The sequence below is a fragment of the Brienomyrus brachyistius genome, chromosome 5 (genome assembly GCF_023856365.1).
Source record: "Brienomyrus brachyistius isolate T26 chromosome 5, BBRACH_0.4, whole genome shotgun sequence".
In the NCBI taxonomy this organism is placed as follows: domain Eukaryota; kingdom Metazoa; phylum Chordata; class Actinopteri; order Osteoglossiformes; family Mormyridae; genus Brienomyrus; species Brienomyrus brachyistius.
In genome coordinates, this window is record NC_064537.1 from 478147 (window position 1) to 621652 (window position 143506).

A 143506-nucleotide genomic window follows, 5' to 3' on the forward strand; every position below is an offset into this window, starting at 1 on the left:
GTGAAGGGCGACAGCAGTGTAAGATGCCAGGGTGGTGTGAAGCGCGACAGTAGTGTAAGATGCCAGGGTGCTGTGAAAGGCGACAGCAGTGTAAGATGCCAGGGTGGTGTGAAGCGCGACAGCAGTGTAAGATGCCAGGGTGGTGTGAAGGCGACAGCAGTGTAAGATGCCAGGGTGCTGTGAGGCATGATGGCAGTTTGAGACAGGATGGCACTGTGAGGCATGATGACTGTGTGAAATGTGCCATGGTGGTTTGTGATGCGATGGTAGTGTGAAGTGCAACAGCGGGGCTCATATTTAGACTATCTGGCAGGAGTACTCTGAAGCTGTGTACAGGGTATGGCTACCACTGGTGCCCGTCATTGGGGAACATATCTGGCAGAAATTCCCCAGTCCAGAAAATGCCAGAAGCAGCTTTTCAGGAGTTCACTTCAGATTCTTCAAGCACAATATAACACGGAAACATATAACTGCCCTTTAATTGCCACAGAAGATGAGATCATCCTTTAGATGTGTCTGCACTTCACCACTGACGTGATACTGCCGCTGCTGGATTTTATATACTGTAGAGTTATACACTGTATATACATGGCCACTTATATATCTGTTAGGGTTATACACTGCATCTTGTCGGCTTATATATCTGTTTGGGTTATATACTGTATACTGCCCTCTTTTATATCTGTTAGGCTTATGCACTGTATACTGCCGGCTTATATATCTGGTAGGGTTATATACTGTATACTGCCTGCTTATATATTTTGTAGGGTTATACACTGTATACTGCCTGGTTATATATCTGTTAGGGTTTTACACTGCATCCTGTCGGCTTATATATCTGTTAGGGTTATACACTGTATACTGCTGGCTTATATATCTATTAGGGTTATACACTGTATACTGCCCTCTTTTATATCTGTTAGGGTTATACACTGCATTCTGTCGGCTTATATATCTGTTAGGGTTATACACTGCATCCTGTCGGCTTATATATCTGTTTGGGTTGTACACTATATTCTGCCCTCTTTTATATCTGTTAGGCTTATACACTGTATACTGTCTGCTTATATATCTGGTAGGGTTATATACTGTATACTGTCTGCTTATATATCTGTTTGGGTTATACACTGTATTCTGCCCTCTTTTATATCTGTTAGGGTAATACACTGTATACTGCTGGCTTATATATCTGGTAGGGTTATACACTGTATCCTGCTGGCTTATATATCTGGTAGGGTTATACACTGTATACTGCTGGCTTATATATCTGGTAGGGTTATACACTGTATACTGTCTGCTTGTATATCTGTTAGGGTTATACACTGCATCCTGTTGGCTTATATATCTGGTAGGGTTATACACTGTATGCTGCTGGCTTATATATCTGGTAGGGCTACATACTGTATACTGTCTGCTTATATATCTGTTATGGTTATATACTGTATCCTGCTGGCTTATATATCTGTTAGGGCTGTACACTGTATCCTGTCGGTTTATATATCTGGTAGGGTTATATACTGCATCCTGCTGACTTATATATCTGGTAGGTTTATGCACTGTATCCTGCTGGCTTATATATCTGTTAGGGTTATACTCTGTATCCTGTCGGCTTATATATCTGGTAGGGTTATATACTGTATCCTGCTGGCTTATATATCTGGTAGGGTAATACACTGTATACTGCTGGCTTGTATATCTGTTAGGGTTATATACTGTATCCTGCTGGCTTATATATCTGTTAGGGTTATATACTGTATCCTGCTGGCTTATATATCTGTTAGGGTTATACACTGTATCCTGTCGGCTTTTATATCTGTTAGGGTTATACACTGTATACTGCCCATTTATATATCTGTTAGGGTTATATACTGTATAATCCCTTTTCTTATATCTGTTAGGGTTATACACTGTATACTGCTGGCTTATATATCTGTTTGGGTTACACGCTGTATACTGCCCGCTTATATATTTGTTTCGGTTATACACTGTATCCTGCCCGCTTATATATCTCTTAGGGTTATACACTGTATACTGCTGGCTTATATATCTCTTAGGGTTATACACTGTATACTGCTGGCTTATATATCTCTTAGGGTTATACACTGTATCCTGTCGAATTATATATCTGGTAGGGTTATATACTGTATCCTGCTGGCTTATATATCTGGTAGGGTTATGCACTGTATCCTGCTGGCTTATATATCTGTTAGGGTTATACTCTGTATCCTCTCGGCTTATATATCTGGTAGGGTTATATACTGTATCCTGCTGGCTTATATATCTGGTATAGTTATATACTGTATCCTGCTGGCTTATATATCTGGTAGGGTTATACACTGTATACTGCTGGCTTATATATCTGTTTGGGTTGTACACTGTATACTGCTGGCAAACATATTCTGTAGAGTCGATTCATCTATTTTCAGAAAGCACTTGTCCTATTCAGGGTCACAGGGGATCCATAGAATTTCCTAATGGCTATGGGCGCAAGACAGGTAACATCCCAGGATGGGGTGCCAGCCCATCACAGGGCACACTCGCATACCATTCATAATTTGGTAGCTTCAATTAACCTCAGTCTGTTTTTGGATAGTGGGGACAGTGAGGGGAAACTAGAGTAGCAGGAGGAAACTCTATGATGTCACGGGGAGAACATGCACACTGCACACATATGGAACCATGACGGAGACTGAAACCCCAGTAGACTATATACTGCTGGCTTATATATATGCTGTAGAGCTACACAATGGAATAGGAACCTCTGATCCAGATTACACTCTATAGCCCCCATTCCAACTAGGATGTGCACACTGCCAACATGCTGGGGGGTGGGAGTTGAAATGGCCCCCGCCAAGATTCAAGAGGTTTATTCGTCACATAATCAGTTGTACACATATAACCTGTAGTGAAATGTAACCCTAGTCACTCTGAGCAAGCTGTGCATAATAAGAGAATAAATATATTCAGCTGTAAATAATCTATACATAAGTGAGACGGTCAAAGTGATTGTGTTGTGCAATAAAAGCACAATGTGCAAGAGACCTGGGAAATGTACTGACAATTTAGACAGTATAAACTGAATGGACTGCTGTGTTGGTGAAATTGACTTCTATAGAACATGAGCATCACCACTGGTTTAAAAGGAGTTTTGAGTCCCTGTGAATAATCAGTTATTAATAAGGCAGAACCCGCAGGCTGCTCATTTACCGCAAGGCTGTAAGTGGCTGCAGGTCCCACTGAGCACCTCAGTGTGACTAAAGGTAAGTGTCATTGCAACTTCCTGTCCGCCCGTGGCTGCCGCCGCACGTCGGGCGTCTGGGGCTTGTTCGGGCCTGTCGCAGGACCTGACCGGTTCCCCTGCTGCTCCATTGTCTGTGGCAGCCCGGCCCCCGCCTCCCTGCTGCCAGCACCCCAGTGTGCCGAGAAACTGCCGCTCAGCCTCTCCGTGCTGCCAGGTTTCGGTTCTGCCGCTGCGAGTTTCGATCACCGCTTGGCAGTTAGGAGACTCGGCTCAGACGTGCCGGGTCCTGCCTCCACTCGCCGTGGCGACGTGTGTGCAGTGGCGGTGTGCTTGCCGTGGAGCGGTGACTCTGCAGTGGCCTCGATCTGCCTCCCCCTGCCCCCCCCTCAGACTCTGAGAGCCGACTATAATGACGCTTGTTACTTTGTTAAATACTTTGTTTTGTACTTTGTTCATTACTTAGCTTCTTTCTTTGTTTAATGCTTTGTTCCTTTCTTTGTCTTTTGATGGCTAGTAGGCCTCCTGCTACTGCTTTTCACTCCCGCATCAATCTGCGATGCGGTTGCTGTCACCCTCTGGCATGGGGCAGCATGCCGGCAACCTAGGGTTCACCCAACCCTGCCTGGTCCTCTACACATCTCTAGGGCCATACAGACCATCCCAAGTTACTATGAGGGTGTACTGGGACAGTGTGAGAGGTCACTGAATCCATCAGCCAAGATGCCAGGTGGCATAATCTTCATGAGCTGCAAATTAGCTTGTGTGGATGTTTATAAAAGTGGGACAGAGAGGAGCCTCTGAGCCTGAAATTGACACCCCTCCACATGTCCCTCCATGACCAAGAGACCACTAGGCTCAGGAGGGGAAACAGTGGCAGCAGGACGTGATGCGATCACCGCTGCCCGCTTTTACATTTCGCCTACAACATAAAAAATCTCATTTGAGTGAAAAGTCAAATTTCCAGTTTTTCATCTCCTGGGGCCATTGTGTATTAATCCCATGAAAAAGCCTGCTGAACAGGGCCCCGCCCAGACACTCCCCTCGCCCGCAGGCTCTCTCACCCCCTTAGGGTGCTGAGAACTCACCCATGTCAAGTGTGGAATGAGGGAGCCTAGGGGGCAGAGCATCCCAAACCGGTTCACACGCCTCCGCCCCCTCAGACTCCCACCCTGTCCCAACGTGTCTCTGTGTTACTATGTCACAGTGCAACCTGCTCTTCCCTGGGGGGCACGTGAGCCTTTCTCCGGACAGGGAGGGTCAGTTAGTGACATGAAGCAGTCTTTAACACGATAACAGACAGACGCTGAAGCCAGAGGCCTGTTATCTCTCGCCTAGTCAAACATCCTAAGAAAACCACACGTCAAACGGGAGCCTGAGGAGCAGGGATTATCCGGCACAGCCTCCCGGCTATGCTGGCAGTGCCAGAGCTCTGCAAACAGCTGGAAGCAGCCTGCTGCATGATAAGCCATCACTGTCATGTATATGCATCAGCACACACTGCACAATCATGTATAAACCATGTTCACTTCTCGCACTCTGTTTATCATACTATTTGTGAATGCTAGGGTAACTTTAATTAAACAGAATGGATTTGCAGTGGCTGCTGTGCCTTCAGAAAGCGCTCTGGATGCAGTAAAGACACAGTTGTACATTTATACCTTTAAAAAGTGCTTCGGATACAGTAAAGTCGCGGCTGTGCATTTGTACCTTCAGAAAGTGCTCTGGATGCAGTAAAGACACAGTTATCCATTTATACCTTTAAAAAGTGCTGTGGATACAGTAAAGTCACTGCTGTGCATTTGTACCTTGAAAAAGTGCTCTGGATGCAGTAATGACATGGTTGTGCATTCGTATCTTCGGCAAACACCCTGAATGCAGTAAAGATGGAGTTGTCTATTCACTGTGCATTTGCTCTTAGACTAGCTAAATCAGGCTGAAATGCGATTTTTCAAAGAGATGCAACACAGTCCATGTTCATTGGTGAGGGTCGCCCAACACAGGGGTGCTGCTAAGCATCTCTGGATCTCTGGTCCCCAGGTCTGGGTGTGAATGCACCAGTTTGCTTCGACATGCTGAGCTCCTGTGCACAGTGAGTCATTGAACGATACTTCACCATCAGCCACCCCGCCTGCCCATCCGACACCCTGGTCTCCCTTCTGATGCAATCTCGAGTGACGGTAATCGGTAGGGGGGAGGGAATCGGCTTCATGCCATGAGGCTCACTGACCTCGTACACTCTCCCTTCAGCGTCTCTCTTTATCCGCAGCCTGCCATGCTGCCATCTCAAGCACGCCAGGAATGAGCTCAGCCATGCGGCCACTCCTTCCGAGGCCACGCCCCCTCCTCCCCTCCAGGCTGAAATGCTGCGTTTTCATCGTTCCTGCACCTCGGGTGACAATGACAGCTGAGACAAGCCTCTAAGAAGTGTGGAGGTGTTGTGGAATCTACTGGGGGGGGGGTGCATGTGTGTTCTGTAAGTGTGCTACACACTGCCCCCCGCCCCAGATGGCAAGGACACACACATAGACTCAGGGTCCTCCACATGAAGGCTGTGCCATCGTTCCCTGAAGCACACTGTTTACCTCACTCTGCTGTAGAAGTTCAGTGACTTTGGAAGACAGTATCAGTAACAAAGGTCCCTCAATGAACCAAACTCTGCAGACAGGCATATGTCTGCCAAACGGGAGTGATATGCTTGGTACAGAGGAGCCCTTCTCTGTGGTGAGGCAACTGAACTGCATAGTGTGAAATGCACAGTCTTAACTGCTTAGTGTGAACTGCACAGTGTGAACTGCTTAGTGTGAACTGCACAGTCTGAACTGCTTAGTGTGAACTGCACAGTGTGAACTGCACAGTGTGAACTGCATAGTGTGCTACATGTGCTCCAAAGAGGATGGGCTGTGGGGTTGGGAATGACAGGAAGCCTCCCCAGCCTGGAAGCTGAACAAGGAGGATGTGAATAAGGTGGAAAACGTCAACAAATCAACCATGGAAAGCATCAAGGAATCAATGATCAATATCAGCAGTAGCCAAGGTTCAGTCCTTCACATCGACTGGCTTGTTATGGAACAGACTGAAATTCCCCAACAAGAAGATTCCCCTATATGAACATTTTCAACCAAGCAGCAGCACAGAAATGCTCCCTGGAATAACAGCAAAACAGACATGCAGACAGGCCTGGCTGGGGAGCTCCTGGGGGTGTGTGAACAGCTGGATCCTGGCTGTTAGCAGAGCAGGCAGCTGGCGATAGAAAGAGGCTCTCTGAGGTACCCGATGGCCAGGCTGCTGTATGCAAAACACGGACTACAGGCCCTGCTTCTCCCCTTTGGGCATGTAAACAGAGGCCCAGTGAAGAACCCCGCCCCGTCAGAGGGGCGTTAGAGAGCTAAGGCACTCCGATGGCCCAGCGTGTATTTCAGGTTTGCTGTTGCCTCGGGGTCTTTTGCTGTTATCCTCCAAGGGGGTGGGGGTGGGAGCAGATCCAGGAGGCCGGCGGGCCAGGCGTAGGAGAAGACAAGGAGGAGAAGGCGAGGAGAAGAAAGCGAGGAGGAGGACCGCTACCCTGGGCTGGGGTGGAGAGTGTTTCTCTGCTCATCTGAGACCGAGATGAGAATTAGCTCTTCAGAGCCAATGCACTTGAGAGTGAGCCAGAGCTCGTGTTTTCTCCAAACGCTCTCCAAAAGCTGTACCATTCGTCAGCCCGGGACCTTTCGCACCTGTGCACAGAGGCCGACTGTTCTTGGGAGAGTTTCATGACTTCCCCTTGTTGCCGTGCACTGTAATGACAGGCTGAATTGTTGATTGTATCCGCGTGGGGTTCGCCGAGCTTGTCATCATACAAGCACATCTCCTAGAGCAACAAGGATATAGACATTCAAACAGAAGAGTTTCTCAGTGCTGGGTGCCCTCCATGGGCGTGACACGCACCACCGGCTCCCCGGCTTCTGAGACTGCTATCACTAGCATGTATAAACGCACTGAAGTGGGTCCCAGCTGTAGCTCACTGTGTCCCTGGCACTTTAATTAAGAGAATAAAAGTGGCTGCAATTGTGATTTCACAAGCGCCTCTCTGCTGGGGCGCGGTGTCATGGCCGACTGACTTGTCTGACTTGCCCATGGGACATGTTTGGCTTTGAGCTGAAACTGCATGAGACTGATGGCCAGCAGACAAAGGGATGGGTGTTTGGGTCGAGCACGTTGAGTCTTGCAGGCAGGGATTTGCATAAGCTTGGTTTTGGGGGTGGCGTCTGTGCCACATAGAAACCGCTCAGCTCTATGGTGGCTACAGCTCAGCATGGGAGCCGCAGGCAGAGTCGCTGACCGGCAGAGTCGCTGACCGGCAGAGTCGCTGACCGGCAGAGTCGCTGACCGGCAGATCCTTCAGTCTAAAGATTTCTAAGGCAGTTACGACTCAGCTTTTCTAGTAGCATCTTGGTGCAGCTTTGAGACTCACTGCCCCCCAACCCTGAGTGAGGCTTTCCCATCTGGGGGTGGGGAGCTATTCCTATAACTATATTTATACGTGACATAACAGGGAAATGAGTCTCAGTCTGCTGCTACTAAATGAAATGTGTGTGAAAAATACAAAAGGCCCTGTTGGGTATTGGGTAATATAAAAAATCCTGTAACAAACACCGGCAACAGTAAAAAGCTGTCAGCTATTGGCTGGGATTCACACACTAGGAAAGGCAACACAGAAACTCTCACACCGTTACAGCCGAGTTATCTGGCATAGATTCCTACCAAAGCAAAAAATGAGGAACAGCAGATAAAACTGTGGAAATGCAGTGGAATTCCCCGCTAAGCCGCAGCACTTTTATGATGCCATCTGCAGTTCAGACCTGGTACTCCATCTGAAGCTAATCAGGTTTTGGCCTGGCCAGTATTTGGATGGGAGACCAACTAGGAAAGCTGGGTTGCTGCTGGAAGAGGGGCTGGTGTTAGCCCATCCTGTGGTCTGTGTGGATCCCAATGCTCCAGTGCAGTGACGGGGACACTGAGCTGTAAAAAAAAATGGTTCTGTCCTTTGGATGAGACATGAAACTGAGGCCTTGACTCTCTGTGCTCAAAAAAGATCCCTGGACATCTTTCAGAAGAGTAGGGGTGGTACCCTGATGTCCTAGCTGAAACGTTCTCACTGTAGCCCTTTGAAATCTGGCCTCCTAATCAACCCCTGTATCTGATTATTCAATTATTTCCCATAAATGTTGCCTGCTAATGATAGTGGCTGCTGGGCTGTAGTCAGGTGAGTATGTGTCCAAAGTGTCTTCTCGTGGAGACGTGGTGGGTTACTCTCTGTGACTCTTTACCTGGCTCTAGTAAAAATAGCCCTCATTTAAAACCAAGGGACGTAGAGAGCACCTATTTTCAGAGCTATTTTCTGAAGCAGCGTTTTGCCACAATGACCCTGAAATCATCCTATAAGCAGAAGTGTACAGAATAATGAAGCTATTGAGCAGCTGCACAACATGGTCACTGCTGGCCTGAGCCCCCCCGCCCCCCCCCCCGGCTCACTTCCCAAACGCCTACACTGCTGCCTTATTTCCCTTTCACGCTCTCACTCTGCTCCCCACCTTCCTCTTTTTTCACCTGTCCGCCTGACTTGCCTCGCTCCCACCTCCGTGTACCACGCCCCAGCCGTTTACCTACCCTGCAGATCATAGTCCTAACCTGCTCGACTTGAGCGCCCGCGGCTGTGAGTGACATGCATTCTTGTTGTGCTTTGTGTGCCGGAGTGGTTTAGGGCTGCCCCGAGCAATGGAGATGCGACAGTGGACGGAAACCGTGCTGCAATGAGGAACAGCAGTTCCATGGAATTGCCTTCCTGAGAGGCACAGAACAGGTTTGGTGGGCTCTGCGAATGAGGACAATGCTGTTCTGTGCTGCTCATGTCTCCAGCTGTACAGCTGCAGATCACTCGACTCTGCGTGAAACGCCACTTTGTTGAAGACAAAACTTTGCTGAATGTTTACCAGGAAGGGATTTCAAGAATTTCCCCCTGAGATCAACACATTTTATCTAATCTTACCTAACATAATTTGGTTGCTTTTTTATCCATCCATCCATCCATCCATCCATCCATCCATCACAGGTATTTTTGTGTCTTGTTTTTCTTTAACCACAACATGCAGTAATTTGGTGAAAACAACACACCATGTCTTGCATTTCTTCACACAGAGGAGCTCCTGTTCATACAGCACTTACACTCGCGCCTGAGCATTCACTGTGAACTCAGCTTAGCTGTTTGTAAAGTGCTCTTTGCCTCAGTTGTACCTTTTATTGGACAAAAGCATCTGCTAAATATGTAAATGTAAATATCATGTAAAGGGCGTACAGGGAGCAGTTGAATCATTAAATGATGCAGCACCACACAGAATTCCCCCAGTGGGACCTTACCTCAGATTCTAACAAACACGTGTAACTATATTTATATGTGTACACAAGTGTAACAGGATGAAGGACCTGTCCTTCATAGCTCTTTGCCTTCTCACCCAGCACCTACAGGGGGAGTTAAAGAGCATCCAATGTACTGCATTTTTGTAGTTATTACAGAAGACCGGGGACAACTGCTGAATTATATCTGGTATCTATTTACACATTAATCTGTATATTTTTAGTATGACGTTTCAAAAGTGTTTTTGATGTAAGTCTTAAGCAGAAGACGTCTTAAACAAAAGTGTAGCGGACATATAATCGAGGTTAGATTTGGAAGTGGGATAATGCGCTACAGTGCAAACCTTATAGTCAGAGAAAATGTTTAAACGATCTTCATGTCAGTGTCAAACTATGATATTACTATCAAAGTGTATTAGCTTAGCCTCATCAAAACTTATGAACTCAGAGTATGGTGCAGAGAGAAGTGACGATCGACTAGTGGCTCCAGAACAGAAGAACGGAACTAACCAAGCACACTGGTAACAAATAAAAAAAAAAAATCAAAGATCACAAGGGGTCAGAAATGAGGGGAAAACACTACAGACTGAAACATAAATAAACCTACACAGGGAAACAGGTAATACAGAGACTAGAACTAGGGAAACAAGCAGAGAAACACTGATAGAACAAATCACAGTGAATGACTGGCACTTAAATACACTGATACTGAGGACTAACAAAGGACAGGTGTGAATAATCAAGAACAACCAATCAAACAGCAAAGCAGGGCAACAGGAAACAGGGGGAATGAACTGCAATAACAGAGTGTTGGAGAAGGGAACCCTAACAAACACTAAGACTAGGAAAAGGACTAAACAGGTACAAGCAGAAGATAATAAAGCAGAGCACAAGCACGCTAACTGAGAACAGGGAAGCGATGATAACTAACGAGAAACACTAGGGAAAAGAAACAAAGCAGATGAGGCCTAAAACCTACAAGCACTCTGAGCCACTCACTCAACCCATTAAGCTACATGGTGGTCTGGGGAGTAGAGAAAACACACTGGGCTGGAATAGCAAGGGACAGAGTGGGGGGGGCAGAACTGGCTAAACAGGGAAAGGTCAGAGGGTGGGGTTGGGTGGGGTCAGGCGGGCGCTGACCCTGACAGTACCCCCCACTGAACACGCAAACACAGGGTGTGTGAGGGTACCACCAAGGCCAGCAAAAGGGACAGAACAAAAACCAACTAAAAAAAACTGGAGGGAAAAAAAAACACTAAGAGTGACCGGGGAACAGAACAGACAGAGCCAAGAGATCATACAGAAGAGGAACAAAAACGGAAAGAGTAAATATGAGGATCTGGGAAAGGACCACAGGATAAGAAAACAAGGGTGGGGACAGATCTAGGGGACCGGGAACAAATGAAGTGGGGACTGAATGTGGGAACCGAGGGACAGCAGTAGGGATGGACGTATTGAGGAAAGGACAAGGAGAAGATAGATCGGGAACAGAGATAGGGGCAAAATGTGGAGAATGAAGGATAGGACCAGGAACATAAGGCAGGGACCAGGACGGAGCAGGGGAACCAGAAGGGATGGGAACAAAAGCAGCATGTGAGGAAAAGGACCAGGTATCTGAGACGGGGACCAGGACGGAGCAGGGGAACCAGAAGGGATGGGAACAAAAGCAGCATGTGAGAAAAAGGACCAGGTATCTGAGACGGGGACCAGGACGGAGCAGGGGAACCAGAAGGGATGGGAACAAATGGAGCAAGGTGAGGAAAAGAAGCAAGAACCTGAGATGCAGACCAGGACGGAGTACGTGAATCAGAAAGGACGGGAAGAGGATGAGGAAACTGAAGGGCAGGACCAGTAACATGAGGCAGGGACCTGGATGAAATAGGGGAACTAAAAGGGAAGGGAACAAAAGGAAAGAGATGGAGTAGCAGGCTTGGGAACAGAGTAAGGGACTAGGAATGAACAGGACAGGGATAGGACACAGAAGGATGGTGCATGTGGACGGCCATGGGCCTGGATCAATTAATGACTGGATTTATTGGTGGCATAACCTGGGCAAGGGTCTGGAGATATAGGAGAATCATGTGATCTTGTTTATCGAATGATTGTCTCTCCCTGCGCTTTAACCTTGCTATCGTGTTCGGGTCGGCACCAACCCGTTTGTAAGTTTAAAATGCATAAAAGCGCCACATAAATTTGTGTACTGCATCAAGACTTTTGACTTTGTCAGGAACCTCTATTTAAACAAAATATTTTAAAAAATTCACTAAATTATAAATGCTCTGGTCAAGATTGTAACAGCTCTGAGTTTCCAAATTGCCCATAGGTCTGCATCTATGTGTGAGTTTGCCCTGCGATGGGATCATGTTCCATCCTGGGTTATCCAGTCCTGCAGATATTTTTAAAGTGCATATGCATTTTAATTTTAATACTTAAACATCATTTAATTTATTCTTTACTCCCACACTCTGCATTATGACAAAACCGAAATAATATCCAGCAATGATGGATAAACTCTACTTCCTCCAAGGAAGGCATGTGGTTTTCTTTCCCCAGTTGAGTGCAACAGTTATCCACCTTTACTGTAAACAGCATAGGCAAAGCCCTGCATTCTCCTCTTGAGTCACCTGACAGTTTGCCAGAAAGTCTTTAAAGGTAATCAAAAGCCGTTTTCCATGGGTTAGCTTAACGGCTCCCACAACCAGGGTTTTGCTTCCACAACTGCCAAAGCAACATTTCATTTGGCCTGTCGGTACCTGTCATCTGCCTCTGGAGTCGCACAAGCTAACCAAACTTGAAAGGCTTCCTTCTTCAGCCTGACAGCTCCCTTTATTGCTGGTGTCCACCACTGGGTTTGGGAATTGCCACCACAACAGGCACTAACAACTTTACAGCTACAGCTCTGCACAGTTGCCTCAGCAATAGAGACTCAGAACATGGCCTATTTACACTCAATGTCCGCTGACTCCCTCAGGATGCAAGATAAGTTCTGCTGGAGATGAGCCATGTCCTGAAGGTGCTGGGAGGCACAAAGAAACCCTAAAGATAGTCCAAGAGCTGGTTAACTCCAAAGGGAACTTTATTAGAGTGATTAGGACAAGCAACAGAGTAGCAATGACTAGACTGGGAAGCACAGGATAGAGGGGCACATATATACACTGAGAATAAACAGATGTAGGGTATCACAATGGATCAGAGACGATCAAACACAGGTGAGGGTGATAAGTACAATCAATGAGGGCTACATGAGAGGCAGGTGTAAGTGATATGGAAGAGACAGCTGGCTGGACGTGCACAGAAACGGGACAGGACCCGGGGAGACAGTTGGCTGGACGTGCACAGAAACAGGACAGGACCGAGGGAGACAGCTGGCTGGACGTGCACAGAAACGGGACAGGACCGAAGGAGACAGCTGGCTGGACGTGCACAGAAACGGGACAGTACCGAAGGAGACAGCTGGCTGGACGTGCACAGAAACGGGACAGGACCGAGGGAGACAGCTGGCTGGACGTGCACAGAAATGGGATAGGACCCGGGGAGACAGCTGGCTGGACGTGCACAGAAACGGGATAGGACCCGGGGAGACAGCTGGCTGGACGTGCACAGAAATGGGATAGGACCCGGGGAGACAGCTGGCTGGACATGCACAGAAACGGGACAGGACCGAGGGAGACAGCTGGCTGGACGTGCACAGAAATGGGATAGGACCCGGGGAGACAGCTAGCTGGACGTGCACAGAAACGGGACAGGACCCGGGGAGACAGCTGGCTGGACGTGCACAGAAACGGGACAGGACCGAGGGAGACAGCTGGCTGGACGTGCACAGAAATGGGATAGGACCCGGGGAGACAGCTGGCTGGACGTGCACAGAAACGGGACAGGACCCAGGGAGACAGCTGGCTGGACGTGCACAGAAACGGGACAGGACCGAGGGAGACAGCTGGCTGGACGTGCACAGAAACAGGACAGGACCCGGGGAGACAGCTGGCTGGACGTGCAGAGAAACAGGACAGGACCCGGGGAGACAGCTGGCTGGACGTGCACAGAAACAGGACAGGACCGAGGGAGACAGCTGGCTGGACGTGCACAGAAACGGGACAGGACCCAGGGAGACAGCTGGCTGGACGTGAACAGAAACGGGACAGGACCGAGGGAGACAGCTGGCTGGACGTGCACAGAAACAGGACAGGACCCGGGGAGACAGCTGGCTGGACGTGCAGAGAAACAGGACAGGACCCGGGGAGACAGCTGGCTGGACGTGCACAGAAACAGGACAGGACCGAGGGAGACAGCTGGCTGGACGTGCACAGAAACGGGACAGGACCGAGGGAGACAGCTGGCTGGACGTGCACAGAAATGGGATAGGACCCGGGGAGACAGCTAGCTGGACGTGCACAGAAACGGGACAGGACCCGGGGAGACAGCTGGCTGGACGTGCACAGAAACGGGACAGGACCGAGGGAGACAGCTGGCTGGACGTGCACAGAAACAGGACAGGACCCGGGGAGACAGCTGGCTGGACGTGCACAGAAACAGGACAGGACCCGGGGAGACAGCTGGCTGGACGTGCACAGAAATGGGATAGGACCCGGAGAGACAGCTGGCTGGACGTGCAGAGAAACAGGACAGGACCCGGGGAGACAGCTGGCTGGACGTGCACAGAAACGGGACAGGACCGAGGGAGACAGCTGGCTGGACGTGCACAGAAACGGGACAGGACCCGGGGAGACAGCTGGCTGGACGTGCACAGAAACGGGACAGGACCCGGGGAGACAGCTGGCTGGACGTGCACAGAAAAGGGACAGGACCCGGGGAGACAGCTGGCTGGACGTGCACAGAAAAGGGAGAGGACCTGGGGAGACATGATAATCCAAATTAGCAATAACACAAATAATTATAATACAGTTAATGTCAATAAAAATTTGCTTTTCTCCCCCGGTGGCCTTCCAACCATTACAAGCAGTGCTGAGACGGAAAGTATAATGAAGACACTGATCAAGAGAGGTGGGGTTGTACTTTGATATAAAATTGATTAAAAACAGTTTTTTAAAAGAAGTAACCGTACACACCCTGTATGAATGACATAATTGACTAGGTAAGTTTTGAGAATCGTCTTAATTACAGCATATGACATTTATTGTTTTGTTACAAAATACTGTTTTGGTTTGACTCCAAATGTGAATGAGATGTTCATGCCAGTTACCATACATACTGTAACGTTACTGAACTCAAAATCATGACATTTGAAGCAATGCTACTTCAAATGGTGTCTGATCCACCCATCTACATTCTTATGGTATAGAAACCGCCTTGACCATACACATCGGTCCTAACTGAATTTGGGGAACTTCTCACTGACTTAATCATTAATTTAGAGAATATTATAATATCTGTAGGTTTCAAGAGTGACTGATGCCTTCAGCCATGTTACTAGCACGTGATGGGACCAATGCACATCACACACTAGACTTGATTTTCACTCACAGAGTTCATGCTCATGATGCACAATATATGGAGAAAAGCATTGGGACACATTACCATAACCCCCCAGGAACAGGACATCACATTCTAAATCCATGGGCATCAATATGTATTTGGTCCCTCCTTTGTAGCTGTAACAGCTGTTACTGTTCTGAGAAGACTTTCCACAACATTTTGGAGTGTCTCATCCGGAAGAGCACTAAAGGCCTGGTTCGCGATATCCATTCTAGTTCATCTCTAAGGTGTTCGATGGGGTTCAGGTCAGGGCTCTGTGTGGCCATTCAAGTCCTTCAAGACCAAACTCATCCACCTATGTCTTTATGGCCCTTACGGCACAAAACAAAAAAGGATGGAACAGAAAAGGACCTTCCCCAAATTGTCCCCACAAAGTTTGAAGCATAGAATTATCCAAAATGTCTTGATATGCTGAAGCATTAAGAGTTTCTTTTCACTGGAACTAAGGGCCATAGCCCAACCCCTGAAAAGCAATCCCATATCATTATCCCTCCTCCACCAAACTTTCCAGTTGGCACAATGCAGTCAGGCATGTAACATTCTCCTGGCATCTGCCAAACCCAAACTTGCCCATCAGGCTGCCCAAGAGAGAAAAGTGTGATTCGTCACTCTACAGAACACATTTCCACTGCTCCAGAGTCCAGTGGCAGTGTGCTTTACACCACTGCATCAAAGACTTGGCACTGTGAAGCTTGCAGGCAGCTGCTCGGCTATTGAAGCCCATTCCATGAAGCTCCCAGAATCTACACTGGAACTCTGCAGCTGGCAACCTTATACTATTATTTTTTAGTCTTGCATGGAGAGAAATCGAAGAACCTGAAAGAAACCCCATTTCCTCAGGGAAACACATGTACTCCACACACATGTTGCTGGAGGTGGAGACTCAAACCTTGCTCCTAAAGGTGTGAGGCAACAGTGCTAAGAGCTGTGCTACCGTGCTGTCCGCCATCCCTTGTGTGAATCCATCGATGTTTCTTTAGGGTTTCCAACTGACTGAAGCTCTTCCAACACTGGGAACACTGGTAGGGCTTTTCCCCTGTATGAGTCCGCTGGTGTCTTCAGGGGTCCTAAATGCCTGAAGTTCATCCCACACTGGACACACTGGTAGGGCCTCTCACCAGTGTGAATCCGTTGGTGTGCCTTCAGAGGTCCTAAATGACTGAATTTCTTTCCACACTGGTAGAACTCATATGGCCTCTCCCCAGTGTGAATCCTGGTGTGTCTTTAGGTTTCCTAAATGATTGAAACTCTTCCCACACTGGGAGCACTGGTAGGGCTTCTCCCCTGTGTGAGTGTGCTGGTGTGCCTTTAGATGTGCTAAATACCTGAAGCTCTTCTCACACTGGGAGCACTGGTAGGGTTTTTCGCCTGTGTGAATCCACTGGTGTCTCTTCAGGGTTCCTAATTCACCGAAACTCTTCCCACACTGGGAGCACTGGTATGGCCTCTCTCCTGTGTGAGTCTGATGGTGTATTTTGTGACTGCTCTTTACACTGAGAGTATTTTCAGCCCTGGATTCCTGTTGAGCTTTCGGAGTGTCTGTACCCGCTTCATTCAAGGTACTGAATGTGTCTGTTCTGGGCTGAGAGGCACTGGGGCCAGCAGAAGATGGGAAATTCTGGGATGTGTTGACAGATCTAGCCATCAGCTGTCTGACAAACTCCTCAGGGTGAGATCTTTTCATGTGTCCGTGCAGGTAAATCTCCGCTGTGAAGGACAAGGAACACTGAGAACAAGGGAACCCTTGGGTGGATTTATCTGCTCTCCTTGCTGGGGGCAAGAGAGAGACAAGTCAGTGAGTACTGTGGTGAGGCAGGGTTAAGAGAAATAAGACAAAATAAAAAGACAAATGATGACAAACACAGATACCTTGTGAATAGCACTTTTTACTCCACAAACAGTCAAAGGTGATGCCCAGGTCCTTGGCGTGATCTTCTGCGTACCACACCAGGAGCTCCTGCCCGGGAGCAATGGGCTTGCAGCAGCGATATAAGATGTTCCCTTTGTGCTGGAAGGCCACCAGGTTCTGCTCCTCCTCATCACGGGCACAGTTCACATATCTGATACACAGACAGGGTGAGTGTGTGCATCAGTTGGAGAGAGAATAGACGTGGTGTATGTATTATTACTGAAACATGGATGGAAAATCATTAATGATGTTATCTCACCTCATCCAGTTAGAGTGTGTTTCTCTCCTGGCATCAATGTATGTCTCACACCATTTGCCCTTGTAAACCTGAAACCACAGGCCTGTAAGTACTAGACATCACCCCAGTTGAGTTATGCCAGCACAGAACTTCCAACTGATAACTCAAATACCTAGCTATATGCAGGAAAATCTATGTTATTCCGTTATAAACCTAAAATTAGCTACATCAAAAGCGTTGGGGAAACTTGCAAACCCTACGGACTAGGGCTGAATGATTTGGGAAAAATATCTAATCATGATTTTTCTGAGAGATATTGCGATTGTGATTTGATCTGTGATGTAATTTTTTAAGTCAAGGTTTAGTTCAATATTCAGTGTATAATAGATTTAAAACACATTACCACGTGAGATACCATCAAAAAATGAACTGATCTATATGCTAACGCAAGGATGAGAAAAATGAGAAATGCTTCAAACTTTTTCTATGGTAATTTATTTGCCAAACTTGCCGGGTCGCTAGTGACCTGAACATGGTGGGTTAAATGGTACATTTGCAAACAGCGTTACACCGCATTTTTATCTTTGGTAAAGTAATAGTGTTTCCTCAAAAGTACACAAGGGTTAAATTAGCAGAGAACAATCAAACAAAACATTCACCACATAAGCTGTGACTGTGTTATGGTAATAATTATAAAGATAAAAGAGATACGGATCATACAGCTAACACTGCTAATAATCATGGAGTGATTATTATGACGGAATTGCATGGCTGAGTAAAATAGATTTGCATACTTGTAATTCAGTTTGTACACCCGTGCAGAGATTACCGCATGTGTATTTTAGTTTTGCACACCTGTGCAGCAATGTTTGTGTTTACAAACCAGTTTTGCACCCTTGTGCTTTCAAAGTCTTTTGATTTGCACATACACTATTTTGCCAAAAGTATTGGGACACCCCTCCAAATGTTTGAATTCAGGTGTTCCATCACTTCCACAGCCACAGGAGTATAAAATCAAGCACCTAGGCATGCAGACTGCTTCTACAAACATTTGCGAAAGAATGGGTCTCTCTCAGGAGCTCAGTGAATTCAAGTGTGGTGCCACCAGTGTAAGTCCAAATGTGAAATTTCCTCACTACTATATATTATACGGCCAACTGTTAGTGGTATTATAACAAAGTGGAAGTAATTGGTAACAACAGCAACTCCGCAACAAATTGGTAGGCCAGGTAAAATCACAGAGCGGGGATAACGCATGCTGAGGCACCAACTGTCTGCAGAGTCAATAGCTACAGACCTCCAAACTTCATGTGGCCTTCAGATTAGCTCAAGAACATTGCATAGAGAACTTAATGGAATGGGTTTCCATAGCCGAGCAGTTGCATCCAAGCCTTACATCACCAAGACACTACAGCAGTGGAGACGTGTTCTCTGGAGTGACGGATCACGCTTGACAAACCAATGGATGAGTCTGGATCTGGTGGTTGCCAGGAGAACGGTACTTGTCTGACTCCATTGTGCCAAGTGTAAAGTTTGGTGGAGGGGGGATTATGGTGTGGGGCTGTTTTTCAGGGGTTGGGCTTGGCCCCTTAGTTCCAGTGAAAGGAACTCTTAATGCTGCAGCATTGGAAGCCATTTTTGGACAATTTCATGCTCCCAACTTTGTGGAGGAACTTGACTGCCCTGCACAGAGTCCTGACCTTAATCCGACAGAACACCTCTGGGATGAATTAGAGCAAAGACTGTGAGCCGGGCCTTCTCATCAAACATCAGTGCCTGACCTCACAAATGCTCTCCTGGAAAAATGGTCAAAACTTCCCATAAACACACTCCTGAACCTTGTGGACAGCCTTCCAAGAAGAGTTGAAGCTGTTATACTGTAGCTGCAAAAGTGGACCAACTATATATTAAAGCCTATGTATTAAGAATGGGAGGGATGTCATTAAAGTTCATGTGTGTGTAAAAGCAGGTGTCCCGATACTTTTGGCAATATAGTGCATTTTCAGAAGCCATGATACAGCTATGAATTGGGATCACAGGTGCATCAACAGGGAAGGAGATTTCTTCCTGTCCTAAAGGCGTGTGAATGAACCAGTATTTTGACTGTTAATTTTTTTGATTATGTACCAATTATAAGATGTACACAACCACAGAATTCTGTCATAAAAATCACCCCATGAATAATAGGACCTTTCCGTAAACAATCTCCGACCATGAAATATTTAGGGAATTCACTTATAGCTCAGCAGAGGAATCAAAAGTTTTTTGCACCTGAGAATGTAATGTTTCCCTTGGGTTTCGTGTGGTTGTTGTTTGTGGGTGTATATTTAGTTGGTTTGGTCTAATTCTGATTGGTGAGCATGATTGGCACGTGAGGAGCACGGCACTTCTGATTGGTGAGAATGACTGTCACGCAAGTAGGATGGCACTTCTGATTGGTGAGAATGACTGTCACACAAGGAGGATGGCATGAATTTATAAAACAATTCTCACTACAACTTTAAACCCTGGGTCAGACGTACAGTACAATGCATATCCTAAATTGTAGCCTTTGCGACTTGCTAATTGCGTTGTTTTAAATCTCAATTTCGATTTGAAATTGATAAATTGTTCAGCCCTACTACAGACTATTTACAAGGCAATAAAACCATTACATGCAAGTAAATGCGTGTACATGCATCTTGACCTGAAAATCTCACTCCAGTCAGCTGACCAAAGTTGGAAACCAGGCTATATGCAAATATTCCTTAAAATTAGGGCCGAACAATTTGTGGAAAATATATAATCTTGATTTTTCTGACACACATTGCGATTGATTTCTGATTCAGTTTTTTCTAAGTCAAGCTTCAGTTCAAATATTTAGTGTGTTATAGATTTAAAACATATGACTCAGTACTACCACCTGAGATAATGTTTTGATGGTAACTGGTCTACATTCTAATACAAGGATGGGAACTTAAAGATATGAATTGCTTCCTACAACCCTTGTGTACTTACCTTACAACACATAAAGGAGAAATGCAGGGAGGTTTAGCGGCGGATGGTAAGACACATACACGGCTGGTAGTTATATAATTGCTGGAGATACAAGAGGATTGGTCATGATTCATGCATGACAAAGGCAAGGGCACACAACAATCAGTAACACAACAAGTACTTACAATAACACCACAAGAGGCTATATATCTCTGAGCATGCTCTGTGTTGTTAACAGGCTCTGCTATGCTGAACCATCTCGCCAGCGCAACAACATATATATTTAAAAATTACAAGTAACAGTAACTATACAAACTTTTATTGAATACCTCAGTCCTGAACACTAATGACAGTTTCTAAACAAAATGAATATTTTACATCATCATATGGTGACAATGGTCATATGATTTATTGTGGACGCTGTTCCCAAATTATGCTACGTAATCTTCACCAGCAACAATTTACCCTCCATTTAAGAAGACACATCCCTCGCGAACAGCTAATGATAACACAACAAATGCCATGGGCATGACCAGGCCACACCCCAAATAAGTGGTTTCACACTTGATTACCTTCATAATATACGGAGTATATGAGTAATTCATAATATGTATACCATGTGACATATCACAAAAAAGGTGAAGGAAAACTCCACAATACAGTGGTACCAAATGGGATGGAAAAGGACTTTCGCCTTATCTGTGTTTTCTGTAGACATCTGATTGGATGGTCTCACCTCTAGTTGCTTGTACTCACCTCCTCTACAATCTGATCTCTGAACCAATCATTTTTCATTCTGCCTTCAGAGAATTTTTGTGTAAGTAAAACTCCCATAAGCAATTCATTTACAGCTCAGCAGCAAAATATATATTCATGGTGCAGAAAAATACTAAGTTTTCCTTGGGTTTCATGTGTTTGTTGTTCATAGGCGTATATGCAGTTACCTTGCGGCACTTCTGATTGATGACTAACATACAAGGAGCACAGCACTTATGACCGGTGAGAATGACTGTCAAATAAAGAGGACGGCATGAATTTGTAAAACTATTCTCACAACAGTTTTAATCCGTGGATCAGGTGGGATGAATAATGCACATATTAAGTTAGAGCCTTTGTGATTTGCTAATCACATAATTTGAAATTGTGATTTTGACTTCAATAAATCAATAAATTGTTCAGCCCTACATCAAAGATACATAAAGTTATGTGACCCGTGTCCCCAAGGCTCTAAAGTATAAAGTAGCAAGACATGAATTCCTCATGCAGTTATAGATACATCCTCGTCACTGCTGCAGGCTTAGTCTTACCACCCAGGAGTAGCCGCTGTCAATGGCTTCCTCTTTGCCAGTGTCTTCTTCATAGGGCCTGAAATGCACTCCTCTGGGCACAGTCTGCCCCTGGCTGAACACCCCTTGGCCTGCCCCAGGGATACTGGATGGACTAACCTCTAAACCAGGGGGCAGAGTGAGGAGGGCCCTGCCAGGGACCCCTACAAGTGCAGGAGAGTCAGGGATGAAGACAGGAGGACCATGGACCTCACACTGATCAGTGAAGGAAGACTGGAAATCCTCACAATCTGATGAAGAAACAACAGGAATGTGGATTATATACACTAACAGAGGAAATACTACACGATGCTCTACAGTCCCTGTCCCATCACAGGAACATTGTTCAGGAAGCAGGAACATCTGTCATGTTCCCACCACAGGAACTCGGTCTGACGGTAGTTCCTGAACCCTTTACTCTGGGTTGGGTACTTTTTGGTTAAATGAAGAAGTACTGGGGTGAGATTCCCAATGATAAACTTGCTGATTAGTTGAGTGCAAGCACTGGCTCCAACTTGGAAGTTACGCAGTGAGAGAAAGAGAGACAGAAGTAACGGAACAAAAATGAAGCATCATTTATTGTTATAGATCGATCCGCTGGCCAGATTTAATAATGAATTATGAGACTGTCACAGGCTCCATAAAGCCATACCATGAGCTACTACTTCAAGACCTCTTCTGACTCGAGTTGCCAAATCTCCTATATTTCATGGGATCATTGCACATTGTAAAATAAAATGCAGCATCCTGTTTTGAACCAATACGGGATGCGTGTTTTCCCCATTTTTCAGACCATGTGATCGATCCACCCCCCCCCCCCCCCCCAATAACTAATAAATAGCAAAATGACTTGTTCATCCTCCATTGTTTTGGGGTGGCAGTGTAGTTTCATCACCTGTGAAATTACATGTGAAGTTTACTGTGTTAGCTAATAGTTATTTAGCATTTAGGCCACAGTTCATGTTCCGGTTTAGATGGCCCAGCAGCTTGCAATCAAGAATGTGGAACTCGTTTATAAAGGCTTTGGACTTTGGGATGCATAAAGAAATATCATAACAAAAACATTGCTTAAAAAATGCGCACATTCACAAATGGTTCAATGTAGTCATATAAACATTTTAAAGGAAACAGAAAAAAGCGACACCTAGAGTTCAGATAGAAAAGTGCATCCCAGTCACACGCAAACCACTCACGGAGGTAATCATCATCTTTGGATGTGGGTTTATCATCACGGGGAACATCCTTCGACCGTAAACCACTCACGGAGGTAATAATCATCTTTGGATGTGAGTTTATCATCACGGGGAACAAACTTCGACCGTAAACCACTCACGGAGGTAATCATCATCTTTGGATGTGGGTTTATCATCACGGGGAACATCCTTCGACCGTAAACCACTCACGGAGGTAATCATCTTTGAATGTGGGTTTATCATCACGGGGAACAAACTTCGACCGTAAACCACTCACGGAGGTAATCATCATCTTTGGATGTGGGTTTATCATCACGGGGAACAAACTTCGACCGTAAACCACTCACGGAGGTAATCATCATCTTTGGATGTGGGTTTATCATCACGGGGAACATCCTTCGACCGTAAACCACTCACGGAGGTAATCATCATCTTTGGATGTGGGTTTATCATCACGGGGAACAAACTTCGACCGTAAACCACTCACGGAGGTAATCATCATCTTTGGATGTGGGTTTATCATCACGGGGAACAAACTTCGACCGTAAACCACTCACGGAGGTAATCATCATCTTTGGATGTGGGTTTATCATCACGGGGAACATCCTTCGACCGTAAACCACTCACGGATGTAATCATCATCTTTGGATGTGGGTTTATCATCACGGGGAACAAACTTCGACCGTAAACCACTCACGGAGGTAATCATCATCTTTGGATGTGGGTTTATCATCACGGGGAACATCCTTCGACCGTAAACCACTCACGGAGGTAATCATCATCTTTGGATGTGGGTTTATCATCACGGGGAACATCCTTCGACCGTAAACCACTCATGGAGGTAATCATCATCTTTGGACTCCACTCCCTCGGTGTACAGTATCTTTGGTGTGCTGTTCAGACTGCGCCCACAACTGCGGCTGTTTATGTTCATAGTGTGCTCACACTGCAGGCTCTCTGACATACCTGAAGTGCAGAGTGTAACACAATACTGATGGTTTTAAAGGACAACTAGAAACACAAACTTTATTACCACCAAATGTACCAAAACAGCTGCAGTTTTGGTCATATGTGTCGGTAGCTGGACTTGCCTGGGTTTTGAGGTTTCACACTCAGTTTGTTTCTCCTACCTTGATTCCCATCAGTGCTTTTCAACAGAAGAGAACCAGTCAGCTTCTCCTCAGTCACTTTCTGAAACACTGCACTCTTCATCTACCAAAAACCATGCAACAGGGGAAAATGAACCATTCATTTAATAGGATTATACAAGCTATTCTTTTTTCTTATTAGAATAACAGCAGCAGAAACCAAACACAAAGTTCTTTTTGGATACCAAACTCCATTTATTTACACCATATTCTGGTGTGGTCTACAGTTGGTTGCTTTTGAGATTAATGCTTTAAAGTGATATAATGATGAAGCAGCCCACTGGCATTTCATTTTACCTCGGGGGGGCTGTCCTTCGTGGCCCCCACACCCACAGACATCAGGTATTCTGGCTCCTCTTTTTTAACCTCTCTGACACTCTCATCAGGTTTCTGGTTCATGCTGCAGTCGGTTTTACTACTGGAAGATGTCAGCTGACAAAATCAAAATGACATTGTGTACCAGTTAATCAGTGTATTATAATACACAGCTAGCATCAGCCTGGGTGAGCACAGACAGACCATTCTCTCCCGGCCTGCAGCACGTGGCTCTGATCTCACAGGAGGGCTCCTGCTCTGAGCAGACCACCTGAATGGAGGGTGGACACCCCTGGATGCTGAAGTCATAAATGAGCATTTCAGGCAGAATGCACCACATTATTGCAGACATACAACACTCCTACTTAGTGTTTGGGTAACACCTATGCTTTAAAGATGGTATCACATGTCACGCCGGGAGTTCAAAGTTAAAAGTTCAAAGATATTTTATTGTCAATTCACATTTTATGTGCAAGACATACATGAAAACCGATATGCTGTTTCTCAATAAAATGCAAATGGTAACAATAAATAAGGCAGTTGTGCAAATGGTAACAACAGAACGCAAAAGTCAAATTCAAATTAGCAGCGGAAAGGTATGAATGTAAACAGTCCTTGAGGTAGTCAGTGAATATATTACTGTTCAGGGGCAGGGGGCAGAAGCCCTCTGATTGGCCGTTTCGCCTCGTCTCATGTTGCCCAGGCACTGTATAAGGTCTATGCAGGCACATCCTCCTGATTCTCGTATACCGGCAAATCAACTTCCGGTTTCCATGCCGATTCTCGTATACCGGCAAATCAACTTCCGGTTTCCATGCCGATTCTCGTATACCGGCAAATCAACTTCCGGTTTCCATGCCGATTCTCGTATACCGGCAAATCAACTTCCGGTTTCTATGCACCTGTTAAAAAGCCAAACGAATTTTGAAATGTTCTTTCACCTCAGAAATGCCTCAGTCCCGTATGTTTAAATCTGTTTCCTCCTGTTACCATTACTTTTTTTTCATTGCTTCTTAATGTGGTGTTACAGTTTTGCCTTTTGTGATGTTTTTTTCTTTTTAAAGAGAAGCTGGATGAGAAAAACATATTCAGCACATCTCAGTTTAAAACATACTTTGGACTTAAACTGGAACAAGGCCAGTAGCCTCGCAACAATAAGAACAAAGGCCAGTAGCCTATGGCCTAGGATACGCTTCACAGGGAAAACGGGGTTATTACTGTACAGGCCTATAATGAGATATATTTATACACTGTAGGCCGAATAAAATGTATTTTACAGTCCTTTTAAATTCATCCATCCATCCACTCATTATCTTCCGCTGGATCCAAGATCAGGTCATGGGGGCAGCAGTCTCAGCAGGGAAACACAGACTTCCCTCTCCCCGGCCACTTCATCCAGCTCCTCCAGGGGAATCCCGAGGCGTTCCCAGGCCAGCCGAGAGACATAGTCACACCAGCGTGTACTGGGTCTTCCCTGGGGCCTTCTCCCAGTGGGACATGCACGGAACACCTCCCCAGGGAGACGTCCAGGAGGCATCCTAAGCAGATGCCCGAGCCACCTCATCTGGCTCCTCTCAATGCGGAGGAGCAGTGGCTCTACTCTGAGTCCCTCCCGGATGAGTCCTCACCCTATCTCTAAGAGAGAGCCCAGCCACCCTGTAGAGAAAACTCATTTTGGCCGCTTGCACTCGCGATGTCGTTCTTTCAGTCACTACCCATATCTCATGACCATAGGTGAGGGTAGGAACGTAGATCAACTGGTAAATCGAGAGCTTCGCCTTTTGGCTCAGCTCCTTCTTCACCATGACAGACCAATGCAGCGCCCGCATCACTGCTGATGCTGCACTGATTCGCCTGTCGATCTCCCGCTCCATCCTTCCCTCAATCGTGAACAAGACCCCCTATATACTTAAACTCCTCCACTTGGGGAAGGACCCCCTCCCCGGCCCGGAGAGAGCACTCCACCCTTTTCCGGCTGAGGACCATAGTCTCGGATTTGGAGGTGCTGATTTTCATCCCAGCCGCTTCACACTTGGCTGCAAACTGCTCCAGTGAGAGTCGAAGAACACGGTCCGATGAGGCCAACAGAACGACATCATCTGCAAAAAGCAGAGACCCAATCCTGAGGTCACCAAACTGGACACCCTCAATGCCCTGGCTGCGCCTAGAAATTCTGTCCATAAAAGTCATGAACAGAATCGGTGACAAAGGGCATGCCTGGCGGAGTCCAACCCTTACAAGGAACGAGTCCGACTTACTGCCGACAATGTGGACCAAGCTCTGGCACCGGTTGTACAGGGACTGAACAGCCCTTATAAGGTAGCCCGGCACCCCATACTCCTGGAGAACTCCCCACAGGACTCCTCAAGGGACGCGGTTGAATGCCTTCTCCAAGTCCACAAAACACATGTAGACTGGTTGGGCAAACTCCCACGCACCCTTCAGGACCCTGCCGAGAGTATAGAGCTGGTCCACTGTTCCACGGCCAGGGCGAAAACCACACTGCTCCTAGGTTCGACTATTCAACGGACCCTCGACTATCCAGCACCCTGGAATAGACCTTACCAGGGAGGCTGACTAGTGTGAAACTTCTCACTGAAGCAAAAGAAATGTCATCTCAAAAGTAAAATGTATAACTTGCACACGAATTTATTGGTCTTTATTTTCCTTTCTTTATGCTGCCAGCTTCCTCGCTTGCGCTGCCTGACTTTTTGTTTATATGTTCTGATACAAACTTCTCGCGTGCGCGGGTTTTTTTCAGGGGAGCGTCCCCATTGGCTAATACGTTTTTGAGTGACAGGTCAGTGCCACGGATATTTTTAATTAACAGCGGGACTGGACATTCATTACCCACTAATTAATTTTTACTGGATCCGACAAGATCGACAAAGTGTAAGTGCTGATGTTGTTTGTGCTACACTATACATTATATTATGCTAAATTAGAAGTAAAGTTAAGCTTTGCTATGTAATTTAGCTTTTACCTAATTAACGTTGTTAATTAAAAATGTTCGTGGCACTGACCTGTCAGTCAAAAACTTATTAGCGACGAACCAACAGATTAACGTGTCGTGACGAGTCTTTCTCAGTTCTACTCTTTCCCGCTGTCCGCCTCCTAACCCACAGTGTGCTATCTCGACGGCCAATACCCCCACCAAAGGGCATGAAAGAGGGTAAACCCACATCCCGCCCATGTCCCGCATCATGCGGAGCCATTATCTCAGGCAGGGATGCTCATCCTCTTTGCATATTGTGCATGGGCGCTAGTAATGCTCAGGCATCGCTAGTGGACCCGCAGACTTGCGTCCACTGCACCTCGATGCCGGAGAAAATCCGGTAGCGGAGGCTGAGAGTGGCTGTGGCTAACAAAAAGGCCCCGGGCCTGTCCAAAGCTACTCCCAGGGCCACTATTACCCATCTTCCACGAGCTACTACAAGCTGGGTAGATATGATGGAGACTGAATCCCCGGACTTGCCTCCTCTGTTTGAAGTTTTGCCCTCGCCAAAGGCTGGAGAACCAGGTGACGAGGATGCAGAGGACGAGGCCAACTCTGACCTCCTCGATATGGATGATATAGAGGAAGAGGATGACTCCACCTTCCCTGCCCATCAGTTCCGACCCCCTAGCACGACACATGTAGGTTCCCAGGCAGACTGTAACCTGTATGAGGTCTGCAAGCGGGCAGCAGTTAAGCTGGGTATACACTGGCCTGCAACTCAGGATGCCGGGGGTGCAGAGAGGGACCTGTACGATGGGAAAAGGCTCCCGCCTGTGCAGCCCTCAGCACGTCAACTCCTTTGTGCAGTTCCGGGTTGCATGAAGGAGATAAGTCGCTACTGGTCCAGCCCTTTTAAGAGCAAGCTTGCCACCAAGGGCTACTTTAAGCTGGAAATCCAGGGAATGGAGGAGTTGGGGCTGGCCAAACCCCCAGCGGTGGAGCCTTCAGTGGCCTACCACCTCCACCCAAACTCAACACTCTATCTGTGCTTCATCCCACATTTCTCTGCCCAGTAAGACTGTGTCCTCCTTCCAGAGGATGTACGCTTATGCTGCACAGTCAGTGTGTTCTCTGAATGCAGATACATTGCTATCTGCATATCAGGCTGAGATCTTGGAGGAGATTGGCCAGCAACTGGACTCGGGGATGCCAAACCCAGTCCTTTGGGATGAGATTTGTGTGGTGAATGACCTTCTGCTGCGCTCCTCCCGTGGTGCAGTACAAGGCTGTGGCCGGGTGATGGGCTTGGCTGTGTCAGATGAGAGCCCGCTGGTTGAACCTGACTGCCTTGGGGGATCCCCAGAAGGCGGGGATCATGGATGCAGCTTATGACCCCACCAAAGGTCTTTTTGGCCCAGCCCTGGATAAAAGGAGGGAAACCAGCTCCCTTAGAAAGCAGGAGGATGAGGCTTTTAACCTCTATCTACCTCGCAAACAGCCACCTCACCCTCCCCAAACAGCCAGATCCAGCTTTGCAGCAGCAGCAGCTATGGCAAGAGGGAGGCAGGCCAGAGCCAGAGTCCAGTGTCCAGCTCCAGGTGGACAGCGGGCAGCTCAGCAGCCAAGGGCAGCTAACCCAGGGCCAGGGAAGCACTCCTTTGCAGCTGTCGCAGCAACGAACCGTCCGCCCCACCCCGGCCAAGGGAAGAAGAAGCGGACCGCCTGATGCCTGCTTGGCCCCACCCACCCCCTCCTTCAAAGAGGACGAGGTTGGGGGCAGACACCCCTTGTGTTCTGCTTTTAGAGTTCAGGAGAGCGAGAGTTCTGTGGCAAAATGTCACCAAGCACTCTTTTTGTGTCACCAAGCACTTTTCAGTTTGGGGGAAACAAAAATGAAGTGTGCATTGTCGCAGCCAGGCTGAAAGCCAAGGGAGACTTGCTCCCTACTGTTCAGAAAAAAATATAGAAAAAAATCTTTCCCAAACTCCATCACCAGGGGGAGCTCTTGCTCCTCAGTTTGGAGTTTCAAAAAAATTAAGGAACACTTAATCAGAGTATAGCATCAAGTCTATTAAACTTCTGGGATATTGATCTGGTCAGTTAAGTAGCAGAGGGGGTTGTTAATCAGTTTCAGCTGCTTTGGTGTTAATGAAATTATCAACAGGTGAACTAGAGGGGCAACAATGAGACAACCCCCAAAACAGGAATGGTTTAACAGGTGGAGGCCACTGGCATTTTCCCCTCCTCATCTTTTCTGATGGTTTTTTCACTAGTTTTGCATTTGGCGACGGTCAGTGTCACTACTGGTAGCATGAGGCGATACCTGGACCCTACAGAGGTTGCACAGGTAATCCAACTTCTCCAGGATGGCTCATCAGTATGTGCCATTGCCAGAAGGTTTGCTGTGTCTCCCAGCACAGTCTCAAGGTCATGGAGGAGATTCCAGGGGACAGGCAGTTACATTAGGAGAGATTGACAGGGCCGTAGAAGGTCCTTAACCCATCAGCAGGACCGATCTGCTCCTTTGTGCAAAGAGGAACAGGATGAACATTGCTGGACAGAGACAGACTTCATGAGGGTGACTTGAGGGCCCAGCGTCCTCTAGTGGGCTCTGTGCTCACTGCCCAGCACCATGGAGCTCGATTGGCATTCTCACAGAATACCAGAATTTGCAGGTCTGCCACTGGCACCCTGTACTTTTCACAAATGAGAGCAGGTTCACCTGCTCAGCATGTTCAGCATGACCGGTTTGGTGGTGGGTCAGTGATGGTCTGGGGAGGCATATCCATGGAGGGACGCACAGACCTCTACAGGCTAGACAATGGCACCTTGACTGCCGTTAGGTATCGGGATGAAATCCTTGAACCCATTGTCAGACCCTATGCTGGTGCAGTGGGTCCTGGGCTCCTCCTGGTGCACGACAATGCCTGGCCTCATGTGGCAAGAGCATGTAGGCAGTTCCTGGAGGATGAAGGAATTGATACCATTGACTGCCCCCCACGCTCGCCTGACCTAAATCCAATACACCACCTCTGGGATATTATGTTTCGTCCATCCGATGCCACCAGGTTGCACCTCAGACTGTCCAGAAACTCAGTGATACTCTGGTCCAGATCTGAGAGGAGATCCCCCAGGACACCATCCATGGTCTCATTAGGACCATGCACTGACATTGTCAGGCATGCATACAACCACGTGGGGGCTGTACAAACTACTGAGTATGATTCTGAGTTACTGTAATGAAATTTCAGCAAAATGGACCAGCCTGTTGCATCATTTTTCACTTTGATTTTCGGGGTGTATTTGAATTCAGCCCTCTGTAGGGTGATAATTTCATTTCCATCAAACAATGTAGCATCCTTTGTTCCTAACCCATTACCCAGTCTACATCAGTATATATATCCAGCATGATTTTTTCCCCATTGATATCTGATGTGTTCCTTAAATTTTTTTGAGCTATGTGTATATATATACATATTTTGCTGTCTATCCAAATCCTTGTTTGATGCATAAATAACAAAATATGTGGTTGTAAACCACAATAGAAACCCTTGTCCAAAATATGTCTAAGTACATTTATATTACAGCCATAGGTGTTTTATAACCGCTCATGATTACCGTATTCTGTTAAAAAGAACAAATTAAAGCAATATATCTGTATTACGTTCCACTACTATGTGAAATAACACAGATACATTTATACATCTTAGTTCATTTTATGTTTCCTACCAGTGATACACACAAATAAAACTTGTGCATTTATGAATGCATTGGTCTCTGGTATTTCTTCTCTTTGGCATGTGAGTGTGCACACAATTTCATGTACGCTTCTCCTACTGCATTACTGTTATTTGAAGGGAAACTGGAGTACCTGAAGGAAACCCAACGACGACATAGGGGACAACAAGAAAAATTCACACACATGTTGCTTGGGGTGGAGACTCAAACCAAGGTCCTATAGGTGTGAGACAACACTGCGAACACTGGTTCCCAGTGTTTAAGAATAATGTTGTATCATCTGCCAATTGTGAAATTATTATGGGTTTGCCAAATATATTAATCGGTTTTATTTGATTACAATTTTTAACATGTAATGCTATTATGTTGCCAATATGAAATGGATATGCCTGACGTATTCCTCTTTGAATATCACATCTTCTAGTAGTGCCTGATTGAAGTAAAACAGCACTTGTTATTCCCTTATATAGCATGGAGATGTTAATATATATTTTTCCAAAACCAAAGTAACGCAGTGTTTGTAGAGTAAACTGATGCTCAAGTCTGTCAAAGGCTTTAAAGAAATCTAGAAATAACATATCTTCAATGAAGCTTTCATAGTCCAATAAGTCAAATATAAGCCGAATATTTTTATGAATAAATCTATTTGAAAGGAAACCAGACTGAATTTCACTAACAATTTCACTTATTCCACTCTTAAGTCTACTGGCTAATGCGTGGGAAAGTATTTTATAATCAAAATTAAGTAAAGTAATTGTTCTTAGATTGTCAATTAATGTTTTGTCTTTATTTGGTTTTAGAATTAATGGGCTAATGCACTTTCATCTCTTATTTTGGCCCAGAAAAATTCAACTATACAGTGATCAGTGGTAGAAGCAGCAGAAATGGTAACTCGTGAGACATAATCTAAAGTTTCTTGGGTAACCAACCAAAAATCTGTTCTAGATCTACAACTTCCATTGGGCCTAATCCAAGAGAATTGCCTGGCATCAGGGTCTCCACCTGGTCAGTGCCAGGGTGTCTGTGGCACTGACCTGTCAGTCGAAAAAGTACTAGCCAATGGGAACGCATCCCTGAAAAAGCCCACCCACGCGAGAAGCGTGTGTCAGAACTGTAAACAAAGTCAGGCAGCTCACGCGATGAAGCTGGCAGCGTAAGCAAAGGAACACATCATCAAAAGACAATTTATTTACAAGTAATACATTTTATTTTTGAGATGACATTTGCAAGTTATTTGTTTGTAAGTTATAAATCTTTTGAGATGTCATTTTTTTTGCATTTATTGGCACAAATCTGATTCCATAGAATGTGCGCAACTCAAACCATATAAAGTAATTAAAAAGGGAATAAGTACAGCAAATATAAAGACAAAGAATGAAACATTAATAATTAAATTTTTTTTTTTTTTTTTTTAAACTAGAAACAGTTACGTTTAACAAAAGATTTCTCAAATGTAACTTGTCCAATATGAACAGTTGGCAGCAGTGATTTCCATAAAGGGTAGGAAAACCCTTTAAATTTTTCCTCCAAAAATCAAATCACTTGGACATGGTGTTAAATTTCAACCAAGTAAGAGGGAAAATATACTTGAAAAACATCACCAGGAAAACACCGAAAAAGCAAACTGCATACATTGTGAGAACTTAGTGATATTCCTTATATTTACACTATATAGACACTGGGAGCACTGGTAGGGCTTCTCCCCAGAGTGAATTTGCTGGTGGACCTTTAGAATTCGTCGACTGAAATTCTTCCCACACTGCAAACATCGGCACTTTCCCCTCAGTGAGTCCGCTGGTGTGTCTTTAGGTGTCTTAATTCCCTGAAGCTCTTCTCACACTGGCAGGGGCTCTACCCTTTGTGAATCCACTGGTGTGCTGTTACATGCTCTAAAGCACTGAATCTCTTCCCACAATGGGAGCACTGGTAGGGCCTCTCTCCTGTGTGAATCCACATGTGTGCTTGTAGGCTTGATAAAGAACTTAAGTTCTTCCCACACTCAGAACAGTGATAGGGCCTCTCCCCTGTGTGAGATCGCTGGTGTGCCTTTATGCTTCCCAAATGAATGAAGCTCTTCCCACACTGGGAGCACTGGTAGGGTCTCTCCCCTGTGTGAATTCGTTGGTGTCTCTTTAGGTGCTTTAATTCACGGAAGCTCTTCCCACAATGGGAGCACTGGTAGGGCTTCTCCCCTGTGTGAATCCGCTGGTGTGATTTTAGGTATCCTAAACGGCTGAATCTCTTCCCACACAGGGAGCACAGGTAGGGCTTCTCTCCGGTGTGTGTGCGCTGGTGTTCCCTTAGAGTTCCTAAATGACTGAAACTCTTCCCACACTGGGAGCACTGGTAAGGCCCCTCCCCTGCGTGAGTACGCTGGTGTACCTTCATGTATGATAAATCCCTAAAATTCTTTCCACAATGGGAGCACTGGTAGGGTTTTTCCCCTGCATGAATCTGCTTGTGTCTCTTTAGATTTCCTAATTGATTGAAGCCCTTCCCACACTGGGAGCACTGGTAGGGCCTCTCCCCTGTGTGAATCCGCTGGTGTGTTCTTAAGTTTCCTAAATGGCTGAATCTCTTCACACACTGGGAGCACTGGTAGGGCCTCTCCCCTGTGTGAATCCGCTGGTGTGTTTTTAGGTTTCCTGAATTGCTGAATCTCTTCCCACACTGGGAGCACTGGTAAGGCTTCTCTCCTGACTGAGTCTGCTGGTATACTTTGTGACTTCTCTTTACATCGAGATTCTTTTCAGCCCTGGATTCCCGTTGAGCTTTTGGAGTGTCTGTACCCGCTTCATTCAAGGTACTGAATGTGTCTGTACTGGGCTGAAAGGTACTAGGGCCAGGAGGAGATGGGAAATGCTGGGATGTGTTGACAGCTCCAGCCATTAGCATCTACCATCACAAAAACCAAGTAACACGGGAAAATGAGTCATTCATTTCATAGGATTAGTCAAGCTATTCTTTTTGCTTATTAGAATAACAGCAGCAGAAACCAAACACAAAGTTCTTTTTGGATACCAAACTCCATTTATTTACACCATATTCTGGTGTGGTCTACAGTTGGTTGCGTGTGAGATTAATGCTTTAGAGTGATATAATGATGAAGCAGCCCACTGGCATTTCATTTTACCTCGGGGGGGCTGTCCTTCGTGGCCCCCACACCCGCAGACAGCAGGTATTCCGGCTCCTCTTTTTTAACCTCTCTGACACTCTCATCAGGTTTCTGGTTCATGCTGCAGACGGTTTTACTACTGGAAGATGTCAGCTGACAAAATCAAAATGAAATTGTGTACCAGTTAATCAGTGTATTATAATACACAGCTAGCATCAGCCTGGGTGAGCACAGACAGACCATTCTCTCCCGGCCTGCGGCACGTGGCTCTGATCTCACAGGAGGGCTCCTGCTCTGAGCAGACCACCTGAATGGAGGGTGGACACCCCTGGGTGCTGAAGTCATAAATGAGCATTTCAGGCAGACTGCACCACCTTAGGCAGGGCTCTACAATGTGCCCATTTCACTCGAATATATAAGAAAATAAAATGAAATGGCCGACCAGCCAGCAGGGTTTTTCATACACCCCTGCAAAAGCTGAGAAAGCTAATGTCACATACAACTAACGAATCATTTTTGGATACAAAAAAATTGCCCAACGCAGACAAAAAGGATAAGGAAGCAAATACTTTACAAACAAAAGTCGCATATACATAATTTGTTAAAATAAAATATTAAACTGAATAAAATTCGGTAATTCCTTTACTGCCTCTCACAACGTTGACAACTGCTTATAAACTTGTGTGTAAATGAACTTACAGTGTATGAACTTATGTTACTGCAGGAATCCTAGATGGAATCAATGCTACTTCTGATGCACTTGGCATAGTTGACTGGAAAACCAAGTGTGTTGCATCTGAGGCAGATGGTGCGTCTAAACATGGGTGTCCAAAGGGGAGTAATCTCATTAATGAAGAGAGATATGAGAAACCACGTTATCCCCATCCACTGCATGCTACGCATGTTTGTCTGAGCAAGAATTTCATAATGGCTTGCGTTGCTATTCCTGGGGGTTTGGGTTTTAATTCACATGGCTCCAAAATGGAATTCCTACTGCTAAATCAGTGTCTGTGAATGTTCCCGTACCACATAAATGCAAATTCATGTTCATGATGGACTAGACTGGAGTTGGAGATTCTCAACTTGCAGTGGCAAGATGCAATGGTGCAGAGATGAGCTTTTTTGATCATAGAAGTGATAAGGTTGAGGTCGTCTGGGAACACTCTGCTGACGTGCTTAGAAGGCAAGTTGCCATCATCATATATTATGCTTTGGATGGCTTATCAGATGTTAATAGATGAGATCTTCTGTGAACTTCATGCTGTTCTCGCTCTAGCTCTGGATGCCAGACAGAAGCCATACAAGTGGAGCGGAAAAGTGTTAAGGCACTTGTAAGACACAGCTTTCAAGATAAGTCCCACGGGAGTTTATGGTAAACACTGTGAACTAGAGCCATATAAAACTGACTTCAAGGTAACGTACACTTTGTCTAAAGACCAAAGACTGCCTGTTAGGGCAGATGCAGAACACTCCTCCTTAGCGTTCGGGTCACATCTATGCTTTAAAGTGACAGACACTGTGTGCGAAGGTGATCCCTTATGTTACACTTCAGACTCAAAACATCAGAGGAAACTTCACGACACTGATCTCAGAATTGAAGATGGCTGCTCCACGGTTCAATAACAGTGAAAGTTGCAGTAAATACTGGGGTGTATTTCCCGATAATGATGACTCAGTGTCTTACGAAGACTGTATTTTGTGCAAAACACCGCAGAATCTGACTAGACAACTTCAGTCAGCTGGCTGGAGAGAGACTTTCAGTTTCAAAAGAACATTCACACACAGCCTGGCAAACTACCCCAACGTTTCTAATGTAGGTAATATCAGGTTTAGAATGTAATAATATAGATTTGCCATAAGACTTGGGTGTCCCATGCATACTGTTCTCAGATAATGGGCCCCAGTTTTCTAGCTGTGAATTTGCAGCCTTTGCCAAAGAATGGGGGTTTCGACATTCAACATCAAGTCCAACCTATCCAAAGTCCAACGGCATGGCAGAAAGCTCAGTGAAAATAGTAAAAACACTGATGAAGAAAGCACAGGACAGAAATGACTTTCAGAAGAGCTTACTGATTTATAGGAGTACACCCCAACAGAATGGACTGTCAGCATCTGGGCTGGTGATGGGTAGGTGTATTTGTTCCAACTTACCAGTAAACGAGGACTTGCTGACGCCAAGAACTGCACATAAAGACAGAAAAACAAAGGCGGGACAAAAGGCGAAACAAAAACAGCTGTATGATCGCACAGCGAAGCACCTGCCTTCCCTGAAGCCAGGAGACAAGGTCTACAGGCACACGGAGACAACAAGGACAGGTGGAGGAGGAAGTAGCTCCACGTTCGTATAGGATCCAGATGGAGAATGGATTATCCTTGAGGAGAAACCGAGTAGATCTTCAGTTACAGCCAGATGGAAGAGACACAGCAGCTCAGGAGTCAATTCAGAAGGACATGGATAGGTCTACAGAGTCAACTGACAATGGACCAGAAAATGCAGAATGTGGTCTGAAAGTAGAACCTGTGTCACCTGCTGCTGTGAGACTTTCTAAAATGGTGAAATCACCATACGTGGAAAGACAGTCAAGGCCTAGGAGACATGTTCTGCCACCTAAGAGACTGATTGAAAGTTGTTAAGGAGTCTTAAGTGTTGTAAGTTGCTCCGTTAAGGAGTAATATAAAAAGAAAAAAAAAAAAGAAATGGGTGCTTTTATTTTGAAGCTTAGAGAGCTGCTTGTTATTGTTAGTATTAGTATTCAGAAAAAGGAAAGGTTTGTTCAAATTAAAAGTTATTTACAAGTAAAGTTAAAATGCTCAACAGTAAGGCTATTTCCTAATGGGTAAATAGAATTTTTCTTTATAGGGAGAAAGATGTTATGTTATGAGTATAGTTCGGGAAAAACTCAGTTACCCAGGAGGCAACGGGGCAAGGAGGATGGGTAAGGAATGTAGCACTGATGGCGGTACTAAAAATGTACTAGAAATAAAATGCGTTAAAAGGAGTTTACACGCCTCGTCTGCTGATTATAAAAATAAGCAAGACAACACAACGAAGACTGTATTTTGTGCAAAATACCGCACAATCTGACTAGACAACTTTGGGCAGCTGGCTGGAGAGAGACATTCAATTTCAAAGAACATTCACACACCGCGTGGCAAACTACCCCAACGTTTCTGATGTAGGTAATATTAGGTTTAGAATGTAATAATATAGATTTGCCATAAGATTTCTTGCGTGAGAGTGTGAAAGTATGAGAGTCAAGCAAGATGCGTGACAGTTGGCAACCCTACGTTATCAACTGGTACTGCCAACAACCTGATGTGTGTTTCCCAAAGGCACCCGTTAGCAACTTACGTGGTTGGACCTACTGTGTTGTATAATCCCACCTGTACAATCTACTAACGCAGCTGTTGGGAAACGTATCCCTGGCTACAACTAGTATGGCTTTCCGACTTGATGCACTGGAAAGCGGTGAATTCGGCTGTAACGTCACTCCCAGCTTCGACTAGAATGGAATACATGTACAATAATAATGTAATAGGCATTCCTCCTTAACAGTTGCCTGTTTCTCTATCCGAGCTCCCTAACGTCGTCTAAGGAACTTGTGCCCAAAGCCCTTTACTTCCTGTGGTCGCCACCAACTCCACGTTCCTACTTGTAATAGGCAACAACGTACGTAAAATATACTAGAAAGCTTTCCAGAACCGAAGGACTGGCGGCAAACGGAAACTGAGTTAACTTCATCAGGAGCCAGAACTACGACGACCCAAAAACGCCTTACCGTGACGTTAACGTACGAAACTGGAAGGATGTTTCACCAAACGGGATTCTCTATTCTCCCGCGTCGATTTCGTTCGACATTAATCCTGAACTTCACGGTTTGCACGCCTCAGCCAATCGCTACCCGATTTGCAGCACGCATGCAAAACGTCATCACGTAACGTCCCATATCGACGTCTGTGCCGCACGAGCGTCTTTTTTTTCCCAACCCAGTCGGAACAAAACCACGCCCCTGTCAATATGGCGTCATGAAAGTACCGCCCCTCTGTACATGTTGCATACCTTCGGGGTGTAAACGCGCGCAACTCAAACCGTATGAAGCAATTACAAAGAGAAAAAGTAAATATAACAAAGAGAAAGAATGAAACATTATTAAAGTTTTTTATATAATGGGGAAGGAAGGTCTCTCGAGTGATGGGAAACAACAGTTATACCTATTGCAAAGTATGATTAAATTTATGAGGGCAAAGCTAGAGGTGCAGACAAAAGGAAGGACAGACAGAAGGAAATTGCTAGACAGGAGAGGTAAGGAGTGTATGCTGTACAGCATGCTGCTGCCCTCAGCACACAGCCAAACACCTCAGGGATGAGAATCTAAGTGGAGCAGTGTGCCAGGCGATACCTCAGCAATACACTAGTTCAGATGGAATTTAACAGTGTGAGGTTTTCTTCTGGTGGCCAAAATGCAAAATGAAAAGTCTGATGTATCTACACCATATCTTGAAAATTCATCCATGCATCACCATAGCTGCTTAATTCCAACTGGGGTTACAGGGGGTACAAGAGCCTATCCTGGAAACAATGGCCACAAGCAGGAATTGACCCTGGGCAGGCGCCAACAGTCACATGCACAGCTCCAACTGAGATTTGCCAGCTTACCTACCGTGCACGCTTTTGGACAGTGGGAGGAAACCCATGCAAACTCCACACAGAGTCCTACACCCAACCCAGGAACTGAACCCAGGACCTTCTTGTCGTGAGGCAGCAGCACTAAGCACCGCACCACCTACCCATCTTGAAGATTATGGGCAAAAAAATATTATAAATAAAAATTAAACTAGGAAAAAGGTCAGAGAGGCAGGGGCCCTGTGATCTATCCAGACCAAACGTGCAGAATAAGATTTTCATTGCACGGTGAAATGTTTACCATACATATGACTAACTTTTTAAGATAGTAAAGTTCATAATGAAGCAGGCTGTAAATTGCAAAATGTCCTTCACCTTTACACTGTTTCATACACAGACTCATTTTCATGCTGACGTGAAGAAGTCCGGCATGCACTACAAAATGTTTTGTTGGTTGCTGTCGGAGTTCAGTTATTCAATACATAAATATAGAAAATGTACACAAGAGACCCAGGTCTGGAGCATGGGAGCATTTATTGTATAGACCCCTACAAACAGGGACGCTGTAAAGGGGGTAAGATAGGATGATTCCAGGTGCCTCTGTGCGACAAGGACCCTAAAAAATGTTGAACATTATTGCAATGATCATGGGGCCCAAAATCTCTACATCGATTTATCTATGTGACCAGCAGTTGTCATACTATAAGAACACATCATTACTGCTTCACTATCTACGTGCAAAACATCCACTTGTTTTGAAAAGAAATGATAGACCTTCTACTATGGAGTCTGTACCAATTTGAGAAGGTAACTTAAGTGAGTGTAATGCTCGGAATAATATAATAAAGTTATATGTAACCCCTCATAGGTCTGCGTTGTGGTTTTCTCAGTCAAAGAACCAGGGGACGTGGGACCATGCAGCTATTTTATTCTCCTGGCACAAAACAGCAGAAAGTTGGGATTCTGCGGGACAGTACAGCTCGAGATATAAGCCAGCAATGCGCTGGCTTAATCTCCCAAAACTGAGAGACCCTTATGAATAGAACAAAATACAAAATGAACATAAGGAAGTGCATGATATGTACCTGGCACAAAACAGCAGAAAGTTCGGATTCCGCGGGGCAGCACAGCTCGAGATATATCAGCAATGCGCTGGCTTAATCTCCCAAAACTGAGAGAGCCAAGCAGTTCTACCTGGTACCACTAGGGGTCAGTGTATGCGGAAAGCTTAGGCTCACACAGGAGTGCAAGTGGAAATAAAATGTCTACTGTTACATATACACCATCAAAACTAAGAAAACAGAAACTAAGCTGTTTATAATAGGCAAACACGTTATCCCTTTTAAAAGGGACTACATTATTTTTATTATATGCTATACAATTTATTTATGTAAATATTCACTAATTGTCAAACACGTGTCTATATACAGTAGGACGCTGTGGTTGCTCTTATTTCTGACTGGGGACTAAGTGTAAAAATTCTTTGCATGGTCACTGATAATGCAGCAAATATGGTGACAAGTATTCAAAAGCTGGGGTTGCACCATCTGCCTTGTGTCATCCATACACTCAACCTCATAGTGAAAAAGGCTCTGGAAGAACAGCCTGCATTGACAGACATCCGTTTAAAAGCTAGAAAAATGGTTTCTTTTTTAAAAGCAGTTCAATGAGCTACAGATGGTTGCGGTAGCCTAATGGTTAGAGAAGCTGTTTGTAACTCGAAAGTTGCTTGTTTGAATCCTCAACCTGTAAGGTACCACCGAGCTACTGTATTACACACGTCAGTGGCACATTTATTAGCAAGAACGATAGGAGTGCGTGTAGGTTTTTGCTAATGTCCAGTAAGGTGTTGAAAGCTTTGAACAGAACCCGTTACTGGGTGAAAAGCCTCCTTCGGCACATCTATAGCGTTTACACCCCGACGGAATGCATCGTGTGAAAAGGGGTGGTACTCTTATGACATCATACATGGGCGTGATTTTCTTCCAACTGGGTTCCGAAAAGGATCCACGCGGTGCAGTACAGGACCAAAATAAACGTCATGCCTAAATGATGGAGATCTAATTTGGCTAATCAGGACACAACATTCAATCTCAATAACCAATACCCACCCGACAAGCTCCTGGAGGAAGTGACGTAGATCGCTTTCCGTTCTAATGACAAGCGACAGTCGCACATGGCAGTGCTGGGTAATGTATCTCATGGAAGCGGGAGATGTGGAAGTGGCTGTTTTAACGACTGACATTCAGGTAACGTTGCCCGGGGTAACATTACAGTCTACGTGGTAACATGCCTGGCGAATTGTAGCGTTGCAGGGCGTCTTGGGAAGCAGCATGGATTAAAAGCTCATTAAATTAAAATCCCATTTATTATTATTACCGTTGCTATTATTAGCAACATCATCGTAAAGCACTCACATTATACACGCAAGATATGGGTGGGCGGTATTCCACAATAAAATTCATATTACGATCTTTTTAACACACGCGCGTTACTGGATCTGAATTGCAGTCTTTCTTCCCTATTTTGAAATGTGCTGTTAAGAATATCCAGATTCGAAGAAGGCTTAGGACCTAAGTAATAGCACAATTTAAAAAATAACAGTACTCCATTAAAGATACTGTTTTCAAAATGGTCATTAAAACATGAGTTAAGCTTACTTTCAATATTGAACAAAGTTAGACACAGTCATTTAGGTACCAACCATTAAATAAATAATATGAATAATATTAATTATATGAATAACAGAACCATGGTTGAGTGACAATGATGGAGAAGAATATAATATGGAGTTACATGTTCCATAGAGGCCGGATAGGCAAGAAGGGAGGTGTTGCAGCACTACAGATATACTACAGAAATTAAGACTATAGTCAGGAGGAAAGGGGCTCTGTACCACCAATGGAACATAACTAATGATGTCGGAATAAAGCAGGAGTATCTAAGTCTACAGCTTAAGATTTAAGAGTTAAAAAGTAATATTAAACTCATTAAGAGGAATGTAGAAAGGAAGATTGCATTGGAGGCTAAGGATGACATTCAAAGTCTGTCTGGGGTCCCTGAGGCCTGGGTTGGGATACACTGTATTAGAGGCACAGCGTCACACCAGGGTGGCTGCTGTAGCAGATACTGAACTTGTAGCACAGAGGCTACAACAGGATACTGATTTAGTTAGTGACGGGGCTGATATCTGGCAGATGAAATTTAACATAGATAAATGTAAGGTAACCCATGCGGAGAGCAGAAATATAGATATTTTATGGGTTCCCCTGAAATAAAGGTAGTTGATTATGAGAAAGACCTTGGTCTATATGTTGATGCTTTCATGTCCCACTCTCGCCAGTGTGGGGGAGCAATTAAAATAGTCAACAGGATGTTGGGTTACATCTCTAGGTGTGTGGAGTTTAAGTCAAGGGCGGTGATGCTACGATTATATAATTCCTTGGTAAGACCCCACCTCGAATATTGTGTGCAGGGTTGGTCACTATACCTTAAAAAGCACATTACCGTCTTGGAAAGGGTGCAATGTGGGGCTACAAGAATGATTCTTGGTTTTAGAGGAATGTCTTATGAGGAGAGGTTAGCTGAGCTGAATCTGTTTAGCCTTGAACAAAGGAGACTAAGGGGGGACATGATCTTGGCATGTAAGATTCTAACAGATCTGGATGCTGTTCGGGCAGATGGCTTCTTCAGTATTAGTGTAAATACTAGAACTTGTGGCCATTTTACACTGGATTCGAGGAAGCGCTTCCTTACACAGCATGTAGTTAGAGTATGGAATAGTCTTCCTGCTAGTGTAGCACAAGCTAAAACCCTGGGTTCCTTTAAATCAGGGCTAGATAAGATTTTATCAACTCTGGCATATGTTAGGGTTATCTTCTTCTAAAGATATGCTGGAAACCAACCAGACTCTGAACACAGAACAACACAGACAGCTGTGATGACTTTTTACTTGCTGCAAGGGAAGTCCGGTCCTGACTTCGAGGTGTCAGCCTCTCAGTCGAACTCAGCTAACTTCGAAAGAGGAACTCCCCTCGCAGTCTCTTTTATTGAGGTACACAAACAGGATATGCAAATAACATTTAACATTGTTTATCCCCGTGTATTGGGTGGAAATATTCAAGCGACAGTTCTTAAGAAGTGTTATTGCTAAATTATGATCAAGCTGCTGCAGGGTGTTATTTCTAAGAAATGGAATCTAGCAAAATGACAATAAAAAAGTACATATTTCTCTAACAGCGTATTAGTTAAGTTCTCCCCAAACGAGCTTGAGGGACCGAATGGCCTCCTCTCATTTGTAAACTTGTTCTTATGTAATCACAGGGGGTGACTGTGCACACTGTGTCCCAGATCGGCCTCCATCCCTGCCAGGCCTCTCTCACACCTCATGTCCCAATCGGCTTGCAGAGCTGCGGATGCCGGCGGCCCCATTGACGTGGTAGGTGCTTTGTAACCTCTGCTGTTTATTTCAGGGCTCTTTACATGAAAATGATCAAGGCGGCGTCGTCTCTCTTTCCTTTGGCAACATCGTAATTGATGTCTTTCAGTTTGTTGGTTCGTTTGACTGGTGATTTATCTTTAGCACATGATGATGACAAATGGATAGAAATTCATTAGATAAAATACATTATCAAAGGTTTATTATGTGCACAGATACAAACGCATAGTGCAAATGAACAAATGGACAAATAAGAAAATAGAGATATCACTTAAGAGGGGTTGTACATGGTGATAAATAGATAGCTAGGTTGTCATAGTCTGCATTAAATGCAGCAGTGGCCTGGGAGGGTGTTTTGGTCGGGCAACAGGAGCAGGCGTGGCAGCGTCTGGTGTCCTGTAGAGGGCGCCCCGTGGAGGGGATGTGCAGAAATGCCCATGATGATCTCCAGCTAGGCTGGCCTCCACGCTCTTCTGTGCAGCACATACAGTGTGTGGTATAGCCTGCAAGCTGTGTCTGGTGTAGAGTGATATGGGGCTCATGCAGAGCAACGTGTGGGGTGTCTTGGGGCCACTGTCCCATGAATAGAGGCAGTGAGTGTGTGAGGGGTTTCATTGTGTCCCCCTGTTCCGCATTCATGATAGCCCTTTGTGTTCTGTGTCTCCTCTGCTTCAGTCCATCATCCTGCCCATGTACAATGGTGCCCGCTGGCTGCCTGCCTGCCTGCAGGCCGTGCTGGACCAGGACTTCCAGGGAACCATAGAGCTCTGCATCTTTGATGACGCCAGCAAGGTGCTCACCAGTACCAGGCAGCAAGCTGCCAATCGCTGACTATCTGGAGGCACTTTAGTCTCAATAATTGATTGATCATGTGACTTGCTTGTATTTCTGCTGAATGAATAAATATAATGATAGTGGTGTATGGTTCAGCGGGTTTGGGCGCCGCGCCTGTAATCTTAAGGTCGCCAGTTTATGTGTCATGGCTGGAAAAGTGATTTTGCTGTTTGCATTCTCCGTGTGCTTCCTTATGAAAATAAGAAAATAAGAAATTTACAAACGAGAGGAGGCCATACAGTATTGTATGTAGATTTAGGGTTCTACGTGTGCTTGCTGCCCCGCATGGGTGTGTGTTTGGGTGTTATATATAGATTTTGGGTTCTACGTGTGCTTGCTGCCCCGCGTGGGTGTGTGTTTGGGTGTTGTGTGTAAATTCAGGACTTTGACTACACAGTGTGTCTGTGTTGGTTGCCCCCAGGACAACTCACTGGACGTCATCTCCTGCTGGGCTGCACGACTGGAGCAACGAGGGATCCCCACGCTTGTCTCGGGACACGATTCGGCCGAGCCCAGAGGAGGTCCGTGCTTCCCATCGCCTGAGAAGGGGAAACACGTGGATGTGATTGCCCAGGTGTCACATGATGTGCGGTTTAGGTGCTTGGAAATGTTAAGAGATGTATGCCATAACTTAAATGGGATGCAGAGCTTTATCAAATGATGGACGGGACAGTACTCATGCCTGGGGGGACCGGAATGGCTGTGAATCCTCCAAACAGCCAGCGGTTCATGCACTTCATCCTGCAGTGTAGCCACCATACACCTGTCCAGCACTTTAATGTTTATTTAAGTTCACCATTATTGATGGCACTTCCTGAACGTGAGGGTGTTCCTGATCATCAAAGGTTCCTGACCTTTTTTCTTCCTGCTCTTACCTAGTGGGATATGCCAAGAACCAGGCTGTGGCCCAGAGCAGGGGCCGGTACCTGTGCTTCCAGGACGTGGTAAGTGAGGCTCGTACCTTGGGTTCGTTGCTTGGGCCTGTAACGGCCAATAGTGTAATAACTGCCTGTAGTGTAACAACTGCCTGTAGTGTAATAACTGCCTGTTGTGTAATAACTGCCAGTAGTGTAACAACTGCCTGTAGTGTAACAACTGCCTGTTGTGTAATAACTGCCAGTAGTGTAACAACTGCCTATAGTGTAACAACTGCCTGTAGTGTAACAACTGCCTGTAGTGTAATAACTGCCTGTTGTGTAATAACTGCCAGTAGTGTAACAACTGCCTGTTATGAAATAACTCAATCAAAAGCATAACTTTTATTGCATAATGTACTAAGTTATTACATTATTAGCAGTTTTTACATTATTACCTGTTACAGGCCCCATGGAGAGCGGCAGCGCTGGGTTTTATAACAGCATGTACTATAGCCCCCTCTGACTGATGAAGCAGGGATGGCATGGGAGACCCAGGAGATACAGGGGTTATATCCGGATCGGGGGGGTGCTGTCGGGTACAGAGTTGGCGGAGGAAGGTCCTGAATAAGCTGCCTGGCCCTTTCACTTATTGGAGTGGGGGAAGGGGTTTGGGCGTGGCTGTTTCCAGTGGGGGGTGTTGGCTTGGTCCTTCAGCAATCCACATTAAACAGGAGCTGTAGAGCCAATTGGAGCTCCTGGGATCCACCTGCACTCCCCTCCTGAGGATGCCCATCTGCATGGCTCTCTTCTCTTCTCAGGATGACGTCATGATGCCAGAGCGGGTGCGCCTGCAGTACGAAGCGGCCGTTCGAAATCCCAGCAGCGTAAGTGTCGGACCTCTGGGTTTCATTCTGGAGGATTGAGGTCGGGGTAAGTGGGCTGGGGGTGGGGGGGGGGGTGCTGTTTCTACATCACAGTGGCTACCTTGGCCAGGAATGGTGCCACCTTGCATGCCACCAAGCAAGGGTATGGACAAGGAAACAAAGGGGTAGAACCACAACCAGAAGCACAGGAAGGCAAATTAGTGGAGGAGGTGAAGGGGCAGATCTAGCTGCATAGGGAGGTGAAGGGGCAGATCTAGCTGCATAGGGAGGTGAAGGGGCAGATCTAGCTGCAGGGGGGGGGGTGAAGGGGCAGATCTAGCTGCATAGGGAGGTGAAGGGGCAGATCTAGCTGCATAGGGAGGTGAAGGGGCAGATCTAGCTGCGGGGGGGGGGGTGAAGGGGCAGATCTAGCTGCATAGGGAGGGAAAGGGACAGATCTAGCTGCATAGGGAGGGAAAGGGACAGATCTAGCTGCATAGGCTGCTGAAGGGGCAGATCTAGCTGCATAGGGAGGTGAAGGAGCAGATCTAGCTGCATAGGGAGGTGAAGGGCAGATCTAGCTGCGGGGGGGGGGGGTGAAGGGGCAGATCTAGCTGCAGGGGGGGGGTGAAGGGGCAGATCTAGCTGCATAGGGAGGTGAAGGGGCATATCTAGCTGCATAGGGAGGTGAAGGGGCAGATCTAGCTGCGGGGGGGGGGTGAAGGGGCAGATCTAGCTGCATAGGGAGGTGAAGGGGCAGATCTAGCTGCATAGGGAGGGAAAGGGACAGATCTAGCTGCATAGGCTGCTGAAGGGGCAGATCTAGCTGCATAGGCTGCTGAAGGGGCAGATCTAGCTGCATAGGCTGCTGAAGGGGCAGATCTAGCTGCATAGGGAGGGAAAGGGACAGATCTAGCTGCATAGTGAGGGAAAGGGGCATATCTAGCTGCATAGGGAGGTGAAGGAGCAGATCTAGCTGCATAGGGAGGGAAAGGGACAGATCTAGCTGCATAGGGAGGTGAAGGGGCAGATCTAGCTGCATAGTGAGGGAAAGGGGCATATCTAGCTGCATAGTGAGGGAAAGGGGCATATCTAGCTGCATAGGGAGGTGAAGGAGCAGATCTAGCTGCATAGGGAGGTGAAGGGGCAGATCTAGCTGCATAGGGAGGTGAAGGGGCAGATCTAGCTGCATAGGGAGGGAAAGGGGCAGATCTAGCTGCATAGTGAGGGAAAGGGGCATATCTAGCTGCATAGGGAGGTGAAGGAGCAGATCTAGCTGCATAGGGAGGTGAAGGGGCAGATCTAGCTGCATAGGGAGGTGAAGGGGCAGATCTAGCTGCATAGGCTGGTGAAGGGGCAGATCTAGCTGCGGGGGGGGGGGTGAAGGGGCAGATCTAGCTGCATAGGGAGGTGAAGGTGCAGATCTAACTGCATAGGCTGCTGAAGGGGCAGATCTAGCTGCATAGGGAGGTGAAGGGGCAGATCTAGCTGCATAGGGAGGTGAAGGGGCAGATCTAGCTGCATAGGGAGGTGAAGGGGCAGATCTAGCTGCATAGGGAGGTGAAGGGGCAGATCTAGCTGCATAGGGAGGTAATGGTGATATATACACACGGAGCAGCTATGGGGAGTAATGGGGATATATACACACGGAGCAGCTATGGGGAGTAATGGGGATATATACACACGGAGCAGCTCTGGGGAGTAATGGGGATATATACACACGGAGCAGCTATGGGGAGTAATGGGGATATATACACACGGAGCAGCTCTGGGGAGTAATGGGGATATATACACACGGAGCAGCTATGGGGAGTAATGGGGATATATACACACGGAGCAGCTATGGGGAGTAATGGTGATATATACACACGGAGCAGCTCTGGGGAGTAATGGGGATATATACACACGGAGCAGCTATGGGGAGTAATGGGGATATATACACACGGAGCAGCTCTGGGGAGTAATGGGGATATATACACACGGAGCAGCTATGGGGAGTAATAGGGATATATACACACGGAGCAGCTATGGGGAGTAATGGTGATATATACACACGGAGCAGCTCTGGGGAGTAATGGGGATATATACACACGGAGCAGCTATGGGGAGTAATGGGGATATATACACACGGAGCAGCTATGGGGAGTAATGGTGATATATACACACAGAGCAGCTCTGGGGAGTAATGGGGATATATACACACGGAGCAGCTATGGGGAGTGATGGGGATATATACACACGGAGCTGCTCTGGGGAGTAATGGGGATATATACACACGGAGCAGCTATGGGGAGTAATGGGGATATATACACACGGAGCAGCTATGGGGAGTAATGGTGATATATACACATGGAGCAGCTATGGGGAGTAATGGTGATATATACACACGGAGCAGCTATGGGGAGTAATGGTGATATATACACACAGAGCAGCTATGGGGAGTAATGGTGATATATACACACGGAGCAGCTCTGGGGAGTAATGGTGATATATACACACGGAGCAGCTCTGGGGAGTAATGGTGATATATACACACAGAGCAGCTATGGGGAGTAATGGTGATACACACGGAGCAACTCTCCAGTCCTCACCCACTCAGCCACACACCGCCTCCAGTGTCCCCAAGTTGTTTAATGATGATGAAGAAAAAGGAGAAAGCCTCTACTGGTGACATCTCACTCTTGGAATGACTAAGCTGTTTGGTATCAATGATGATGATGATGACTATGAGAATGGTCTTTCTTGCTCTTTGCAGATCATTGGCTGCCAGATTCGCCGGGAGCCAGAAGGATCTACTGAGCGCTATACACGCTGGATAAACTCCCTGAGCCCAGAGCAGCTCCTCACCCAGGTCGGCTCTCCATCTCCCCACTTCTTTCTGCTTGTTCAGCGTCGTACAGTCTCATCCTGCCTCTCACTGCTGTTCTCGGACCCACCTTGCCTCTCCGTGCTCTACATTGCCCCACCTTGACTCTCCCTACTCCACCTTGTCTCTCCGTGCCTTTCCCTGCTCCACCTAGCCCCACCCTGCCTCTCCCAATGCTTCCCTGCTTCACCCTGCCTCACACTGCTCCACCCTGCCTCACCCTGCTAGACTCTGCCCCACCCTGCCTCTCCCAACACTTCCCTGCTGCACTCACCCTCTCCAGCTCCACCCTGCCTCACCCTGCTTGACTCTGCCCCACCCTGCCTCTCCCAATGCTTCCCTGCCCCACCCTGCCTCACACTGCTCCACCCTACCTCACACTGCTCCACCCTGCCTCACCTTGCCAGCATTTGTGACCAGAAAGACACTTAGACGTTGCAGCAGAGAAATTCAACTCAGCAAATTCACAGGCAAATGATAAGAACAGTAATAAATAACACGACGTCACTGTATAATACGAACATCTGTCTAGCAAAGCAGATGACGCAGCAGAAGCTGTCTGACTGCATCTCAGTTACATTTAATACATTCATGGATATTTTTTTGCTTGAGCCTCATTATTGCCACATTAGAAAATGATTGATACCCATAATTTCTTTGTCTAATCTCGTCAGGCCCAGTGGTGAAATTTGCCAGCACTTTTAAGGGCACTTTTTAGGGTTTTTTATCGATTTATTTAATAGTCAATTGTAAACATGTTGCACGTTGTATAAATTAAATTTCAATAAAAGACTCCTCATTGTATCATTTTAATCTGAATCGATCCCCTGAATATCTAACAAATACCACACAAAATGACTTGTTCATCCTCCATTGTTTTGGGGTGGTGGTGTACTTTCATATGAAATTACATGTGAAGTTTAACCTGCAAGCTTTACTGTCAGTCCCCCGAGAGCTGTGGCCTGTCTGCTCTATGGTCTTTCATACGCTGCAGTGTAGTGTAGACGACCCTACTGCTATACTGTTATTCAGCCAAGGGCTGTCGCCTGTCTGCTCTGCTGACTGTATACACTCCAGTGTAGTATAGATGGCCTTACTACTATACTGGCAGTCCTCAGAGCGTTGTGGCCTGTCTGCTTTGCTGGCCGTGCATACACTCCAGTGTAGTATAGATGGCCTTACTACTATACTGGCAGTCCTCAGAGCGTTGTGGCCTGTCTGCTTTGCTGGCCGTGCATACACTCCAGTGTAGTATAGATGGCCTTACTGCTATACTGTTAATTAAGGCCTGTCTGCTTTGCTGGCCGTGCATACACTCCAGTGTAGTACAGATGGCCTTACTCATGTACTGTTTGGCTCAGCTGAATGTAGTTCCATGTGTGTCTCTGCTCTTTTCTGCAGGTGTATACTTCCCATGGGCCCACAGTCATCATGCCTACCTGGTTCTGTACCCGGGAATGGTTCCTTCGGGTGGGCCCGTTCGACGAGGGGGGAAAGGTGAAGCCTGTCCTGCTAACATCAGGATCGACCTGAATGTGTCGATTCCGCTGGGCCATAGGGTTTAGGGTTAAGGTTAGGCCGCCTTTTCTCACTGCTGAATCATGCACGTTGAAGTTTGCAGGCACCTCATTTTACTGATGTTCACTCATCCTTCATTTCGATCTGTGATAATTTGCAGCCATCTCACAGGAAATCAGTGTGTTTCTGAGAGGGGCGGAAGGCTGGGAGGTGAAGGGGAGATGGAGGTAGGAGGCTGAGAGTGTGGAGGCCTGCTAGAATACTGGTTCAAGGCATGCTGTACAGGAGGGCCTGCTTCTGTGCTTTGGGGCTTTTGTTACGGACATCTTCCTCGCCTCTGATGGTGACTATTTGTTCCATCTCTAAGGCTCAAAGGCTTCCTGGTCACAGCCAGACCCCAGCCCCTATGTCCTGTAAATACACTCCCCATGTTCGCTTAAGCCGGCCCGAGCAAAGACTTGATATAAAAAACAAGCAGGTGTTAAAGTGTTCCTCTGGCCTTGTGTGGTTCCTGCTGGGAGGTTGGCGTAGAGTGAGAGACAACCTAACCCTAACCCTAACCTCTGCAGCCCTGCTCAGCATGCATGTGTATGTCTGTTGTTGCACTTCTGAAAAGCAGCAAGCTCCCCTTTGCACTGTTGGTACAGGGTGTTCCAGAGGACCTGCTCTTCTTCTACCAGAGTCTTCGTCATGGCGGCGGTGTGTGTCGTGTGGACCGCTGCCTGCTGGTGTATGGCTACCACGAGCAAGCTGCCAGCCAGTCTGTGTTAGAGTAAGTGGGCCTCTGGGGGGTGGGGGGATACTTAACGGCCAAGAAATAGTGGAGCAGGGAGGAGTCAGGGTTCAGTGTGAGATGGGCTGCACTTCACATGTGCCCACTAATGGGTGACATGCACCGCATGCGCATTCTGTGTGCCATTTGTGAAGCAGTCTGCATGCCACACATGCCTTCTGAGGGGCTGAGGGGTGGTCTGCACACCACATGTGCTCTGTGTGCACTCTGACGGGTGGTCTGCACGCCATGCGTGCTCTGTGTGCCTTCTGAGGGGTGGTCTGCTCTGCCTATGTGCTCTGCCTGCTTTCTAAGGGGCAGTATGCACAGCATGTGTGCTCTGTGTGCACTATGACGGGTGGTCTGCACACCACGTTTGCTCTGCATGCTCTTTGAGGGATGGTCTGCACACCATGCATGTTCTGTGTGCCCTCTCGGAGGCAGTCTGCACACCACGTTTGCTCTGCATGCTCTTTGAGGGATGGTCTGCACACCATGCATGTTCTGTGTGCCCTCTCAGTGGCAGTCTGCACACCACGTTTGCTCTGCATGCTCTTTGAGGGATGGTCTGCACACCATGCATGTTCTGTGTGCCCTCTCAGTGGCAGTCTGCACACCACGTTTGCTCTGCATGCTCTTTGAGGGATGGTCTGCACACCATGCATGTTCTGTGTGCCCTCTCAGTGGCAGTCTGCACACCACGTTTGCTCTGCATGCTCTTTGAGGGATGGTCTGCACACCATGCATGTTCTGTGTGCCCTCTCAGTGGCAGTCTGCACACCACGTTTGCTCTGCATGCTCTTTGAGGGATGGTCTGCACACCTTGCGTGCTATGTGTGCTCTGCATACTTTGCCATTCTCTAAGGGGTGGTCTGCCTTTGCTGGTGCCTACGTTCCCTGCAGGCTTGTGTGCTGCCCCCTACTTTAAGTGATGCCCCTGATGTCCCCCCATGACTGAGAGCTGCAGAGCTGGCTGGGAGGGGGCCCACATTCCCCAAACAGCTGCCTGAGCGGTAGCTGATGAGGGGGCAGACTAGGGGCCTTTCAGCACATGCCCCAACACACGCGTGTTGCATGCGGTCTTTCCTATAAACATGGGTTCTGACACTTTTTGCTGTCCCTTACACTCAAGTAAATGTAAACAGGTGAATGTGTATCTTTGGGTAAATGGATGGATGGATGGATGGATGGATGGGAGATGCTGCCTGCTCACCATCCTGCATTATCATCATCAGTCCTGCTATGTCAAGGCCACTTGTCCCTCTAGTTTCTGTGACTGCGTCTCGATCTCTGTTTCCTGTTGTCCCTCTCAGGGAGACTATCTGGAAGCACCGTGTGACGTTCCTTCAGGAGCGAGTTCTAAGCCAGTGGGATGCCTTCACCATCTGGAATGCTGGGAAACAAGGTCGACGGCTGTACCGCAGCCTGAGCCCAACCAATCAGAAGAAGGTCTGCTTTCACATCTGCTAGTTATCCTCCCTTTGTTTATGGTCCCTGACTACAGAAATTGAATAGAATATGACTGGAATGACAAACATGTGCTGTAAACATGTAGCCTTATATGCAGAGAAGCAGGTGAAGCAGTGGTACCTTCCTCTATATCACAGTCTCACACTGACGCCACAGAACGTTTCGGTTTTAAAGAGGCAAAGGAAAAGATAAGGCCAACCAATGGATGCCCATTTTTTTGGTGGGGGGTTGATGTGTCTGCATGGTGAGTGCACAGGGGAGTCCATTGAGAGGGATCCAGCCACAAGCCCAGAGCAGCTGCAGAATCTGTGAGAGTCGAGGACGACTCTCTTTCCAATCTCAAGCGAGTCCTACAATCGACCTGTCACTGTCTGCTGCTGTGTTCTCAGGTACGGGCCTTTTGTGATGTTGACCACAAGAAGATAAGAAAAGGCTTTTACACTTACGAGGAGTCTGAGGTAGGTCCTGCTCTCACTGGTACTGCATGCTCATTGGGCCCCCCAGGCTGACAAGCCTTCTATCTCTGCCCCGCATTCATAAAAGGATTTACCCCAGTGGGATTTACCTGCTGCTGGCTCCACTCAACTGACGAGGGCGCTGTCCCTGACTGATGCTTAGAACAGGAAGTGTGACATGGGAGAGATGCAGAGTGAGCCAGGATCGGGGAGGTGGCAGATGGGATGGGGAGATGTGAGATGGAACAGGAGAGGTACGGAGCTGGATGGGGAAGGTGTGAGACGGGAGAGGGGAGGTGTGGAGTTGGATGGGGGAGCTGCGAGACACAACAGGAGAGGTGTGAGATGGGACAGGAGAGGCTTGCATCACTGAAATTCATAGAGTCTCACAGAAGAGAGCAGAATCCAGTTAAAACATATTTTATAGGTTAACATTAGCTATGAGAAGGTTTTGGTGGACCATAGAGTAGTCTGCCTTTCCGCCGATTTATTCTATAATAAAAAAAAAAAGGTTTTGTGTGTTTGTGACTCTGGGCGATCATCTTATGCAGCCTGCAAGATAAGAACACTCTTGTGTGTTTGTAATCACAGTAAGTGAAGATCTTACGCTGCTCATGAGGTGAGAGCGCTCTTGTGTGATTGTGGTCATGGTCAGTGATGGTCTTATACTACCTGTGAGGTGAGAGCACTCTTGTGTGATTGTGGTCATGGTCAGTGATGGTCTTATGCCCCTCCTGAGATGAGAGCACTCTTGTGTGATTGTGGTCATGGTCAGTGATGGTCTTATGCCCCTCATGAGATGAGAGCACTCTTGTGTGATTGTGGTCATGGTCAGTGATGGTCTTATGCCCCTCATGAGATGAGAGCACTTTTGTGTGATTGTGGTCATGGTCAGTGATGGTCTTATGCCCCTCCTGAGATGAGAGCACTCTTGTGTGATTGTGGTCATGGTCAGTGATGGTCTTATACTACCTGTGAGGTGAGAGCACTCTTGTGTGATTGTGGTCATGGTCAGTGATGGTCTTATGCCCCTCATGAGATGAGAGCACTTTTGTGTGATTGTGGTCATGGTCAGTGATGGTCTTATGCCCCTCATGAGATGAGACCACTCTTGTGTGATTGTGGTCATGGTCAGTGATGGTCTTATGCCCCTCCTGAGATGAGAGCACTCTTGTGTGATTGTGGTCATAGTCAGTGATGGTCTTATGCCCCTCCTGAGATGAGAGCACTTTTGTGTGATTGTGGTCATGGTCAGTGATGGTCTTATGCCCCTCATGAGATGAGAGCACTTTTATGTGATTGTGGTCATGGTCAGTGATGGTCTTATGCCCCTCCTGAGATGAGAGCGCTCTTGTGTGATTGTGGTCATAGTCAGTGATGGTCTTATGCCCCTCCTGAGATGAGAGCGCTCTTGTGTGATTGTGGTCATGGTCAGTGATGGTCTTATGCCCCTCCTGAGATGAGAGCACTCTTGTGTGATTGTGGTCATGGTCAGTGATGGTCTTATACCCCTCCTGAGATGAGAGCGCTCTTGTGTGATTGTGGTCATGGTCAGTGATGGTCTTATGCCCCTCCTGAGATGAGAGCACTTTTGTGTGATTGTGGTCATGGTCAGTGATGGTCTTATGCCCCTCCTGAGATGAGAGCGCTCTTGTGTGATTGTGGTCATAGTCAGTGATGGTCTTATGCCCCTCCTGAGATGAGAGCGCTCTTGTGTGATTGTGGTCATGGTCAGTGATGGTCTTATGCCCCTCCTGAGATGAGAGCACTCTTGTGTGATTGTGGTCATGGTCAGTGATGGTCTTATGCCCCTACTGAGATGAGAGCACTCTTGTGTGATTGTGGTCATGGTCAGTGATGGTCTTATGCCCCTCCTGAGATGAGACCACTCTCTTGTGTTTGTGGCTCCAGGTGACACCGAAGCCCCACATACCCATCCTGCACTTCAGAGCCACCAACTCCCCGTATATCGTGTGTGTGAAGCTGGTAAATAAAGCCTCCCAGCTCCGAGCCTGTCCTTGCTCCCGCTGCCTTGGTTGAACATCGACGCATGGATCCAATACTTCCTCCTTTACTTTAGGTTCTCACTTATGGTCCAGAATATTGACATGCTGACATGAACGTACATACTTTGAGGTCACTAGAAATACAGGTTGCATGTAATGTGCTTTATACAGAATGGGGACAGCATGGGGTAATGACATTGTCACCTGAACACAGCCACCATATGCTATGAGCAGTCATTAATGCTAAGATCTACACCATGCATTGTGGTCTTTCCCTCTCCCACTTCCCTCCTGCCCCGTACACAGCCTCTCCTACTCTCCTCCTGTCCTCCACACATCCTCTTCCTCTCTCCTGCCCCCCGCACAATCTCTTCTTCCCCCACACCATTCCTGGGCCTCACACAGCCTCTACCTCTCTCCTCCTGCCTCCCACACACCCCTGCTGCCCCCCACACACCCCTGCTGCCCCCCACACCGCCTCTCCCACTCTCCTCCTGCCCTCCACACAGCCTCTCCTTCTCCTCTCCTGCCGCCTGCACAGCCTCTCCTTCTCCCACTCTCCTCCAGTCCCCCACACAGTCTTTCCCTTTCCCACTCCCTTCCTGGGTCCCGCACAGGCTCTCCCTCTCCTCTTCTCCTCCTGGAGTAACCATGAATTTTCCTTGTTTTTTCTTTCTTTACTAATCACTCACCTCCTCTTTTTCCTCATTCTTTCCTCCCATTCCACAGGACATGACAGGAGGACAGCTAGAGGCAAACTTGCTTTCTCTCCGTTTGAAAGAAGGAGTGGATTATTACCACTTCAGCTGAAAGGAGAAGTGAACTGCCCCCGCTTCAGCTGAAAGAAGGAGTAAACTGCCACTGCTTCAGGTGAAAAGAGGAGTGAACTACCACAACTTCAGCTGAAAGGAGGACTAAACTGCCACTGCTTCAGCTGAAAGGAGGACTAAACTGCCACTGCTTCAGCTGAAAGGAGGACTAAACTGCCACTGCTTCAGCTGAAAGGAGGACTAAACTGCCACTGCTTCAGCTGAAAGGAGGACTAAACTGCCACTGCTTCAGCTGAAAGGAGGAGTGAACTACCACAACTTCAGCTGAAAGGAGGACTAAACTGCCACTGCTTCAGCTGAAAGGAGGAGTTAACTGCTTCAGCTACTAAACACTCTCACACCAAGGGAATCAGTGACGCACCTTTACTACCAAACACTCTCACACCAAGGGAATCAGTCACGCACCTTTACTACCAAACACTCTCACACCAAGGGAATCAGTCACGCACCTTTGCTACCAAACACTCTCACACCAAGGGAATCAGTGACGCACCTTTACTACCAAACACTCTCACACCAAGGGAATCAGTCACGCACCTTTGCTACCAAACACTCTCACACCAAGGGAATCAGTCACACACCTTTACTACCAAACACTCTCACACCAAGGGAATCAGTGACGCACCTTTACTACCAAACACTCTCACACCAAGGGAATCAGTGACGCACCTTTACTACCAAACACTCTCACACCAAGGGAATCAGTGACGCACCTTTACTACCAAACACTCTCACACCAAGGGAATCAGTGACGCACCTTTACTACCAAACACTCTCACACCAAGGGAATCAGTGACGCACCTTTACTACCAAACACTCTCACACCAAGGGAATCAGTGACGCACCTTTACTACCAAACACTCTCACACCAAGGGAATCAGTGACGCACCTTTACTACCAAACACTCTCACACCAAGGGAATCAGTGACGCACCTTTACTACCAAACACTCTCACACCAAAGGAATCAGTCACAATAAAATAGAGTAAAGGGTCTGCATTTAAGACAGAAATATTTAATAAAATTTTGCAAAAATAAACCTAAAGTACAATACCTTTTCACATTTTTTGAGGAAATATAAAATGTACGTAACAGAAAATAGAGATGCAGAGCTACTTATCAACTGATTCTTATGAACTACGGATCAAGAACCATAAACAAATCTGCTTTAATATTCTTCCTCTGAAACTGTCCCAACATATATAATCTGCAATATATTCATATATACAAACAAAAACTGTCCCCTCCTGTGATTCCTGGATTGGCTTCAAGAATATCATGCAGTTATTCATTATATCGAGTTGCTCTATTTAAACCTGAATGTGTCTTCAAGGCTACACTCTGTGGAAAATTGGGGCAGTGGTCATGTAAGACCTTTTCATAGACTATTCATGTAAAAGAACAATGTTTACAGAAAAGTACAATAAATAAAGTTGATATATAGTACAGCCTTTGGTAGCTAATGTTTTGGTGTCAGAACACCCCTCCTCCCATGCAAAGCGACAGTCTTCATGATGAAAGCCCGGCCCATTCTCCCCTCTGGGCAGGTATAAGAAAATTGTGGCTATTAGCTTTGTGTCAGAGTGAAGGGAGAGAGGCAATCACACACGTCTTGCATCCCGTCTGCAATGTGCCCCAGCCGTCCGCCATGCACTGCCAGGGCCAGGTTGCAGCTCCCCCATGACCTTGGCCAGAAGTGGTGGAAAGATGGATGTGTGAAGATATTTATGGAGCTTTATCTTCATTTATAAATAGACTTCTTATACTTGCATAGTGATGGGTTGACTGTCTGTGACCCGATAAAGGGGTGCGGTTAAAGGCAGAGCAGGTGTGATCCACTTTGGGAGGTACATGACGGTTCCTTTGGTGGTCCAAATGGGAATGATACAGGGTCACAGTGTCCAGCAGAAATAAAAATACTTTCTGGTGTGAGGTTTTGCGATCTCAGGCCTGCGACTCCCCCGTGCTCTGTGTCATCCGTAAGGCCTGAGGTAAAAGTCGAAGGTTAATCAGTGTACAAATTCAGATAGTGTTTTACTGATTCAGAGTATGACTCACCTGAGAGCTGCTACTCTCTGAGTACTTGTCTTTCCTCTTCTTCTTCATGGGGATGCAGAACAGGAAGCGGGCATACTCCTCCCTCACCTGCAGGAGGCAGTGGAGAGTTCAGTTCAGCCCATGTCACTCTTCTGAGCAGAGCTGTAATGCTTTACACGTGCAACACATTGTGCTTCTGTATATATGCATTATTGTGCATCAGTGCAGTGATTTGAGCAGAATCAAAGCAAGACACTGATATTTAAACCCTACAGGCAGCCAAAACTTGGACTGCAGGAAATCCACCGGGAGAAAATGCAAACTCCAGAGAACACTGGAAGGACAAGTTACCTCCACACAGCACAAGGAGAACATGCAACCTCCGCACTACATGGTGAAGACATGCAGAGTCAACACAACATGAGGAGAACATGCAACCTCGACATACACATGGCAGAGGTAGCATTCAAACCCCCAGCTACAGAGGCATGAGGCATCAATGCTGCCTGCTGCAACACCAGCCTCAGTAAAAGACTTCAATATTCATTTGATCATAATAAAAAAAACGTTCTGATACATAGAATATATTCATACATTTAGTAATATGTTTATGGCACTGAATATGTGATTTGATATGAATATGTGATATGCATCGATGGATGAAGTAACATATAATAAAGTATATACTAATCAAAATAAACCAAAATCTCTGAAAGAAATGGCAGGTCCTGTATGATAATCAATAAGGCCTGTTTCTTTTATGGTAAGATCTCTCTGATGGACGGACACACCTGTTTGGAGAGCAGGCAGTGCATGATAAAGATCAGCACACCCTGCAGGCTGTTGAGCATGGTGAAGAGGTAGGACATGATCTGTGAGCTCTCCTCAAACTGGAAATAGCCGAAGATCCACATGGTGCCCAGGACACAGAGCTGGGCAATGGCAGTGATGGTGAAAGTCCTGCAGGGAGAGAGACGAGCTCAGCAGAGACAGCACTACAGGCATGGCAAGACGGACAATGATTGGCATTCATATGGAATCATCTGGGATTTTCACCCAGTTTTTTCTAACTTCTATTCGCATAAAATTAGCAATTCGGCTATGAACTACATTAGAAGCAGGATGCGAGCAAAGGGGACCATGCAAGCCACATGGACCATCAGGGCATCAGTCTACCTCCAAGACATCATATGTGCAGAAAAGAAGTGAAGTCATGGATAAGCAGTAGGACCTTAACATCTGATGGTCTACTGAATGGGTCCATGCTTGGCATGGCAGTGCAGTCACAGTAAGTCTGGACCCATCAATGAAAAGGCTGACACATGAAAAGACACAGTAATACTAATATCCATACGGGGCCCACAGATACAGTAATATTAATATTCACATAACACACAAACACACGCACTTGATCTTGCGTAGTTTGGACAGGTCCGGGTTTAGACTGGAGAACTTCTGTGCAAGCTTGAACAGAGTGATGATGAAGAAGATGACATTGACAATGATGATGACACACACAGGACCCAGGAAGCTCCAGATGAATCCTCGTTCAAGGCTCAGCCAACAGCTGAAGACAGAAATACCACAATGACTATTCTGCAGTCTCATGTGGATATAACTTTTCTGTTTTTAAATGGGCCGGTCCTGTCTGAATATTGTGAGGACATCATTTTTAGGCCTGTTCTATGTGGATACTGTGAGGACATCATCTTTAGGTCTGTCCTATGTAGGTGCTGTGAGGACATCATCATTAGGTCTGTCCTATGTGGGTACTGTGAGGACATCATCTTTAGGTCTGTCCTATGTAGGTACTGTGAGGACATCATCATTAGGTCTCTCCCATGTGGGTACTGTGAGGACATCATCTTTAGGCCTGTCCCATGTGGATACTGTGAGGACATCATCTTTAGGCCCGTCCTATGAAAGTACTGTGAGGACCTCATCATTAGGTCTGTCCTATGTAGGTACTGTGAGGACATCATCTTTAGGTTTGTCCCATGTGGATACTGTGAGGACATTGTCTTTATTCCTGTCCTATGTGGATACTGTTAGAACATCATTTCTAGGCCTGTATTATGTTTACTCTCTTAAGACATTGTCTCTATGTAGGCCTGTCTTATGTGGGTACCCTCCCAGTTACTCACTTGTGTTGCGTCCCATATCCCTCTGAGTAGGCAATGGCTGATATGGCCACAATGAGCAGAGGCAGCCCATAACCAACTGCCAGCATGTAGACAAATCTCAGGGTGGTGTTGAAGACCAGCACCACCATCCGGTACAACTGAATGCCCTCCAGACACATCCAGCAGAAGGCAGATAGGAAGAATAGGTGGAGGAGCCCCGCTACGAAGGCACAGGCAAGCTGGAGAGAGCAAAGAGGAGGAGCTTACAAACATAAATACCACTCAGCGCACTTCCTGTTTGCACTGATTGGTTACATTCATTTAATCGCAAATGTAAATGAAAAGCATTGTTATTTATAAAAAAATTCTAACTCGGTGCTCGAACAAAGGAAGATAAGTACTTTGCAGTGCTGTGAGGCCACAAGACAAGGGCCAATGCCGCCAGAAAGCTTTGGCATGCTCCTGTGTTTACGTTATTCCTGTGACCTGTATTACGAAGCGGAGTTACTGGCTTATCGGGGTAACTGCTCAGATTTAAGGTATCACAGTTTAAATGGACTTCATATTCGTTCACTTAAATTTTGCCCAGACTACCTTAAATCCGACAAGTCAGTAAGTCCGCTTTGTAGTACAGGCCCCTATTCTTGCATGACCCTGATATGCCGTCTGGCCTTGTTTGCTTACATTAAGTAAACATCTGCGTAGCCATGGTAACAGCTCTTGCGTCAATGCTTAATCACTGCATATCAGAAGATCACACAGATGGTTACAGGCAGAGACACACACCCTGTTATGAGTGCTGGAGATCCCAATGAGGAAGATGAGGTCTGCAATGAAAAGGCTGATGCACAAGTGAAGATGGATGGTATTCCGGGTCCCCTGGATGGAGCGGCAGCAGGAGAAGGTGACGATGCAGAGGAAGAGACACACTAGGGACAGGGACAGCCCCACCCATGTGATGACCTGCAGCTGGAAGGTGCCCTGTATGGAGCAGACAGGAAGTGCTCTTTGACTTCTGTAGTGCTGGTATGATGCTTCCCACATAGCTAAGGGGAGCACAAGTTTGAATAACTGTCCACCCATCAATGTAACACGGAGCTTTGCCTGTCTCACACGTATTATACTTGGGGCAACTAGACAATACCCAGAGGTACTGGGAGAGAGACCAGAAGCTGAACGAGCAGACAAAGAGCTGTGGCTTAAATCAGACCCTTGCCCTTTGAGCGGGCAATCAACAATGCAGCCCAAAGAACTATTCAGCAGACCACCATCATTTAGCAGATGCTTTCATGCAAAGCACCATACAACAGCACAAGGGGAGGTCAGTCGGGGCTTAAGAGTGACAACACTCGGGCAGCCACGGATTTGAACCAGCAGCCTTGAGATCCCAGACACAGAGTCTTAATCCACAGAACCCTACACACCACTGAGCCTGTCCTCCTGGCTGGTCTTGTCCACCAGATCCTCCTGTCCACTGTCCTTCAGCTTGGTATCACAGCACTGCTCTGAGATGGTTTGATCTTACAGTGCCTTACAGTTAGGTGGATCTTTTCCAGTGCCTTATGATGCAGAGGCGTCTAAGTCACATAGAGCAGCTTCTTCCTGGAAAAGGAGCTTCTTCATAGGTTTAGCCCTGCCCTCCTCTTTTCCCTGCACGCTATCTGTCTAGGTCCAATCTGTCAGTCACATGGCTTCTTCCACCACTACTACACAGATGACGTCCAGCTAAACCTGACACTCCCTCCAGAGGACTCCGCCATTTTGACTCACATTTCTATGTCTCCCTGATATTGTGTCCTGGATGAAGAATCACCAGCTCCAGCTGAACCACTCAAAGACAGAGCTTCTCTTCTTTCCTGGCAAACCTACCTTTCATTTTAGCAGTGGTTCACAAGCATTTTGCACCACACACCACTAGGGGGAGCATAACACTGCATTACAACGTTAGTGTACTGCTTGGACCGTCAACGCTGTCTCGTTCAAGGCCTGCTAGGAGCATACAGATAATTATAGGCGAGTAGCTATACTTTGCTGACCACAGAACAGAAATCTCATGATCTGGTAAGAACCCAACCCTCATGGCATTTGAGTAACTGTCTGATGTTGGTTCTCACAATGTCCTGAATAGCTCTTGCTCCAATATTATCCTGCACTGGTTCCGGATGGCTCACTGGAAGTTACACCCAGCAGCACTTGTACCTAAATTTATGCCTGCGATATCTGCTGAATAAATGTAATGCAAATGCATGTAAACAATGTAAATATAAATGAATTGGTACATCGATGGTGTTAGGTACTAAGCTTGCTCACCTTGATCTCATAGAGCGCCATGAGCACAGCAAAGCTGCTGAGATGGCTGCAGGAGCAAATGGTGTGTGTGCTGTTGGAGTCCACCATGACACATCCCTGTGGTGACCAGGCCCCACCACTGCTGCCTGAATCCCAGTACACACACACTTGTTCGGCCTCCCTGCTCTGGGAGGGAGCAGAGACACATCACAGTTCAACCTCTCCCAACATGGTCATTGACCTGCATTGTTCCATTGTTACATTGTTAATGTCATATTATTCTGGAGTGTCTGTTAATCTAGATTATAAACAAAGCAATGGGCCTTTGGTTTATGACGCCAAACTAGTCAGAATTCTTACCTTCAGATGAGAAAAGGTGAAATTTACAGGTGTGGAAAGGTGACTGCTGTTTGGGTTACTTGTATAAACTGTGACCACTTTAGAATTGATCAGCAAATGCATTTTGTCATCTGCGTGGCCCATTCCATGGACGGAGACATTTGTAGAGGACTCCAAGTTCTTGTAGGTCACCATGGAGACAACAGCAAATCCTGCCAATGTAAAATACAGCTCAGCGTCAGGCACACAGCAGTGCCTTCTTTTCTCCTCTCTCACAAGAGGACATGACTGCCACAAAACATCTGCTAAAATGATTCTTCTGATGCCCCATATTGTGGCAGCTAGTTATGATTTTAGCTACCAATCAAATTTGCTGCATTTACATTGCGACAATGCAAAAAACCTCTTGTTGAAACAAGCAATAAAACAGACACAGACATACGCATAAGCAGAGGGATACTTCACTGAAGTCAGTCTTGAGCTGGATAGTGATACGAGCTGGGTACCTGGGTATGTGGAGGCACCCAGAGCGTTCTCCCACGTGGTGCTCAGCTGCACATGCTCAGTGGAGAGGTGGACGGGCCCCTGAGGTGGGCTTCTCTCCCTCCGCACCCAGACATCCGCCTCTGCATGATCAAAGCGTGTCCATCAGCATGCATTACTCATGATCTGCTGATTAACCTTCTGGGCTGTGAGGCCTGTCAGCCACTCTGGAGGGTCTCTGACATCGCTTGACATGTTTATATATTTCATCTGAAGCACATTTACCCCAAAGTGCTTCCTATGATTTTATTCAGCACAAACTCAGCACCAATAATCTGAGACGGTTTAGTCTGTCATTCTTCTGTTTTTTGTTTAAATCAACTGTAAACATACACTTTTCAAAAAACTATTTTCAGTGGTGCTGAGATATTGCAATAGAAACACATTATAAACATTGTAATACTTTTGAGCTCTGCAGCATATACACAAAGGGGGTTGCTTACACATAGGTGACTGAATTGATTACTAAAGTTGTAGAACTTTGGCGTGACATTTTTTTTTCAAAGCCAGTGGTCTACACAATGAATATTGATGATGTGTGCTTGTGGGTCCCACATGGTTATTATGGTTTTTTCGGTCAGTAACATGCATTTGTCCAATCTGTGGTCACATTTTCAAAACTCTAAATACAATCAGCACAACATCGGTCTGTTGTGACCAAACCATTAAGACATTTCATGTCGTTTTCACACAATATGCAGTCAGTCAACACATTTCCAATATGCTTACATTTTCTTAACAGACAAGTTACACCCAAAACCAAAATTATGGATCCCTTTTTGTCTTATTTACAAATGTTTACACACAGCATAGCACAATAGAAAACGCAATATTCCAAACACTAGATACAGTATAAAACCACTACTTCTGCAATGAGATCAGCTCAAAACAGTAGTAAAACAGTTGATAATAAATTTATCTCTGAATAATTGAAACACAGCTGATTTGTGTTGGGTGAAACAGACCGAGCACAGTGCATTCCAGTTCTCTCAATTACAATGACACATATAAAAGTGGGACTTTTGGAACTGATGTTGTTTGGTGTAGAAACAGAACGAGACAAATAATGCCTGGACAAGGGAGAGGAAGAGTTGGCCGAGGGAGACTAAGGGGCCTGGAGAGAGGAACAGACCGAAGGATAGGTGCAGGTGGAGTGGGAAGGGGAGTGGGGTCAGGGACTGAGACAGCTGGCCCAGGTGGAGGACAAAGCAGAGGCATATGAATGCGTGGTGGTATTGAAAGGGTTCCAAGAACAGTCGCAAGTGGTCAAATACGCACCACCGTTACTGACCCTGTGATCAACCATGATCTGTCACTAAGAGAGGCTGGTGAGAGAGTGCAGCCCAATCTCAGGAGCTCGACTGTTGCCTCCATTATTCGCATCTTTAACCAAACCAACAGGTAAGTAATGCATTCTACATGGGCTGCTTCACTTGCCATTTCTCAAAGTAAGGCCACTAGTCCTAATGCTAATTCATATGTTCAGTTTTTGTCCCTGTACAGGATGCACCGTCTTCCTCCCTCTGGGGGAAGGGGAAAGATCCTCAATGTTGATCAAGAGCTTTCCATTCTTGGAATGGTCATTCCTAATAATGCAATAAAACTACATGAAATTCAGAGCAGAATTGTGGAAGACCACGACATATTCAACAATGTGGACTGCATCAGCCTGACAACCATTGCTGGGACTCCGTCCAAACAGAGTTCGAATGAAACAACTCTACACTGTTCCCTTAAAGGAACAGTGAGCGGGTCAAGGAAGTTCGGCAACAGTATGTCCAGGTATGGTGTATATTCAATGTCCAGTTCTGCGAGCTTTTCACTTTGCAAGTATACATACAGGTTGCAGTCCAGTAGGGTATAATGAATTAAATTTGCATAAACTGTTTGTTTTTCTTTCAGAGAGCTGTGGAGTTGGAGGCTAATGAGAACCTGCATGAATTTATCTATGTAGATGAGGCAGGGTTCAATCTGGCCAGAAGGCGTCAACGAGGATGAAATATAATCGGAAAAAGGGCTACAATCGAGGTGCCAGGTCAAGGAAGAGCAAGCATCACAATGTGCATTGGATTGGTCCTTCATAGATGCCAGGTTGGGCCCTACAATACTGAGCGTCTCCTTATGTTTCTGCATGATCTCCACCAACACCTGGTCTCAGAGGCAGAAAGGGATCACGTGAGAGGAACCATGAGGACCTTTGTGATCACTTGGGACAATGTTGCTTTCCACCAATCGCAAGCCATTACCATGTGGTTTGAAACCCATCCAAGAATGGTACCCCTTTTCCTTCCTCCCTACTCGCCTTTCCTTAATCCCATAAAATAGTTCTTTTCTGCGTGGAGGTGGGAAGTTTATGAACATCAGCCGCACAACCAAATGTTCTTCCTTGATGCGATGGATGCTGGCTGTAGGGACACCACAGCTGAAGACTGCCAGGGGTGAATCTGACACTCCAAGCGCTTTTATCCCAGCTGTATTGCATTAGATGACATCACATGTGATGTCGACAAACATGTGGGCTAACCCTGAAGATCGGAGAGATTAGTTTACTGTAAATACATGTTTGATTTGTTTGTGCATTCAACTCCGACACAAGTGTGGTGTACTGAAAGGAAACAAATGGTGGTGTGTTTTGAATGTGGACAGCTATACAATCTAAAACCTAATGCAATTTTTGTAATGCCAGCAATTGCTAGTAATTTGAAAATTGCCGCAATTTGACTGTGTTTACCTTGTGAATTGAAAGGATGTGCTATTCTTTGACAGAATTCTTTCATTTTGACTCAGATTTCCTGAGTTTCAATAGATGGTGTGTGTGTGTAGAAAAATATGTATTGTAGGTTGAAATGAAGAGTTATTATTTAACAAAATATGTTTTTGAGAAGAAAATTAACAATTTGGCCAGTTGTGTGATGTAGTTGTGCTGCTGTATTAGGAGTTTAGGAGAAGTATCTTAAGTATAAGTAAATGCTTGTTAGCGATCAAACTGTAAGTAATGGGTACTAAAGCCTGCAGGTCCAAATCTCTCCGAGGAGGCCTGCATTTGGGAGGTTATTCTCTCTGGAAACAAAGGGCTGTAGATTTCAATTCGCTCAATGCACAAGGTGGGACGACAAGTAGAACAACATTGCTGGAGAAGATGGGTTAAGGGTGTTAATTGGAGGGTGGCAATGAAGGCAGGTCAGATGTAGTCAGAGAGAAGACAGATGACCGTGGTTTTGGTGGCAACATGAGGCACAGAAAAGAACCTGAGAATGGAATTAAAGTGCAGAAGGGTTATACCTGGGGGGAGGGGAGGGGCGGGGGGGTGGGTGTCAGCGTCAATGACCAGCCCTGGGACCAATCCCCCCCCCTCCCCCCATGCCATAGATGAAAAATGACTGATGGCTGTTCCTCCATTAATAGGCTGAACTTTTGGCCAGGGGAGTGATAGGAGGGCAGGTATGTATCTGCACCTGTATGGTGGGTCTCCAGCCTGGTGTGATTCCCTCTCAGCTGTGGTCCAATAAGCCTGAGGATGTTCTCCATGGAGCTCAGTAGCTTGCTCACGTGGCCTTTGTGCTGCAGGGTATCGCTGGACAGGACGGTATCGCTAGCATTCAACACTCTCTTCAGCAGGACAAGAGACAGGGCAGTGTTGGAGGAAGTAGCAGTAACAGTGCAGTAGCCACATCTTAGTTAATGTGCAGCATCTGTCGTGGTGTTTGGTGTTGGTGTTATGTAGCCGAGTGGTGACTGCTCTTACATGACTCTTATCAGAACATACTATTAGTGGAAACTGTGTATGACATACAGGGATGTGTTTTGCTCTTACAAGAGAATGCGGGTTGTGCCATTAATCATTAACAGTTTGTTACCCCTAACAATATCTCTCCATTCATCTGTCCTCCTCCTCCAGTCATCTGGCTCAGCTCCAAACAGCTGTTCCTCATAAGCGACAAGACACTGTCAAGGCCCAGCAGGGTCTGAGGAAAAAAGGCATAGGTGAAGCTTAGGGGGATTCAAACCTTTTGATAAATATTGTGTGAGTGATGGTACTGCACCTGTTGATGTGCCTCAGCAGTTTCGTACGACTCACACTTTAACTCTGTAGGACAAAAACCCCAGAAAGCTGGGTTACTGACAGTTCCTGCTCAAGTGGTACATGTTTGACATGTGGGGCTCCTTTCAGAGAGCACCGGGACCCCCACCCATCTCTCACCTACACAATGGGCCCGCTTGTCCCCAAAGTTGCTGGTACCATTGTTGCACTGGCACCTGTAGCCTCCATCCTCATTGCGGCACATTCCCAGCTTCCCACAGATGGATGAATCAACGAGACACTCGTTTATATCTGATTGTGCAGAAAATGAGGTTATTGCTGTAGCTCAGCCGTACACATTCACTTTGATGATTCTGTCATTTTGAAATACCCAAAGATAAAATGTACCCTTGAGAGGTAAAGTGGGCTATCTCACAAAAACAAAGTTTTGAGAAAATGAGCTCCAAAGTTGAAATTTTTTCAAAAAAATCAGTGTGCCTATACCCTACAATTAATATATATATATCATAGGTAGCACAGAGGTATGACTTAGATAATAACAACTTATCCAATTGAAAATATTCAATAAAAAGGGGGTAGGGGTCAAAAATGTGGGATAGCCCACTTTACCTCTCAAGGGCACAAATAGTACAACCAACATAATGTTCAATACCATGTTCTCACTCACTGCACTGTCCATGAATTCATTTATAAATAAGGGACCAGGGACCTCGCTGAGTGCTGAGGAACCTCCCAGTCAACCATGAGCTAGACTGGGGCAGCTGCATGAGATGGTACGAGCTGTATATCACCCGGATACATAAGATCTTCTCACACTCATCGCTTGCTGTCCTGGTTCTGACTCACCACACTCATCGCTTGCTCTCCTGGTTCTGACTCACCACAGTCACTGCTTGCTCTCCTGGTTGTGACTCACCACACTCATCGCTTGCTCTCCTGGTTCTGACTCACCACACTCATCGCCTGCTCTCCTGGTTATGACTCACCACACTCATCGCTTGCTCTCCTGGTTGTGACTCACCACACTCATCACTTGCTCTCCTGGTTCTGACTCACCAAACTCATAGCTTGCTCTCCTGACCCTGACTAGGTTTACTCACTCTATTGTAGTGACTCACACCTTACTCAGCTACATATCTGCCGCTCCTTACTTACCAGTGCAGTATATGTTCTGGTCTACTTTCAGGCTGTAACCATCAAGGCAGGAGCAGTAGTAGGACCCTATTGTGTTTTGGCATTTGGCATTGGGGCCACAGATACCTATGACATCCAGACACTCGTTTCTGTCTGGTGGGGGAGGGACCAAAAGTCAGTCAGTCAGTCAGCCTGCAGTGGGTATTCGGCTGGGGGTGGTGGGGGAGTCTACCTTGTGAGTGGCACTAATAATGATCTGTGCCAGCCTTTATTTGAGAAAACAGAGAGTGAGGATGAGAGGGAGTGCATGTGGAGGAAGAGGGAGGGTGAGGATGAGAGGGAAAGTCTACGTTGGAATTGAGTGACTCCACCTCCTTAATATCCATTCTACTTGCTTATGCTTTCATTGAGTCTCCATTACCTCATTACCCATTCTAATCCCTCATGTCTTCATCAAGAGGCTCCTCATCCTTATTAGTGTATATGCATGAAAAGTATCACAGCATGAAGTATAGGCATTTGAAAAGCATGATAGTATAATTTATTAGATAATTAAAGCACTTTTTATAAGGTATGGTGAGTATGAAAATATTATGAAGTACAAACATGAAAGCAAATTTCTTACCGATGCAGAAGCCACTGACAGCGGTGAAGGTGTCAGTTTTGGATGTAGACACAAACCCATCATCACATTTGCAGTAGTAGTTGCCCTCAGTATTGGAACAGCTTGCATTCATTCCACAAATGCCGGGGTACTGAATGCACTCGTTAACATCTGTGCAAGGAAAGATAATTTGGTTATGGTTCTGAAGCAGAAAGTAATTCTGGTGGTTAGTGTGTGGATGTGTGATTGTGTGTGCGCTTGTGTGTGTGATTGTGTGTGCACTTGTGTGTGTGATTGTGTGTGCGCTTGTGTGTGTGATTGTGTGTGCGCTTGTGTGTGTGATTGTGTGTGAGTGATTGTGAGTGCGCTTGTGTGTGTGATTGTGTGTGTGATTGTGTGTGCGCTTGTGTGTGTGATTATGTGTGTGATTGTGTGTGTGCTTCTGCGTGAGATTGTGTGTGTGCTTGTGTGTGTGATTGTGTGTGTGTGATTGTGTGTGCGCTTCTGTGTGTGATTGTGTGTGCGCTTGTGTGTGTGATTGTGTGTGAGTGATTGTGAGTGCGCTTGTGTGTGTGATTGTGTGTGTGATTGTGTGTGCGCTTGTGTGTGTGATTATGTGTGTGATTGTGTGTGTGCTTCTGTGTGTGATTGTGTGTGAGATTGTGTGTGTGCTTGTGTGTGTGATTGTGTGTGTGCTTGTGTGTGTGATTGTGTGTGCACTTGTGTGTGTGATTGTGTGTGCGCTTGTGTGTGTGATTGTGTGTGTGAGATTGTGTGTGTGTTTGTGTGTGTGATTGTGTGTGTACTTGTGTGTGCACTTGTGTGAGTGATTGTGTGTGTGATTGTGTGTGTGATTGTGTGTGCGCTTGTGTGTGTGATTGCATGTGCGCTTGTGTGTGATTGTGTGTGTGTGCTTGTGTGTGCGCATGTGTGTGTGCTTGTGTGTGCGATTGTGTGTGTGCGCTTGTGTGTGATTGTGTGTGCGATTGTGTGTGTGCGCTTGTGTGTGATTGTGTGTGTGTGCTTGTGTGTGCGCATGTGTGTGTGCTTGTGTGTGTGATTGTGTGAGTGATTGTGTGTGTGCGCTTGTGTGTGATTGTGTGTGTGTGCTTGTGTGTGCGCATGTGTGTGTGCTTGTGTGTGCGATTGTGTGTGCGCTTGTGTGTGTCTCTGTGTATTTTATGTGCTTTTGTATATGTGGGTATTTATGAGTGTCTGTTTGTGTTTTCATGTTCTTGTTATAGGTAAGTTGTGGGGGCCAGACTTCCCCACACTATTATAAAAGCCTCTAAGTTTTCACCTTGTGGGGGCATTTTTTTGGTCCTCACAAGAATAACCTCAATTTTATACAAATCTGTAACTGCAATCAAGAAGACAAAAAGGCCAAAGGTCTTGTATTTTGTGTGGTTACTTATGGTTAAGGCTATGCCTGGGTAGGGGATAAGGCTGTCATAGTTGGGATTGAGGTTCTGCCCCTGGAAATGAATGGAGTCCCCATACAGTAATGTGCTCCTGTGTGTCTATTATGTTTATATGTGCGCTTGTTTATGTCAGATCTGTGCACCTTTGCATTTTCCTTGGAATCGTTCTTGACCAAAAGGGCAGCTGCTCGAACCCACAGCCATCTGCAGCAGTGACAGGTGAAACCCTGAAGCAGAAGGACATGGACGCCTGAGTGTCTTTGCAGTGTAGGATCAATCACAAGAATTACACATACATGACATGAGTTTGAATAGGAAATATAGCTAAATGAAGAGGAAATGGACATTGATAAAATTATAAGCAAATAATGAAAGTATATATATAAGCTGAGGACAAAACAATGATTCAAGTATAAACTGTGAAAATAAACAAACGTAACAAAGTCCATCCATCCATCCATCTATCAATCCATCCATTTTCCAAACCGCTTATCCTACTGCGTCGCAGGGGGTGCAGAGCGTATCCCAGAAGCAATGGGCACGAGGCAGGGAACAACCCAGGAAGGGTAGCCAGCCCATCGCAGGGCACAATCACACACCATTCACTCACACATGCACACCTACGGGCAATTTAGCAACTCCAATTAGCCTCAGCATGTTTTTGGACTGTAGGGGGAAACCGGAGTACCCGGAGGAAACCCCATGACGACATGTAGAGAACATGCAAACTCCACACACATGTGACCCAGGCGGAGACTTGAACCCGGGTCCCAGAGGTGTGAGGCAACAGTGCTAACCACTGCACCAGTTTTCAGTATTAGTGAAAAATTTGCTCCAAGTGAAACAAATAGGTAATCGGTCCCACAATTGGTGATGCTCCAGATACTCAGCTAGTCAAACGAAGGCCAGTTTTATTGCTTCTTGATCAGCAAAACAGTTTTCATCTCTGCTAGCATAACTGCAATTGAAAAGACTTTTCTAATGATCAATTAGCCTTTTGAAATGATACATGTGCATTAGCAAACATAACATTCCACTGGAACGCAGGCCTATTCAATGCTAATAATGGGTCTCTGTACACCTGGATGCAGGTGCTGTTCTCATTTAAAGAGGCTGCCTGAGCTGGATGCAGTTGCTGTTCTCATTTACAGAGGCTGCCTGAGCTGGATGCAGGTGCTGTTCTCATTTACAGAGGCTGCCTGAGCTGGATGCAGTTGCTGTTCTCATTTACAGAGGCTGCCTGAGCTGGATGCAGTTGCTGTTCTCATTTAAATAGGCTGCCTGAGCTGGATGCAGGTGCTGTTCTCATTTACAGAGGCTGCCCGAGCTGGATGCAGTTGCTGTTCTCATTTACAGAGGTTGCCTGAGCTGGATGCAGTTGCTGTTCTAATTTACATGGCTGCCTGAGCTGGATGCAGGTGCTGCTCTCATTTACAGAGGCTGCCTGAGCTGGATGCAGTTGCTGCTCTCATTTACAGAGGCTGCCTGAGCTGGATGCAGTTGCTGTTCTCATTTACAGAGGCTGCCTGAGCTGGATGCAGGTGCTGTTCTCATTTACAGAGGCTGCCTGAGCTGGATGCAGGTGCTGTTCTCATTTACAGAGGCTGCCTGAGCTGGATGCAGTTGCTGTTCTCATTTACAGAGGCTGCCTGAGCTGGATGCAGATGCTGTTCTCATTTACAGAGGCTGCCTGAGCTGGATGCAGGTGCTGTTCTCATTTACAGAGGCTGCCTGAGCTGGATGCAGGTGCTGTTCTCATTTACAGAGGCTGCCTGAGCTGGATGCAGTTGCTGTTCTCATTTACAGAGGCTGCCTGAGCTGGATGCAGATGCTGTTCTCATTTACAGAGGCTGCCTGAGCTGGATGCAGGTGCTGTTCTCATTTACAGAGGCTGCCTGAGCTGGATGCAGGTGCTGTTCTCATTTACAGAGGCTGCCTGTAGGAGCATGCGCCCACACCGCGTCGCTGCCTGGACACGGCCCTGAGACATGACAACGAAGGCAGCGATAAGGAGCATGTGCCGACACCGCTTGGCCGCCTGGACACTGTCCTGAGACATGATGATGAAGGCAGAGATAAGGAGCATGCGCCGACACCGCTTGGCCGCCTGGCCATGGCCCTGAGACATGACGACGAAGGCAGCGATAAGGAGCATGCGCCGACACCGCTTGGCCGCCTGGACACGGCCCTGAGACATGACGACGAAGGCAGCGATAAGGAGCATGCGCCGACACCGCTTGGCCGCCTGGACACGGCCCTGAGACATGACAACGAAGGCAGCGATAAGGAGCATGCGCCGACACCGCGTGGCCGCCTGGACACGGCCCTGAGACATGACGACGAAGGCAGCGATAAGGAGCATGCGCCGACACCGCTTGGCCGCCTGGACACGGCCCTGAGACATGACGACGAAGGCAGCGATAAGGAGCATGCGCCGACACCGCGTGGCCGCCTGGACACGGCCCTGAGACATGACGACGAAGGCAGCGATAAGGAGCATGCGCCGACACCGCTTGGCCGCCTGGACACGGCCCTGAGACATGACGACGAAGGCAGCGATAAGGAGCATGCGCCGACACCGCTTGGCCGCCTGGACACGGCCCTGAGACATGACGACGAAGGCAGCGATAAGGAGCATGCGCCGACACCGCTTGGCCGCCTGGAAACGGCCCTGAGACATGACAACGAAGGCAGCGATAAGGAGCATGCGCCGACACCGTGTGGCCACCTGGACACGGCCCTGAGACATGACGATGAAGGCAGCGATAAGGAGCATGCGCCGACACCGCTTGGCCGCCTGGACACGGCCCTGAGACATGACAACGAAGGCAGCGATAAGGAGCATGCGCCGACACCGCGTGGCCGCCTGGACACGGCCCTGAGACATGACGACGAAGGCAGCGATAAGGAGCATGCGCCGAAACCGCTTGGCCGCCTGGACACGGCCCTGAGACATGACAACGAAGGCAGCGATAAGGAGCATGCGCCGACACCGCGTGGCCGCCTGGACACGGCCCTGAGACATGACGACGAAGGCAGCGATAAGGAGCATGCGCCGACACCGCTTGGCCGCCTGGACACGGCCCTGAGACATGACCACGAAGGCAGCGATAAGGAGCATGCGCCGACACCGCGTGGCCGCCTGGACACGGCCCTGAGACATGACGACGAAGGCAGCGATAAGGAGCATGCGCCGACACCGCTTGGCCGCCTGGCCACGGCCCTGAGACATGACGATATGAAGGCAGCGATAAGGAGCATGCGCCGACACCGCTTGGCCGCCTGGACACGGCCCTGAGACATGACGACGAAGGCAGCGATAAGGAGCATGCGCCGACACCGCTTGGCCGCCTGGACACGGCCCTGAGACATGACGACGAAGGCAGCGATAAGGAGCATGCGCCGACACCATGTGGCCACCTGGACACGGCCCTGAGACATGACGATGAAGGCAGCGATAAGGAGCATGCGCCGACACCGCGTGGCCGCCTGGACACGGCCCTGAGACATGACGATGAAGGCAGCGATAGGGAGCATGCGCCCACACTGCGTCGCTGCCTGGCCACGGCCCTGAGACATGACGATGAAGGCAGCGATAAGGAGCATGCGCCGACACCGCGTGGCCGTCCGGACACAGTCCTGAGACATGACGACGAAGGCAGCGATAGGGAGCATGCGCCGAAACCGCGTGGCCGTCTGGACACGGCCCTGAGACATGACGATGAAGGCAGCGATAGGGAGCATGCGCCGACACCGCGTGGCCGTCTGGACACGGCCCTGAGACATGACGATGAAGGCAGCGATAGGGAGCATGCGCCCACACCGCGTCGCTGCCTGGCCACGGCCCTGAGACATGACGACGAAGGCAGCGATAAGTAGCATGCGCCGACACCGCGTGGCCGCCTGGACACGGCCCTGAGACATGACGACGAAGGCAGCGATAAGGAGCATGCGCCGACACCGCGTGGCCGCCTGGACACGGCCCTGAGACATGACGATGAAGGCAGCGATAGGGAGCATGCGCCCACACTGCGTCGCTGCCTGGCCACGGCCCTGAGACATGACGATATGAAGGCAGCGATAAGGAGCATGCGCCGACACCGCGTGGCCGTCTGGACACAGTCCTGAGACATGACGACGAAGGCAGCGATAGGGAGCATGCGCCGACACCGCGTGGCCACCTGGACACGGCCCTGAGACATGACGATGAAGGCAGCGATAGGGAGCATGCGCCCACACTGCGTCGCTGCCTGGCCACGGCCCTGAGACATGACGATATGAAGGCAGCGATAAGGAGCATGCGCCGACACCGCTTGGCCGCCTGGACACGGCCCTGAGACATGACGACGAAGGCAGCGATAAGGAGCATGCGCCGACACCGCTTGGCCGCCTGGACACGGCCCTGAGACATGACGACGAAGGCAGCGATAAGGAGCATGCGCCGACACCGTGTGGCCACCTGGACACGGCCCTGAGACATGACGATGAAGGCAGCGATAAGGAGCATGCGCCGACACCGCGTGGCCGCCTGGACACGGCCCTGAGACATGACGATGAAGGCAGCGATAGGGAGCATGCGCCCACACTGCGTCGCTGCCTGGCCACGGCCCTGAGACATGACGATGAAGGCAGCGATAAGGAGCATGCGCCGACACCGCGTGGCCGTCCGGACACAGTCCTGAGACATGACGACGAAGGCAGCGATAGGGAGCATGCGCCGAAACCGCGTGGCCGTCTGGACACGGCCCTGAGACATGACGATGAAGGCAGCGATAGGGAGCATGCGCCGACACCGCGTGGCCGTCTGGACACGGCCCTGAGACATGACGATGAAGGCAGCGATAGGGAGCATGCGCCCACACCGCGTCGCTGCCTGGCCACGGCCCTGAGACATGACGACGAAGGCAGCGATAAGTAGCATGCGCCGACACCGCGTGGCCGCCTGGACACGGCCCTGAGACATGACGACGAAGGCAGCGATAAGGAGCATGCGCCGACACCGCGTGGCCGCCTGGACACGGCCCTGAGACATGACGATGAAGGCAGCGATAGGGAGCATGCGCCCACACTGCGTCGCTGCCTGGCCACGGCCCTGAGACATGACGATATGAAGGCAGCGATAAGGAGCATGCGCCGACACCGCGTGGCCGTCTGGACACAGTCCTGAGACATGACGACGAAGGCAGCGATAGGGAGCATGCGCCGACACCGCGTGGCCACCTGGACACGGCCCTGAGACATGACGATGAAGGCAGCGATAAGGAGCATGCGCCGACACCGCGTGGCCGCCTGGACACGGCCCTGAGACATGACGATGAAGGCAGCGATAGGGAGCATGCGCCCACACTGCGTCGCTGCCTGGCCACGGCCCTGAGACATGACGATATGAAGGCAGCGATAAGGAGCATGCGCCGACACCGCGTGGCCGTCTGGACACAGTCCTGAGACATGACGACGAAGGCAGCGATAGGGAGCATGCGCCGACACCGCGTGGCCACCTGGACACGGCCCTGAGACATGACGATGAAGGCAGCGATAAGGAGCATGCGCCGACACCGCGTGGCCGCCTGGACACGGCCCTGAGACATGACGATGAAGGCAGCGATAGGGAGCATGCGCCCACACTGCGTCGCTGCCTGGCCACGGCCCTGAGACATGACGATATGAAGGCAGCGATAAGGAGCATGCGCCGACACCGCGTGGCCGTCTGGACACAGTCCTGAGACATGACGATGAAGGCAGCGATAAGGAGCATGCGCCGACACCGCGTGGCCGCCTGGACACGGCCCTGAGACATGACGATGAAGGCAGCGATAAGGAGCATGCGCCGACACCGCGTGGCCGTCTGGACACAGTCCTGAGACATGACGACGAAGGCAGCGATAGGGAGCATGCGCCGAAACCGCGTGGCCGTCTGGACACGGCCCTGAGACATGACGATGAAGGCAGCGATAGGGAGCATGCGCCCACACCGCGTCGCTGCCTGGCCACGGCCCTGAGACATGACAACGAAGGCAGCGATAGGGAGCATGTGCCGAAACCGCGTGGCCGTCTGGACACGGCCCTGAGACATGACGATGAAGGCAGCGATAGGGAGCATGCGCCCACACCGCGTCGCTGCCTGGCCACGGCCCTGAGACATGACGACGAAGGCAGCGATAGGGAGCATGCGCCGAAACCGCGTGGCCGTCTGGACACGGCCCTGAGACATGACGACGAAGGCAGCGATAGGGAGCATGCGCCGACACCGCGTGGCTGCCTGGTCACGGTCCTGAGACATGACGGTGAAGGCAGAGATAAGGAGCATGCGCCGACACCGCGTGGCCGCCTGGACACGGCCCTGAGACATGACGATGAAGGCAGCGATAGGGAGCATGTGCCCCACACTGCGTCGCTGCCTGGCCACGGCCCTGAGACATGACGATGAAGGCAGCGATAAGGAGCATGCGCCGACACCGCGTGGCCGTCTGGACACAGTCCTGAGACATGACGACGAAGGCAGCGATAGGGAGCATGCGCCGAAACCGCGTGGCCGTCTGGACACGGCCCTGAGACATGACGATGAAGGCAGCGATAGGGAGCATGCGCCGACACCGCGTGGCCGTCTGGACACGGCCCTGAGACATGACGATGAAGGCAGCGATAGGGAGCATGCGCCCACACCGCGTCGCTGCCTGGCCACGGCCCTGAGACATGACGACGAAGGCAGCGATAAGTAGCATGCGCCGACACCGCGTGGCCGCCTGGACACGGCCCTGAGACATGACGACGAAGGCAGCGATAAGGAGCATGCGCCGACACCGCGTGGCCGCCTGGACACGGCCCTGAGACATGACGATGAAGGCAGCGATAGGGAGCATGCGCCCACACTGCGTCGCTGCCTGGCCACGGCCCTGAGACATGACGATGAAGGCAGCGATAAGGAGCATGCGCCGACACCGCGTGGCCGTCTGGACACAGTCCTGAGACATGACGACGAAGGCAGCGATAGGGAGCATGCGCCGACACCGCGTGGCCACCTGGACACGGCCCTGAGACATGACGATGAAGGCAGCGATAAGGAGCATGCGCCGACACCGCGTGGCCGCCTGGACACGGCCCTGAGACATGACGATGAAGGCAGCGATAAGGAGCATGCGCCGACACCGCGTGGCCGTCTGGACACAGTCCTGAGACATGACGACGAAGGCAGCGATAGGGAGCATGCGCCGAAACCGCGTGGCCGTCTGGACACGGCCCTGAGACATGACGATGAAGGCAGCGATAGGGAGCATGCGCCCACACCGCGTCGCTGCCTGGCCACGGCCCTGAGACATGACGACGAAGGCAGCGATAGGGAGCATGCGCCGAAACCGCGTGGCCGTCTGGACACGGCCCTGAGACATGACGATGAAGGCAGCGATAGGGAGCATGCGCCCACACCGCGTCGCTGCCTGGCCACGGCCCTGAGACATGACGACGAAGGCAGCGATAGGGAGCATGCGCCGAAACCGCATGGCCGTCTGGACACGGCCCTGAGACATGACGACGAAGGCAGAGATAAGGAGGACATGACGTGTCATTTGACTGAACAGCATCCAGACCTGTTAGAATCTGATATCTCTGGATCATGTCCCCCCTTAGTCTCCTTTGCTTGCGACTGAAGAGATTCAGCTCAGCTATGCCCTCCTTATAAGACCTTCCTCTAAAACCAGGAAATATTCTTGTAGTTGCAGGTTTTTTGATTGCTAAGACTCATTCTGCATTACTGAATGCACTTTCTCAGAATTTTACACACAGTTGCCATAACTTCAATGTATGTGGGCTAAATTTTCAATTTTTCCTCATTGCTTTCATACAAAATACATTCAATAATGCTTCAAAATGCATGGATTCATTCTTCACTCAAAACCCACCACTATCAAAACTTTACATTTTTAGGGGTTATTTTGCACATGCTTAATCAAAACTGTATGGCTACTATTTGCTGTAGTACTATGAAGACAGTCCAGAATGTACTGTAAAACTGACATGGTATAAAATGAGACCAAACACATCAGACATCCCCATCAGGTGTTTCCCTAACCAGGTATGTTTCCAAGAGCTGCTACTCTAGATGTATCGCTGGAGAGGACATCAGATGTGATGTAGAACCGGATCTAGAAGAGAGGATCGATTAGCAGTGTGTGTGTGTGTGTGTGTGTATAAAGTATTTTGTTTCTATAATATTTCCTGAAATACTACATATGTGTGAGTGTATATGCACAGTGCATTTTGTTTCTGTAGCATTTCCTGAAATCATTTTCTTTTTTGCTATTGATTATTTTGTACAAACCGGATTCCAAAAAAGTTGGGACACTATACAAATCGTGAATAAAAACTGAATGCAGTGATGTGGAGGTGCCAAGTTCTAATATTTTATTCAGAATAGAACATAAATTACGGAACAAAAGTTCAAACTGAGAAAATGTATCATTTTAAGGGAAAAATATGTTGATTCAAAATTTCACGGTGTCAACAAATCCCAAAAAAGTTGGGACAAGGCCATTTTCACCACTGTGTGGCATCTCCCCTTCTTCTTACAACACTCAACAGACGTCTGGGGACCGAGGAGACCAGTTTCTCACGTTTAGAAATAGGAATGCTCTCCCATTCTTGTCTAATACAGGCCTCTAACTGTTCAATCATCTTTGGCCTTTTTTGTTGTACCTTCCTCTTTATGATGCGCCAAATGTTCTCTATAGGTGAAAGATCTGGACTGCAGACTGGCCATTTCAGTACCCGGATCCTTCTCCTACGCAGCCATGATGTTGTGATTGATGCAGAATGTGGTCTGGCATTATCTTGTTGAAAAATGCAGGGTCTTCCCTGAAACAGTTGTTCTAGAACCTGAATATATTTTCCTGCATTGATGGTGCCTTTCCAGACATGCAAGCTGCCCATGCCACACGCACTCATGCAACCCCATACCATCAGAGATGAAGGCTTCTGAACTGAGCGTTGATAACAACTTGGGTTGTCCTTGTCCTCTTTGGTCCGGATGACATGGCGTGCCAGATTTCCAAAAAGAACTTCGAATCGTGACTCGTCTGACCACAGAACAGTCTTCCATTTTGCCACACTCCATTTTAAATGATCCCTGGCCCAGTGAAAATGCCTGAGCTTGTGGATCTTGCTTAGAAATGGCTTCTTCTTTGCACTGTAGAGTTTCATCTGGCAACGGCGGATGGCACGGTGGATTGTGTTCACTGACAATGGTTTCTGGAAGTATTCCTGAGCCCATTCTGTGATTTCCTTTACAGTAGCATTCCTGTTTATGGTGCAGTGTCGTTTAAGGGCCCGGAGATCACGGGCATCCAGTATGGTTTTACGCCCTTGACCCTTACGCACAGAGATTGTTCCAGATTCTCTGACTCTTCGGATGATGTTGTGCACAGTTGATGATAATAACTGCAAAGTCTTTGCAATTTTTCGCTGGGTAACACCTTTCTGATATTGCTCCACTATCTTTCTGCGCAACATTGTGGGAATTGGTGATCCTTTACCCATCTTGGCTTCTGAGAGACACTGCCACTCTGAGAAGCTCTTTTTATACCCAATCATGTTGCCAATTGACCTATTTAGTGTTAATTGGTCTTCCAGCTCCTCGTTATGCTCAAATTTACTTTTTCCAGCCTCTTATTGCTACTTGTCCCAACTTTTTTGGGATTTGTTGACACCGTGAAATTTTGAATCAACATATTTTTCCTTTGAAATGATACATTTACTCGGATTAAACTTTTGATCTGTCATCTACGTTCTATTACAAATAAGATATTGACATTTGCCATCTCCACATCATTGCATTCAGTTTTTATTCACAATTTGTTTAGTGTCCCAACTTTTTTGGAATCCGGTTTGTAATTACACTACAGTAAGGAGTAAAGGCCATTAAAATGTATTGTGACATGGTTTGTTCACTACTGGACATTTTATAGAGTGAAGAAATGTTCTGTTTTGTAATGCAATGATTATGAGAAATGACATCACAGTTACTTTACCGAATGATCCTTTACTGATGATCCGAATTATAATTCATGTTGTGCTGCCTGTTAGTGTTTTGTCGGTCATTCTTTTGTGTGAGATATAGTGTTTTTTTAGAAAGATATTAGGTGTTAATGTTTTGGTGGTATGAGTCTGTAAACGACTGTGTCACTGGGGAAGCAGACAGACACGGAAAAGGCTCCCATACCTGTGACAGTAATGGTGCTCAGCTAAACTGCAAACGCGGCACACACTCATGGTCGCAACCACTATTGACCCTTATATAGAATTTCCGCATATAATAATTAGCTTGCAATGACTACCGATTTCAATACACGGCACGATAATCATCGAAACAGACCAGCCAGGAGCACAACATATTTCTTCTGCCACACACACATAGTATGCATTTAAATTCTCTGCTGCGGAGGTGCAGAACCACGGTGCTTGGAGTGCGGAGGCGCAGAACCGTATGGTGCTTGGAGTGCGGAGGCACAGAACCACGGTGCTTGGAGTGTGGAGGTGCAGAACCACGGTGCTTGGAGTGCGGAGGCACAGAACCGTACGGTGCTTGGAGTGTGGAGGTGCAGAACCACGGTGCTTGGAGTGTGGAGGCACAGAACCGTACGGTGCTTGGAGTGTGGAGGTGCAGAACCACGGTGCTTGGAGTTTGGAGGTGCAGAACCACGGTGCTTGGAGTGCGGAGGCACAGAACCGTACGGTGCTTGGAGTGTGGAGGTGTAGAACCACGGTGCTTGGAGTGTGGAGGCACAGAACCGTACGGTGCTTGGAGTGTGGAGGCTCAGAACCACGGTGCTTGGAGTGTGGAGGCACAGAACCGTACGGTGCTTGGAGTGTGGAGGCTCAGAACCACGGTGTTTGGAGTGTGGAGGCACAGAACCACGGTGCTTGGAGTGTGGAGGCGCAGAACCGTACGGTGCTTGGAGTGCGGAGGCGCAGAACCGTACGGTGCTTGGAGTGCGGAGGCGCAGAACCGTACGGTGCTTGGAGTGCATTAACCCACTAATACCATGGCTACCACACATTCGCTTTTACGTTTGTACTTTAAGGCACTATTTTCACACTTATGAGCCGAAAATGCATTAATTAGTAGAACTAGTCAGCCCTCTGTATCAGCAGGTTCCACATCCTTGAATTCAACCAAGTGTGGATTGAAAATATAAAAAAAAAAAATTCCAGCCACGCACTCAACAATATGCATAAGCCAGGCGATGAACCGTTGCGAAGGCATGCCCTGCGGTAGCTTGCATCTGTGCTGAACATGTACAGACTTTTTTTCTTGTCATTATTCCCTAAATAATTCATTTGCAGTAATACGTCCATTGTGCCCTGTGGTGTGCTGGCGACTGCCCAGGGTTGGTTCCCGCCTGCGCCCATTTCAGATTCGGCGGTTTCAGAAAATGGATGGATGGATTTCCATTCTGTTTGGGATTGTAAGTAACCTAGAGATGATAAAGTATACGGGACTACACCATTGTATATGTATCTACAGATCTTGGTATCGGGCGGGGGGGGGGGGGGGGGTATATAATTTCTTCTGCCAGTGATCAAACATTTTGCTTAGATATGACCCAGACTGCTGCAATTAATTGAAACATTGTCCATTGCTAAGACAATAAGCCAGTCATTGGTTTGAAATCACTTGTTGTTTTATAATAGCACATTGATTTACTACTGTGATTTAATTGCCCAGGGTGTGTGGTTACACTAAATTAATTAACAGCCTTATGACTAATCAGTTTCGAGAATTCAGCAGCATCATGGTATAAGCGAAACTAAAGCATTCCAGTGTACCTGTGCAAATGGTGATAAAGCATTGTTTCATTTTGGCTGCTGAAGTTTTATGCTGCTGTGAGAATCGAACAGACATCTGCCTGCTTACTGTGAGTGTGTATGTGAGGACAAACATAAGTGCCGAGTGTCAAATAGAGCTGCCTTGCTGGGGGCACCGTTTCTGCTGACGTGCCTGGGCACAGCCGGTGACCTGCGGGTCGCTATCCAGCACGTTCCTGCCAACACATGGCTCCCAGCTGTCAAAATTAATCCGCCTTGATGTTTTCCCAACAGTAACTTGAGTAAAACCTTCCATGGCTTTGCGGCAACTACGCGAGTCCTTCACAGTCTCTACCGTGGTGCTGAGTTTGTCAAACCACAAGCTCTTTTCCCATCATTTTCCCAGTGGAAAATGAGCCCTAGCCTTCTCTTTGACGTACCAAAGACGCATTTCCTTTCCAGTTTTCCCTGCACTGCAATTTTCGCCTTACTTTTGGCAGTATAATATTATACTTGAGGAGATATTAGCTTTGCTTCTGGAATCCAGGCCTCACAGTAGAACGATGAGCCTAATAGGGGCTGGGTGAGCCTGTGTCCCTGAGCATAGGGGATGGGTGAGCCTGTGTACCTGAGCATAGGGGCTGGGTGAGCCTGTGCCCCTGAGCATAGGGGCTGGGTGAACGTATGTTCCTATGACTGGTTTGACTCTCTCTCACCCTTTAACGCTAATCCCAACATGACAACCTTAACCCCTACCCAGCCCTAACCATAACCACATAAATAACCAAACAAAATACGTTTGGTTTTAGCATTTTTAGTTTTTCACAGATCTTTGTGGAGACCTGAAAAATGGTCCCCACAATGTCAAAATAACAGGTTTTTATTACATAAGAACATAAGAAATTTACAAACGAGAGGAGGCCATTCGGCCCATCAAGCTCGTTTGGGGAGAACTTAACTAATAGCTCAGAGTTATTGCTTTGATTTAAAAGAACCCAGGGTTTTAACTTGCGCTACACTAGCAGGAAGACTATTCCATACTCTGTGGAAAAGAAGTGCTTCCTCAAATTTGTTTTAAAATGTTCTCCCGCCATATGGCTGAACAGCATCCAGACCTGTTGGAATCTTATATACCTGGATCATGTCCCCCCTTAGTCTCCTTTGCTCAAGGCTAAACAGATTCAGCTCAGCTAACCTCTCCTCTCGGGGACATTTGGTCCCCAATATCTAGTATAAACAAAATTCACACACACCCACACACACTTTTAACCCCTATCTAATCCTAAACTTAACCTTAAGTAAACAAACAAAATGCATTTTATTCTCTGTACATACTTCCTGTAGCAAAAGACCTGATATCATCCCGTATGCTCCTTTATGTAAATATTGTCTCAAGCCCTCTTTTCTACTTTGAACTATCATTATTTGTAAATGTTGCCTTGCTGGTCATTTTCCTCCAGTCTGTATGTATTTCACATTTATATAACGTTATATCATTCATTTATAGCCCTTCTTTTATATATAACCTCATAAGCACCTCATGTGTACTTCTGGTTAGATTCAAAAAACTGTATTTAATGTTAAATCTTAGTCTTACACAACTTTTGACATTTTCAATTTTCTAATTGCATTCAGATTTTTTTTAATCAAGTAAAGAGAAAATGTTCCTATCTAAAGCATGGCTTGTCCACACTTCCCTCTCCTTGGGAAATGTGATCATGACTCTGACTCACCCAGAATCAGGAGATGTACTTTGGATCCCATGATGGAAACAGAAAGTAAGTCCAGCAAATGAAGCTTCAGGAAGAGCGTATGTGTTTAGGTTTAGGCGTTAATCCTGCGTCCCTGAAAAGACCGAGGGTCCCTTGTGTCCCAGAACAGGATCAGTTCTTGCCTCTAGCAGTTGTTGTGTGCCTGTGCGTCTCCTTGGTCTCTCCCCACCTCAGTCTCTCTTCGCCGTGTCTCCCTGGTCTCTCTCCACAATTTCTTTCTTCCCCGGGTTCTGCCTACCTCTCTCACTGCTCTGTGACTCCGTCTCTGCTCACAAATAGCAGCTGGAGTTTGTTCACTTATTTGCCCAAGCCACTCCTCTGAGACGCATGCTTGAAGAGGGGAACTCCTTTGCAGAGGGGGTGGGGTAGTGGGAGCAGAGGGGGGGGTTGGGGGCTGGCGGATGCCGGTAAATGGCAGCTGCTGGATAGAAATGCCTCTCTCTCTCCAAACAAAAGCAGCCCTGCAAATGGACGCCCACACAGACACACACAATGCAGAGGAAAACACACACATTAGAAAGATCGTAAGAAAGCAGCAGCGGCAGAGGGCTGGTTACACTTACAATTCAGGTAGATGCAGTATCAGTGTGGAACTCCAACAGAGTACGCTGAACACTTTGGGGTCTCACTCAAGCTGGGTTTTTACTCTACTTTTGTACATACTACTGCTCCAGCTTGTGTACAAATACATTTCTCAGTGGACATAAATGGTTGAGCGTATGCATACAGCACTGATATTCCACCAAGCAGGAGGGAACAGATGTATTGCAACAGACAGAAATACAATCAGTGTAGTAAAATGAGTACAGTATATGAACAGTTTGAGTGTTGTTACTAGACTTGGCTGGTTTTGTGCTGATAAGTCATACTCTACAAAATTAGTCAGGATCCCTAACCCCCCACCCCCGCAAGATTTCAAAATGCAGGAATATTGCTGTTTTTTAAAATACCTTAAACCATGAAATAATGTCTGCACAGTATGAAAAAAAATGATATACAGGTACCTCTGTACCTCCTGTTACTGTACATTTCCTCTTCTACTTTCAGTTCACTGTCCTCTGCTCTGGGACAGAGCCACATACTGAAAATACCTGGTCAGTTTTCCTGCACATGTGGATTTATTGCACACTGATGCGCATGAAGTCTGCTGGGTGTAAAAATCTGGGCTGCATGTGCAGCGTCTGGTGCTCACACCTGAAATTTACGTCACTCACCTGCACGTGGACTGAAAGCGCACATGAAACGTGAAGTATGAGTTGACCTGAATTGTTTACACACACAGTATTAGGGTAACACCCCACCAGACAAGATACAACTTATCCCAAAGCACCTGTAATAGAGGTTAAGAGTATAATAATAGACTGATACTACAGTTTTTCCCAACTGCTAAAATACATTTCTCTAAAGGTGCCCTCAAATTCTCAAAACTTTAAACACAACATTGTAACATCTCACTCAAATGTCCAACTCCCAGATTTACAACCCAAAAGCAAACAGTCAACTCAAAATCACTTAAAGCACATATTTCACTCAGATGACACACACAAACAAGCAAAAATGATCACACACAATGATCATGAAACACAACAAGGATCAATTGAGAACATTACTCTCAAATCTTCATACAACCAGGAACCATATATTTCTAATTCATCAAGATTTCCATTCATAGTATTCAACATATAATATTGAAAGTGTACAAAAACACCACGTCCAAGATGATCTTTCAAATATTTTATTTTTCTCAAATGCACTGCTCCAAAATCAACAATATGTAAACTGATGAACTATGAAAAAAAAGTTCTATCCAGGCTGCAAAGAACATCCATTCATCCATCCATCCATTTTCGAAACCGCTTATCCTACTGGGTCGCGGGGGGTCCAGAGCCTATGCCAGAAACAATGGGCATGAGGCAGAGAACAACCCAGGATGGGGGGCCAGCCCATCGCAGGGCACACTCACACACCATTCACTCTCACATGCACACCTATGGGCAATTTAGCAACTCCAATTAGCCTCACCATGTTTTTGGACCGTGGGGGGAGACCGGAGAACCTGGAGGAAACCCCACGACGACATGGGGAGAACATGCAAACTCCACACACATGTGACACTCTTACCCGGGTCCCAGAGCTGTGAGGCAACAGTCCTAACCACTGCACCACCATGCCCCCCCCACCCTAACCACTGCACCACCATGCCGCCCCTGCGAAGCACATAACAGAAAAAAAAGTGCATGAAGCTCATAAATGTATGTTACTATAAATACTGTACATTACAGACATTATTCATCAGCTTCATGTCCTGGGCTGGGTCAGGCCACAAAGCCTCATCCACATCACACAATATTTTTACTCTTCTAAGAAAGCGAGGGAATGCTTAGCTGTGTATCATCCAGGCTTGGCTGGACTCTAATGCTCGGCTGTGTCTTATCCAGGCTTGGCTTTACTCTAATGCTCGGCTGTGTCTTATCCAGGCTTGGCTGGACTCTAATGCTCGGCTGTGTCTTATCCAGGCTTGGCTGGACTCTAATGCTCGGCTGTGTCTTATCCAGGCTTGGCTGGACTCTAATGCTCGGCTGTGTCTTATCCAGGCTTGGCTGGACTCTAATGCTCGGCTGTGTCTTTCAGTTCTACACCCCAAACATACACACATGGTGTACAAAAAACATGGTGAGATCTAAGTACAGAATCATTTATGTGTAGAATCTTTTCAGTTGTTGTAGTATGAACATTTTGTAACAGCTCCAAGAAAACCGTCCCTGTAATTATGCAAAGTCTGCTAATTGTCATAAAGTTAAAGTGCTTTACCGGTTCTCATTTCTGAAAGCACGGATTATGGAAGCAACTGCATACCGAGTGATATTTGGATGCACATGTAGCCCAGCTTCTTTCGTTGTCAAACCATGGACAAGTACGTAGTCACCCACATTTGTACGAATATCATCTGATATTACAGTTCTCCTCCTTCCTCTCCCTCTTCCACTTCCTCTTCTAACTCTCTGTCCGTTATCCATCATAGAGCTATTTAAAAACAACCATAGCAAACACACACACACACACACACACACACAGCGTCATTTATAAGCAATTAGTAATTGAGCATCATGTGTGAAGCAAACTGACAAACGGTGTTTTTAGATGGAGTGTTAAGTGCTAATTGATCTTAGGTTTTGAGCCCTTGTTTTTTATCAGAGAGAGGAGTGTATTCTGAATGGTTGTTTGGTGATAATTGTGCTTTGCCAATGGGGTGTGTGTTGAATGATCTGCTGAAATGGTGCAACCAAACTCTGAAATGACACTAACGACAGGAACACAGTGTTTAATTCTGGGAATAGTGTGGTCATTTTGAGGACTGAATTAAAGCATATGGTCATCTAGCTTAATGCAATTAGGAAAAACTGTAATAATATATTAATATTAAATTAAAAGCATAATAATATAATAATAATATAGTAAGCTACATTGATTTGTATGATCCGTTACATAAGATGGCAGATGTAGTGACCTATATACTATTGTAATTGTATTGAATGTATTACACATCTGATGTTAGCTGTGTTATAACATATAAGCATACAGCTGTAAGATGCTTTGTGATAGGTTGGTGTGTATAAGTGTCACTCTCCATGTCTGCTAGTGGCCCTGATCCTCCTGTAGACTCAGTCTACCTTCACTAACCTAATACACTAGCAGATATCATTTCATCCAAAAGAGCCTTCCTCTTTTGCTGTGCTTCCCGCTTCCTCTTCCCCTTCCTATGTTCTCCATTGTTCTCTAACATTGATATATGCTCCAATAAGCTTTTCTAGGCACCAGCTCTGAGAACTAAATGAACCACTTTACATTTGCATATTACATGTATGGCATTTGGCAGATGCCCTTAGCCAGAACGACTTACACAAGTGCTTTGTCGTCTCATCAGTGAAAATATTCTGAACCCATAAATGATCTGTAATTCAACAGACATCAACAGAACATCAACACCTGAATCAGACATGCAGAAAAATAAAAATGTGGGCTAATATATGTGTATGCCAGGCCGGTGCCTGGTGCCCGGTGCATGCAGGCAGACATCGCTCTACATGAGTGCGTTAAACTGCAGTATTCTTGATCCACATGGGTACATATACCCACATAACCACACTCCGTGCGGGTAACCGTGCTCCACATGGGTGCGTTAAACTGCAGTATTCTTGATCCACATGGGTACATATACCCACATAACCACACTCCGTGCGGGTAACCGTGCTCCACATGGGTGCGTCAATCTGCAGTATTCTTGATCCACATGGGTACATATACCCACATAACCACACTCCGTGCGGGTAACCGTGCTCCACATGGGTGCGTCAATCTGCAGTATTCTTGATCCACATGGGTACATATACCCACATAACCACACTCCGTGCGGGTAACCGTGCTCCACATGGGTGCGTCAATCTGCAGTATTCTTGATCCACATGGGTACATATACCCACATAACCACACTCCGTGCGGGTAACCGTGCTCCACATGGGTGCGTCAATCTGCAGTATTCTTGATCCACATGGGTACATATACCCACATAACCACACTCCGTGCGGGTAACCGTGCTCCACATGGGTGCGTCAATCTGCAGTATTCTTGATCCACATGGGTACATATACCCGCATAACCACATGCCACACCATAAAAGCACCTGATTCCAGTGATCTAGTTGTGCAGTACTGAGTGTTTCACCATACTGAGCCCTGTGACAAGATCTGCTCTATCTACGACACCTGCTTGCTCTCCTGGTCTTCTTCTTTGCCTAGTGTTGTAAATTTGGTTACCTCCCCTGCCCTGCCTGTATTCCTGATACTGACCCTTGCCTGTTTTTGAACTATATTTTGGGATTATGATTTGAACCCGTTTACTTGGTTTTCTTCAACCTGACTTTTGACCCTTTGCATCTCTGTCAACTAAACGTCTGGAAATGAACTTTGAACTCCTGCACTTGGATCCTTTGGTTCACTGAACTTTGGTTCAGTTACAGGCAGGCTCTTTCAGCAGTTATGGTCACCCTTTCAAGAAGTGCATTTAGTTCAGACTTTACTCTGTTATTCTTCATTTTTAATAGTTTACCCTAAAGTATTATAAAGATATTGCAGATGTTCTGGCACAGGCTCTTCTCTACTAAATCCACAGAAATGTGCCAGAAACAAATAAGCTGCCTGTAGATGCCAGTTTATTCACATCACTGCATTTCTCTGCCTGTAGATACCAGCTTATTCACATCACTGCATTTCTCTGCCTGTAGATGCCAGCTTATTCACATCACTGCATTTCTCTGCCTGTAGATGCCAGTTTATTCACATCACTGCATTTTTCTGCCTGTAGATGCCAGCTTATTCACATCACTGCATTTCTCTGCCCGTAGATGCCAGCTTATTCACATCACTGCATTTCTCTGGTGCTGGGCTTTTTAAAATCCCCACACGAGCTGTTTTTTCCCGAGATGAGTATTTTTTTGACTGAAGTTCAGGACAGAACTTCTACACGTCTCAGTATGTTCTGTACATCGATGACAACAATATGACCTCTGTGTTGCCTCAGCAGTCAGCAGACTCTTCACTGCGGACGTGCTTCCTGTTCAGCTTCCATCTGCAGGAGGATTTGTTGGGTTGAGAACAGAAACCTCACGTAACCCTCTGACATTTGCATTACTTTCATATAAGCAGAAGAGATACACACCACAGAAGACACACTGTAAGTATGTATGCAAGTCATGTGCAATGTTATCTGCCACCTTTAGATGTTTGTCATCTTCAGCAGGGGAGGCAGATGAATTCCTGTGAGAGTAAAGTGAATCAGAAGGAATGGACGAATGGTTCGGGGAAACGTCAGACCCCCCCTCATACAGGTGACAAGCATCCTCATAAGCTGCCCCTTTAAACTCCATCAGTCCCGTCACCACACTTGCCCACTCATTGTTTCCTTCAGACTATACATTTTAATGTAGCCATAATAACCCATATACCATACTGTTGATGGTGGTCAGATAAGGCAGGGAAAAGCCAATGTATTTACAAAGCAAATTTAAAACAGCAGACACTGAACAAGGTGCTGTACAATAGTGATTCACAGCTAGGATTTAAGATGTATGGAACAATTAAAATGATAACTGAAATATATAATACTGAAAATAAAGCATAAAATATACATGTTTAAAACATAACACACAAAAGAGAAAGGAAAAGAACACTAACATAAAAAGACTATCAGGCACATGTTGAAGAGAGAAGATGGATTTTCGATCTCCAGAGGTGGGGAGGACCTAATGAAAGGGGGCAGGTTGTTCCGTCTTGGAGCTACGACAGAAAAGGCAGGATCTCCCTTGGATTTCAGCCTAGACCGTGGAATTGTTGATGATCTAAGGGGTCTGGATGCATAATGGGTGCAATGAAGATCTGAAATATAGGAAGGTGCTGGTCCATGCAGAGCTTTAAAAATAAATCATAAAACCTTAAAATAAATCCTGTAGTTGACTGGAAGCTAATGGAGGGAGGCTAAAACAGGGGATAAATGGTCCCTCTTCTTAGTACCAGTCAGGAACCTTGCGACGGCATTCTGAATAAGCTGTAGGCGGAAGAGATATGACTGACTGATTCCAGAGTAAAGGGCATGGCGATAATCAAGTCTTGCAGAGATGAAATAGGTAAGGAGCGCACACTGATCACAGCACATTTCTGCACCTCCCACATGACAAACCACCACAGGGATGAGAACCTGAGGGCCGGTGACACCTCAGCACCTCAGCCCAAAAGGAACAGGGCTGGTTCTGTTTTCCATTGGCTGGAGTGCCAATCCTGCCACCAATCCCTAAATTTTCCTGAAAATTGGAGGACCTGCATGCACAGCTGGATGTAGATTCAAGTCGTGCAGGTTAAGGGCCTTGCTTTAGGGCCCAATGGAGTAGGATCACTCCCAACAATCACAGGATTCGAACCAGCAACCTTCCACTTGCTGGCATAGACCCCCAGCCTGAAAGCTACTGCTCACCTCAAAGACATGAAAGAGATGAAGAGATGAAAGCATGAAGGAATTTCCAAACCCTTAAACAGGAGAATTTTGTTTATGGCTCTTAGCTGGTAGAAGTTATCTTGCGCTATTTAGTTTATTTGTTTATCAAATTTTAGGTCAGTAAATGACACCAAGATATTTGATATAGCTGTGCATGTTCATAGATAGAGGGCCTCAGTTCTTACTAAAGCTGGGTTAGGGTTAGGTCAAGGGGGCCAAACAGGATCACTTCAGTCTTACCTTCATTTAGCTTTCTTGTCGTCCAGTCTTTAATATCTGTAAGGCACTCAACCAGAGGCACCAAGAAAAAGGCGCTATATAAAAATAAATTGAATGGAACTAAATTGACTTTAGATAAAAATGAAAGTTTGGAAACAGGTCAATAATATTAAAATTTGTTGGATCCAGGTTGGGTTTTATTTTGTTTGTTAGAGGCTGAATTTAAAACAAGGTGAAGCAGCTATTTATAACCGATAAAGCACTGGGACCAGCGGTGGCTTCCACATGTGCCAGCAGCTGTGAGGGAAGAATAGTGGTGGGTTTCATATTAGAGATGATCTCTAGGAGGTGAAGGAGGGCTCAGGCTCAGGCTAATTCCGGAAACCAGAGGGGCTAAAGGAAGAGGCTAAAGGCAGGGGCTAAAGGCAGGGGCTAAAGGAAGGGGCTAAAGGAAGAGGCTAAAGGCAGGTGCTAAAGGCAGGGGCTAAAGGAAGAGGCTAAAGGCAGGGGCTAAAGGCAGGGGGTAAAGGCAGGGGCTAAAGGCAGAGGCTAAAGGAAGAGGCTAAAGGCAGGGGCTAAAGGCAGAGGCTAAAGGAAGAGGCTAAAGGCAGGGGCTAAAGGCAGGGGCTAAAGTAAGAGGCTAAAGGCAGGGGGTAAAGGAAGGGGCTAAAGGCAGGGGCTAAAGGAAGAGGCTAAAGGCAGGGGCTAAAGGCAGAGGCTAAAGGAAGAGGCTAAAGGCAGGGGCTAAAGGAAGAGGCTAAAGGCAGGGGGTAAAGGAAGGGGCTAAAGGCAGGGGGTAAAGGAAGGGGCTAAAGGCAGGGGCTAAAGGCAGGGGGTAAAGGAAGGGGCTAAAAGAAGAGGCTAAAGGCAGGGGCTAAAGGAAGCGGCTAAAGGCAGGGGCTAAAGGAAGAGGCTAAAGGCAGGGGGTAAAGGAAGGGGCTAAAGGCAGGGGGTAAAGGAAGGGGCTAAAGGAAGCGGCTAAAGGCAGGGGCTAAAGGAAGAGGCTAAAGGCAGGGGGTAAAGGAAGGGGCTAAAGGCAGGGGGTAAAGGAAGGGGCTAAAGGAAGAGGCTAAAGGCAGGGGGTAAAGGAAGGGGCTAAAAGAAGAGGCTAAAGGCAGGGGCTAAAGGAAGCGGCTAAAGGCAGGGGGTAAAGGAAGAGGCTAAAGGCAGGGGGTAAAGGAAGAGGCTAAAGGCAGGGGGTAAAGGCAGGGGGTAAAGGCAGGGGCTAAAGGCAGGGGCTAAAGGTAAAAATTAGAATATAAATCACTGTTAATAGTATTAAACAGAACTTTTGGTCTATGAGAGTTTTGAGAGATTATGTTAGAAAGATATTTTGCTCCTGCTACTTTAACTGCCCCCTGATATTTAGCAAGACAATTTCTCAATTTCATAGAAAACCTGCAGCTTCTCTTTTTTCCATTTCTTCTTTTCTACAGTCCTGTCTACGAGAGGATAAAAACGTTTTTACCACTTTTCTAGGTATTTCATAAACTGCAGATTTTTTTAATTATTGTTAACCATTGGAAAGTTGAGTGAACAACTATAAATGAAAATATAAGTAAAAATAAACAAGTTTCCTTTATAACAGGGGTAGGGAACCTGATCCATGGAGAGCCGGCGTGGGTGCGGGTTTTTGGGATGGCCTCTCAATCAGCCAATAACAGTGGATTCCAAGGACTGGAGTTGAGAATCGCTGCTTTATTATTGGCTGACTGAGAGGTCATCCCAAAAACCCGCACCGGTTCTCCATGGATCAGGTTCCCTACCCCTGCTTTATAACATGGAAAGAGTATGTAACAGTGCATGTCTGATATCCTGTTAACTGGTTGTGTGGTGATGGTACCGTAAAACCCTAGGCTCTCCTTTAACTTAGTTAGCATTAGTTAAAAGTTTCATTCAGAAATAGCTGAGATTACATAAGATTAGATAGTTAAGATAGATGATTACAAATGTAAATTCTTTGCTTAAAGAATGATGGTGCCTTTAGCTCGTTTAACTTTCATTTTCCTTGTGAAGAGGGCTCTGTCTTCCTTTGCTGCCCTCATGCAGAATCAAAAGCTTGTTGTCTGGGAACCAGCGCCACTCCCTTCATTCCCAGGAGTAGAAGATGAATGCTGGAAATTTGATTTGCTTAACGTTTTGTCTGACTGTGCCAGGGAACTGGAAGAACATCTACTTTATCAAGATTGATGGCAGCAAATTTTCCCACTACTGGAATAATGTTGCATCATTTTTATTCTCTGTGTCCCAGCACTGTACCTCCTGCTCTTTTAACGAGCCCCCAGATCACAGATCGTGCATGTGGTTCTGCAATGGCTCACGCCATGTTTTGCTTTGGTGCCTTTGCCACAGGGCTCTTAAATATGCTTTACACTGAATGCTATGCTTACAGACGTCCGTGTGAATGGTGCGGGGGCAACTGATAACTATGAGGGACTTTCCACTGCAAATTTTTCTGGGCTTTCAGTTTCACTGCATCGCGATTAGTACATGCAGAACATAAACTGCAAGTGAATGTCAATGACTAATTTATGTATAATCCTTATAATACATTACTGCGGAAACTTGCACTACAACCTACACCTTGCTGAATAAAACAATTCAGGCCTTCAAGAGAAGCCTGTGCCTCTTTATCTACCCATTAGTCATAGCAGTGTGCAACCTCATAACCCCAAAGAAACTTCACTACCAACTCTGTTTGGGCTGCCTGTGGCATTTGATGCTGCTCTGGTTGCCTTTTTACCTGCTTGTGGTCTAAATTGCTGTACCTCACTCTTGGCACATACTGTTGGGGGGCAGGGATGTCTGCAGCTCTGCTTATGGTCTGAATCCCTCTGCCTTTCCCTCAGAAGGTATGGCTGGGGGGGGGGGGGCATGGTGGTGCAGTGGTTAGCACTGTTGCCTCACACCTCTGGGACCCGGGTTCGAGGCTCCGCCTGGGTCACATGTGTGTGGAGTTTGCATGTTCTCCCCATGTCGTCATGGGGTTTCCTCCGGGTACTCCGGTTTCCCCCCACAGTCCAAAAACATGCTGAGGCTAATTGGAGTTGCTAAATTGCCCGTAGGAGTGCATGTGAGAGTGAATGGTGTGTGAATGTGCCCTGCGATGGGCTGGCCCCCCATCCTGGGTTGTTCCCTGCCTCGTGCCCACTGCATCCAGGATAGGCTCCGGACCCCCCGCGACCCAGTAGGATAAGCGGTTTGGAAAATGGATGGATACCAGGGAGGTCTGCAGCTCCACTGGTGGTCTGAATCCATCTGCCTCAGCATATAAAGCTGGGTACCAGGGAGGTCTGCAGCCCTGCTTATGGGGTGGCACACAGGAGGATCGTATGAGCAGGTGATGACAGGTGGAGGAGCTGTCTCTGTGGTGCCAGACTAACATTGGATCTGAATATCTCCAAGACCATGGTCTTGTACTTCAGGAAGGAGCAGTACAGGAAGTACAGTGATCCCCCACCTATCGCAGAAATTACGTTCCATACCCATCAACGATATGTGAAAATCCGCAATATAGAAAGACTGACATTTTTTAATAGTTTAAGCCTTAAAATACCCCTCCCACACACTGTAAACACATGATATGTGGATGTAGGGCTAAGAATGTGAGTAACATAATAATAATAAAAATAATAATAATAATATGTAATTGATTCCATTTTATCAATGGCTTTATTCCGAGGAGTTGCCACCCTCTTAATACCTATTTGACTAAAGGAAAGTGATGCTGTGGCTCTTATATTCTTTTCATCCTTCTTGATGTATCGTACCGTCGATTCATTCAAGCCATAATGTCAGGGAAAAATCTGCGATATAGCGGTAGCGCGATAACTGAACCACGATATAGCGGGGGGTCACTGTATGGACTCCTCAAGATTTATGGGCCTCTGGTGGAGAGGGTGAACAGCTACAGGTACTATTGAGTACAAATCTCTGAAGACCTAACATGGAAAACCAGCACTTCTATCCTGGTGCAGAAAGCTGGGCAGTGACTGTATCACCTGAGGCTTGACATGCTTTCTGCGAACATCACTGCCTGGTTTGGTAGCTATAGCCGGAGCCTCTGGAGCCAAACAGCCTGGACTGAGAGGCTGAGGAGAAGCTTCTACCCCTCGGCCCATTAAGACCATTAAGACCATTAAGACCACCCATTACCAAAATAAGCTATGACTGCAAACTGCGCTGTAAATATTTTCTCTAACATTTTTTATAATTCATTCTCTTTCCTTTTTAGATATGTTAATATGTTCAGCATTTGTTTTATTAACTTTTTTTTTGCTATTCTGCTCTGCACATTGTGTAGTACAGGCAGCTCCATTTCACTTTTGGTGTACATGCACATGGCATGTCTTTAATCTTTCCAAATATGCATGCCTGTAGTGAAGCTGACAAAGTGAAAATTATAATAGGCTACTTTTCCATTAATGGATGTTATAACAATACTTATCCTGTGTGACCAAGATCCATGATTCGTACTTCAACGTGGAGCGGGTGTAAGTTGCAGAAAGCAACACCTAATACTTCTAAATGTGTCCTGGTCTCATTATGCTACTGTTGAGAAGAGTAATGAGGAAAGTCATAGGATCTGACACGAGAGGTGTGTCTTGCTGATCATGTAAGAATGAATCCCTTGCAAATAAATCATCCGGAGTAAGTGTGTTGACTCAGCTCAGAAGCCAATTACTATACAACTTTTTGTCAAGGACTCCGGAGGTTCTGGGGTGAGGTCAGGGCATGGTGCAGGTAGGAAGGTGGAGGACCCACTGCTGACTCACAGGACACAACAAGGGTTTATTAACTAAACTGAAAACACTAGTAAAACTTACAAAACAAAAACGGACCACAAGGGGTCATAACTAAAAATAGGATAACAATGACTAACTGCAAAACTCAACTGCAACTATGACTAACAATGACTAACTGCAACTCAAACTCGGTTCTCGGGACTCTCTGCCCTGCTTGTGTTCCAGCTATCCCTGCCCTACACACTGCTGATTAAGTGAATCAGGTGTGTTCAGTCAATCAGAAGCTGAAAGACAGCTGGGACTTGTGTGTGGGGCAGGGCAGTGGGGCCCGAGGACCGAGTTTGAGAACCACTGCACTAGACCAAGGGAAAAATAGAGAAAATGGGTTGGCCAGTGACACCTGCTGGTCAAATGGGGAAATAACGGTTGAGAACTGATCCTGACAATAGACTAATTTGCCAATTCTGTTTCATTTGCAGTTTTGCAACTGCAAGTTTATGGAACATGCCGCTTATTGTACATTAGCGAAAGATAAACATGGAATATAAATATGTAACATTACACACTGGCATACTCATGTATCAGTGAAGTGACAATAGATTCATTAAAACTACATTTAATGTTAATATATGTAACTGTGGGACAGTCTGCAGTACAGTAGAAGTGAATCCCATGAGTGTCTCCCATTGAGTATGAACAATAAAAGCTGGGACAGGCAGCCGCTTATTCATATGTGCAGCTCTGTGTTACAGAGAAAGCAGTGGTGGAATGTAGGGCATTAGTGGTAGACGGCACTTCCTGGCAGATAGAGGCCTTTCTGTGGCCCAAACAATGAGGGTCTGTTCCTCAAGGCGCTGAATCACTCTGCCTGAATGTGCAGCCCGAGGAAATTGGGGTGTTTTTGTGCTTTGAGTGTGATATGCAGGAGCCATGTACATCATAAACCATACACCAAGTTTTATTGTCATATCTACAAAGTACAATAAAATTCTAACTTACCTAAACCGGAAAAAGAATTTCAGACATTTTTGCAAATTTATTTAAAATAAAAATTCAGACCCTTTGCTATGATGCTTATAATTTATTTCAGGTGAATCCAATTTGTATTACTCATTTCTGAATATTTCTTTAGATTCCTCCTATGGTCAGTTTATTATTCATAATGTGTATTTGTTTATAATAAATACATATATGCATCATAGCAGAGGGTCTGAATACTTATTTAAATTTTTATTTTGAATAAATTTGCAAAAATGTCTGAAATTCTTTTTCCGGTTTACTTTGTATATATGACAATAAAACTGCGTACGGTGTATAGGGGCTTCTGCATATCACACTCAAAGCACAAAAAACACCCCAATTTTCTAGACATCCCGTTCTTAATACATAGGCTTTAATATGGAGCTGGCCCACCCTATAACAGCTGAGGACAGCAATGGCCGTCCACAAAATTTTTAACCATTCTTCCAGGAGAGCATTCGTGAGGTCAGGCACTGATTTTGGAGACAAGGCCTGACTTACAGTCTCCACTGTAATTCATTCCAAAGGGGTTCTATCAGGTTGAGGTCAAGGCTCTGTGCAGGTCTGTGAAGTTCGTCCAGACGTCCTCATCCATGTCCTTATGGACCTTGCTTTGTGCACTGGTCTGCAGTCATATTGGGACAGGAAGGGGCCGTCCTCAAACTGTTCCCGCAAAGTATTAAATTGTCCAAAATGGCTGCAGCATTAAGAGTTCCTTTCACTGGAACTAAGGGGCCAAGCCCAACCCCTGTAAATAACCCCACACCATAATCCCCCCTCCACCAAACCTTACACTTCAATGCAGTCAGGTAAGTACCATTCTCCTGGCAACCGGCAAACTCAGACTTGTCCATCGGATTGCCAGACAGAGAAGTGTGATCCGTCACTCCAGAGAACACGTCTCCACTGCTCTAGAGTCCAGTGGTGGCATGCTTTATACATTTACATTAACATTTACAGTATTTGGCAGACGCCCTTAGCCAGAGCGACTTACATAAGTGCTTTAAGACGCTGCGGTGAATTTTTCCGATACTAGCTCAATAAGGACCCAAGCTATGAATACCATCTATCTGAATACCATCTATCTGAATACTCTGTTGAGAAAGTGCAACAAATTTTTTTTTCTTTTTTTCTTTTTTGTACACATACACACACACACACGGAAAAGAGCCGAGTAAGAATACAGAGTACTACTTCAGGTATTTCTGAAAAAGGGAAGTTTTGAGTTGTCGCTTGAAGACAGCCAAGGTTTCCACTGTTCGGACATCAAGGGGGAGTTCATTCCACCAACTAGGTGCCAGGACAGAGAAGAGCCGAGATGTGTGTCGTCCTTGTGCCTTAAGGGGTGGTGGGACCAGTCTAGCAGTGCTGGAGGATCGGAGAGATCGGGGTGCAGTACGGGGTGTGATGAGGTCTTTTAGATAGGATGGTGCCAGACCATTTTTGGCTTTGTATGCAAGCATCAGTGTTTTGAATTTAATGCGGGCGGCTACAGGAACCGGGTGGCTACAGGAAAGTGGAGAGAGTGTAGCAAAGGAGTGGTGTGGGAGAACTTGGGAAGGTTGAAAACAAGTCGACACCTTGCATTGCACTTGGTGATATAAAGCTTGGATGCAGCTACTCGGCCATGGAAACCCATTCCATGAAGTTCTCTATACAATGTTCTTGAGCTAATCTGAAGGCAAAACAAAACTTGGAGGTCTGTAGCTATTGACTCTGCAGACAGTTGATGACTTCCCTACACTGTGCGCCTCAGCATGCGTTGTCCCTGCTCTGTGATTTTACATGACCTACCACTTTGTGGCTGAGTTACTGTTCTTCCAAATTCCTTCGACTTTCTTATAATACCACTAACAGTTGACCGTGGAATATTTAGTGGCGAGAAATTTTCACAAATTAAATTATTGCACAGGTATCATGGTACCACGCTTGAATTCATTACAAGCTTCTCTGGTCTGATGAAACCAGGATTGAAATGCTTGGCATCAATTCTAAGTGTCATATCTGAAGGAAATCAGCCACGGCTCATCACCAGCACAAAACCATCCTAGTGGTGAAGCATGGTGGTGACAGCATCTTGTCTATAGGAAATCAGCCACGGCTCATCACCTGCACAAAACCATCCCAACGGTGAAGCATGGTGGTGACAGCATCTTGTCTAAAGGAAATCAGCCACGGCTCATCACCTGCACAAAACCACCCTAGTGGTGAAGCATGGTGGTGACAGCATCTTGTCTAAAGGAAATCAGGAACGTCTCATCACCTGCACAAAACCATCGCAATGGTGAAGCATGGTGGTGACAGCATCTTGTCTATAGGAAATCAGCCACGGCTCATCACCTGCACAAAACCATCCCAACGGTGAAGCATGGTGGTGACAGCATCTTGTCTAAAGGAAATCAGCCACGGCTCATCACCTGCACTAAACCACCCTAGTGGTGAAGCATGGTGGTGACAGCATCTTGTCTATAGGAAATCAGCCACGGCTCATCACCTGCACAAAACCATCCCAACGGTGAAGCATGGTGGTGACAGCATCTTGTCTAAAGGAAATCAGGAACGGCTCATCACCTGCACAAAACCATCGCAATGGTGAAGCATGGTGGTGACAGCATCTTGTCTATAGGAAATCAGCCACGGCTCATCACCTGCACAAAACCATCCCAACGGTGAAGCATGGTGGTGACAGCATCTTGTCTAAAGGAAATCAGCCACGGCTCATCACCTGCACAAAACCATCCTAGTGGTGAAGCATGGTGGTGACAGCATCTTGTCTATAGGAAATCAGCCACGGCTCATCACCTGCACAAAACCATCCCAACGGTGAAGCATGGTGGTGACAGCATCTTGTCTTTAGGAAATCAGTCATGGCTCATCACCTGCACAAAACCATCCTAGTGGTGAAGCATGGTGGTGACAGCATCTTGTCTATATGAAATCAGCCACGGCTCATCACCTGCACAAAACCATCCCAACGGTGAAGCATTGTGGTGACAGCATCTTGTCTAAAGGAAATCAGGAACGTCTCATCACCTACACAAAACCATCGCAATGGTGAAGCATGGTGGTGACAGCATCTTGTCTATAGGAAATCAGCCACGGCTCATCACCTGCACAAAACCATCCCAACGGTGAAGCATGGTGGTGACAGCATCTTGTCTAAAGGAAATCAGCCACGGCTCATCACCTGCACAAAACCACCCTAGTGGTGAAGCATGGTGGTGACAGCATCTTGTCTAAAGGAAATCAGGAACGTCTCATCACCTGCACAAAACCATCGCAATGGTGAAGCATGGTGGTGACAGCATCTTGTCTATAGGAAATCAGCCACGGCTCATCACCTGCACAAAACCATCCCAACGGTGAAGCATGGTGGTGACAGCATCTTGTCTAAAGGAAATCAGCCACGGCTCATCACCTGCACTAAACCACCCTAGTGGTGAAGCATGGTGGTGACAGCATCTTGTCTATAGGAAATCAGCCACGGCTCATCACCTGCACAAAACCATCCCAACGGTGAAGCATGGTGGTGACAGCATCTTGTCTAAAGGAAATCAGGAACGTCTCATCACCTGCACAAAACCATCGCAATGGTGAAGCATGGTGGTGACAGCATCTTGTCTAAAGGAAATCAGCCACGGCTCATCACCTGCACAAAACCATCCCAACGGTGAAGCATGGTGGTGACAGCATCTTGTCTAAAGGAAATCAGCCACGGCTCATCACCAGCACAAAACCATCCTAGTGGTGAAGCATGGTGGTGACAGCATCTTGTCTAAAGGAAATCAGCCACGGCTCATCACCTGCACAAAACCACCCTAGTGGTGAAGCATGGTGGTGACAGCATCTTGTCTAAAGGAAATCAGGAACGTCTCATCACCTGCACAAAACCATCGCAATGGTGAAGCATGGTGGTGACAGCATCTTGTCTATAGGAAATCAGCCACGGCTCATCACCTGCACAAAACCATCCCAACGGTGAAGCATGGTGGTGACAGCATCTTGTCTAAAGGAAATCAGCCACGGCTCATCACCTGCACTAAACCACCCTAGTGGTGAAGCATGGTGGTGACAGCATCTTGTCTATAGGAAATCAGCCACGGCTCATCACCTGCACAAAACCATCCCAACGGTGAAGCATGGTGGTGACAGCATCTTGTCTAAAGGAAATCAGGAACGTCTCATCACCTGCACAAAACCATCGCAATGGTGAAGCATGGTGGTGACAGCATCTTGTCTATAGGAAATCAGCCACGGCTCATCACCTGCACAAAACCATCCCAACGGTGAAGCATGGTGGTGACAGCATCTTGTCTAAAGGAAATCAGCCACGGCTCATCACCTGCACAAAACCATCCTAGTGGTGAAGCATGGTGGTGACAGCATCTTGTCTATATGAAATCAGCCACGGCTCATCACCTGCACAAAACCATCCCAACGGTGAAGCATTGTGGTGACAGCATCTTGTCTAAAGGAAATCAGGAACGTCTCATCACCTGCACAAAACCATCGCAATGGTGAAGCATGGTGGTGACAGCATCTTGTCTATAGGAAATCAGCCACGGCTCATCACCTGCACAAAACCATCCCAACGGTGAAGCATGGTGGTGACAGCATCTTGTCTAAAGGAAATCAGCCACGGCTCATCACCTGCACAAAACCATCCTAGTGGTGAAGCATGGTGGTGACAGCATCTTGTCTATAGGAAATCAGCCACGGCTCATCACCTGCACAAAACCATCCTAGTGGTGAAGCATGGTGGTGACAGCATCTTGTCTAAAGGAAATCAGCCACGGCTCATCACCTGCACAAAACCATCCTAGTGGTGAAGCATGGTGGTGACAGCATCTTGTCTATAGGAAATCAGCCACGGCTCATCACCTGCACAAAACTATCCCAACGGTGAAGCATTGTGGTGAAAGCATCTTGTCTAAAGGAAATCAGCCACAGCTCATCACCTGCACAAAACCATCCTAGTGGTGAAGCATGGTGGTGACAGCATCTTGTCTATAGGAAATCAGGCACGTCTCATCACCTGCACCAAACCATCCCAACGGTGAAGCATGGTGGTGACAGCATCTTGTCTATAGGAAATCAGCCACGGCTCATCACCTGCACAAAACCATCCCAACGGTGAAGCATGGTGGTGACAGCATCTTGTCTAAAGGAAATCAGGAACGTCTCATCACCTGCACAAAACCATCCCAACGGTGAAGCATGGTGGTGACAGCATCTTGTCTATAGGAAATCAGCCACGGCTCATCACCTGCACAAAACCATCCCAACGGTGAAGCATGGTGGTGACAGCATCTTGTCTAAAGGAAATCAGGAACGTCTCATCACCTGCACAAAACCATCCCAGTGGTGAAGCATGGTGGTGACAGCATCTTGTCTATAGGAAATCAGCCACGGCTCATCACCTGCACAAAACCATCCCAACGGTGAAGCATGATTGTGATAGCATCTTGTCTATAGGAAATCAGCCACGGCTCATCACCTGCACAAAACCATCCCAACGGTGAAGCATGGTGGTGACAGCATCTTTTCTAAAGGAAATCAGGAATGTCTCATCACCTGCACAAAACTATCCCAACGGTGAAGCATGGTGGTGACAGCATCTTGTCTAAAGGAAATCAGCCACAGCTCATCACCTGCACAAAACCATCCTCGTGGTGAAGCATGGTGGTGACAGCATCTTGTGTATAGGAAATCAGCCACGGCTCATCACCTGCACAAAACCATCCCAATGGTGAAGCATGGTGGTGACAACATCTTGTCTAAAGGAAATCAGGAACGTCTCATCACCTGCACAAAACTATCCCAACGGTGAAGCATGGTGGTGACAGCATCTTGTCTAAAGGAAATCAGCCACAGCTCATCACCTGCACAAAACCATCCTAGTGGTGAAGCATGGTGGTGACAGCATCTTGTCTATAGGAAATCAGCCACGGCTCATCACCTGCACAAAACCATCCCAACGGTGAAGCATGGTGGCGACGGCATCATTTCTGAAAGATTAAAATTCCTGACTGAGACTCTAAAGGAGCAGCACACTGCCCTTCGCTAGCTTAGCCTGCTATCAGGATATCATCCTGACATATTCTTCTGGCTTTCCTCCTCCTTGGCTGCAGACTCCTGGAGGAGGGATCTGTTTGCTCCTTCCCACCCACAGCCCCACAGGAGCCTGGCAGACGGCAGGCCATCCTCCCTCATAATGGATCACAGCTGGCAAATGGATGATCTGGCAAAGCAGCCATCTAGCACAATCCCATTCCCGTCCATTCCTGGAATAACTAAATGAAAACGGAGTGAAATGAAAGAAGCCTGTGAGAAGAGGGGAAGATGGGGCATGTTCAGTTACTATACTACTGACACAATGCCGGATTTTTCTGTACGGTGGGAGAGGGAGCCGTTAGAAAGACGAAACATCATGGTTTGCTCTTACTTTCTGTTACATGTACAAACTGGTTGTGCTGTTAGAAACAGTTTTTTTCATTGTCTCTCCAGTCAAATCCAAAGGGCTGTAATAATCTCCCCATTTCTAATAAAATCCTCTTGTCCCCATGTCATGCAGGTCTGTTCTGACAGGGAACAGAGGCCCTGTGTCTGCTCACCAGTCCTGTATCTGCTCCCCAATCATGCTTCTGCCTGGCTGTGTGTCTCTTACCCACCCCTGTGTCTGTTCCCCAGTCCTGTGTCTCTGCAGCCCTGCATTTGTTCCCTGTCCTGTGTCTGTTCTCCAGCTCAATATCTAGCAGGCCCTTTGTCTGTTCCCAGGCCCTATGTCTCCCCAGCCCTGTGTCTGTTCCTCAGTACTGTATCTGCTGCCTGGCCCTGTGTCTGTTCCCAGGCCCTATGTCTCCCCAGCCCTGTGTCTGTTCCTCAGTACTGTATCTGCTCCCTGGCCCTGTGTCTGTTCCCAGGCCCTATGTCTCCCCAGCCTTGTGTCTGTTCCTCAGTACTGTATCTGCTCCCTGGCCCTGTGTCTGTTCCCAGGCCCTATGTCTCCCCAGCCCTGTGTCTGTTCCTCAGTACTGTATCTGCTCCCTGTCCCTGTGTCTGTTCCCAGGCCCTATGTCTCCCCAGCTCTGTGTCTCCCCAGTCTGCTCGCTGGCCCTGTCTGCTCTCCAGCCATGCTTCTCCCTGGCTGTGTGTCTGTTCCCCATCCCTGTGTCTGTTCCCTGGCTCTGTGTCTATTACCCGGTCCTGTGTTTCCCCTGCCCTTTGTCTCCCTGGCCCTGTGTCTGGTCCCCAGCCTTATGTCTGTTCCTCAGCCAGATGTCTGTTCCTTTGTCTTGTCCTCCCCCCTCGAAGCTTAAGACTGTTCCCTGGCCCTGTGTCTGTTCCCCAGCCACACATCTCCCTTGCCCTGTGTCTGTTCCCCAGCCCTATGTCTGTTCCCCGGTCTTGTGTTTCTCCAGCTCTCTGTCTCCCTGACCCTGTGTTTGTTCCCCTGGTCCTGTGTCTGTACCCCAGCCCTGTTTCTCCCCGGCCCTGTGTCCCCCTGGTCCTGTGTCTGTTCCTCAGGCACGCATCTCCCCATTCCTGCATCAGTTCCCTGGCCCTGTGTTTTCCCAGCTCTGAATCTGTTCCCCTTTGCTCCAAAAAAAAAAGTCTTCCCACTCGGGATCTGGAAAAAGAAGGGTTTCTGCTTCCTGTTTGCAAACAAGCCATTTGAGGCTGTTGTGTAAATGTGCCCTTGCACAATCATACAAACGCTCACACACACACAAACACACACACACAAACACACACACACACACACACACACACACACACACACACACACCATTTATTCATGTCTTTGTGGGGACATAAAAGTTTTTCATCTTTATGAAAAAAAACCTAATCCCAACTATGACAACCTTAACCCTAATCCAGCCTTAACCTTAACCATAAGTAACCAAACAAAATACAGGACTTTTGGCATTTTTACTTTTTTCGTTGCAGTCACAATCAATTTCCTTATGCGGGACCCAAAAAAATGGTCCTCACAATGTCAAAAAAACTGGTGTTTATCACAATGTGGCAATGTTATGTATAACTGACCCACACTCAGGCACACACAGACAGGGATGTGGAACCCAGCCAGCCCCTGCCATTCTTCAGAAGCATACTCAGCAGCTCCTGGCCAGTAGAATTCTGGTTGGGTCTTCATTTTAGCAGACGGCCCAGAGCTATTAGTGCCTCCTGCTGTTCATGTAGCTCCCCCTGACCTCGTAGGTCACACTGAGGTGTCCTGTCTCTGAATGCTCTGACAGGATTATTATACCAAGGGTCACAGTACAGACTGTTTTCATATAAAGGAAGTAAAACACAGAGGCCCCGACTGGGCTTTCGCCATGGTTACAGCTTGTGACCCTTCCCATTAAGGAAGAACTCAACTTTCCCCCACAGACTCATGTTACTGAGATCATTTATGCCGATCCCCACCCCCCATTGAAGGAGAAGTGAGTTGGAACATTAGATGCTGGCTACCAAATCTTAAGGGTATGAGGATATGGGGACAGGAGCACAACAGAGTGACGTTAACATTACGAGGGGGGCAGCACTGGAGCTGCACTGGAGCTGCACTGCAGTTGTTGTTCTCAAGTCAACTTTATGTATATAGGATTTTTTCAGACAGAAAGGTCATTCAAGGTGCTTTACAGAAAATGAAATAAAAAATGTATACATACCTGTTAAATGAACATAAAATATGAAAACGTGTAAAGATGGCTTAGAAATGGCTTCTCAGGGTTGATACAGTACTTTTGAAGTGGCTCTACCAAATGTTCATAATTTCACTGGGCGTGGAGGTTCCCTGTGGTGCATTGGCGCCCATCCCACCTGCGCCCAATGCTCCTAGGATAGGCTCCGGGCTCCCTGCGACCCCAGTGGGGATTAAGTGGTTATGATAATGGATGGATGGATGGATGAAAGGGACTGCAGCTTATATGGCCCTATATAGCCTAAAGGCAGGGACTGCAGAAATGTTATTGCATTTTCAGTGACATTAAGAGCAAACAGCTGTTCATCATGTCAACAGAAGCTGGGGGGTTGGGGCTTACAGTAAATATACAGACAGGCTGACGTCAGGCTTTGTGAGCCAGTGGTTCAGGGGGCTGCTGGGGGAGACCTGAACTCAGTGCCTCTTGGTGTGCTAAGTCTCCACAAACATCCACACACATTTACATGTATATAACAGTTTTATTACCTTGTAAATAGTCTGTAGGGTTTGCATTCTATCCCGACACTTTTGATGTGGCTAGTTTTAGGTTTATAATGGAATGCAATAGATCTGGTTTGAGGTTTCTTGCATAAGTGTGAGATTAAGGCTGAAAGCATGAGTGACTGCGTGACAGTTGGCAGCCCTGATGATGAAGTGTATACTTACTGCCCAGATAATTAGCTTTGACATTCTCTTTCATGACCCAAGACTTGACAGTGCCATGGAGGACACACTGCAGTCTATTTCTGCTGGCAAAGTCACCACAGAGTATGTGGGGTAAGGGTTTGTGTAAGAAGAGTTTTCATTGACTGTCTGTTACATGTCATTTAAACAAAGCTTAAGAAGCAGATGAACAATGAAGAACAATACGAAGATATCCATCTAATGAGCTAATCCAGGAAGAACTGGCAAATTTTTTAGTACAATTAATAAAATCCTGGCCAAATGTTCCGTTTTTGAGATATTAAGAGACCTTTTGAGGATAGAAAATAATTATAACATGAATGCTTGTTTGCTCTTGGGGAATGCCAGTGGAATGAGACGGGGGTGTTTGTGTCCCAGAGGGTAAAGTACTGAGGCTGATAGATCTCTGTAATCATTTATGTAATCATGATGTAACCAATCAGAACACTCTGTGACCACTTCAGTGTGACAGAGGAGCGCTGCCTCAGAGGTTAATCAGGACACCTTCTGGCAGCTGTATGAGGGATACCATAGGTCTCGCTCTCTGTTGATCGCTCCATGCTCCTGGGAACTGGGGGGGCGGAATGTTCACATGAACGAAGGATGCTAGACTCACTGTTTTATGTCTTTTATCAGCTTTGAGCCTGAGACCATTGGAAGTGAAACACAAAGAGTCTTTCATACTTTTCTGAGAATTTTGTAGATCCACAGCTACGTTTCCCAAAGGGTTTTTTTCGAAGCTCACCACTAATGTGAGCAGGCGAAAGACGTCTCTGTGTGAGGTGGCGGGTGAAAGACACCTCGGTGTGAGGCGGTGGGCGAAAGACGTCTTGGTGTGAGGCGGCGGGCGAAAGACGTCTCGGTGTGAGGCGGCGGGTGAAAGACGTCTCGGTGTGAGGCGGCGGGTGAAAGACGTCTCGGTGTGAGGCGGCGGGTGAAAGACGTCTCTGTGTGAGGCGGCGGGCGAAAGAAGAGAGGCGTGAGGCGGCGGATGACAGACATCTCTGTGTGAGGCGGCGGGCAAAAGAAGAGAGGCGTGAGGCAGCGGATGACAGACGTCTCTGTGTGAGGCGGCGGGTGAAAGACACCTCGGTGTGAGGCGGTGGGCGAAAGACGTCTTGGTGTGAGGCGGCGGGCGAAAGACGCCTCGGTCTGAGGCGGCGGGAGAAAGACGCCTCGGTGTGAGGCAGCGGGTGAAAGACGTCTCTGTGTGAGGCGGCGGGTGAAAGACGTTTGTGTGAGGCGGCGGGAGAAAGACGTCTCGGTGTGAGGCGGCGGGTGAAAGAAGAGAGGCGTGAGGCGGCGGATGACAGACATCTCTGTGTGAGGCGGCAGACGAAAGGCGTCTCGGCGTGAGGCGGCGGACGACAGGCGTCTCTGTGTGAGGCGGCGGGAGAAAGACGTCTCGGTGTGAGGCGGCGGGAGAAAGACGTCTCTGTGTGAGGCGGCGGGCGAAAGAAGAGAGGCGTGAGGCGGCGGATGACAGACATCTCTGTGTGAGGCGGCGGACGAAAGGCGTCTCGGCGTGAGGCGGCGGACGACAGGCGTCTCTGTGTGAGGCGGCGGGCGAAAGGCGTCTCGGCGTGAGGCGGCCGGCGAAAGACGTCTCTGTGTGAGGCGGCGGGAGAAAGACGTCTCTGTGTGAGGCGGCGGGGAATGACGTCTCTGTGTGAGGCGGCGGGCGAAAGACGTCTCGGCGTGAGGCGGCGGACGAAAGGCGTCTCTGTGTGAGGCGGCGGGTGAAAGATGCCTCGGCGTGAGGCGGCGGACGAAAGGCGTCTCTGCGTGAGGCGGCGGACGAAAGGCGTGTCGGCGTGAGGCGGCGGACGAAAGGCGTCTCGGCGTGAGGCGGCGGACGAAAGACGTCTCTGTGTGAGGCGGCGGGGAATGACGTCTCTGTGTGAGGCGGCGGGCGAAAGACGTCTCGGCGTGAGGCGGCGGGGAATGACGTCTCTGTGTGAGGCGGCGGGCGAAAGACGTCTCGGCGTGAGGCGGCGGACGAAAGACGTCTCTGTGTGAGGCGGCGGGGAATGACGTCTCTGTGTGAGGCGGCGGGTGAAAGATGCCTCGGCGTGAGGCGGCCGGCGAAAGACGTCTCGGTGTGAGGCGGCGGACGAAAGGCGTCTCTGTGTGAGGCGGCGGGTGAAAGATGCCTCGGCGTGAGGCGGCCGGCGAAAGACGTCTCGGCGTGAGGCGGCGGACGAAAGGCGTCTCGGCGTGAGGCGGCGGACGACAGGCGTCTCTGTGTGAGGCGGCGGGCGAAAGGCGTCTCGGCGTGAGGCGGCGGACGACAGGCGTCTCTGTGTGAGGCGGCGGGCGAAAGGCGTCTCGGCGTGAGGCGGCGGACGAAAGGCGTCTCTGTGTGAGGCGGCGGGTGAAAGATGCCTCGGCGTGAGGCGGCCGGCGAAAGACGTCTCGGCGTGAGGCGGCGGACGAAAGGCGTGTCGGCGTGAGGCGGCGGACGAAAGGCGTCTCGGCGTGAGGCAGCGGACGAAAGACGTCTCTGTGTGAGGCGGCGGGGAATGACGTCTCTGTGTGAGGCGGCGGGCGAAAGACGTCTCGGCGTGAGGCGGCGGACGAAAGGCGTCTCTGTGTGAGGCGGCGGGTGAAAGATGCCTCGGCGTGAGGCGGCCGGCGAAAGACGTCTCGGCGTGAGGCGGCGGACGAAAGGCGTCTCGGCGTGAGGCGGCGGACGACAGACGTCTCGGCGTGAGGCGGCGGACGACAGACGTCTCGGCGTGAGGCGGCGGACGACAGACGTCTCGGCGTGAGGCAGCAGGCGAAAGGTGTCTCGGCGTGAGGCAGCGGGTGAAAGAGACCTCGGCGTAAGGCGGTTGGTGAAAGACATCCCTGTGTGAGGCGGCGGGCGAAAGACGTCTCTGTGTGAGGCGGCGGGCGAAAGACGTCTCTGTGTGAGGCGGCGGGGAATGATGTCTCTGTGTGAGGCAGCGGGCGACAGACGTCTCTGTGTGAGGTGGCGGGGAATGACGCCTCGGTGTCTTTTTAGGACTACAGAATTTCACAGATATGAATATTGTTACATTTAGGGACTTTATATTGCCATCAAGAGGCACCTTAGCTCCTAGATATAGATTATTCATAATGATCTTTTGCTCTGCTGTGGACTGGCATCCTGTCCAGATTATACGCCAGACCTAAGATGCTTGGGACAGGCCCAGGACCCCCACCAGAGACCCTGAGCTGGATAAGCGGGTTGATGATTGAATGGGATGAGCTGGTGTATTCGTGTAACATTAATGTGTGATGACACAGGTGACCGTGTGTGTTCCATGTGCAGCATAATGGCCAGACGTGACATAATATTCCTCATGCCTCATAGCTTCCTGGAATTGGCTCGAAATCACTGGAACTCTGAGTGTATATATGATTTATGGAAATGGCCGAATGGACAAATTTGGATTTTGACAATGTCTCTAAAGATTTTCTGTTTATGTGCTTTACAGACTTCACAAAAAAATTAAATGTTCTTAATTTAAATAGCAGGAGATGCAATGTATGGAGTCCAAAATAAACAGTTTATAAAATAAACAGTCATAGACAAGAACAAAAATGTAAAGTTTTAAGACTTAATGTCAAACAACATAGGTTGGCTTAAATAACTGTCTATATGAGGCGCTGGGGATTTCTGTAATTCGATAATTTTTGCTCTAAGTGTAATGTGTCTCCAGTAGTCCCTCTGTATCTCTGGCTCCACCTGCTGCTTCTATGTGGTGTGACAGGAAGCATGCACAAGCCAGTTGAGCGTAGTCACAGTCAGAGAGTATTCAACTGGTTAATAGAAACAATATATTGGTTTGGATTTGTAGTTTTTGGACCTGAAATGCACAACACTGTTAGTCTGCGCAGCAGAATCTTAAATTCACCCATCGACACAAAGTCATCCAGTTAAATACAGCAACATTAATGTTTTTTTATTCAAATTCCGATGTATACAGTTTAATGCATGATTTTTAAAAAGTAATTCAGTTTAAATACATTGCCTGTGTATGTTATTTAACAAACAAAATAATTACGTGTTGAAGCTTTGTGTGGAGCTGAGGAAGAAGGAAATTACAGAGAGCCTTTCACATACGAACATTTAATCAGTTATTTCAGGTGTTTCGGGGGACAGCTTCATTTCTGAGAATAGAATGTGCATTAGCTCTAAGGCAGAAGGTTCTGCATTTTATATTCTGCTCTGATTTCTGATCCACTAGTCCCTGCTTCTGCGTACTGGTCCAAACTGGTCCATGGCAGATGCAGATGGACAGGGTCTCCAGAGTGGGATCTGAGCTCTTTCTCTGTGGAGAAGAGGGGGTTAGACCTTCTGATCACGCTCCAGTCTTAATGTCTATGTACCGGCAAGCTGGCCATCAGACTCCCTCTCCAACTTTGAGAAACACCTGAAGACCGGTCAGTTCTAGGAAGACCTGTATTAGCCTGACAGCACTCCACGTTCCCTGAATACTATTAATGTCACACTGCCTGCTGATTTGAGTAATTGCCTTATTATGTTCTTGCTTTGTGTGGAAGATATTGTGTTGCTCTACTACTGCTTATACTTAACTGGGCATTCACTGGGCGCTCAGCCTGGCCAGCTCCTTGCCAGCCGTATGTGTGCAATGTTCTGTATGCTTCACTTGCATGTCACTTAGAACTAAAGTTTTTGTTAAATTAATGACCTGTAAATGCAAGGCTGAGGAGGACAGTCCATTAAGCACTTCTCAGTGCCACATACCAGCGGCTAAAAGCACTGCATACCGGCTGGCTATTAGCACTGCATACCGACTGGCTATTAGCACTGCATACCGGCTGGCTATTAGCACTGCATACCGGCTGGCTATTAGCACTGCATACCGGCTGGCTATTAGCACTGCATACCGGCTGGCTATTAGCACTGCATACCGGCTGGCTATCAGCACTGCATACTGGTTGGCTGTCAGTGCCACATACTGGCTGGCTGTCAGTGCTACATATTGGGTGACTATCAGTGCCGTATACTGACTGGCTGTCAGTGCTACATACCATCTGGCTATCAGCACTGCATACTGGCTGGCTGTCAGTGCTACATACTGGCTGGCTATTAGCACTGCATACCGGCTGGCTATTAGCACTGCATACCGGCTGGCTATTAGCACTGCATACCGGCTGGCTATCAGCACTGCATACTGGTTGGCTGTCAGTGCCACATACTGGCTGGCTGTCAGTGCTACATATTGGGTGACTATCAGTGCCGTATACTGACTGGCTGTCAGTGCTACATACCATCTGGCTATCAGCACTGCATACTGGCTGGCTGTCAGTGCTACATACTGGCTGGCTATTAGCACTGCATACCGGCTGGCTATTAGCACTGCATACCGGCTGGCTATTAGCACTGCATACCGGCTGGCTATCAGCACTGCATACTGGTTGGCTGTCAGTGCCACATACTGGCTGGCTGTCAGTGCTACATATTGGGTGACTATCAGTGCCGTATACTGACTGGCTGTCAGTGCTAAATACCATCTGGCTATCAGCACTGCATACTGGCTGGCTGTCAGTGCTACATACTGGCTGGCTATCAGGACTGCATACTGGCTGGCTATCAGTGCCTCATACCAGCTGACTATCAGCACTGCATACTGGCTGGCTGTCAGTGCCACATACCGGCTGGCTAACAGCACTGCATACTGGCTGGCTGTCAGTGCCTCATACCAGCTGACTATCAGCACTGCATACTGGCTGGCTGTCAGTGCCTCATACCAGCTGGCTAACAGCACTACATACTGGCTGGCTGTCAGTGATAAAGGTCTCCTGCAGGACACATCCCACATTTACAGTTCCTTTCATTCACCTCCCTCGCTACCCGCCACCATCTTCACTCACCTTTTGTAACCAACACTCCCCTCCCCTTCAGCTCATCTCCCATCCCTCTTCCACTTCACCCTCACTCCCTATCATTTCTCTTGTGTTTTTCTATCTGTACATACCTGAGAAACATTCCCTTCACTCACATTTGCTGTAGCCCTGTTGCGATAATCAACACAGGCTCAGTACTTTGTACAGTCATGAGCCTGCTGAGTATGTAGGTTTACCTTCTCCCGACATACTTCACACATTATGAAAGTGCAGATCTCCTAAGAACATGGTGAGCTGTCCTTCACACTTACAGCGGACGGTGACTTTGGCTGTGGCCTCGCTGGAGCCGTGCTTGTTGGTGACCACACACTTGTATGTGCCAGCATCTGCCGTCCGTGACTGGCCAATCAGTAGGCTATTGTCACGTATCTCTGCTCTCCTTGGGAGGCTGCCCCCCACCTTGGACCAAAGGAAACGCAGGGGGGTGGTCCCGTGGGCCAGGCACTGCAGGTGGATGGGGTCCCCAGCCCGCACACGCAGCTGTTCGGGCAAGCAGGTTGCATATGGGGGCGCTGTTTGGGAATATTGGCAAGGAGTAGGGGGTAGCAGATTAGTTTGGGGAACTAGGAAGATTGAAAAAATTACATACATCTGGTAGCTCCTAGTTTGGCTCTGAAGCTCACAATTTCTACAAACTGTCTACGTGGTTCTAGAACAGTGGTTCTCAAACTTTTTACACTGTGTACCAATATTAGGCTCTCCGTGTACCTATATTGTAACTGAAATCATAAAAGGTGATACCTCCGCATACCACTAGTGGTACTTATACAGTAAAACCTCGGATTGTGAGCATAATTCATTGCGGAAACTTGCTTGTAATCTAAAGCACTCGTATATCAAAGCGAATTTTCCCATAAGAAATAACGGAAAGTCAGATTCGTTCCACAATCCAAAAATATTCATAAAAAATTATTCATACAAAATATAAAGTAAAAATACATAAAACAAATTAACTTGCATTTCACCTTTGAAAAGAATCGTGGATGGTGTGAGGGAGACGAGAGAGAGGAAGAGGAGGGTTATTTTGTAGGATGACTTTCCCTATAACTAACAGAATCACTGCTATTTGTTGGCTCACTGGAATCTTTTTCTTTTTGTGCGACTTTAACAAGGAACCTCCTGAAATATCTACAAACTGCGTCTTAGTGCTGCAGAATCACTCACTCCTGACATATCTACAGACCGCGTCTCAGTGCTGGAGAATCACTCACTCCTGACATATCTACAGACCGCGTCTCAGTGCTGGAGAATCACTCACTCCTGACATATCTACAGACCGCATCTCAGTGCTGGAGAATCACTCACTCCTGACATATCTACAGACCGCGTCTTGGCTCTAGAGCATCATTCAGTCCTCAAATATCAACAAACTGTCATCTTGGCCGCGGAGCATCACTCTTGCTATATGTGTCACTCACTTTCCACCTCCATCTGGGCTGTGGCCTCCACAAAGCCGGCAGCATTGGTGGCGTTGCAGATGTACTGGCCTGAATCCTGGCGGCCCACGTTCTGCAGAACCAGGGTCCCCCCCTGAGCCTTATGCAGCCAGGGCAGAGGGGCACGCAGCTTGGACCAGGAGATGGTGGGTGTGGGGGAGCCTGGACCGGCATGTTAGTTACCAAATGCAAGATCTACATCATAACTCTTAAGGTTACTATTATTCCCACCATATTAAGGCACATGCTGATATCTCTGCGTGTTATGTGTGTGTGTGCGTGTGTGTCGGTGTGTGGCGGGGGGTAGTTACCGCTGACGTGGCAGTGGAATGTTACGCTCTGTCCCTCTACCGCCACCAACTCAGCTGGAACCACAGAGGCCAAAGGGGGCGTGGCTTCATAAGTCCCACCCTCAACAGTCAGCTCCACCCTGGCTTCTGAAGATCCTTCACTGCTCTGGGCCCGGCACAAGTACACACCAGCGTCTTCCAAGCGTGCAGACGACACCTGGGACGATAGAGGTGGTGCTTAAAGGCAGCTGGTGCCAGATGATTATTCGGGGTGGCCGGCGTCACATTTCTGAGTTTGCCGATTGGCCCATGGCAGACTACCTGCATCACCACAGGGGTGTCCGTCGCAGCAGAGCTGCTCAGGACCGTCTCATCGCCGTGGTTCAGGCGGAACCAGCTGACAGATGGGCGGGGTCTCCCTGAGGCCTGACACTCCAGGTTCACGGTTTCACCCACTGTCACTCTAACCGCCCCCCCAGGGGTCACCCGGACCTTGGGGGGATCTGTGGGCATTAGGGAAGAGGCAAAAATTAGGCTGCCTCACGCGTGAGATGGTCAGTCCCATATGAAAATGAAACGGCATGGTACATGTAAGGCTAACAAGCATCTTTTACATTTCAATTATATACTGTATGACAACACCTGATACTTTTAATAGGTTCAAGTCAGTGCTTTATGGTGTGTGATTATGGTCACATTCATACCAAAAAAAAAAACATTTAAAATGACCGTTAAACAGTACAAGGCAATTAAGTCAAAAATGAAGGTGAACACTATAGCCCAAGGTACTTCTGGCAGTTCAGCCTGTAGCCTGGAAACTTGTGAGAATATACTCTGCAGCATCAGAAACTTGTGAGAATATACTCTGCAGCATCAGAAACTTGTGAGAATATACTCTGCAGAATCAGAAACCTGCAAACTGGAATCTGGTAGCCTGTGTAGGGATGAATCCTTTAGTGTTTGACACTTATGAATGTGCATTCTGTAGCTTTTTCAACAAGACGCTACCTTTCTTATTATCACCACTAACAGAGCCATTACCCTACAAAGTGACTGGACATCACCTTAGTCTGTTTTACAGACTAGACATCACTAAATGGGCCATTACCCTCCAAAGTGACTGGTCATCACCTCAGTCTGTTTTACAGACTATATGTCACTAAGCGGTCCACTACCCTCCAAAGTGACTGGTCATCACCTCAATCTGTTTTACAGACTATATGTCACTAAGCGGTCCATTACCCTCCAAAGTGACTGGTCATCACCTCAGTCTGTTTTACAGACTATATGTCACTAAGCGGTCCTTTACCCTCCAAAGTGACTGGTCATCACCTCAGTCTGTTTTACAGACTATATGTCACTAAGCGGTCCACTACCCTCCAAAGTGACTGGTCATCACCTCAGTCTGTTTTACAGACTATATGTCACTAAGCGGTCCACTACCCTCCAAAGTGACTGGTCATCACCTCAGTCTGTTTTACAGACTATATGTCACTAAGCGGTCCATTACCCTCCAAAGTGACTGGTCATCACCTCAGTCTGTTTTACAGACTATATGTCACTAAGCGGTCCACTACCCTCCAAAGTGACTGGTCATCACCTCAGTCTGTTTTACAGACTATATGTCACTAAGCGGTCCATTACCCTCCAAAGTGACTGGTCATCACCTCAGTCTGTTTTACAGACTATATGTCACTAAGCGGTCCATTACCCTCCAAAGTGACTGGTCATCACCTCAGTCTGTTTTACAGACTAGACGTCACTAAGCGGTCCATTACCCTCCAAAGTGACTGGTCATCACCTCAGTCTGTTTTACAGACTAGACGTCACTAAGCGGTCCATTACCCTCCAAAGTGACTGGTCATCACCTCAATCTGTTTTACAGACTATATGTCACTAAGCGGTCCATTACCCTCCAAAGTGACTGGTCATCACCTCAGTCTGTTTTACAGACTATATGCCACTAAGCGGTCCATTACCCTCCAAAGTGACTGGTCATCACCTCAGTCTGTTTTACAGACTAGACGTCACTAAGCGGTCCATTACCCTCCAAAGTGACTGGTCATCACCTCAGTCTGTTTTACAGACTATATGTCACTAAGCGGTCCATTACCCTCCAAAGTGACTGGTCATCACCTCAGTCTGTTTTACAGACTAGACGTCACTAAGCGGTCCATTACCCTCCAAAGTGACTGGTCATCACCTCAGTCTGTTTTACAGACTATATGTCACTAAGCGGTCCATTACCCTCCAAAGTGACTGGTCATCACCTCAGTCTGTTTTACAGACTATATGCCACTAAGCGGTCCATTACCCTCCAAAGTGACTGGTCATCACCTCAGTCTGTTTTACAGACTAGACGTCACTAAGCGAGCCATTCCCATCTACAGGGACTGGTCATCACCTCAGTCTGTTTTACAGACTAGACGTCACTAAGCGAGCCATTCCCATCTACAGGGACTGGACATCACCATGATCTGTTTTACAGACTAGACGTCACTAAGCGAGCCATTCCCATCCACAGGGACTGGACATCACCTCAGTCTGTTTTACAGACTAGACGTCACTAAGCGAGCCATTCCCATCCACAGGGACTGGTCATCACCTCAGTCTGTTTTACAGACTAGACGTCACTAAGCGAGCCATTCCCATCCACAGGGACTGGACATCACCTCAGTCTGTTTTACAGACTAGACGTCACTAAGCGAGCCATTCCCACCTACAGGGACTGGACATCACCTCAGTCTGTTTTACAGACTAGACGTCACTAAATGAGCCATTCCCATCCACAGGGACTGGACATCACCTCAGTCTGTTTTACAGACTAGACGTCACTAAGTGGGCCATTCCCATCCACAGGGACTGGACATCACCTCAGTCTGTTTTACAGACTAGACGTCACTAAGCGAGCCATTCCCATCTACAGGGACTGGACATCACCTCAGTCTGTTTTACAGACTAGACGTCACTAAGTGGGCCATTCCCATCCACAGGGACTGGTCATCACCTCAGTCTGTTTTACAGACTAGACGTCACTAAGTGGGCCATTCCCATCCACAGGGACTGGTCATCACCATGATCTGTTTTACGGACTAGACGTCACTAGATGGGCTATTCCCATCCACAGAGAATGCACATCACCATGATCTGTTTTACAGACTAGACGTCACTAAGCAAGGCTTTACCATCCACAGCGACTGGACGCTACTGCTGTCTGTTTTACAGATTATCCAGGAGTAAACAGGCCATTGGTTGATCTTGAGTGCCGGTACTTACGCTTCACCGTGAGCGATGCTGTGCTATGGGTCTTGCCTGCTGCATTGGTGGCTATGCAGCGATAGGTGCCCTGGTTGCCGGGACGAGCATTAGCGATGGTAAGGACAGAACCACCTGGACCAGTTTTTACATTGTCTGCAATGTGAAAAGTAAGTAGCATCACTTCCCTGAGTCCTGTATTGGAACACATGACCGGTAACTGGTCAGGGCTCACCTGGTAGTGGCTGGTTGTTGGTCCTCTTCCACTCTAGACGCACAGGCTGTGAACCACCGAGTACCTGGCAGTGAAAACTGGTTGACTCCCCCTGCCGAACGGTGGCACTCTGGGGCTCAATGGAGACTGCCGGGGCCTGCTGCCCAGCTGGGGGGGCCGAGGACAAACAAGGTCAGGCCCACCTCCATGGGGGGAGGGTGTCAGGTGGACCTGGCAAGTGTCCAGGCAACTGACAATCAGGATTGGCCAGTGTCAGATTCCTTTATTTGTAAATTGGACAAAAGCAAACCAGGTCATCCCAAAAACCTGCACCCACAGCGACTCTCCATGGAACAGGTTCCCCACCCCTGGTCTAAAGTAGAAGGTTAGTCACCCACTAACCATTCTGAGCCATTACAGTAACACAATTAAACAACAGGTTTCTTATGAGGTCACTGAAGTACAGCGTCTCAAAGAGAAAACCCAAGTATTCTGCCAGGAGTCAGTGGTGCCGAAATACAATCAGTACATCTCAGGCTTAAGAAGAATAGACATAAATAAAGAAAACTATTAACTATACAGCTGCTTGAGCAGATCTGTAGTATTAACAGTTCTACATAGATCTTCTAAAAAAGCTCAGAATATTTGCCATCAAACTGAAGCCTCACTGACCGCAGTGGACATCTGCTTCCTAGGTGGCCAAACACTGTCCTTCCATAAAGAGGGGGTCTCACTTCTCTGTTCCTGGTGTCTGTATCTTTCTTCTTAATTAATTTTAAGTTAATTAAATAAAGTTAATTATTTGAATATGGACAGTACTTTGATTCAGAATAAAACATGTAATGGTATGTAATATCCTACTTGTTTTATTTTACTGCCAGGTCAATCGTAGCAAAGTACCAAAAATTGTATTTAGGATAAAATCAGAATACCAGAATAACATGTGCAAAATGATAAAATTCAGGATAGAGCATACAGGAATGCAGTTAGGTCAGGATAGATCATGTGAAATGAAATGAGTCAAGGATAGACCATATAGAAATGCAGTGAGATCAGGATAGATCATGCAAAATGAAATGAGTCAAGGATAATGCATACAGGAATGCAGTGAGATCAGGATAGATTATGCTGACACATGGTGAGTTCAGGACAGATCAAACAGAAATGCAGTGAGATCAGCAAAGATCAATGAGACACTCAGAATCATAAAGTGAGTTCAGGACACACTAAATCACAGCAGTGAAGGTTCTGACATCTGGGTGTCTGCTTACCTGCTGACAGAAGTACACTGAGAAGGACGGCTGCAATGTAGATGGCCATGACACCGGGAGAGGACCCACAAATGCTGTCCAAGCTGCAGCCAGAGTTTGCTAAAGTACTCCACGAAACAGATGCAGCACCCCACCCGGTCAATCATTGTCCTGGGGGTGGGGTGGGGGGACGAGGGTCTGGTGGACTGTGACAAGGACACTGAACATTCACATTTATGACTCATTTGCATTTTGCTTTTTTGTTTTTTGGCACCTTTATATGCAGACAGAGTTATATTTTATTTTTATATTTGTATATATATACAGTTCAGGTAGAAGAGTTATCATGTATATATTTGTGTGTGTGTGGGGGGGGGTACCCTGAACTCCTGTTTAAAAGCTTGATATCTAGATGTTTGAAAAGACTCTAATCTCTCCAGGACAAATAAGGCAAAGTCCAAAACAATGCAAAAGCAGAATCAAGCCCAAATTCAGCGTTTATGAAGGTCGGCTTTAACGCAGCTCTCCTCCAAACAAGATGAGATTGTGCTGGGCGAGAAACTGGGACTCCATTTGTAGGGATAAATTACATGAATTAATTAGTTAAAATACATTTGCAACAGTGTTCCACCAAAAATTAATTTTCTGTTTGAGTCACGTGCTATTTTTTATCAGTCATTCACCCACCAATCAATGGGACTACGTGACAGTCGCACTGGAGGTGGGTGGGCTAAGAGTGCTTCAGCATCCCCACTGGTTGTTGGTGGTAATGCAGTGTCACTGTAGGGTAGTGATGACCAAATGAAGTTTCATGAACCATTTACTGTATTTTCTGACTCTGCTAGATGGTGTTCTCTCTTCGAAAAAGAGCTCAAAGCCTGCTCCAAAGCGAACTATGATCACCACCTAGTAGAGTTTAAAAATGCAGCAAACGGTTCACCACTGGTGTGGGGCGGAGACTCTCAGACCAGTCCTCGGGGACCCCACAGATGGTCTATATTTTTACTCCTTCCTAGGGAATTAGGAGAGAGCAAAAATGTGGACCATCCGGGGGGCCCTAAACACTGCTGCAGGGCGGCATGCCCCACTGCCCATCATGTCTGTGGTTTAAAACCAAATACATAAAGTCTACATTTCCATGGCTGTTATCTTGTTGTTAGCTGCTGTTGTTGTCTAGGTTGTTCCAACGTTTAGCAGTCTGAGCTCAAAATGTTTTCCCGGGCCTATGTCACATAATACAGTTTCTGTGAAATTTGCTGACTCAGGACCACAGGAATGTTTGCGCCCCCTAGCTAAGCCTTCTGAGAAATACCACTTCAGAGTTTTTCACAAAGCATTTTTTTCATGCTGTCTTTTCAATGTGACCACTAGCACTGACAGGGCCGGCTGTGAGGATTGTGTCACTTCCCAGCGGTCTGGCGACTCCAGTGAATATGGTCCCATGTTCTTGACTTTGCAAATGGTCAGGGGCTGCAAGTTTCCGGATCCTGGTTTCTGTGTCCAGAGTCATATCATTGGACTTATTCCAATAATGGTGGTGCGGCGAAGGAGATCCATCACATCCTCGTGTGCAGGATGGAAGCTCCTACAGAACCGTAGGGTCTTCAGAAGTGCCCAGTTTGTGAATTCTGATCACAGACTTCTTGTTGCTACTCTTAACATTTAGCTTAGTGTCCAGTGTCCAGACTAACGCAAGATGGTGCAGCCAAGGTCAACATCAGGGACTGCAGGCTTCTTTGTTTCACGGAGACATGGCTAACTTCAGCGGTTCCGGACCTCGCTGTGACACCACCCGAGTCATTCACTGTACTATGAGTGGACAGAATGGAGGAGACTGGAAAATGAAAAGATGGGGGGGGGGTTGTTGGTTTCATGACCAACAACAGACGCGACCCCAGGAGCATTACATCTCTCTCCCATTGCCTCACATGACCATCGGGGCAGCTGACCATCATGTGCCGGCCATTTTATTCGGGCCACGAATTCACGGCGATCATCGCTACGGCCGTTTATATCTCACTTCAAGAAGACACAGGTACGTACGGCTTTGGCTCAGCTACATGACGTACTCAGTGACTGCTAAACACCCGGACCCAGACAAACACCCAGATGATCATTCCTTTAGCCACCATTCAGGCCTTTACCAATCAGAAACCGTGGGTCGACTGATCCGTCCGGGAAGTGGTAAATACACGTACTGCTGCCTACAATAAAGGACTCAGCACCGGCGATATGGGATGTTGCAAGGTGGAGTCTTACAATGTCTGCAGTCATTGAGTCAGAGAGGTGAAACACAGGTACCAAGAGTGGGTAGAGGCCCCCCTGCCGCTTGTGGTACAGTCTGCACACCATTATGGACTTTAAAGGTTAAAGCTCCACTGCTCTGAGTGCTGTCTCCGTGTTCGCTGATGAACTTAACATGTTCTACATGTAGTTTGATGCGAACAGCAAGTGCAGCACGAGGACATCAGTGGCGAACTCCCAGGGTTTGTGAAGGTGTGCGACGTGCACATTGCCCTGCGGAGTGTAAACACCTGGAAAGCTGCGGGACCGTATGGCATCTCCAGACATTGTGATGAACGTGATGACGTAGGCGTTGCGTGAGAGAGGAAATAATGGAAGATGGAAAAGAAGCCACGTGTGTACGGTACTATGTGTGATAAAGCCGATCTTGCTGATGGTTCCCTGAAATCGTGTCCGTCCTTTTATTTATATAATACGGACACCTCCATGACGACGAAGCTGATTTTTATTAATAGTTTTTTCTCTCTTTTTTTCTCTATCAACCTCGTTTCTTCTGCTGGATTCGTTGGTGAATTTTTTTTCCTCAACGCCTCGATTCGGGGATCAGGTATGTACAGGTACTAATATAAATAGACAGAGAATGTGAAATATTGGAATATTCCAATAACAGCGGAAATATATACATATTTAAGAGAGTGGTGCCACAGTACCAGCAGAGTATATGTGCTAGTTGCAGACTGGTGACCATGCTCCTGTAGTCCTGTACCTCCGGTTTGACCTTTTGGTTTTACTGCCAGCTGAGCAAAATCCACCTCAAGTGCACAGCACCTGTAGCATGCAGGAGACACAGTCAGCCACCAGGTTACATTTACCTACTAGGTGCAGAATGTCTGTAGTGAACTCTGATATGAAGGAAAGCTGCTGCTGCTGCCAGGAAAACTAAAGCTCAGATACCTTAACCATCGTAAATGTCAGGGGCATGTGGTCAACAACCGGCATGACCAGGTGGCCTTGTGTGAGGAACCCGTACATGCCAAGAAGTTCACAGTTGAAAGTGCAGTACTTTCACTGGCTGAAATAGGCAAGTAGCAGCCAGATACCATCCACTAACTGCTTGTGTACCGCATTCACAACATAGTCTGAGGTGTCAGTGGTGAGCGTGACTGGGACATTAGACAATGGGTGGGCCAGCATAGTTGCATCACCAAAGCAGACTTAGCGGCCACAAAAGCCTGGATCTGCTCATTTGACCACTCAAGGACCTGCTTAACCATTCTATCCTATAGGCCAGGTGTGGGCAATCTTATCCGCAAAGGGCCGGTGTATATGCAGGATGAGAAACCCATAGAATACAGGGATGGCAGAAAGTGACCATGCCCAGAAATTCTTGTAAGGCCTTGGCTGTAGCGGGCTGAGAAATGCAGAGATGGCCTCCAACTTGGCAGGTAGAGGAACCACACCGGCCTCTGTGATGCGGAGGCTGAGGAAATCAATGGAGGACAAGCAAAACTGACAGTTTAGTGGGTTTATAACCAACCCATGGCTGCTTAGGCACCTGAAAAGGGTCCAGAGGTGAGTCAAGTAGTTACTTTTGGAGTTGCTGGCTACCAGAATTTCGTCCAGATAGACAAACAAGTATGGAAGGTCGTTCCAGAGACTGGCCATTACCCACTGAAAAGATTGTGCAGTATTTGTAATGCAAAATGGCATGCAAAAATACCCAGACGGGGTGATGACTGCAATTTTGTGATGTCCTCACGAAGCATGGAAAACTGATAATACCAAGTCAACCTTTGACACAACCTTTGAAAAAATGGTTATGGAAAATCCCTGACAATCGGGAAGAGTCCTGTATAAGGGGGATCGGGTAGATCGGGGGATTGTGGCATCGTTGAACTCATGGTAATAACCACAATGGCACCATCCTCCACCAAGCTTGGGCACCATGGGCAGAGAGGAAGCTCATGAACTGTTGGAACGCCAAACAATGACGAGGCACTCCAGCATGTCAAACTCAGCCTTAGCAATGGCCAATTTACCTGTATTGAGGCATCGGGCTCAGGCATAGACTGGCGTTCCCATTCTTTCAATGTGATGCTCGACACTGTGCTTGACCATGACTGATGTGAAGGTGGTACAGGCAAGATTTAGGTACTCCGCAAATATATAAGGTGCTAGACAACTGACACAAATCAGTGTTGGCAGTGCGAGCACAGAACAGACATAAAAGTCACTGAGTTGATTAGGCGCTGGTGTTTTATTTCCACCAGCAGGTTGTTGGGGCGAAAGATACCAGCGCAGAGCAGGGAAGTGGACATCATTGGCAACAAAACATGCCTCCGGAATGGTAGACTGCTGTGTCACATGTGCCATAGGTACGGATACTGCTGCTGTTGCTGGCCTCCAAGGTTGGGCCCTTTTCACCAGAGTGCAGATCCAGCACAGACATGGGCAGAACATAGACCTGTGCACCAGTATCAAAGAAGAAGTGGTAGCCAGACACAGTATCCATAACAAAGAGCAGGCTGCCAGCTTGGCCAATGCTCACTGCTGCTAACGATTGCCGACTGGAGTGTTTCCCACCCCATGAAAATTACAACGGGCACTTTTTAGCGTTGTCACCAAACATGATCAAAGCAGAGGCCTGGTGCCTTATGCTGATACCCAACATAAACAATACTGTCAGTCGGTGGTGGTGAGCCATCTGAGTCTTGTGTATGAATGGCTGAACAAGCTGCCTGCCTGGCAGTGTGCCCCCTGGCAATCTCTCTGCAGTTCTTAACCGTAAGATTAGCCACTGCTCCCCACACCTCAGCAAGTAGCTTTTGCAGGGAAAGCTCCCTTAAAATGAGGCCGGGCTTATAGTTACAAAGAAGGGCTAACATGTGATCTATCAGCTCTGAGGGTTTTGAGTCATGTAAACCACATGCAAATGGCGCATACATTCAGTATTGGATAGCTTGAAAGTTTGCAACGAGTGTCATATCAGGAAGGTTCTGCAGCAGACTCACCATTCTAGTGGAGCTGTTCAGCACTACAAGGATGGGATAATATTTCATCACATCCTCTATAATGCCACAGGTGGTGAACTGAGCCTTGATATAGCTCAAAAAAATAAAGGAAAACTTTGAAAACACATCAGATCTCAATGTGGAAAAAATCATGCTGGACATCTATACTAATATGGACTACATAATGTGGTAGGAATGAAAGGATGGCACATCGTTTGATATGAAAATTATCACCCTACAGAGGCCTGAATTCAAACACACCCCGAAAATCAAAGTGAAAAAGTGATGCAGCAGGCTAGTCCATTTTACCAAAATTTCATTGTACAGTATCAACTCAAAAACATACTCAGTAGTTTGTATGGCCCCCACGTGGTTGTATGCATGCCTGACAATGTCGGGGCATGGTCCTAATGAGACCACGGATGGTGTTCTGGGGGATCTCCTCTCAGATATGGACCAGGGCATCAATGAGCAAAGTGCAACCTAATGTCCCAGAGGTGATCTCTAGAATTTAGGTCAGCCAAGCGTTGGGGCCAGTCAATGGTTCCTTCATCCTCCAGGAACTGCCTGTATCCTCTTGCCACATAAAGCCGGGCAGCAGGAGGAACCCAGAACCCACTTAACCAGTACGAGGATTTCATCCTGATACCTAATGGCAGTCAAGGTGCCGTTGTCTAGCCTGTAGAGGTCTGAGCATCTCTCCATGGATATGCCTCCCCAGACCATCACTGACCCACCACCAAACAGGTCATGCTGAACAATGCTGCAGGCAGCATAACGTTCTCCATGGCTTCTCCAGATCCTTTCACGTCTGTCACATGTGCTCAGGGTGAACCTGCTCTCATCTGTGAAAACCACAGATGAGATGTATAAGTAATCATCTTAATCATACTAATCATACGTTAACCATGTATTTGCAGTGATTCAATGACAATACGTCAATGTGTTAATCATTAATCAATGGAACACCGAAACATTAATTGTCATTCAATATCATATGATCAATATCTATATACATATCTCAAGTAGAGTCTAGAAACTGAGACAGATTTCGGTAAATTGAGCAAAATAGGTGGAACTTACCTTGCTACCAAGGTGAAATAATAGAGCAGGAAAATTGTGTTTTTTATATGCTTGAGCTCGGTTTGTTGGTGTTTCGTGACCAATCAGGACTTAGAAGTCCTTATAGAGAATTGGGAGTTAGGGTTTATCAGCTGGATGCTCTGTATGCTCGGGGTGACTTGATATCGAGTGCCACAGTGTGATTATATATAATCAACAATAAATACAATAACTACTAAAGAAAAACCCATATAATAATGTGGTTTCCTCCCCAGACTGTTGCCTCTCTCTGTGATCCTGCACTAGACAAACATCTGAAAGTTGGATTGATGGATTATATTACTTTATATATATTAAGCATTTTTCAATTTTCAACGATATCAACATCAACAGTAAATAATAATAGATTACTCTTTATTTGAGTTTCTGTGCTGAGATTTGATTTTTACATCAATAATTGGAAAATGCTGCAAAACATGTTTCACACTAAGAGTGAGTATTGCTATGGCTAATTGTAGCTGTAAGCAGAAGAAATAACCCACTCTCTGTGCAAAGAGAAATGGAGTAGAGTGGTGGCTCTGAGGCGAGGGATCTGTTCCAGCAATTGGAAGGTTGCTGGTTTAAATCCCGTGAATGCCCTATTTGCTTCAACTCCATTGGGCCCTTTAGGAAGGCCCTTAATCTGCAATTGCTTTTTCCTGGGTTTGACATTATCCTACATCAGGGGTCTCCAACTCCAGTCCTGGAGACCTACTATCCAGTAGGTGTTCTGTCCCACTTGGCTTCTGATAAGCCACACCTGTTCCTGGTATTTACCTGAGAGCAGGTGTGGCTCATCAGAAGCCAGGTAGGATGGAAAACCTACTGGACAGTAGCTTTCCAGGACCGGAGTTAGAGACCCCTGATCTACATTCATCCCTGTAAATTAGAGATCCTCCAACGTACAGGGGAAAAACTTGAGGGTTGGTTAAGAAAAACTCACACTGGTCAATTTGGACTACTGTGGTACTGAGGTATCACCTGCTGCATGGCTGCACCCAGGCTCTAAAACTGAGGTGGTTTGTCATGTGGTGGGTGTGACAATGCACTGTAATCAGTGCACACTCCTTACACACTGTAATCAGTGCACACTCCTTACACACTGTAATCAGTGCACACTCCTTACACACTGTAATCAGTGCATGCTCCTTATCTCCTCCTCTGTGCAAAGGTCATATAATCTTAACAACCTACTGATGCACTTAATACACCTGTAACTAGTCTAAATGTTCAGATCTTTATCTAAGGTCTGCTTTTGTGTTCCAGTAAAGGTCCACAGTGTCACTTCATGCAGAGGGAAAGAGGAGCATCACACATTAAGGCTCCCTGAGACTGTGCTGTTCTGACAGAGGTGTGAAGGAGAAGCAGCAGCTTCACACATTCAGGTGAGCTGAATTTTCACTTTCAGTTACTGATCCCCAATCTGCAGTTCTTACTACAAATGTAAATGTCCAAGTAAAGGCTGCTATACAGTTTATATTCAGTAAATTTATGCTGTTGTGTTTCTCTGCAAATGCCATTTGCCAAAATCATTTATTTTAGTTTTCTCTTTTTTTGATGCTATTTCTGAAATGGGACAATAGCAGCTCCTGTAAGTAGAACAAGAAGTCTTTTATCTAGAGAGAAAAACTCTAACTTAATTGCTGGAAGTTTTAGGTGAAGTAGGCATTGATGAGGTAGCAGCAAAATTGTCCCCGCTTTCTGGCATCATTAGATCACTCGTGCATCGCCAAAAGTGGTATAATGATGTCAGAAGATGGGGGAAATGGAAGGTCGCTGCTGAATGAACACGGCGGCTGGGAATGGGGACTGAATTATGCTTGTGTGGGTTTTAATTTTAATTTTGGGTCTGCAGCTGGAGTGAGTCATGAGAGAACTGAAAAGAGAGGTGGAAACTGGCTGGTTTTAGTCATAGAACCTAATTAGGGAGAGAGAATTTGAGGGACAGAAGCGACTGCGACAGTATCCCGCAACCCCCCAACACACACACACACACTCCATGCACCCCAGGCATGTTGGACAGGGAGGAGGTCCTGAGAGGGACCTAACACCAGGACAGACGTCAGACAAAATGCAGAACAGGACCAAACATCACATGGAGACCGACACAGGACCAGGAGCGAGACACTACTAGAGGCACAAAACAGACCCAGGAAGACCAGAGACAACTAGGGGGACACAGCACAATCCCAGGACAGGATACTTGGCAAGTGACAACATGATCACAAGACAAGACACTACCTGGGTCAGGAAGCAAACAAAGGTGGGAATAGGGACTGCAAGGACAGGCCAGACAAACACGGGTTTTACAGCTATTTTATTTAATTTTTTTACTGTTTTGTGATTTCATATTTATACTTGTAATTGGAAAATGCAGCAAAATCATGTCTAACACTAATATTGAGTATTGTTTGGGTCAATGGTAGCTATAAGCGGAAACTGAAACTCTCTCTTTGTGCAAATGACATTTAAGCACCCACACCCAAAAGATGAACAAGCAGCAGAACCAGTCAACACACCTGTACATAATGCAAATGCTGGGATCATTATCTAAGATCTGCTTTTGTGTTCCTGTAAAGGTCCATCAGCTTCATTTCATGTAGAGGGAAAGAGGAACTTCACACATTAAAGCCCCCTGAGACTGTGCTGTTCTGACAGAGGTGTGAAGGAGAAGCGGCAGCATCACACATTAAGGCTCCCTGAGACTGTGCTGTTCTGACAGAGGTGTGAAGGAGAAGCGGCAGCATCACACATTAAGGCTCCCTGAGACTGTACTGTTCTGACAGAGGTGTGAAGGAGAAGCGGCAGTATCACACATTCAGGTGAGCTGAATTTTCACTTTCAGTTACTGATCCGCCATCTGCGGTTCGTACTACAAACACTACAAAAACATTTTTGTGTAAATGTCCATGTAAACTTTGCTGTGCAATTTAGATTCAGTAAATTCACACTGTTGTGTTTCAGGCAATTAGACTCTTGAATCCAAAGCCATTCACATTTTACTGATGATCTTTATGAAATGGACAATACCAGTTCCTGGACCTGAAACATCTTTCTCTTTATCTAAAGAGAAAAACCCTGACTTACACGCTGGCTTTATAGCATCTATTAAAGCATAAATGCTGGCGGTGTGTATTTATTCAGGTAAAACACAATGAAGGTAATGTCCTCCTGGCAGGTCTGAGGCACTGCAGGGCCTGATGAGAGATAAAGAGGTGATGTTTACCACCTGAACGGAGGTGAACCCAGTGAAGGTACAGAAAGCAGTGTGACTAGGGAGATACAGAATAGCACACATTCCTGTAGAGTCCAACAATTTATCAATATTAATTTATCTTTGTATTAGAACAGAATAGCAGCCCTGACACACTGAGACTACAGTAAACAGTCTGTGTTATTTGCATGTGTGAGAAAAGACTTATTAATGAACTTTGGCCATCCTTCACAGGCCAACAAGGATAATAAACACATTGAATAAACACTACTTAGCAAGTAAGTCCATCCTTTTCTGTTTTCAGTAATGTTAGTATGCCTAGGGGGGTTGGGGGGCCAGTTGACCTTGGACCCCCAGAGGTTTTTTCCTCCTTACTCCTTACTTGGGAGTTTTTGGTTCCTCTCCTCCGTTGTCATCTGACTTTCTTTATTTCATTTCTTTCCTTCCTTCCTTTTTCCTGTTCTGTATTACTTTCTCTAATGATGTTTACTGTATCACAGCACATCCAAGTAAAGCACTTCTGTGCTGTATTCATAGTTAACCTGTCACACCTGTGTCAGGAGCCATAGTTATTCATACCATAAATGTAATAGATTTTTTTCTCTTTCATGTATCTGTAACACATGCAGTGCTGAGGAGGAGACACAGCAATGACACACCTCCCAACCCGAGTGATGGTAAGATCCTCTATATCCTAATGGAGATGGCAGAGAGAGGCTATGCTGTATTCATAGTTAACCTGTCACACCTGTGTCAGGAGCCATAGTTATTCATACCATAAATGTAATAGATTTTTTTCTCTTTCATGTATCTGTAACACATGCAGTGCTGAGGAGGAAACGCAGCAATGACACACCTCCCAACATGAGTGATGGTAAGTTCCTCTGTATCCCTCACACAGCTCAGTGGTGACAGCAGAGAGATGTAGATGAGTGAATCGTATTCCATGTGTCACTGCAACATACACCCACAATGGACTATTTAGAGACACCAGTTTACCTGCCTGTGTGTTTTTCACATGTGGGCAAAAACAACAGTGACTGGGGCAAACCTGCACAAACACAGGAAGCTGCAGTGCCACTGAGTGAGCAACTAGCCCCATGGCATTTCATTTATCTACATTTTACTCACAGTAACAGTCTGTGGCAAATGTTTAGAATATGCCCATGATCGGAAGGTCACTGGTTCAAGACCTTGCCTTGGCCGATCAATAATATGTCCGTTGGACCTTAAGCAAGGCTCTTAGCTGCATGTTAATTGACTCTCTGCTGTGACCCCCAAGTCTGGAGACCAAGATGGGGCAGGCAAAGAGATGAATTTCAATGAACCTGTACTCGTACTTGTATTCCTGTAGTCCTCTCTGCAGGGTGACACCAACATGATGTGATCTGTGTGAGTGACAAGGACGGCTACTCAGTGATGTGCAGTAATCACTGTGTGTCAGCATCACTCTTCATGTCTGTTTTAATCACATACATCCTAGTGGCACGTGTAACACTGTACATATCCATGTTGTTACAGAGCCTGGTGGGGGAGAGGATGATTCCAATGACATGGAATTTTATAAAAACTGCAGCTTGGGTAGGGGTAGGTATTGGAGCAGCGGCAGCAGCTGTGGCAGGAATGAAAGTAAACCCATTGGTGTTTGCTGGTCTGGTAATAGCAGGCATATGTTTGTGTCAGCGAACAGGTAAACGGTGCACGGTGTAAACTGCTTGCCGACATCACAATCTGATTCCAGACTCCTTTGCTTCTGTGCTTTACCCCAGTGGGAAACTGACAGTCTGGTTCCAATAAGACTGTGCTCACACACTTAAGGCATGTTTATGGCATCCATGTAGCCATAGGGGTCTGCAATGGTCCAGTGATGCAGTTTTCGTCAACAGCCACAGCTCATTTGTCAGCTGTGACCCCGAGCACATGCCTACAGATAATTGTTCACACTAAGCACAAAACCAGCAAAACAATGTGAGGGATGTGGAAAGACAAGGGTAAATGCATTGGCTACATGTGTTAATAGTTTCAGAGTTAGTGCTTCACATTAATGTAACTGTGGATATTAGTTTAACTTATTTGCATTTGCTTGATTTCTGCTAGTGTGTAAGGCAATTTAGTACTTGTATGGTGCCTTGAAATGTTTTATATTATTATTCCACAGGAATGAAAAAGAGTTTGGAGAGTACTCAACTCAGGATTGTTCTGTTAGGTAAAACTGGAGTTGGGAAGAGTGCAGTAGGAAACACCATCTTGGGAAAGAAAGTGTTTGAAGAAGATTGTTCTCCAAAATCTGTTACGCTGCACTGCAGTAAAAAATCTGGCCAAACACAGGGGAGAAATGTTTGTGTGATCGACACACCTGGAATCTTTGATACAGAGATGGCTGAAAAGGAGATGAAAAGTAAAATAGAGGATTGTGTCAAGCTTTCTGTACCAGGACCACATGTGTTCCTGCTGGTGATCAGACTGGGAAGGTTCACAAAGGAGGAGAAGAAAGCTGTGAGGTGGGTCCAGGAGAATTTTGGAGAAACAGCTTCACGTTACATAATAGTGCTGTTCACTGGGGGAGATGACCTGAAGAAACCAATCGAGAAGTTTGTAAAGCTCAGTGCAGACCTCAAAGAGCTCATCCAAGGATGTGGTGGTGGATGTCATGTCTTCAACAATAAACAAATGAATGACCCCACTCAGGTAAAAGAGCTTCTGTGTAAGATAGATGCGCTGGTGGAGGAGAATGGGGGACAGTGTTACACCAATGAGATGTACAAGGAGATTCAACAAAAGATGGATGAACAAAAAATGAAAGAGGAGGAACACAGGAGGCAGAATGAAGAGATGAATACATTTAAAAATAGACTTTTTGGAGCAGCTGCTGCCGCAGTAGCCACTGCAGGAACTGGAATTGCTATCACTAAAGTTGGAGTCGTAGCTGGAATAACACTTTCTTTGGCTGGAGGAGCGATGGCAGTCGGCTCTTTTGCAGGAGCAGCCATATGTAAAAATATAATAAGCTGGCAGAAAAAAAAAAATGAAATGTATGCTAACAAATTAGAGCACTCTTAAACTTTCTAATAAAACATAATAAAATACAATAAAATAAAATAAAATAATCTCTGTACAGGAATCTAAAAGGACCTTTGTCCAAAAGTTACAGGAAAAGTAGAAGGGTATTTTTCATGTTTTGTTGCCTCATAACCTGGAATTAAAATGTTTATTAATCTTATTTTATGTGATGGATCTGCACAACATAGTCCAAGTTGGTGAAGTGAAATGAGAAAAAAATACATTAAAAAAGAATAAAAAAAAAAACTGAAAATTGGCATGTGCATATGCCCCTTTGCCATGAAGCCCCTTAAAAGTCCTGGTGAAAACAATTACCTTCACAAGTCACATAATTAGTCCACCTGAGTGCAATCTAAGTGTCACGTGATCTGTCAGTATAATCCAGCAGCTTTCCAAACAAGCCAGGGACAAAGTTATTGAGACGTTCAAGTCAGGGTTTGGTTATAAAAAAATATCCAAATCTTTGATGATCCCCCGGAGCACCATTAAATCCATCATCTTCAAATGGAAAGAACATGGTACCACAACAAACCTGCCAAGAGAGGACCGTCCACCAAAACTCACAGACTGGGCAAGGAGGACATTAATCAGAGAGGCAGCACAGAGACCAAAGGTAACCCTGACGGAGTTGCAGAGTTCCACAGCGGAGACTGGAGTATCTGTCCATAGGACCACAATAAGCCGTACACTCCATAGAGTTGGGCTTTATGGAAGAGTCCCATAAAAAAGCCATTACTTAGCGTTAAATATAAGAAGGCATGTTTTGAGTTTGCCGAAAGGCATGTGGGCGACTCCCCAAATGTATGGAGGAAGGTGCTCTGGTCAGATGAGACTAAAACTGAACTTTTCGGCCACCAAGGAAAATGCAAGAGTAGCACATCCCATCACCCCCAGAACACCATCGCCACAGTGAAACATGGGGGTGGGAGCATCATGCTGTGGGGATGTTCTTCAGCAGCAGGGACTGGAATACTGGTCCAAGTCGAGGGAAAGTTGGATGGTGCTAAACACGGGGATATTCTTAAGTGAAACCTGTGTCAGTCTGCCTGTGATTTGAGACTCGGACGGAGGTTCACCTTGAAGCATGAAGGAGCTGGAGCAGCTTTGCCTTGAGGAATGGGCAAAAATCCCAGTGGCAAGATGTGGCAAGTTCATAGAGACGTATCCAAAGCGACTTGCAGCTGTAATTGCTGCAAAAGGTGGCTCTACAAAGTACTGACTGTAGGGGGGTGAACAGTTATGCACGCTGAAGTGTTCTGTTATTTTGTCCTATTTGTTGTTTGTTTTACAATGAAAAATATAGACATCTTCAAAGCTGTAGATATGTTCTGTAAATGAAATGGTGCAAACTGTCAAACAGTCCATTTTAATCCCAGGTTGTGAAGCAACAAGTCATGAAAAATGCCAAGGGGGTAAATACTTTTGCAAGGCGCTGTATATTGCAGAGTACAGTAAAAGTACATTGCACCGAATCCTGGATAATAATATTGCACATCTTAATTATATTGCCCAGATATCACAGAATCATAGATCATAAAAATAAAACAAATATATTGCACATGTTAAAACCAAAAATCAAGTAGGGGTAGCATCAGTTAATGCACAATTATTGTAGTAGAATTGTGTACCTTATTGTGAAGATGAGTGACAGATGGAGGAGATATGTCATTGATGCCCGTCTCTTAGCATCCACCACCTTAATGCTGCCACCCCAGTACACCGCAGCACAGAAAATGGCACTGGCCACCACAGACTCATATTGTTGCAGACTTCTAAGGATCAGAGTCTCCTGAGGAAGTGCATCCTCCTCTGACCTTTCTTGTAGGTTACCAGGGAGTGTTTGGACCAGTTCAGCCTATTGGCCATGTGAACACCAAGTATAGTCCTGAACAATCTCCACTTCCACCGCCTTGATTGATAGAGGAGAGACAGGAGAACAGATCTGAAACATTGTGCTGAAATACTGACATTATAGCTCTTCTTCAATAATTTCTGTCTGTATTTTCAATGTTTGCTTTGCTTAAATTCATAATACTGTACAAAATAAAACATATCATTGTGATGGCTCCAGCCACACAGTAAGACCTGGGGTTAGTATTTGTGTATGGTTTCTGCATTATAGCTAAGACCTATGAATTATTGTATTGTCTTTGGGATTAGGTGTAGTGTATGTGGGTATATATTTTGATATTGTAGGGTGTGTGTGTAGTGATTGTTTAATCTTTTGGATTGTAATTACTTTGCTTGTGGGGGATGGTCTTATTCAGTATAAAGGTGTGGCTTAAAGGACAACCCCTGGAATTGGCGTGAACCATGTGCTGCCATGGCAAGAGGGGGAATTGGGGGTTTAGTTCTGTTTTGCATTGGTTAGTTATATGTAGTGCTTATTTGGTTTATCCCTTATGTGTATGAATTGGTTTGGCCAAACCGGTATATATGTTCCCTCATGTTTCCTTATTGAGAAGGTCAGTTTTGCTTCAGTTACTGTTTTGCTTTGTAATGTCATGTTTCGTTGACCTCTTTTATGGGCCCAATAATTAAGGTTTTGAGTTTGTTATTGTTTGTATTTTGGGGGTCAATAAAGCCCTATTTCTTTAAGTTCCTGTGTTTTGTCGCCTTACTGCTTGGTCCCTCACAATCATAATAAAATGATGTGATCAACAACTTGCTCCTGCTTGTCATAATTTATATTGGAGTAAATGAAACTAAATTTTGCTTGAGACTGCCTTCACAACAGATAGAAGGTGTAATCTCGCATCCCTGTGTGCCAACATCTCATCTCACCTCAAGAAGAATTTCCACGTTAGCTCCAATTTGACTGGACTCATAAAAGGATTCAGGAATGTAATCAGTCAGCAGTGGCTCACAAGGCCAACCTTACAGACCCTCTGATCCCCTGTGTAAATAATGTCCCTCCATCTTTCCCTCCCTCAAAACATTATTCTTATTCCTTTATTTATTGAGGAATATTATCCAATATAAATGTAATCCAATTATAATAATTATTAACAGGCCCAGTGATGCCCCAGACATGGCTTTCAAATACGGGCCAGCGGTTGGCTGTTCTGTCCACTTAACAATCTGCTGATCTGTTCTCCCAGGAAGAGTCTGATCGGTAAGTCGTGGAGGATCCGGCCATCTGCGTACTTCACGTGCATCGCATTATGGTACAAATTACTTGCAAGATGATGTAGCATTATTGTAAGCACAGCAATAATAATGTTTATTTTCTTATATTTATAATTTAATTAATATGGGAAACCCCCGCAAGTAATGGGGGGAACATAATTGAGTTAGTTGTTGTTGCACGTTGTTTTTAGGAGGAGAGAACGTAGTGAAGTAACACAGTAGCCTGGTTGTAACCTCCAGAAAAACAGTGTTATTAAAACGAGTCCTGTGTTGTCAATCCACCTCCCGTGAGCCAAAGACCCCCGTCCTCTGGGTGAGTTTGGTTTAAACTACCCGAGACCATTACCACATACCAACAACTTTTTAAGTTTACACTGGTGACAGCAGCGGTCGACTTTTCTATGCGGGACATATACGGGACTTTTATTATTATTGTTATTATTATTATTAATTTTCGGAAGGAAAATTACGTTGTGGACTTTATAACCATTTTTTGTGAGCACGGTGGCAAGGTATTTAAAGATATTTATTCCCAAACTAAAACTAGTTTCAGCACGGTTTTTGGCTGCATTCACTTCTTAGCTGTGTTTCAAACTCATTTAAATGCTCGACCACATAAGCCCCAAGAACCGCTGGAAGTCTATGCAGCTGACCTTACCAATTTAGTGGCAGAAGCGTTCCCTCAATATGGCCCTGAACCTCAACTTTGTGAGATTTTTCAGCGTTTTGTTACTGGTTTTGACCCATCTCTCTAATTGAAAATTTATGAACATGGAGCACTGACTCTGGATTTCGCATTATACAGACTCTGGATTCTGCATTAAACTGACTCTGGAGTCTGCATAACCCCAACAGCACTCAGCTGACCCTGCCCCAGCCCCCATAGCCACTTTGGCAGCAGCTGTTGTACATGACTAACGAGAGTCGCATTTGCAGCAGACTGGCAGTAAACTGAATCAGCTAACACAATAGTTCTTCACCCTTCAATGTTACATGATGGAGCGTTTACACCTGCCCCGCACCATGTGCAATGTTTTATTATTATTATTATTATTATTATTATTATTATTATTAAGACGGTTGAATGCACTCCACCCAGGTGTTCCAACTGCTATGCACCTGCCTGAGGACATCAACCTGTCCATGGTAACTACTTCCCACCTCCTCATGTCTCAGCTCATTCACCTGGATGGCAACTGCCATTCCAGAGTCTACCACCCCTTAGATAACGACAACTGCTCCCACAAGCATTGCACCACCTCTCCAACTCCTCCTCAGCATGATCAACAGCACCATCGTTACTACTAGTTCCCACCAGGAACTTGCTCTAAGTCATCACCACATTGCTTGCCCTTCTTGGACCGTCAGTCTCACCATGATTACCACCACTTTATGCAGCATATGATGAGAGGCTTCATCTAGCTCACTCCTCATCTCCTGATCCTGAGCAGCGAAGGCACTGGCAGCAGGAACCTGTCCCACATTCCCCCAGACTACCTTCATGTTCCCAACACCACTGATCTCCTTCCTGGCATGTCCACTTTTCAGCTGGCAATGAGAGAAACTATTACTAGGAGCTGACATCGCAGGCTGGATGTTAGTTCTCCATATTCCTGTGGCCCACTCAGGCCCCATACAGCTAGAGTGACTCTCCAACATCTTTCATACAAGTGTCATTTCGTGGTATGGAACTACAGACCCTCATCAACATGGGCTCAGGCGTCTCCAAAAATCACTGATGACTGCCGCAAATCCATCTTTAGTGTCATGCCCTGCTCGTCTGATCCTCCTGTGTGCCACGCCCCTTGCTACCTCGTGTGGAATCCTCATATTACCAGCTGTTTCTCGTTGTTGTTGATTAGTCCAGTGTATTTAATTCTGTGTTCGAGTATGTTTCCCCAGTCTGGTTATTAATGTTGTGTTGTTATTGTATGGTCCTGCCTGTTTCTGCTCTAATCAAAATCCCGAGTTCACCTGATTTTTGGAGCCCTGTTCCTGTTTCCCAGGTCCAAGCCCTGCAATACATGACAGAATGACGAGACTCCACAATAAGACGCCTCAGGACAAGGTCATATACTGGCTTTGGCAGCCTGAGGCCCGAGAGCCCTTCATATTTGGGTGAGGGACATTTTGGAGAAGATCTCCCCACACGAGGACTTGCACCTCGCAGTGGAGGTGCAAGAAAGCTTACAGCGGTTGAGGAGCAGAGCAGCAGAGCCTATGATAAGGCAGGTGCACATGGACTGTGGTTTGCCTTATGGTCCACTGGCAGAATTGCCAGAAGTTCGCCAGGATCCTCCTAAAGCTGCAGGGAAGAAGAAAAGGCAGAGAGACCGAAGATGGGAGGACACCCCGGGAATTTTACTGGTGTCTGTCTCGGTCTCTGCAGCCTTTCCTGCAGTATATCAGAAGGAAACGTGAGTTTCCTGACTGTTACTGTGTGCTGTGACTGTAATGTACTCAGATAAGATGAATGAAAACCAATCAATTATTGTTTCTAATAAGCAGTAAATGCTCACAGTGAAGCTCAATGTCATGAAAGTTTTATTACTATTGAAACTCTTGAATAGAGGGCTGCATGGGAAAGGGGTGAGTGTTTTAGATTTTTGTACATGTGTGGATGGCTGTTACGATCCTCCGCCTAGGGTTGTGGCATAACGGAATGGAAGGGGTAGGAGAAGAGAAAAACAGTGTAAGGGAACACCATTGGATTCTTTTCATAATTTTATAGATTTTTATTTCACTACACATACACTGAATAATTAACCTGGTACAAAAGACTTTGGGAGTGACCACAAGCAAAACAACAAACAAAACCCCAACTACTGAGTGCAACCTACAGCTAATCTCATCTATGTGCAAAAGAAAAGGAAATCAATAGACGAACACTCCACCTAACTCCCTAAGCAAACACAAACAAAACAAAACAGCCGTCACTCCCTACATACCGGTATGACCATACATACACAAAATACATACACACGAGCTAAAGCAACAGTTTCCGAAGGGCTGAGCGAAGACTTAAACCAAAAACTGAGTGGAATGATCGCAAGCCAAATAATAAAACCAAAGTTAGCAAAAGTACAAACGGCTGAGGCGAGAATCAGACAACCGGAAACAAACCAAAGTCATGCACAGTCAGTAACACAAGTCTGAAAGCAATGAATACACGAATTGCATATTATTGTCTATGATGTCTTCTGCATTTTCTTATATTATGTAATAACACAACACATAACACGTATGATAACTGTGTACATTTTATTATTTCTGAAATAGCCTATTACTCAATTTCAAAGTCAGTGTCACAAACCATTACAATATCAGTCTCATTTGACCAGTTTAATAGTTTGGTCTGTGCATTGTTTTTTGCTTGCTTGACAACCAGCGCTTCACACTGGGTCCTGGATCGAACAGCTCAAGTGAGGGGCCCTCTGTACTGTGATCGCTTGGAGTCTGTTGTTTTCCTAAACCATAATGTGCGGCTGATACCGTAATGTCATGTATATGCGTGCATCTCACATTTTAAGCGCGGATGATTTTACCGTGTTTCGGCGAAGGACAGATAGCTTGACCGCAGTTTCTGACTGGACAGGAGGAATGGCCACCCAGCCAGGCAGTGCGGGCTCACTTACTAGTTTTCTTCTTGGTATGAAGTACATTAACACAATACATGAAGCAAAACCTTAGCAACACATTATGAAGGTTTATATTTAAAATAATGTTCATTTATACTTGCGTGTACAGCAATTAATTAAAACTTTTTAAAAGTTACCATACAGTCCGTACAGCTCAGACCGCCTTTCCTGATGACAGTCACTGTTCATTGAAAATTATAATGATATTGATTATCTAACATGGAGAGAATAATCGGGCCTGTATGCCCCCTTTAAATCGCGTTGTTACGACCGCGTGGTTGTCAATAAAGTTTTTGATTTTGATGACGAAGTGCCTTGTGGGTAGGTCAAGGAACGAAATCAGAGGACGCCATGTGCTTTGTTTTCGCCGGTTTGCGGCACTGACAGACAGTGAATGACAGTGAGGTGGTAGCTGGGCCGCATTGCTTATACGGGGACGGAGACGCTGCTGCCATGAATTGCACTCGATTTTGCATCCGGACCGCGCTGCGGATCGGACCGAAGGCGCTTCGGTGGGCATTGGGGGCATCCTGAGGGTGCGGGGGCAGAGCGGCCGGTCCAAGGGCAGCGCAGACTGCGTGTGTCAGGGAGGGTGTCTGATAGATGTAGACGTGCGGCTGCCCTGTGCTTTTTCTGAGCTTTGGACGGAACCGCATGTGGGCCAGCCGTATGGTTTCTGGACTGCAGCTGCGTGCCTCTACTTTCTGGAGCCCCTGTTATATAGCTACTATGTATCTTAGCTAATGTAATCAGTCCAGTGATACGGGTTCATTGGCTTTGAGTTTCCTTTCTGCTGATGTTTGTTCGGTAATGACATTTCTTTAGTTTACAGAATTTCAAAATAAATGTGTTGTGACAGGGTTGGTTAACTTGTGTGAAATAAATACAACAAATAACAAATAAAGTCCCGTATTACTTATGAGTGATGAGGTCTGGGGTTCGGTTTATATGGTGTTTATATGATGACATCGCTGAGGACTTTACTTTTTCACTTTAACTATTTACTGAAACATCTCAACATCTCAGTGTCCGTGGTTAAGTGTGTAATGTTTTTCGGGTAATGAAGTTGGTGTCTTAAATGCTGTTACTGTGTCCCCTGCAGGCGGGACCTGGGAATGTCGGTGAGGTGTGGGCATCGAGCACTGCAGACCAGTGTAGTCCGCCTGTCAGAGGCCATTGCCGCCGCCCCCCCCCTGGACAGAGCGCCAAAGCACTACTCCCCCAAGGTGCAGCAACTCGTCAATGACATCGCCAGCCTGACGCTCATAGAGGTGTCTGACCTCAACGAGCTCCTCAAGGTAGGGCTGGTGTGGATCACATCTGAGAGCCCAGCAAGTTCCCCAGCTGTGTCTGACTGCTTAGGCGCTCTGCCTTCACCGCGTCCTCCCGCTCCGTCTGTCTGCTTAGGCGCTCTGCCTTCGCCGCGTCCTCCCGCTCCGTCTGTCTGCCTAGGCGCTCTGCCTTCGCCGCGTCCTCCCGCTCCGTCTGTCTGCCTAGGCGCTCTGCCTTCGCCGCGTCCTCCCGCTCCGTCTGTCTGCTTAGGCGCTCTGCCTTCGCCGCGTCCTCCCGCTCCGTCTGTCTGCCTAGGCGCTCTGCCTTCGCCGCGTCCTCCCGCTCCGTCTGTCTGCCTAGGCGCTCTGCCTTCGCCGCGTCCTCCCGCTCCGTCTGTCTGCCTAGGCACTCTGCCTTCGCCGCGTCCTCCCGCTCCGTCTGTCTGCTTAGGCGCTCTGCCTTCGCCGCGTCCTCCCGCTCCGTCTGTCTGCCTAGGCGCTCTGCCTTCGCCGCGTCCTCCCGCTCCGTCTGTCTGCCTAGGCACTCTGCCTTCGCCGCGTCCTCCCGCTCCGTCTGACTGCTTAGGCGCTCTGCCTTCGCCGCGTCCTCCCGCTCCGTCTGTCTGCTTAGGCGCTCTGCCTTCGCCGCGTCCTCCCGCTCCGTCTGACTGCTTAGGCGCTCTGCCTTCGCCGCGTCCTCCCGCTCCGTCTGACTGCTTAGGCGCTCTGCCTTCGCCGCGTCCTCCCGCTCCGTCTGTCTGCTTAGGCGCTCTGCCTTCGCCGCGTCCTCCCGCTCCGTCTGTCTGCTTAGGCGCTCTGCCTTCGCCGCGTCCTCCCGCTCCGTCTGTCTGCTTAGGCGCTCTGCCTTCGCTGTGTCCTCCCGCTGTGTCTGTCTGCTTAGGCGCTGTGCCTTCACCGTTTTGGTGTTCAGAGTGGCGCTGTTATAGGGCAGTGGAATCGCATACCTGTCTGCTTTTCCTGCTGAACTGATGTATAAAACAGGCCAGAGGAGAGTGTGGGTGGGAGCTGTTCTGTCATTGGGCCGGCTGTTGGGGGTGCGGCGCCCTGGGGAGGCCTGCTTAACACGGCTTGTGTCCTTCCTCACACAGAAAACGCTGAATATCCAGGATGTGGGCGTGATGCCGGTGGGGACGATGGCGGCTGCTGCCTGCCCTGCTGGCCAGGTGGGTCATGGAGCCCTGCTGTGTGTTGTGTGTGTGCTTGAGGGGGATGGGGGGGGACAGAGAGAGCATGAGGTAGGGAGGTGTGTGTGTGTGTGTGAGTGTGTGAATAAGAATGAGATGGGTGTATATTCATATGCATGTGGGTGTTCCTTCCTGGTGCCGAGTCCAACCATGCATCAGTCAGTCTGTGTCCACAAGCAGACACTGGTAAATGCTGGTATGCTTCTGTTGGGGTGCGTATGTATGGTAACTTCATCCCAGTGCATATGCCCACAGGCCGTTGAGGAGGAAGTGGTCCCAGAAAAGAAGGAGAAAAGCCATTTCACTGTCAAACTGACAGAATTGAAGGTGGCTGAAAAAGTCAGACTGATCAAGGAGGTGAAGAACTGCATCCAAGGCATGAACCTAGTGCAGGTAGGCACCGCATATCCGCCCTGGGGCTCCCCTCCTAGTTCAGGTAGGCACTGCATATCCGCCCTGGGGCTCCCCTCCTAGTTCAGGTAGGCACTGCATATCCGCCCTGGGGCTCCCCTCCTAGTGCAGGTAGGCACTGCATCCCCGCCCTGGGGCTCCCCTCCTAGTGCAGGTAGGCACTGCATATCCGCCCTGGGGCTCCCCTCCTAGTGCAGGTAGGCACTGCATCCCCACCCTGGGGCTACCCTCCTAGTGCAGGTAGGCACAGCATGTCCGCCCTGGGGCTCCCCTCCTAGTGCAGGTAGGCACAGCATGTCCGCCCTGGGGCTCCCCTCCTAGTGCAGGTAGGCACAGCATGCCCGCCCTGGGGCTACCCTCCTAGTGCAGGTAGGCACTGCATATCCGCCCTGGGGCTCCCCACCTAGTGCAGGTAGGCACAGCATGCCTACCCTGGGGCTCCCCTCGTAGTGCAGTTAGGCACAGCATGCCCGCCCTGGGGCTCCCCTCCTTGTGGAGGTAGGCACAGCATGCCCGCCCAGGGGCTCCCCTCCTTGTGGAGGTAGGCACAGCATGCCCACCCAGGGGCTCCCCTCCTTGTGGAGGTAGGCACAGCATGCCCACCCTGGGGCTCCCCTCCTAGTGCAGGTAGGCACAGCATGCCCGCCCTGGGGCTCCCCACCTAGTGCAGGTAGGCACTGCATATCCGCCCTGGGGCTCCCCTCGTAGTGCAGTTAGGCACAGCATGCCCGCCCTGGGGCTCCCCTCCTTGTGGAGGTAGGCACAGCATGCCCACCCTGGGGCTCCCCTCCTTGTGGAGGTAGGCACAGCATGCCCACCCTGGGGCTCCCCTCCTAGTGCAGGTAGGCACAGCATGCCCCGCCCTGGGGCTCCCCACCTAGTGCAGTTAGGCACAGCATGTCCGCCCTGGGGCTCCCCACCTAGTGCAGTTAGGCACAGCATGCCCGCCCTGGGGCTACCCTCCTAGTGCAGGTAGGCACTGCATATCCGCCCTGGGGCTCCCCACCTAGTGCAGGTAGGCACTGCATATCCGCCCTGGGGCTCCCCTCCTAGTACAGTTAGGCACTGCATGCCCGCCCTGGGGCTCCCCTCCTTGTGGAGGTAGGCACAGCATGCCCGCCCAGGGGCTCCCCTCCTTGTGGAGGTAGGCACAGCATGCCCACCCTGGGGCTCCCCTCCTAGTGCAGGTAGGCACAGCATGCCCGCCCTGGGGCTCCCCACCTAGTGCAGGTAGGCACAGCATGCCCACCCAGGGGCTCCCCTCCTTGTGCAGGTATGCACTTTGTGCCTGCAGGTACTGGGCTGTGTGCCCATCCTGGGGCGCCTCCTCCTGGTTCAGAAACTGCTGTAATGGACTGGGGTGTTTATTCCACTCTGGTGTGCTTCTGGCTGGACCACAGGAGAACATAGACTGTCACGCGATGCTGTTTATGTCCAGCTTAAGTTAAACGCAGACTCTTCCCATCACCTCAGAATGCCCCAGAGTGTTTTGCTGACTGACATGTGTACATGGAGTTTGTCATTTAGCTGGTGACAATGAATACATTTTTTTAATAATAACCCTTCCCCCCCCTCAGGCGAAGAAGCTGGTGGAGTCTTTACCTCAGGAGATCAAGGCCAATGTTTCGAAAGAGGAGGCAGAGAAGCTGAAGGCTGCCCTGGAGGCCGCGGGCGGCTCCGTGCTGCTGGAGTAGCGGCTCCTCTCGTCCCTCTAACGTCTTCATTTGTTTTTTCGTTTTTTTTAAACTGTGAGAGCGGCAGAGCCGTCCAGCGATGATGATGATTCCTTCTTACTGCAGGGTCTGCCATCAGTGATGTGGGGTCCGTGGTGACAGACAGGGTGAGCTGCCCAGGCCTGGACCCTCACCACTGTCATGTGACGGGGGTGGGGCACACATAGGCTCCTCCTTTGTCTGAAGGATATACCTTCTGAACTGGTCTCGTGCCGCAGCTGGCTCTGTCCATCCCGTCCAATGTGTCTGTTGGAGTCCATCACAGTGAAACTGTCCATCGGCCCTCCTGTGGTGAAATAAACACGTGATTTATTACACAAACAAAGCCTGGGCCACTTTTACAGAGCTTGAGCGCTTGAGGCTCACTGCCTCTAATGAAATTCCTTCAAAAGGTTACTGCTGTTGAGATGCTATCAGCAACAGCATCAGCTTATTCTGTGTGGGTTGGCTGCAGTACCCAGTATCTCCACTGGAGGACAGCCACGGATTGGCAGTTCATCTCTGACGTAACACAAGAAAAGTGCTCGGGGCTCTGTGGCTGATAAACTAGAGTTTAATGTTCATACATTAAGACTAAAGAAAACGCAGGTTGGTGTGAAGAAAAAAAATGTGCTGGTTGGATGGAGAGCTCAAGCAGCGTGGAATCTTCAGAAGAACCTCAAAGGAGCAACCTCAAGAGGTGTGGCTCAACGTGGAGCATGGAATTCCAATTATCACCGCTGGGTATTCTGGGTCTGGATGCTTAGTTCCGCCTTCATTTAACCCGTTAGACTGTCGATTTTATTTCTGTAATTAATACAAGTTCATCTGCAGTTGTGCAGAGACACGATTCTTACCTTTTTAGAATACCTTTTAAAACCAGCTCTATAGAGGATAGTTTGTACATGGTTTTGGATCAAAAAAATGAATCTTTGAGGCAGAAACATTGATCTGCAACGGGAATTTAGATCATCGACTAAAGAGTCTGGGGGTGTGGAGCTACCTTTTTCTAAACAGGGAGGATGCCTGCCTTTCTGTCTGAGGACATTTGACCTGGTAGCACCTAGAGGTCCACAATGCGAACA

The 143506-nt window shown here is 47.1% G+C and overlaps 7 protein-coding genes across 10 annotated transcripts; 3 read left to right on the forward strand and 4 right to left on the reverse strand.

Annotated features, from left to right (window-relative positions):
- Positions 1-3267: 3267 nt before the first annotated feature.
- Positions 3268-24318, reverse strand: LOC125742310 (histone-lysine N-methyltransferase PRDM9-like). Its single transcript, XM_049014217.1, has 8 exons — positions 24217-24318; positions 23902-23983; positions 23585-23737; positions 21561-21829; positions 17299-17366; positions 16994-17190; positions 16676-16891; positions 3268-3470 (listed from the first exon to the last, which is right to left on the reverse strand). The coding sequence occupies exons 1-8, from the start codon at positions 24316-24318 to the stop codon at positions 3268-3270; spliced, it is 1290 nt and encodes a 429-aa protein (XP_048870174.1).
- Positions 24319-32094: 7776 nt separating this feature from the next.
- LOC125742905 (zinc finger protein 239-like) lies at positions 32095-37938 on the reverse strand. Its single transcript, XM_049015350.1, has 4 exons — positions 37805-37938; positions 34266-34360; positions 34044-34178; positions 32095-33805 (listed from the first exon to the last, which is right to left on the reverse strand). Exons 2-4 carry the CDS (start codon positions 34266-34268, stop codon positions 32762-32764), a joined length of 1182 nt encoding a protein of 393 aa, XP_048871307.1. The 5' UTR covers positions 34269-34360; positions 37805-37938; the 3' UTR covers positions 32095-32761.
- Positions 37939-40785: 2847 nt separating this feature from the next.
- b3gntl1 (UDP-GlcNAc:betaGal beta-1,3-N-acetylglucosaminyltransferase-like 1) lies at positions 40786-57008 on the forward strand. 3 transcript variants are annotated; one of them, XM_049013757.1, is made up of 13 exons: positions 40786-40898; positions 42973-43087; positions 43763-43879; positions 44343-44442; positions 44801-44865; positions 45597-45662; positions 48397-48492; positions 49909-50004; positions 50673-50797; positions 52111-52246; positions 52657-52725; positions 54634-54708; positions 55458-57008. In XM_049013757.1, the coding sequence occupies exons 2-13, from the start codon at positions 43037-43039 to the stop codon at positions 55536-55538; spliced, it is 1077 nt and encodes a 358-aa protein (XP_048869714.1). In that variant the 5' UTR covers positions 40786-40898; positions 42973-43036; the 3' UTR covers positions 55539-57008. The 3 variants fall into 3 exon arrangements, with proteins under 3 accessions (XP_048869714.1, XP_048869715.1, XP_048869716.1); XM_049013758.1 differs by lacking the exon at positions 54634-54708; XM_049013759.1 differs by lacking the exons at positions 40786-40898; positions 42973-43087; positions 43763-43879 and having other exon boundaries at positions 44362-44495.
- Positions 56557-83967, reverse strand: LOC125742096 (adhesion G protein-coupled receptor E1-like). 2 transcript variants are annotated; one of them, XM_049013755.1, is made up of 17 exons: positions 83619-83967; positions 70233-70316; positions 68690-68839; positions 68086-68217; positions 67090-67221; positions 66932-66975; positions 66746-66853; positions 66344-66497; positions 62852-62971; positions 62367-62557; positions 62028-62192; positions 60504-60698; positions 59739-59956; positions 59003-59161; positions 58386-58554; positions 57616-57702; positions 56557-57543 (listed from the first exon to the last, which is right to left on the reverse strand). In XM_049013755.1, the coding sequence occupies exons 1-17, from the start codon at positions 83647-83649 to the stop codon at positions 57502-57504; spliced, it is 2181 nt and encodes a 726-aa protein (XP_048869712.1). In that variant the 5' UTR covers positions 83650-83967; the 3' UTR covers positions 56557-57501. The 2 variants fall into 2 exon arrangements, 1 of the variants encoding a protein (XP_048869712.1); XR_007398010.1 differs by lacking the exon at positions 56557-57543 and having other exon boundaries at positions 57946-58554.
- Positions 83968-109990: 26023 nt separating this feature from the next.
- LOC125742311 (basement membrane-specific heparan sulfate proteoglycan core protein-like) lies at positions 109991-118596 on the reverse strand. Its single transcript, XM_049014218.1, has 8 exons — positions 118447-118596; positions 117197-117343; positions 116943-117117; positions 114028-114241; positions 113728-113923; positions 113399-113578; positions 112232-112492; positions 109991-110380 (listed from the first exon to the last, which is right to left on the reverse strand). Coding segments are annotated over exons 1-8 (1224 nt in total). The 5' UTR covers positions 118496-118596; the 3' UTR covers positions 109991-110378.
- A 7458-nt stretch (positions 118597-126054) lies between these two features.
- On the forward strand, positions 126055-131157 carry LOC125743122 (GTPase IMAP family member 9-like). Its single transcript, XM_049015799.1, has 8 exons — positions 126055-126132; positions 127442-127603; positions 127960-128035; positions 128230-128273; positions 128625-128672; positions 128822-128869; positions 129517-129582; positions 130154-131157. Coding segments are annotated over exons 4-8 (1065 nt in total). The 5' UTR covers positions 126055-126132; positions 127442-127603; positions 127960-128035; positions 128230-128272; the 3' UTR covers positions 131056-131157.
- A 6975-nt stretch (positions 131158-138132) lies between these two features.
- LOC125743043 (39S ribosomal protein L12, mitochondrial-like) lies at positions 138133-142767 on the forward strand. The gene is made up of 5 exons (XM_049015650.1): positions 138133-138334; positions 138925-139120; positions 140203-140277; positions 140554-140691; positions 142287-142767. Exons 1-5 carry the CDS (start codon positions 138276-138278, stop codon positions 142401-142403), a joined length of 585 nt encoding a protein of 194 aa, XP_048871607.1. The 5' UTR covers positions 138133-138275; the 3' UTR covers positions 142404-142767.
- Positions 142768-143506: the final 739 nt, after the last annotated feature.

Bases quoted from the DNA above. Each gene is read 5' to 3' on its own strand.
- LOC125742311 (XM_049014218.1), bottom strand. From the start codon at position 118,495: ATGGCCATCTACATTGCAGCCGTCCTTCTCAGTGTACTTCTGTCAGCA. The intron at 117,118-117,196 runs GTGAGCCCTGAC...TTCACATTGCAG, and splicing joins CAACAACCAGCCACTACCAG to ACAATGTAAAAACTGGTCCA. The intron at 112,493-113,398 runs GTGAGTGACACA...ATTCCCAAACAG, and splicing joins AGCCCAGATGGAGGTGGAAA to CGCCCCCATATGCAACCTGC.
- b3gntl1 (XM_049013757.1), top strand. From the start codon at position 43,037: ATGTCCCAATCGGCTTGCAGAGCTGCGGATGCCGGCGGCCCCATTGAC. The intron at 48,493-49,908 runs GTCGGCTCTCCA...TCTTTTCTGCAG, and splicing joins CAGAGCAGCTCCTCACCCAG to GTGTATACTTCCCATGGGCC. The intron at 50,005-50,672 runs GTGAAGCCTGTC...CTGTTGGTACAG, and splicing joins CGTTCGACGAGGGGGGAAAG to GGTGTTCCAGAGGACCTGCT.
- LOC125743122 (XM_049015799.1), top strand. The intron at 128,870-129,516 runs GTAAGTTCCTCT...ATGTTGTTACAG, and splicing joins ACCTCCCAACATGAGTGATG to AGCCTGGTGGGGGAGAGGAT. The intron at 129,583-130,153 runs GTAGGTATTGGA...ATTATTCCACAG, and splicing joins AAACTGCAGCTTGGGTAGGG to GAATGAAAAAGAGTTTGGAG.
- LOC125742096 (XM_049013755.1), bottom strand. From the start codon at position 83,649: ATGGGATCCAAAGTACATCTCCTGATTCTGG. The intron at 62,972-66,343 runs GTGCAGATACAT...TTGATCATGCAG, and splicing joins GCTGGAGACCCACCATACAG to AGGCGGATGTCTGGGTGCGG. The intron at 62,558-62,851 runs GTACCCAGCTCG...TTACATTGGCAG, and splicing joins GGGTGCCTCCACATACCCAG to GATTTGCTGTTGTCTCCATG.
- LOC125743043 (XM_049015650.1), top strand. From the start codon at position 138,276: ATGAATTGCACTCGATTTTGCATCCGGACCGCGCTGCGGATCGGACCG. The intron at 139,121-140,202 runs GTAGGGCTGGTG...TTCCTCACACAG, and splicing joins ACCTCAACGAGCTCCTCAAG to AAAACGCTGAATATCCAGGA. The intron at 140,692-142,286 runs GTAGGCACCGCA...CCCCCCCCTCAG, and splicing joins AAGGCATGAACCTAGTGCAG to GCGAAGAAGCTGGTGGAGTC.
- LOC125742310 (XM_049014217.1), bottom strand. From the start codon at position 24,318: ATGAACCAGAAACCTGATGAGAGTGTCAGAGAGGTTAAAAAAGAGGAG. The intron at 21,830-23,584 runs GTTCCCCGTGAT...TTTCTTCATCAG, and splicing joins GTGGTTTACGGTCGAAGGAT to ATTGTGAGGATTTCCAGTCT. The intron at 17,367-21,560 runs GTAAGACTAAGC...CTGTGGTTTCAG, and splicing joins ACAGCGGCTACTCCTGGGTG to GTTTACAAGGGCAAATGGTG.
- LOC125742905 (XM_049015350.1), bottom strand. The intron at 33,806-34,043 runs GTAAAATGAAAT...TTGTGATGGTAG, and splicing joins CGAAGGACAGCCCCCCCGAG to ATGCTAATGGCTGGAGCTGT.